Consider the following 144,179-nt stretch of genomic DNA (forward strand, 5'->3'; position numbering starts at 1 on the left):
GAGAGCGGCAGAAGAGGCCGGAGAGTCAGAAGAGACCCCTGAAGTCAGAAGAAGACCCCCGGAGCTGCCTAATAAATTACTTTAAAAACCAGTCTAGTATGTTTTTTTTTCTTGACACCCCCCCCCAGGTGAATGGGTACCCCATACTCATTCACATAGGGTGGGGGGCCGGGATCTGGGGACCCCTTATTAAAGGGGGCTTCGGGATTCCAATAAGCCCCCGCCCGCAGCCCCCGACAACCAATGGCCAGGGTTTTCGAGAAGAGACCCTTGTCCTCATCAACATGGGGACAGGGTGCTTTGGGGTGGGAGAACCGTAGGGCGCCCCCTGTGCTAAAGCACCCACTCCCCCATGTTGAGGGCATGCGGTCTGGTACGGTTCAGGAGGGGGAGCTCGCTCGTCCCCACCCCCTTTCCTGACCGACCGGGCTGCGTGGATAATGGTCTGATATGGATTTTAGGGGGACCCCCATGCCGTTTCACAGTTAAGACGGCTCCCATAGGGAAACATTGATTTTCACACGTCATGCGACAAGAGCTCCCAATGTCCGAAGCGTTTGTCAGACCAGTGTAAACCCGGCCTCAAGCGAAATTCTAGCTACAAACACTGCAGCTGCTGATTTTTAATAAGGACACTTACCTGTCCAGGGAGCCCGTGATGTCGGCCCCCCGAGGCCGATCTGTCCGTCGGATCGGGTGCAGGCGCCGCCATTCTAACTAAGAGAATCCGGTGGAGCCTTCAGACTTCTCTGTCGGTTTCCTACTGTGCATGCGCGAGTCGAGTGGCGCTTCCTGAATGGCCTCCTCTTCTGGGACACACTAAGGTCTCATAAGGCAGCGAGGGAGAAGATAATGTGACGCACTGGGCCAATGCTGGGGTGGAAGTACACAAGGTACTTCATAAAAGATGAGTAAGGAAAAAATAAATATCCAAAATCGAGTGGTGGAGGGGGTTGTCATTCCTTTAAGATAAAGTTATAAAAATGGGTTGAACTCCACTTTAGAGAGATTCACTCTTTCTATTTGTCCAGTTTACTGCTATCACCAAAAGTAAAAGAAAATGCCAAGTTTTGGGTTGACATCCGAACAGGAATAAGGGGGAAACCTTCCAATAGGGACATTAGTTCTGATGACATCACAGGATTCCCTTACTTTGGAGAGATTTCCAGTGACTATCTGTTTGGCTATAGGACAGGAAAAGAAGGGAGATGGCAAAAAAAAAAACAGACACGGGTTATAACCTTTCCATAATCTATCCAAATTTTAATTAGTTTTCTTTTACCTTTAGGGACACTGATCTTTGTTCCAGAAAGTATCTGTTATTTTATAGAATATTCTCAACAAACAATCTTCTATTTTACAGGCTCATTCACACCAACCCAACACATTCTCAAAGCAATGACAATGGGGCAGATTCAGGTGCCTGCGCGCCTAGTTACGGCGGCGCAGCGTATTGTATTTACGATACGCCGACGCAACTTACAGGAGCAAGTGCAGTATTCACAAAGCACTTGCTCCGTAAGTTGCGGCGGCGTACCGTAAATGGGGCCGGCGTAAGCCCGCGTAATTCAAATGTGGAAGGGGGGGCGTGTTTTATGCTAATGTGTTATGACCTGACGTGATTGACGTGTTTTACGAACGGCGCATGCGCCTTCTGTGTACATATCCCAGTGTGAATTGCTCTCAAGTACGCCGCAACGACGTATTGGTTTCGACGTGAACGTAAATTACATCCAGCCCTATTCGCAAACGACTTACGCAAACGACGCAAACAATTCAAATTTCGAAGCGGGAACGACCTCTATACTTAACATTGGCTGCGCCACCTAATAGCAGGAGCAACGTTACGCCAAAAACGACTTATGCAAACGACGTAAAAAAAAACTACCGCCGGGCGCACGTACGTTTGTAAATTGGCGTAACTAGGTCATTTGCATAATCTATGCTGAAAACTACGGGAGCGCCACCTAGCGGCCAGCGTGAGAATGCACCCTAAGATACGACGGCGTAAGAGACTTATGCCAGTCGTATCTTAGGCTAATGTCGGCGTATCTTGCTTTCTGAATACAGAAAGAAGATACGCCGGCGCAGATTTGAATTTACGCGGCGTATCTATAGATACGCCGGCGTAAATTCTCTCTGAATCTACCCCAATGTGATTTGTCCTATGTTCTTTGGCTTCAGTTCACATCAATTCACTCAAATGGTGTAAGATGAACAAAAACAGAACGTTTTTGTGCAGCAGATTTTGATATTACCTTTTGACATTACAAAACATAGAATTAAAGTGAAAAAAGAGGAAAGTTTACACCATATACACCCTCAATACAGGTTTTGGATAGAGTGGAGATTGATTAGAACATCTGTCAGATTTATATGGTTGTCTTTGCCCCTGTTAAGCTGGCCATACACCATACAATTTTCTTGTTCAATTTTCTTTAGATGTACCTTCAACTACTGTATGTAGTGCAAGGGCCTGCCTGATTGCATACAAATAGTGTTTAGGTTTGACCTCCTATTATATGGTTTTGGTAAATCTAAAGGAAACTTGTACAAGAAAATTGTATAATGTATGGCCAGCCTTAGAGGATTCATTCTCTGTTTGTCCTGCTTACCAATGTCACTACAAGTGATAAAGGTACTGATCATAGTTGCAATGCTTTGTAGGCTCAAATGCAAAAACGTCAAAGTGTTACTAAACCCAGGACACTGCATTCGCTATATCTGCTTTCCCACAATACATAGAACATGGAAATACATTTTTTTTTCGTGAATATAAACTGAAGAATACGGTCTTGTGACTTCTATCAGTGTCTGGTTAAAGCTTGTAGCAGGAGTTTTCATTCTATTCAAACTGTCTAATGAGGCTGCAGGACCCCTGGCCCTCTGTCTGGACAGTGCTGATCACATGCACCCTCCCAAGAAAGAAAAAAACAACTCTCTAGCAATACACACCAAACTGAGCATGTGCAGAGTGACTCCAAAGGCTCTGTCTTATCTGGAGATGGATTGGGGACTCAGGAAAAGGGGAGGATCAGAGAAGACAGGATCAAACAGCCTTTTTTTTACACAATGCAGAGGATTAACCCCCTAGATTCCACAGTGAGTATAATAAGCATACTTTACTGCATATACAGACTAATCTTACTGTTGTGGGCTTAGTAACACTTTAAAGCAGAACTTAAAGGGTCACTAAAGTGTAGCACCTCCTTGCTTTCAGTATGGGGGCTGCGCTGGGGTTGGTGGGGAATGGGAGAGTTATTTGCTCCCATTCACAATTTGTTGAATTGTGGGCTGCTGTCGTTCCAGAGCCGTCCTATAGGTCAGTCTGCGCTCCAGGGGTGTTGTTTTCACCTCTGGGTGACAGGTGGCGCTAGAGGGGTTCTGGCGAAGCCACTTTTCCCCAGCAGCCAATTAGAGGAGTTTTCCCTCGTGGGGCATGCTGGGGAGGGGTATATCTGTGGCGTGCGCCATCTTTGTTGGTTCTTCCCGCGGGTTCCAGGTGCAGCATCCACCTTTAGGGTGCGCGCATCCAACAGACCTCAGCGATGGCCTTTCTAGGCCGGGGTCGTATGCTACGCGGAGCTCCAAACTGCTGAGAGGGGCCCCAGTGACTTACTGGGTCCCCCGCTTTACTGAGAAGATCCCAGGCTGGGTGCCGCTCGATTGGGGGATCAGCTTGAGGAGAACCCGGAGGCAGGTTGTCCAACAGGGCTTGAACAAACTATCTGGGATCTGGTGACTGGAATGCTGACAGGTACTCTTTGCTGTCATCCGGTGACCTATGTTCAAACTACTGGGAGGATTCACTCAATTCGTCCATTTAGCTCATTCAAGTACTAGGCCTGTGGCAAAGGCCCTAGAGCCAGGTCTGTGGCAGAGGCCTGTTCCTCCCAGCAACTTAAAGTGCCACTTCGGCTGCCAGGCTTTTGGCAGAAGTCTGTCCGGGGCACTTCACTCACTCTGGCTAGAGTGGCGACGAACGGTGACTACTACTATTATACTACTGAGAGTAGGATTGCTCTTTCTATATCCAGGCCTGATACTGCAAGTTCTCTATCGCTTCATCAACCTTTCCTTCCTACTGCATGTTGATGTTGGCTATGTTGGGCCTGAAATAAAGCATTTGAAAACCCTTTCTTCGTGTATTGGACATTCGCTCACTACTTTAATCACCAACTGCACCCCTAGACAACATTGAGGTAACTTAATATGCCGATCCCAACAACAAACCAGCGGCTCCTGCGGGGGTAGCGCTACAAAAGGAAAAAATTTTTTTAGCTAAATAGCTTCCTTTACCTTACCGCAGTCCTGTTTTCATGTCCTCATTGTTTGTTTTTGCTATGATGTGGCTGTAATCCTTCTCTGTTCTGAACAGTCTGTTTCCTGATGAAAAAAGTCATGGGAGCTTTCTCTCTGTGGCACTAATCAAGGAGGTGTGACTACTGAGGGCCAGATTCAGATACAATGGCGTATCTTTTGGCCGGCGTAGCGCATCCCATTTGCACTACGCCAACGTAACATAGTGAGGCAAGTACAGTTTTCACAAAGCACTTGCTGTAAGTTACGTCGGCGTAGCGCAAATGGGCCGGCGTAACCCCGCCTAATTCAAAGTTGGCATGTAGTGGGCGTGCTACCTTTAAAATCACCGTGACCCCATGTAAATGAGGGCCGTTCGTACGGCGTATGCGCGTGCATGCTCAGAATCACGTCACAAATACTCCCTACAAAACGACGTTGGCTCAATGCTTTCGACGTGAACGTAACCTACGCCTAGCCCCATTCACGTATGCTTACGCAAACTACGTAAAATGCGACAGCTGTTGCATGGGCTGCGCCATCTTTTTGGTGGTTCATCTTTACGCCGGCGTATGTCTTATGTAAACGGCGTAGCTTACTGCGACGGGCATACGTACGTTCGTGAATCGGCGTATCTTGCTCATTTACATATTCGAGGCGTAAATCCACGTACACGCCCCTAGCGGCCAGCGTAAATATGCACATAAGATACGACGGCGTAGGAGACTTATATCGGTCGAATCTTAGCAACAGTGAGGCGTATCTCATTTTAAGAATGCGCGCAAAGATACGACGGCGGGCATTCGGACTTATCAGTAGATACGCCGTCGTAAGTCTTTCTGAATCCGGCTCTGTGTGTCTTAAACCAATCAATTTCGTTTTACAAACCATCACTCCCCTCTATTGGCTCTGTGTCTCTGTACTTCACAGAAGCATGAAAAAGCATGCATAAATGAAACTGAAACTATAGGTACATTATATGATTGATTTTTATCTATTTTTAATCATTTTTAAAAGGAATCAGTTAACTATTATGTCTCTATACCCTGTAATTTCCTTTACAACTCCTTTAACCCATAGCAACTTGATAACAAATAATGTTCTTTAGCAAGGAACATACATTCCTCATTAATAATTCTGTTACCAAAATTAGTGTGTGCTGTAAATTGCTTCCAGCATTGCTCCTGTTTATTCTTGCTTTATTGCAGTCACTCAAAACAAGGTTTTGGCAAATCCAGAATTTTAGCAAACCTATGTGTTGGGCTCCTCTTCTAGATTATAAGTAGACCAGGATAATTTATCTAATGCTGTCATCAGGGTGAAAAGAAAGCAGCATTCTTGAATCAGTGTCCTAGTTACCCAGGCAGACCTTTCTCACTTTAAACCCAAACAACATTCGTGCGCTAGCTAAAAAATATTTAAGATTACTATTAGTGAATAAACTAAGTGACAACAATATGTTTTAAAAATTATTAAACGGGCTGCTGCCAAGTGGGATGTATAATTAATATAAAATATATTGTATGGCCGGGATTCAGAAAGAAATGCCTATCTTTAGGCGGGCGTAGCGTATCTCATATACGCTACACCGCCGTAACTTTGAGAGGCAAGTCCCGTATTCAGAAATAAGTTACGGCGGCGTATCGTATATGGGGCGGCGTAAGCCCGCCTAATTCAAAATAGGCTGGTAGGGGGCGTGTTGTTTGCAAATTAATCGTGACCCCATGTAATTGACGCTCCTAACGAACGGCGCATGCACCGTCCGTGAAAGTATCCCAGTGCGCATGCTCCAAATTACGCTGCAAATAGTCAATGCTTTAGACGTAAACGTAACTTACGCACAGCCCTATTCGCGTACGACTTACGCAAACGACGTAAACGACGCAAAATTCGACGCTGTCCCGACGTCCATACTTAACATTGGCTATGCCTCATGTAGCAGGGGTAACTTTACGCTGGAAAAAGCCTTACGTAAACAACGTAAATCAATGCACCGGGCGCACGTACGTTTCTGAATCGGCGTATCCAGCTCATTTGCATATTCTACGCGTAAATCGACGGAAGCGCCACTAGCGGCCAGCGTAAATATGCACTCAAAGATACAACGGCGTAGGAGACTTACGCCGCTCATATCTAGGCAACAGTGAGGCGTATCTGATTCTATAAATCAGCCGCAGAGATGCGACGCCTCACACTCAGAGTTACGACGGCGTATCTGGAGATACGCCGACGTAACTCCTTTCTGAATCCGGGCCTATGTGCCCATCTTTAATCTTATTATGTCCCGGTGCTGTGCCCATCTTTAATCCTATTATGTCCCGGCGCTTTGGTAAGTATAACGGGGGCTCGGGGGGGGGCCGGCAGCATCAGATGTTTTTTCACCTTAATGCATAGATTGCATTAAGGTGATTTTTTTTTTTACTTTACAACTCCTTTAAAGTGAAACAATAAAAGTGAAATATTCCTTTAAATTTCGTACCTGGGGGGTGTAAAGTATGCATGTGAAATAGCGCATGTTTCCCGTACTTAGAACTATCCCTGCACAAAGTGTCATTTCTGAAGGAAAAAAAGAAATTTAAAAATGACTCGCGGCTATAATGAATTGTCGGCTCCCGGGAATTCAGAGAGAATTAATTCATTTAAAAAAAGCGTGGGGGTCCCCCCAAATTCAATTACCAGGCCCTTCAGGTCTGGTATGGATATTAGGGGAACCCTGCGGTCAATTTAAAAAAAAAATGACGTGGGGTCCCCCCCAAATATCCATTCCAGACCCTTCAGGTCTGGTGTGGATTTTAAGGGGAACTCCACCCCAAATTAAAAGAAAATTGCGTGGAGTTCCCCCAAAAAATCCACTTTACCAGATCCATTACCAGAGAGCGCCCCCCCCCTCCCCATCCTGAACCGTTCCAGGCCACATGCCCTCAACATGTGGAGGATGTCCCCATGTTGATGGGGACAAGGGCCTCATCCCCACAACCCTTGCCCGGTGGTTGTGGGGGTCTGCGGGCAGGGGGCTTATCAGAATCTGGAAGACCCCTTTAACAAAGTGGACCCCCAGATCCTGCCTCCCCCCTATGTGAATTGGTAATGGGGTACATTGTACCCCTAGCATTTCACAAAGGAAGTGTAAATAATTGTAAAAAAAGACACACACCGTGGAAAAAAGTCCTTTATTAAAAAAAAAAATTCAGTGGTGGTAATCCACTCTCGATCCCGGCTCCCCGCTCCAACGTTGTCAGTATCCAGCGACAGGTGATCTCCTCTCCGGTCCAGCGATGAGTGGAGACAGACGACCGGCGATGCTGCGCTCTGGATCCCGGATGATCTTCTCATCGATGGACCCGTTGCTGGATATACCGACAACGTTGGAGCGGGGAGCGGGGATCAAGAGTGGATTACCACCACTGGATTTTTTTTTTTTTAATAAAGGACTTTTTTCCACGGTGTGTGTGTTTTTTTACAATTATTTACACTTCCTTCGTGAAATGCTAGGGGGTACATTACCAATTCACATCTGGGGGTCCCCTTTGTTGATCCTGCCCCCCCATGTGAATTGGTAATGTACCCCCTAGCATTTCACGAAGGAAGTGTAAATAATTGTAAAAAAACACACACACCGTGGAAAAAAGTCCTTTATTAAAAAAAAAAAAAAAATCCAGTGGTGGTAATCCACTCTCGATCCCCGCTCCCCGCTCTAACGTTGTCGGTATATCCAGCAACGGGTCCATCGATGAGAAGATCATCCGGGATCCAGAGCGCAGCATCGCCGGTCGTCTGTCTCCACTGATCTTCTCATCGCTGGACCGGAGACGAGATCACCTGTCGCTGGATACCGACAACGTTGGAGCGGGGAGCCGGGATCGAGAGTGGATTACCACCACTGAATTTTTTTTTTTAATAAAGGACTTTTTTCCACGGTGTGTGTGTTTTTTTACAATTATTTACACTTCCTTTGTGAAATGCTAGGGGTACAATGTACCCCATTACCAATTCACATAGGGGGGAGGCAGGATCTGGGGGTCCACTTTGTTAAAGGGGTCTTCCAGATTCTGATAAGCCCCCTGCCCGCAGACCCCCACAACCACCGGGCAAGGGTTGTGGGGATGAGGCCCTTGTCCCCATCAAGGACATCCTCCCCATGTTGAGGGCATGTGGTCTGGTACGGTTCATGAGAGGGGGGCGCCCTCTGTCCCCCCCTTTTCTGTGGCCGGCCAGGTTATGTGCTCGGATAAGGGGTCTGGTGTGGATTTTTGGGGGAACTCCACGCCATTTTTTTTTTTTAATTTGGTATGGAGTTCCCCTTAAAATCCACACCAGACCTGAAGGGTCTGGAATGGATATTTGGGGGGGACCCAACGTCATTTATTTATTTTTTATTGACGGCGGAGTTCCCCTTAATATCCATACCAGACCTGAAGGGCCTGGTAATTGAATTTGGGGGGACCCCACGCTTTTTTTTATGAATGAATTCTCTCTGAATTGCCGGGAGCCGACAATTCATTATAGCCGCGAGTCAGTTTTAAATTACTTTTTTTCCTTCAGAAATTACACTTTGTGCAGAGACAGTTCTAAGTACAGGAAACATGCGCTATTTCACATGCATATTTTACACACCCCCCCAGGTACGAAATTTAAAGGAATATTTCACTTTTATTGTTTCAGTTTAATCATTATTAAATTCACTGCTCCCAAAAAAAAGGGCCGTTTTAAAAAAAAAAATTGCATTGATACATGTCCCCTGATGCAGGACCCAGGTCCCCAAACACTATTTAGGACAATATCTTGCATATTAGCCTTTAAAATTAGCACTTTAGATTTCTCCCATAGACTTTAACAGGGTGTTCTGCGGCTTTTCGAATTTGCCGCGAACACCCCAAATTGTTTGTTGTTCGCCAAAAAGGCGAACAGGCAATGTTCGAGTCGAACATGAGTTTGACTCGAACTCAAAGCTCATCCCTAGTCAGGAGTATGTAACAGAGTGCCGCAGTCAGGAGAGAGGATGGTGTCACTGAATGAAAAATATTTCCCTGTGTCACTAAAAAAACGAACAAATGGCAGTCAAAGACAGCTTTTGTTCTCTACTAATGATTTGGATCTGGTGGGACTGGCACATGATCAGCTGGTTCTTCCCACTCCCAGGCATAAGGACCCTGTTAAATGGACACCAGGGCTGGGTGGGAAGGGGTTAACCTTTGGCCAGACTCACTAACCATTAGAAAATGTTTTTCTTTTTTAGCGAGTTCTACCTAAAGCCATACATTAGAAGAGTTTGGTTTTGAAGACTTTTGTTTCAGGACTGTTCATTAAGTTTTAAATTGTTAGTGGGGTCAAATCGAAGTTCATTTTTGGCTGGGGGGGTGTCCAGATAATTTATGGAAGCGACATAAAAAATGTTTTTCAAACCTAGGAAATTCTAACCATTAAGGCCCATACACACGATCGGATTTTCAGACTGAAATTGTGCGATGGCAGGGTTTTGTCGGAAAATCGTTTGTACGCTCCATCGGACAATTTTTGGATTTTCCGACAACAAATGTGGGATAGCATGCTTTAACATTTTTACACAAGTCCGTCGCAGAAACATCCAAAGTATAAAAACGCATGCTCAGAAGCAATGCTAACCATAGCACAACATTAGCAGAAGTTGCCCAAAAGGTGGCGCTAAAGAGCTGAAAAACCACATAGTTTCATATTTCTTGGCTGACAACGTGTTGCTGTCTGTATGCAGAACAAGTTCACAGCCAACGCCCTTCGTACAAAAGTCCTACGATTTGTCCGACGGAAATCCGATCGCGTGTATGAGGCTTTAGAGTATTTTTCTTTCAGGAGAGCTCATTCACTCCAAAATTGTATGTTAAAAGCAAAATAAAATTTGGACATTCCAATGTACAGGGGGTCCCCGATTTAGGAACGAGTTGGGGACTTTCCTGTTATTTGTAATCCGGAAATATTTGCAAGTCGGGGCGCAGAACGGCATTTATGGACGTTTCCGATGTTCTCCGATGTTCCGTCGAATGACGTTCTGCGCATGCGCGGCCAATTACGGACATTTCTGTCATTTTCCGAGGCTCAGTTTGGCCGCGCATGCGCAGAACGGCAATTATGGACATTTCCGATGTTCCGTCGAATGCCGTTCTGCACATGCGCAGAACGGCAATTATGGACATTTCCGATGTTCCGTCGAATGCCGTTCTGCACATGCGCGGCCAATTACGGACATTTCCAACATTTTCCGAGGCTCCGTCTGGCCGTGCATGCGCAGAAGGGCAGATGGTCCACGCAGAATGGCAGATGGTCCCCACAGCGTCCCGTTCGTAAGTAGGAGTAGTTCATAAGTCGGGCGTTCGTAAGTCGGGGACCCCCTGTACTGTGAGAACTAGATCTGCTAGTATACGACTGGCTGTAGGGTACACAGACAGTCATTGGCATTTTCTATGGTTTCCTGGCACATTCCTGAGCCTGCCTGTCATACTAGTGAATGATGTACATGGCTGTACCCCTGAATGCGGATGCTTCTTTGTTTTAGTGTTTACCCGCGCATGTGCGTCTGATGTGTCACCCAAAAGCGAAACTTCTGCTTTCAGGCTCCGTTCACATTTTACAATTTGGAATCGGGGCCGGAGATGTCACAATTCTGCCTGTGATTCCAAATGATGTGACAACCACTTGGGTGGGTGCCATTAGACCCCATTCACACTGGAGCCGCCCGCGCATTCGCAGTAGAGCGCCTCTAATTTTACCAGCGATTTACCGCTTTTTGGCCACTAGCGGGCACTTTTAAGCCCCAAAAATAGGAGTTAAAAACTCTCACCATGCCGCGGCGCTTCTGAAGCCTTTTTCAGGTGCCACCGAAGTGCTGCTCATTGATTGCAATGGGCAGGGAATTGGGAACTAATGCCATGGGGTGTAGAACTGTCCAGGAAGCCATTGGATGAGGATGACAGGAGAAGCCATGAGTGTCCATACACAATCCATAGAGCCTGGTGTGTGCAGTGCAGGGTGTAGTAGAGACAACAACTCTGTGTAATTACAGGGTCAGCGCTGCACTCCGCGTCCTCTATTGTCTCCTGTCACTTGTTAGTGTTGCTATGTGATCACCTACCGGGAGGAGTCCGGTCACTGGGAGCCAGGCTCCGAGATACAAACTTCCAACACACACCGAGACCAGCGACCGGAGCCCGACAAGAGAACACCGGGGAAGACTGCGACTACAGAGCGGACAGTCCTGTGTGTACCATCAGACCGGGCAGAGCAGGGAGACACGTACAGCTCAAGATACACACTGCACACAGGATCTACAACACACAATCCATACTACACACTACACACAGGATCTACAACCCACAATCCATACTACACACACAGGATCTACAACATACAGACACAATCCATACTACACACACAGGATCTACAACATACAGACACAATCCATACTACACACACAGGATCTACAACATACAGACACAATCCATACTACACACACAGGATCTACAACCCACAATCCATACTACACACTACACACACAGGATCTACAACATACAGACACAATCCATACTACACACAGGATCTACAACCCACAATCCATACTACACACTACACACAGGATCTACAACCCACAATCCATACTACACACACAGGATCTACAACATACAGACACAATCCATACTACACACACAGGATCTACAACATACAGACACAATCCATACTACACACAGGATCTACAACCCACAATCCATACTACACACACAGGATCTACAACATACAGACACAATCCATACTACACACAGGATCTACAACCCACAATCCATACTACACACTACACACACAGGATCTACAACATACAGACACAATCCATACTACACACAGGATCTACAACCCACAATCCATACTACACACAGGATCTACAACCCACAATCCATACTACACACTACACACACAGGATCTACAACATACAGACACAATCCACACTACACACAGGATCTACAACATAGAGCACACAATCCATACTACACACAGTATCTACAACCCACAATCCATACTACACGCAGGATCTACAACACACAATCCACACTGCACACAGGATCTACAACATAGAGCACACAATCCATACTAAACACAAGATCTACAACACACAATCCATACTACACACAGGATCTACAACATACAGACACAATCCACACTACACACAGGATCTACAACATACATACAGACACAATACATACTACACACAGGATCTACAACATACAGACACAATCCGCACTACACACAGGATCTACAAAATACAGACACAATCCACACTACACACAGGATCTACAACATACAGACACAATCCACACTACACACAGGATCTACAACATAGAGTACACGATCCACACTACACACACGATCCACACTGCATAGTATATTCACAGAGCACAGGATCCACTGAGTATAAGATCCACACTGCACATGATCCGCAGACAACATGATCTACAGAATTGGGGATCCACTGAGAACAGAAAGCACAGGGCACAAAACATCCCACACACCTGGCACCCCCAACACACAGCGTTTCTCCTACACTGACCAGCTGGGACAGCAGGAGAACACAGTCCACATGGACAGCAGCTCAGCACATATGTTCCAGGCTGTCAAGGAATGGTAAGTATTGTATCTGTCTATTCTATACTGAGCAGTAAAGGTGGCTGAAATACCCTACTGAGTACAGTCACCTGTCTTTTAATTGGTGGTTACTAACTGCAGACGCTGTGTATACTACTACTATAACCTACTACTATTACTACTAATGTCACTACTATTACTACTTTTACTGCTACTATAACTAATGCTACTACTGCCACTGTTACTAATACTACTACTGCCACTATTACTACTTGTACTGCTACTATAACTAATATTGCTACTATTACTACTACTAATACTCCCACTGCTACTATTCTTGCTACTAATGATACTATAAATATTACTCATACTACTATTGCTGCTATTACCACTACTATTACTAATACTACTGCCACTACCATTACTTTTACTTTTTACTGCTACTATAACTAATAATACTACTACTGTTACTATTAATACTCCTACTGCTACTATTCTTACCACTAATGATACTATAAATAATACTAATACTACTATTGATACTATTACCACTACTATTACTACTACAATACTACTGACACTACTATTACTACTTTTACTGCTACTATAACTAATACTACTACTACCGTTCCTATTACTACTATTAATACTAGGGGTGCACCGATATATCGGTGCCGATACATATCGGCCGAAAATCGTGATTTTGGGGTCATGCCGAAACAGAAATAATCGCCGATATAAAACCACCTCAGAGCCGGACTTAATTACCGTCCGTACGGCTCATTTCCTGTTTCCCCTGCTCTGCCACTGCCAGCGTCGGCGTCGTGACGTCGCAGCCAGTCACTGGTGGTGGGGGGGGGCCCATAGAAGAAGTATGGAGGGATGGATGGCATACACAGTCCGCACTCACCGCTGCTGGTACGAGCTGACCCCGGGCACATTGAGCGGGTGGCTCCCCCGCTCTTGGCCGCCCCGGGCTCGGGAGGAGCCCCGCCAGCCCCCGTAGCTGCCGTCACCCGCACACTGAAGTCGGGGAAGATCCGGATCATCGCGGCGACCGCTGAGCCACTAAACCCGGGCAGATCGCATCCCCTGCCCGGGGAATCCTGCACACCATCCGGCACTGAGACCCGGGAGAGAGACGGGGAGACAGACAGAGAGGAGAGGAGAGGAGAGAGACAGAGGGGGAGAGCAGAGAAAGAGAGAGAGAGAGGAGCCTCACACCATCCTCCTACTGAGCACTGCCTGCTACTACTGAGCTGCAACTAGTGACTGGGGACTACACACTGCACCGGAGAGAGACTCTATATCTCACATCTCCCCATCTATATACACCTCATCTATATACTATGTGTATACATCTCCCCATCTATATACACCTCATCTATATACAGTATATAGATGAGGTGTATATAGATGGGGAGATGTGTGGTGTGTGTATACACATAGTATATTATATACTATGTGTATACACACCACACATCTCCCCATCTATATACACCTCATCTATATACTATGTGTATACACACCACACATCTCCCCATCTCCTGCAGTACACACAGACATCTAAGATCATTGTGATCTGAATGAACTAATACTCCCACTGCTTGTCAACAGGAGTGGCAGTATTTACTCCAAGTCCACGCATATTCTCACACAAGTATCACAGATTAAAGGGGTTTGTGGTGTTTGTCTCGGTCAGATTGATTACAGGTACTTATATAACACCATTAATTTATGCAATTTATACAATTATTTAAAAAAAAAATTGAAATAGGGGGGAAAAAAAGAAAAGTAATTTTCGGTTTCGGTTTCGGACTGAATTTTTTTTTTATTTCGGTTTCGTTTCGGTTCCAAAATTTCCATTTCGGTGCACCCCTAATTAATACTCCTACTGCTACTATTCTCACCACTACTGATACTATAAATACTACTAATACAACTGCTACTATTACTACTACCACTGCTGCTACTAATATTACTACTTCTAATACTACTACTGCTATTACTGCTACTATAACTACTACTAATACTACTAATTTTTGAATAATAATGATACTGTTAATAAAAATATCAATAATTATTTATTAATAACACTCTCTTAAATTTTAATAGTAGAAGTGTGTAAAAACATTAACATTTTTGCCACCAGTCACCGGTAAATGCAGAAGGTTTTTTCCTCTAAAGTGATTGTAAACTTCAGACATGAAATGTGAACAAAGCATATACCCTTATAGTGTGCACTTGTCTTAGTCCAGAGTGTCATTTCTGGCTGCTGATTTGTTCCTCTGCTACACTGCTATCAGCATAAGTCACTTCTGCCAAGTTTTCCTGACACCAAGAGAAAAAAAAGGGGACAGGGTAGGGACTCCAGCAGAGTGAGGGCCTCCGTTCTGTCCCTGTGTGCTGTGTAAAAAAGGGGAGTGTGTCCCTTTTCTCCAATCAGCACTTAGAACTCTTCTCACTGAGTTCTGCAAAGTGTAATTTCAGCTCTCCGCCCCCTTTTTGATGGAAAATGTATACACAGCATATCACAAAAGTGAGTACACCCCTCACATTTTTGTAAATATTTTATTATATCTTTTTATGTGACAACACAGAAGAAATGACACTTTGCTACAAACAGTGTAAATTTGCTGTCACCTCAAAATAACTGAGTACACCCCTAAGTGAAACTGTCCAAGTTGGGTCCAATTAGCCACTTTCCCTCCCTGGTGTCATGTGACTCGTTAGTGTTACACATTCTCAGGTGTGAATGGGGAGCAGGTGTATTAAATTTGGTGTTATCGCTCTCACTCTCTCATACTGGTCACTGGAAGTTCAACATGGCACCTCATGGCAAAGAACTCTCCGAGGATCTGAAAAAAATAATTGTTGCTCTACATAAAGATGGCCTAGGCTATAAGAAGATTGCCAAGACCCTGATACTGAGCTGCAGCATGGTGGCCAAGACCATACAGCAATTTAACAGGACAGGTTCCACTCAGAACAGGCCTCACCATGGTCGACCAAAGAAGTGCACATGCTCAGCGTCATATCCAGAAGTTGTCTTTGGGAAATAGACGTATGAGTGCTGCCAGCATTGCTGCAGAGTTTGAAGGGGTGGGGGGTCAGGTTGTCAGTGTTCAGACCATACTTCACACACTGCATCAAATTGGCATTACTGTCATCCCAGAAGGAAGTTTCTTCTAAGGATGATGCACAAGAAAGCCCGCAAACAGTTTGCTGAAGACAAGCAGACTAAGGACTTGGATTACTACAACCATCTCCCGTGGTCTGATGAGACCAAGATAAACTTATTTGGTTCAGATGGTATCAAGTGTGTGTGGCGGCAACCAGGTGAGGAGAACAATGACAAGTGTGTCTTGCCTACAGTCAAGCATGGTAGTGGCAGTGTCAAGGTCTGGGGCTGCATGAGTGCTGCCGACACTGGGTAGCCACAGTTCATTGAGGGAACCATGAATGCCAACATGTACTGTGATATACTGAAGCAGAGCATGATCCCCTCCCTTCAGAGACTGGGCCGCAGGGCAGTATTCCAACATCATAACAACCCCAAACACACCTCCAAGAGGACCACTGTCTTGCTAAAGAAGCTGAAGCTAAAGATGATGGACTGGCCAAAGATGTCTCCAGACCTAAACCCTATTGATCATCTGTCAGGGATCTTCAAACAGAAGGTGGAGGAGCGCAAGGTCTCTAACACCCACCAGCTCTGTGATGTCATCATGGAGGAGTAGAAGAGGACTCCAGTGGCAACCTGTGAAGCTTTGGTGAACTCCATGCCCAGGAGGGTTAAAGCGGAGGTTCACCCTAAAAACATGTATATAACATTACATTCTGCATACTTCCAACATTTACAGTATGCTGTTTGTTTTTCTTTTGCTGTACATACCGTATTATTGCTATTTTCCACCCGGCTTCCGGGTGCTTACTCCCGCGGGAGTAGGCGTTCCTATGCAGAGGCGCAGTGTCATGTGGGACTTCGCCCAGATGATTGACGTCTTGAGAAAAACTTCCCCCCCCCCCCCCCCCGAAAATAGCCGAACTGCGAGTCGGCTCTATACGGCGCCTGCGCACCAACTAGAAGCTGTATATAGCTGACTGCGCAGGCACCGTATAGAGCCGACTCGCAGTTCGGCTATTTTCAGAAACTTGTGACGCGCCTTATCCGCCGGGGGGAAGTTTTTCTCAAGACGTCAATCATCTGGGCGAAGTCCCACATGACACTGCGCCTTTGCATAGGAACGCCTACTCCCGCGGGAGCGAGCACCCGGAAGCCGGGTGGAAAATAGCAATATTACGGTATATACAGCAAAAAAACAAACAGCATACTGTAAATGTTGGAAGTATGCAGAATGTAATGTTATATACATGTTTCTAGGGTGAACCTCCACTTCAAAGGGGTTTTCCACCCATTTTTTAAGTTTATTAAAAGTCAGCAGCTACAAAAAGTGTAGCTGCTGGCTTTTAATAAACAGACACTTACCTGCTCCACGGCTCCAGCGACGCGCCAGCCGGGGCTCCGCTCCTCGCCCCCCCCTCGCCGGCCGGCGTCTTCATTCTCAGTGTGGGCACCCGGCAGTGACAGCTTTCGGCTTCACGGCCAGGCACCCACTGCGCATGCGCGAGCGGCGCGGCGCCGTCCGATTGGACAGGCGCTCGCCTACAGGGGGGGGTTGTGAAAAGGCGATTAAGCTAATCACCTTTCCAGCCCCTCGGCGGAAGGAGGAAGTGGGACAGGAAGCCCCCTTCTCGTGAAGCCCCCACTCCCGCCCCCAAAAAATTACATGCCAAATGTGGCATGTAAGGGGGCGAGGAGTGGGTTAAGCGGAAGTTCCATTTTTAGGTGGAACTCCGCTTTAAGGCAGTGCTGGAAAATAATGGTGGCCACACAAAATATTGACACTTTGGGCCCAGTTTGGATATTTTCACTTAGGGGTGTACTAACTTTTGTTGCCAGTGGTTTTGACATTAAGAGCTGTCAGTTTATTGATTTGTTTTTGGTAGGCAATTCTACCAACAAAACGTGACAGGGGGTGATAGTATTGTGCAAAGAATTCCGGCAGTGGCATGTGTCTACTCATTTTGCAGCTTTAATTGATACTAAACCCAAAAGCATTTTATATATTGCAGCTTACCGATTCTTAGATGTGAAACAATTGATCACGTTAGACTCAGTTTCGATCAGATTTGATCAAACTAAGTGAATTGGCAATGGGGGGAATTCTATCAATCAAACATCTAAAATGAAAGAAGGTTTGGCTTTAGGGCTCATTCACGCTGCAGCTAAAAAAAAGCTTTTACAGGCATTCAAGCTTTTATTTCAGCCTAAAGAAGTTGTGCTTCTGTGCGCGCTTGTTTTTATTGAGCTTTTTCAAGCTTCTTCAAGCTCCTTCAAGCTTCGTTGAGCATAAGCGTATTTTTTTTTTCACAAACCCTCCTAGATCGTATTTTCTTAACCACCGTATAAACAAAACAAAAAGCTGGAACAAAGGTTTTCACACGTTTTTGAGTTTCTTCTGGCTTTTCTGAGCTCTTTTGAGCTTTTTTTGAGCTTATTGGGGCACTCGCTCCTCTCACAAATGCAAGTTTGGTGGGGGGAGGGGGGAAGGGTTCTACCTGTAGCAGCATATGCCTAAAAACACCGAAAAAAGCCATATAGCTGGATTCAGGTAGAATGCTGCATCTTTCAGGCGGCGTAGCGTATCGTATTTACGCTACGCCGCCTTAAGTCAGAGAGGCAAGTGCTGTATTCACAAAGCACTTGCCTCCTAAGTTACGGCGGCGTAGCGTAAATGGGGCCGGCGTAAGCACGCCTAATTCAAATGAGGATGAGGGGGCGTGTTTTATGTAAATGATTGGTGACCCGACGTGATTGACGTTTTTTACGAACGGCGCATGCGCCGTCCATGTACATATCCCAGTGTGCATTGCTCCAAAGTACGCCACAAGGACGTATTGGTTTCGACGTGAACGTAAATTACGTCCAGCCCCATTCTCGGACGACTTACGCAAACAACGTAAAATTTTCAAATTTCGACGCGGGAACGACGGCCATACTTAACATTGACTAGGCCAGCTATTTGTTCGACTAACTTTACGCCGGAAAAAGCCGTACGTAAAGGACGTAAAAAAATGCGCCGGGCGCACGTACGTTTCTGAATCGGCGTATCTAGTCATTTGCATATTCTACACCGAACTCAACGGACGCGCCACCTAGCGGCCAGCGTAAATATTTCACTCTAAGATACGACGGCGTAGGAGACTTACGACGCTCGTATCTTAGCCTAATTTAAAGCGGATGTGCGGCCAATAAAAAATATTAAAAGCCAGCAGCTACAAATACTGCAGCTGCTGACTTTTAATATTAGGACACTTACCTGTCCTTGAGTCCAGCGCCGTCCACAGCAGAGGACGAGCGATCGCTCGTCACTCTGCTGCCCCCCCGCCATCCACTGTGAGGGAACCAGGAAGTGAAGCGCTCCGGCTTCACTGCCTGGTTCCCTATGGCGCATGCGCGAGTCGCGCTGCACTGCCGATTGGCTCCCGCTATGTGCTGGGAGCCGAGTGTTCCCAGCACACAACGGGGGGTGACGGGATGTGATGCAATGCCCGTCTTTTGCCCGTGAATGCTGGGCCGGAAGTGGGTGCAAATACCTGTCTTTAGACAGGTATCTGCACCCCCCTCCCCCCTGAAAGGAGGGGGGTGGTTTCCAGAATACGCTTAAATTTGCGACGGCGTTGATTCAGAGTTACGCCGGCGTATCTACTGATACGCCGGCGTAACCTTACGTGAATCTAGCTAATAGTGTGCACGGACACATTGGCTAGCATAGAGGGGAGTTTTCAGGCAGCAAAAAATGAGAGCTCAAAAGCCTGTAGGCTATAGCGACTCTTTGAGCTTAAACGCTTAAAGACCGCCCACTGCATATATCCTGTGGCAGGGTGACTCTATTGCGTGAAACAGCGTACCTGTACGTTGCTTTTTGCAATCGATAATGTGGGTGCGCATGCCCGATTCACAGAGGAGGAGCCAATGCGCGTGTCCGGCGGATCCGATGCCCGCCAGCCACCCGCGATCGCAGTACAGATAGTCAGAACGGGGATATGTCTATGTGAATAAGGCAGATCCCCGTTCTGACAAGGGACAACATGGAGATCTGCTGTTCCTAGTGATTAGGAACTGAGATCTCTGTGTTGTACCTGTCAGCACTTTCCAAACACAGTAAAAAAACACAATGAGGGAACACAGTTAAAGCGGAGGTCCCACAAAAAAAAATATTAAAAGCCAGCAGCTACAAGTACAGCAGCTGCTGACTTTTAATGTATGGACACTTACCTCTCCAGGGCGCCCGCGATGTCGGCAGTCGAAGCCGATCTGCCGCTCGGGGATCGGCTGCTGCCGCCGCCATACTCGGTAAGGGGATCAGGAAGTGAAGCATTGCGGCTTCACTTCCCTACTGCGCATGCGCGAGGTGTGCTGCACGTCTTCAGTGGCCCCCACTGTGTTCTGGGATCTGTGTGTCTTCCAGAACACAGCGGGGGTACAGAGTAGGTGCTGGAAGTGGCGTAGATCACCGAGGTGATCTATGCCAGGAAGTGGGCGCAAATACCTGTATTAGACAGGTATCTGCTCCCCCTCCCACCTGAAAGGTGCCAAAGGTGACATCGAAGGAGGTGAGGATTCCAAAAAGTGGAAGTTCCATTTATGGGTGGAACTCTACTCTAACCCCTTGATCGCCCCTGATGTTAACTCATTCCCTGCCAGTGCCATTTATACAGTGATCAGTGCATTTTTTTAGCACTGATCACTGTATTGGTGTCACTGGTCCCCAAAAAGTGTCACTTAATGTCATATTTGTCGGCCACAATGTCGCAGTTCCACTAAAAATCGCTGATCAACGCCATTACTAGCAAAAATCATAAAAAAAAAAATTAAAAGTCCATAAATCTATCTCGTAGTTTGTAGACACTATGGCCCGGATTCACGTACAGCGGCGCATCTTTAGACCGGCATAGCGCATCTCATATGCGCTACGCCGACGTAAATCAGTGAGGCAAGAACAGTATTCACAAAGTACTCGCTCCCAAACTTGCGCCGGCGTAAAGTAAATTGGCCAGCCTAATTCAAAGTAGGAAGGTAGTGGGCGTGATCTATTATAAAGAAGCGTGACCCCATGTAAATGAAGGGGCGGACGAACGGCGCATGCGCGCGCATGCTCAGAATCACGTTGCATATACTCCCTAAGATACGACGGCTCAATGCCTACGACGTGAAAGTAACCTACGCCCAGCCCCATTCACGTACGACTTACATAAACAACGTAAAATACGACGGCTGTTCCGTCATCCATACCCTAACATGACTTACCCCTGCTTTAGGTGGAATAACTTTACGCCGGACGTACGCCTTACATAAACGGCGTAGATTACAGCGCCGGGCGTAAGTACGTTCGTGAATCGGCGTATCTAGGTCATTTACATATTCGACGCGTAAATCAATGGAAGCGCCCCTTGCGGCCAGCATAAATATACACCCAAGATACAACGGCGTAGGAGACTTACGTCGGTCGTATGAAGCCAAAATTCAGGCGTATCTTGTTTGCTGAATAAGGCGCATAGATACGACGGCGCATTCGTGGACTTACGCGGCGTATCAGAAGATACGTCGGCGTAAGTCCTTTCTGAATCCGGGCCTACAGTATAACTTTTGCCAAACAAATCTATATACACTTATTGGGATTTTGTTTTTACCAAAAATATGTAGGAGTACATATTGGCCTAAATTGATGAAGAATTTTTTTTTTTTGGGGGTGATATTTATTATAGCAGATAGTAAAAAATATTGTTGTTGTTTTTTCAAAAATGTCAGTCTTTTTTTTGTTACAACGCCAGGTGAAGAGGTGATAAAATACCACCAAAAGAAATCTCTATTTGTGGGAAAAAAAGGGCATCAATTTTATTTGGGTACAGCGTCCCACGGCCGCACAATTGTCAGTTAAAGTAACGCAATGCGGTATCGCAAAAAATGGCCTGGTCATGAGCAGGGTGTAAATCCTTCCGGGGCTGAAGTGGTTAATGACCTGCACTCTGCATGAGCCCTTAGATGTACTTTAAGGCTTAGGACCTCTGTCAAGTTTTTAGTAGGTCCCCATTCATATCTGGAATAAGAAGCAAACAAGTGCACAGCAGATGTCTGCATGTGGCCGGGAAGACAGGAATGCTCGATTTCTTGCAGTCTTTAAAGCTGAGGATATCCAGTAGAAGGAGGAGATTTTTTATTTTGGGAAATGGCAGAAACAGAAGTTATTTTATTTCTGGTTTTCCATCACGTGTTTCTAAACCGAATTAAGAAAATGATAGCTGGAATCTGTTTTGGCCCTGTCCAGCTGCAGTGCGTCCTTCCCCAAAGAAGACCTGAGTTCCAGACCTTCACCCCTGAACAGACAGGGATCTGAATTAGCGGACCCTTAAGCTGTTGCAAAACTAAAAAAGTCCCATCATGCCTCTGGGTGGCTGTCAGCAGAATCGGCACTAGGCTTTGTGAGGCCCACTCACACCCATGATGGGAAAAATAATTCAAGGACAAGAGCCTCTTCCCCATAACCTTGGCCGGTGGTTGTGGGGGTCTGTGGGCAGGGGGCTTTTCAGAATCTGGAAGACCGCTTTAACAAGGCGTTCCCAAGATTCGCTTTTTAATAACTATGGGGCGGGGGCCACCTGGTTATATCACCTGGTGAACCTGCCGCCTTTTGACGTCATTGACTGAGGGCATTCTGGGTCTTTGACATCACAAGGGGTGGTGTCACCGATATTCACTGGTTGTTAGGGACGCTGGCGGCCCCTCTCCTGAGTCAGGGCTCATAACACTACCTGCTTGAGTACAGCAGCGTTAAGGTTCCCTTTCCCTCAAAACTGGAGTAATGCATTCGGTGAGGCCCCTGTGAGTGCGAGGCCTTAGGCGACCGCCTAATTTGCCTGACTGTCAGAGTTTTGCTATGCCTCATGGGACTTGTAGTTCTGCAACAGCTGGAGGTCCGCTAATTGCATATTCCTGCCCTAGATGCTGGCACCATTCAGTACAGCATTCACCCCTGTCCCTGCAATAGACTGACAAGTCATATTTTTAGCACTGATCACTGTATTAGTCTCACTGGTTTCCAAAAAAGTGTCAAAAGTGTCACTTGGTGTCCGATTTGCCCACCGCAATGTCTCAGTCCCACTATAAATCACTGATCGCCGCCATTACTAGTAAAACATAAATAAATAAAAATTCCACAAATCTATCCCCGATTTTGTAGATGCTATTATTTTGCGCAAACCAATCAATATACGCTTATTGGGATTTTTGTAACAAAAATATGTAGCAGAATACACAATGAAATAAAAACCGTAGAGGTGATCAAATACCACCAAAAGAAAGCTCTATTTGTGGGTAAAAAAGGACATACATTTTATTTGGGTACAGCAGTGCACGATCGCGCAATTGTCAATTAAAATAACGGAGCTGAAGTGGTTAAGCTTTGATAATAAAACCTGGAAGATGATTGGTTTCTATGCAAAGCTCCACTAAATTTTACAGTCTCTTCTTTTATTAAATCAACCCCACTGTATAGTAATGATGTCATTACACCCAGCCAAAAAAAATTATGTTTTGAGTACAGCAGGGACGTTCTAGAGCCTCTGTTTGATTTTTATTGGCACCTGTGTCCCTATTGGAGGGATTTGCCCTCACTTCCTTTCAGAACAGGAAGTGATGCAAAATCTCTAAACTGGCACAAAGACAAAAACACAATCCCTGGAACTCATAAAAAATATTACAGACACTTTTTAGCATTCCATCACACGGCCACATGGCAAATGTTGGTACTTTCAGCAGATTCATGTATCTGTCAGGAATAGGTATATGAATTTGTCACAGGAAGCCGGGACTGAGACCGGACTGTCAGTAGCACTGGGCGCCCTGCTGGCCACTGCGCCTGTCTCACGGACAGACATGCACTGTGTCCAAAGAGCTTTTTTGTGTGGTGGGTCTAATGGAGAACTTGTATGCCTTGTACACACGATCGAAAAAGTAAGACGGAATTTTTTCATCGGATATTCCGACCGTGTGTGTGCCCCAGTTTTTCCATCGGAAATTCCGACGGACTTGGAAAAAGAACATGTTCTCTTTTTTTCCGATGAAAAAAAATTCTATCGGAAATTTAATTTGTCTGTATGGAACTCCGATGAAGAAAAAAAAACATGCATGCTCAGAATCAAGTCGACGCATGCTCAGAAGCATTAAACTTCATTTTTCTCGGCTCGTCGTAGTGTTGTACGTCACCGCGTTTTGGACAGTCGGAATTTGGTGTGACTGTGTGTATGCAAGACAGCTTGAACGGAATTCCGTGAGAAAAATCCGGAAATTGCGATCGTGTGTACGGGGAATTACACTAGTTCCTCATCAGGTCCACCTGCTGTTGCTGACAGTGTGTCAGGTCACCTGTGGCCAGGTGACAAGTGCACCACATTGGGGTCAGGGATGGACCACAGGGTAGTGAACCCTATAGCCGACTGCTGCAATCAGAGAGGAAGCGTGAGCCCAAGATTCCCCAGGGCGCGGTGTTTCAGACCCAGTTTTGTGTTCACCAGAGTTTCTAGTGGTGAGGATGGCCTTCGCTGCAGCTGGATCCAGGTCGCGACCCCTGGGATCCCCTAGGTCACGCTCCGCAGGGAGAGAGGGGAAGCAGCAACCAGGACAAGCGATAGTGATGGGTAAGCCGAGGTCAGGGCAACAGGCAGATAAGGGTAACCGAGGGACAGGCAAAAGGTCAGGGTCACAGGCAAACAGAAGAAGTCAGGGACGAGCCAAAAACGGTACACAGGAAGGTAAACGAGCACACTGCAGACAGGAACTTAAGCTAACAACAAGGTTACACACCAAAGCAGACCTGCAGTGCAACAGTTAATATAGACTTCCTGGGATGGCCTGGGGTGGGGCCATACAGGAAGGAGAGATGATAAAAAGGCAGCCAGAAGAGGGTCAGGCCTCTAATGGACACATGAGGAGAAGGTAAGCTGCCAGACATTATTGCATGTCCATGACACAGTGGAATGCAATGAGTGTATTCCATAGATAGAGCTGTTCAGTCCATCTACCTGTCAGTCACTCAGAATCAGGCTCCTCCTACACTGTTCATTGGTTGGTTGCTATGATGCTATCATGCTGGCAGCCTGCATCCTAGCAACCAATAATGCAAATGTACTACAAAATAAAATAAAAAGTAAACACACAACACCACTGACCACCCTCCATACGCCAAATTTTCAGTTATCTGGTAACTGGCAGCAATTATTTTTAAATTTGTGGTAGCGAATCGACACATTGTCAAAGTGGTACAAATAATAAGAACTACCTAAATCTGTTGCACCAATCAGAATGGTTACCAAAACTACTGCAAATGCTTTTATGAATTAGACACAGGACTTTAAATAGCCAATACCACCAGAAAAGTGTTGCAAATTGAATACCCCTCCAGGAGTAGCGTGAGATTAGAACTTTTGACAATGTCTTAATTGCTGTTCAAGGCCTTGTTTAATCATCACAGGAAAAGAAAGCGAGGGAAATCTCCCTAGTGGAGTCACAGACAAAATATAAATTGTCTGGAGTTATACTTTGTATTTTTTTTTTCCTTTCACTGATATATGTAACCTGAATCCTTAGCCTCATGTTCACATTCTTTGTATTGCAGTGAGGTTAAGAAATGCCAGCAGTTTATTGAAGAAGAAGGTCCTTCAATTGTAGGACATTATGATGAAAAGGGACACACACCAGTTCATTGGGCTGCTCTTGCTGGATCTGTCGAGCTGATTGGACTATTTGTGGACAGTAAGGGACCAGTGGACCTGCCTAGCCAATCTGAGTCCAGTCAGCACCCTATACACTGGGCTGCAGTAAATGGGTGCATTGCTGTGGTGGACCTTCTTGTGAAGGCTGGAGTTTCACTAGACGTGGAGGACCAAAAAGGCTGCACACCTTTAATCACAGCTGCACAATATGGACAAACTGCACTCTGCTGCTACCTCATTGGAAAAGGTGCTAAAGTACATTTATGTGACTTAGAGGGAGACAATGCACTGCACTGGGCAGCTTTTAAAGGTGAGTTTATATACCAATGGTTGTATTTATATCTAATAACAAAATATCTGTTGTGCCAGCAACAGGAATGCCGCAGAGTAAGATGTAAAATAATATTTTTCTTTTGATGCCAGCAAGAGCAAGTTCTATTCTGACATGTTTTGTGCTAGGCACAATACTTTCTCAAAGAGCTGTGCCTAATGCAAAACATGTCAGAATAGAGCCTGTTCCTGCTGGCTATATAAATACCGCATTTTCCGGCGTATAAGACGACTTGGCGTATAAGACGACCCCCTAATTTTCCAGCCAAAATGTTGGTTTTGGGATATACTCACCGTATAAGACTACCCCCTTTCCTACTAGTCATGCCTCGCCTCACGATGCCACCATTACATGCCAGACTATGCCACTACATGCCAGACTGTGCCCCATTACATGCCAGACTGTGCCCCATTACATGCCAGACCTGCCCCATTACATGACCAGACTGTGCCCCATTACATGCCAGACCTGCCCCATTACATGCCAGACCTGCCCCATTACATGACCAGACTGCGCCCCATTACATGACCAGACCGTGCCCCATTACATGACCAGACCGTGCCCCATTACATGACCAGACCGTGCCCCATTACATGACCAGACCGTGCCCCATTACATGACCAGACCGTGCCCCATTACATGACCAGACCTGCCCCATTATATGACCAGACCGTGCCCTTACCTTATCCCATGCGAATCGCGGCCGTGTAACCTAACATCTTACACCTTACCAGAATCGCGGCCGTACGATTTTTCACGATAGGCGGAATATTCAGCTTCCCAGGAGGCACTGTGTTCAGTGTTCGCCTATCATGGTGGCCCTCTCGTCCGAGGACGAGAGGGCCTCCGTGATAGGCAGACACTAAACACAGGACGAGAGGCCCTCCGTGATTGACGGACACTGAACACAGTGCCTTCTGGGAATCTGATTGTTTCCGCCTATCGCGGAACAGAAGACGTCAGAGGCGCGGCTTGAAAAAACGTACGGCCGCGATTCTCGTAAGGTAAGATGTTAGGTTACCGGCGTATAAGACAACCCCCGACTTTTAAGAAGATTTTAAGGGGTTAGAAAGTCGTCTTATACGCCGGAAAATACGGTAAATAAAGAATATTATTTTGCATCCCTGTGTGCGGCATTCTTGTTGCTGGCACAATTGATTGCTTAGGTGCTGAGGCAACACCTAAGAGCCGGTTCACACACAGGCGGCACGACTTCGGGGGCGACTCGGCAAGGTGATCTCAGGGGACTTGAGAGGCAACTTGCAAAATGACTTCTGTATTGAAGTCAATGCAAGTCGCCCCCAAAGTCGTACAGGAACCTTTTTCTAAGTAGGAGCGACTTGCGTCGCTCCAATTAGAACGGTTCTATTGACTACTGCGAACCGCGACTTGTCAGGCGGCTGAGTCGCCTGACAGGTCGCCCCTGTGTGAACCGGTTCTAAGATGTGCTAGAGCCTGATCTTGCCTTGAGTGACGTGTAACATTTAACAAGTTATCTGTGTTTAGCATAAGATGAGTCTGTGTTTAACAAATATGTATTTTATCCCACAGTAGAGCTGCACGATTCTGGCCAAAATGAGAATCTCACTATTTTTTTGCTTAGAATAAAGATCACGATTCTCGCGGTGTAAAATCTTTCACATTATACAAAAAAAATTTGGGCTAACTTTACTGGTTATTTTTTTTTTTTTTATTTCATTAAAGTATTTTTTTCCCAAAAAATTGCATTTGAAAAACCGCTGCGCAAATACAGTGTGATATAAAATATTGCAACAACCACCATTTTATTTACTAGGGTCTCTACTAAAAAAAAATATATATATATATATATATATATATATATATATATATATATATATATATAAAAATAATGTTTGGGGGTTCTAAGTAATTTTCTAGCAAAAAAGAGGATTTTAACTTGAAAACAACAAATGTCAGAAAAAAGGTTTGGTGTTTAAGTGGTTAAACTTTTCTAATTTACACACAGAAGTCTATTCCTTTGATGTAAAAGACAAGTTGTTACAATGTTTAGACTTAATGTTCCACTGATAAAGAATGTTGAAAAACTAGGCGATTCTTGACGATCTATCCCACAGTGCATGTCTTATTCAAATTCAGTGTCTGGTGTTATTATTAATTATAATACAGGATTTATATGGGGCCGACGGTTTACACAGCGCTTTACAAACATAAGGGCAATGTTACTTTGTGGTTGCTATATTTAGACTTGTTCACACTGGCAGTGTTTAACCTGTAAAAAACAGGTCAACCAAAAAATCAAAACTCCAGTGCTCATCTGTGGTGCTCCAAGATAAATATAAGGGCCCGGATTCTCAGAGGACTTACGACGGCGCAGCGCCATGTACGCCGTTGTAAGTCCTAATCTGAGCCGTCGTATCTATGCGCCTGATTCATAGAATCAGTTACGCATAGATATCCCTTAGATCCAACAGGCGTAAGTCTCTTACGCCGTCGGATCGTAACTGCAATTTTCCGCTGGCCGCTAGGGGCGTGTAAGCTGATTTACGCGTCGAAATATGTAAATTAGCTAGATACGCGAATTTCCGAACGTACGCGTGGCTGACGCAGTAAATTTACGCTGTTTACGTTAGGCTTTTCCCGGCGTAATGTTGCCCCTGCTATATGGTGGCATAAGTGTGGCGCAACAATGTTAAGTATGGCCGTCATTCCCGTGTCGAAATTTGAAAAAGTTACGTCGTTTACGTAAGACGTCCGTGAATGGGGCTGGACGTCATTTACGTTCACGTCGAAACCAATGACGTCCTTGCGGCGTACTTTGGAGCAATGCACACTGGGAAATTCCACGGACGGCGCATTCGCCGTTCGGGAAAAACGTCAATCACGTCGGGTCACAGTAGATTTACATAAAACACGCCCCCCTGATCCAAATTTGAATTAGGCGGGCTTACGCCGGCCGATTTACGCTACGCCGCCGCAACTTACGGAGCAAGTGCTTTGAGAATACGGCACTTGCCCGTCTAAGTTGCGGAGGCGTAACGTAAATCGGATACGTTACGCCTGGGCAAAGATACGCAAATGTACCTGAATCTGGCCCAAGGTGTGCAATGCTTCTTTAGGTGCAGCCCTCCGCAGATCGGGAAATCAACTGTAAAAAACACACAGAAGAGGGTGAAACAGCTCATGCATTACCACCACACAATTTATTAAAGTGGAGGTTCCCCCTAAAAAAAAATTCTAACAATACATTGAGAAGACTGATTACACTGCGGGTATGCTGTTTTTTTTTTGTTTTTTTTCGTACATACCTCGATATCGCCGTTTCATCCCTCGGCTTCCGGGTATGATTCTTGCTGGACTGGGCGTTCCTAGTTGATTGACGTTCCTCCGACCGACGCATACTTGACGTCACGACTTTCTGAAAGAAGCCGAACGTTGCTGCGCAGGCGCCGTATAGAGCCGACTCTATACGGCGCCTGCGCAATGACGTTCGGCTTCTTTCGGAAAGTCGTGACACGCAGTATGCGCCGGTCGGAGGAATGTCAATCAACTAGGAACGCCCAGTCCAGCAAGAATCATACCCGGAAGCCAAGGGATAAAACGGCGATAACGAGGTATGTACGAAAAAAAAAAAAACAGCATACCCGCAGTGTAATCAGTCTTCTCAATGTATTGTTAGAATTTTTTTTTTTTAGGTCGATTAAAAACACTAAATACTAAAAGAACATCTAAATGCAGGAAAAAGTGATCTGGGATTCATAACATTTGTTTATATTTCCCAGATGCATTTACACAATCTATACACGGGAGTGCCAGTGTGAATGAGACCTATAATCTTTTTTAGAAATGACAGCAAGATGCTACAAGAGGTGTCATGTACTTGTTGTTTCCATCTCTTTGCCCGGCTGTGTATGACCTCCAGAGTCTTTGCAGTATCTGAGTCTCAGATGAGTGAATTATTATTATTAATAACTACATGTCCCACCAGGGGAGGACTGGAAACTCTTGATTTGGGGGGGCAAACACATCTGACTAACCCTCTCATGCTAGGGACAGATTTCCATGGGCTAAAGAAGTGTCCAATGCAAAGTGTGCCACAGTGCCCCATTGATTTTGGGGCATGGTAAAAGCCTTGCATTCCTTATGGACATGTTTTTTTTGTGACACACCTTTTCACATCTTCCAGCATCCACTTCCCATGTGGTTCTTAGTATTCAGACACACAATCTTTGATTCGTGAAGGAAGTTGGCACTGTAGGACTCCCCTTCTCCGGGCACTGTGATCACAGGTCTGAGCTAGGTAGCTATATAATGTAGGGTGACCAGACATCTCCAGTTTCAGGGGACAGTCTGTCCCCGGACCAAGTCTGTCCCTGGTTTTGTCCCCAGATTGGATTTAATAGGGGGCAGGGGCAATTTCAAAGACAATCAGTGCAGAATTAAAATAAAAAAAATAGAATTACACACCCCTGCTCCGTCGTGCCTACTAGCATAGGGGGGGGGGGGTATTTTTCCCATTATCTGTGCCCCTTTCTGATGATCATGTGCTGGTCGGAGCGGAGGGAATATTTCTTCAGTTTCGGGCGCATGCCCATTCAGCTTTGCTTGCATGTTCGTCTGCCTTGGCTCAAATCCCGGCCAGCCACCTGCCTATCTCCTTGCCTTCCCTGGCGGAGTGATCATCCTCCGCTCCCCATCCAGTAGTAGCCGGGGCCCAAAGAGTAAGACTTGAGAGGCTGTGAGGCGGGCGGCGACGGGCAGAGAGTCACTGATTGTTGCCATTACTAGTAAAGAAAAAATATGTCCCCGGATTTCATTTAAAAAATCTGGTCACCTTAATATAATGCCAACATGGGTCTTCAAACTACAGCCCTCCAGTTGTTCAGGAACTACAATTCCCATCATGCCTAGTCATTTCTGTGAATGTCAGAGTTTTACAATGTCTCATGGGATTTGTAGTTCCGCAACAGCTGGAGGGCCATAGTTTGAGGATCCCTGGCGCATGTTCCACCGACTGTAGGTCCTGTTCTGGTGGAGCTTTGAATGGCATTGTATCTCCACTCAGGTCCACCAGTCCAGCATATTATTGTTCATGTCAGCTAGTGAACTATTTGTTTCAATCCTGATGGAAGAATCCAGAGCCCGTGTGTGAGTTATAATTGTGCCTGTATTGTACCTCTAAAGCCCACAAATGATATTTTGTACACATACCAGTGGTTTGCGTAGGATAGCGTGCTTCTTTTTTTAGAGCAACCAAACCAATTTCTTCTTGTAGTCCTTAATTATATTACACATATCTCTGTGCTCATCTGAATGTGTAGAAAATGTGGAATTCTGCGCTACACCTAGCTGATACGGTTTGATTTCTGGGAAATCACAGAGAACATGTACAGACATATCTTAGGGAGACTCCTTACTGACTAAACACTGTACAGACGCATGGAAGAGCTTGTAATATTGCCTGACATGTTTGTTGAATGTGGAACTTCTTTACCGTAATTCAGTAACCTAAAATGACTTAGTGCTTCTTGCTGTCAGTCAGTGATGCACTTTTTCAGCTTTTAGTTATTGATTTTAAAGCTGAGCTGGTTCCTAGTAATTCTATGTTAGCTTTATATTAACAATAGCTTAGACTATGCTATATCATGTAAACAATCATTATAGAGCTATCTATAAAGTTTAAGCATAAGGCAAAAAAAAAAAAACACTGTTTAAAATAGTCAAGATTTCATAAAAAGCAACATACAGCTTTAGAGCCCTTTCACACGTACGGACCGTATGTCCGCATTTTCATCCGTCCGTTTGCGGATGAAAACGGGACATACATGGCTTCCTATGTGATTACGGGTGTCAGAGGATGACCATCCGCTGACACCCGTAATTGTCCGCCTCCGCAAAGATCCGCATTTGCGGACGGAAGAAAACCCTATTTTTCTTCCTTCTGCCGGATCGGATCAGATGATCACGGACATACGGTCCATGTTCGTCCGATCCCCCATAGGGGAGAGCGGAGGAAACACAGGGCGGTCCCTGCACAGTGTGCGGGGACTGCCCTGTCAGCTGCCAGCTCAGCGGGGATTTTATGGAGAATCCCCGCTGAGCTTTTGAGGACACGCGGAGCGGATCATTACTGATCCGCCCGTGTGAAAGGGCCCTAAGTCACATCACTTACATCACATCACATCACTTACCTTTAATGAAATATGTTCCACGTTGTGCATTCTATAAAAATATTCACTGTAGGGCTGCCTTGTCCTCTTCCTGATGCTGAACAGCTTACCTCTGCCGGGTTAGAACCCCCATATAAAAAAATTTGACTTTTTTTTATGCAGTTTGTTAGATCTTTGTTAGATCAGGTTAGATCAATCATTGTTTGCGTTAGATCTCACACAGAAGAAGCAATATTAACAGTTATTTGCTGGGGGGGCTAACCCGTCATCAGCTCCCCCTTATCAAATTTTCTGACCAAAAATCATTCAGGCTAATAGATATTCGTTAGATCCGGTAAGATCAAGTGATTTTAACGTTAGATCTCACATAATTAGAGACTTATTAAGTGATTAATGAGGGGGGCTGGCCCCCCCCTTATCAATTTTTTTTGGTCAAAATCCATTCCGGCTAATAGATATTCGTTAGATCCGGTAAGATCAAGTGGTTTTAACGTTAGATCTCACATAATTTCCGAGATATTCCACATACAAAATTAGATTTTAGGTGGTACATATGGATGGACATATGGACGGGTTGGTCCCCCCATATCGAATTTTCTGGGCAAAAATCATTCAGGCTAATAGATATTCATTGTATCCGGTAAGATCAAGTGGTTTTAACATTAGATCTCACATAATTAGACACTTATTACGTGATTAATGAGGGCCCCCTTATCAATGTTTTTGGCCAAAAATCATTCAGGCTAATAGATATTCGTTAGATCCGGTAAAATCAAGTGGTTTTAACGTTAGATCTCACAGAATTTCCAAGATATTCCACATACAAAATTCGATTTTAGGTGGTACAAATATGGATGGACATATGGACGGGTTGGCCCCCCTTATCAGATTTTCTGGGCAAAAATCATTCAGGCTAATAGATATTCTTTAGATCCGGTAAGATCAAGTGGTTTTAACGTTGGATCTCACATAATTTCCGAGATATTCCACATACAAAATTTGATTTTAGGTGGTACATATGGATGGACATATGGATGGGTTGGCCCCCCCCCTTATCAATTTTTTTGGCCAAAAATCATTCAGGCTAATAGATATTCGTTAGATCCGGTAAGATCAAGTGGTTTTAACGTTAGATCTCACAGAATTAGAGACTTATTAAGTGATTTTTTTTGGGCCAAAAATCATTCAGGCTTATTAGCCTATTATTATTATTATTATTATTATTATTATTAGCCTATTAGGATATTCGTTAGATCCGGTAAGATCACGTGATTTTAAGGTTAGATCTCACATAATTAGAGACTTATTAAGTGATTAATGAGGGGGGCTGGCCCCCCTTATCAATGTTTTTGGCCAAAAATAATTCAGGCTAATAGATATTCATTAGATCCGGTAAGATCGAGTGGTTTTAACGTTAGATCTCACAGAATTTCTGAGATATTCCACATAAAAAAATTGATTTTAGGTGGTACATATGGATGGACATATGGACGGGTTGGCCCCCCCTTATCAATTTTTTTTGGTCAAAATCCATTCCGGCTAATAGATATTCGTTAGATCCGGGAAGATCAAGTGGTTTTAACTAACGTTCTAAGTCCGGTTTTAAAATACTTTTTTCCTTTCAGAAATTACACTTTGTGCAGAGACAGTTCTAAGTACGGGAAACATGCGCTATTTCACATGCTAACTTTACACCCCCCCTATGTACGAAATTTAAAGGAATATTTCACTTTTATTGTTTCACTCTAAGCATTATTAATTTCACTGCACCCGAAAAAACGTCCATTTTTAAAACTTTTTTTTGCATTGATACATGTCCCCTGGGACAGGACCCGGGTCCCCAAACCTTTTAGGACAATAACTTGCATATAAGCCTTTAAAATTAGTACTTTCGATTTCTCCCATAGACTTTAACAGGGTGTTCCGCGGCTTTTCGAATTTGCCGTGAACACCCCTAATTGTTCGTTGTTCGCCGAACAGGCAATGTTCGACTCAAACTCAAAGCTCATCCCTACTCTTTACTGACAGCCTAAAGTGGAACGAAACTCTCTCAAGTCAACATCATCTATTTTTAATCTCTATGCTGCTAACCTTCGTAAATTGATAGGAAAATATTTTCTTGTACATTCTCATGTTTTAATTTTTTTTTTTTTACATTCCTTCAGTGTTGCTTTCTGTTTTTTGGCTTAGACCAAAAATGATGATGTCAATTGATGTCATACATTCCAGGAGTCATTAGGAGAGGAGGAGGGTCTTTCTCAGCTAAGCACACCCTCCTGCATGCATGCCTGATCTAAGGGCAGGTGGATTTCAGGAAGAAAACGCTACAGGAATTATCTGCCCTTACTTAAGATGGCTCAAAAATGCTAGGAGGGTGTTTTTTTAAAGTGATTTCTCAACAAAGTAAAGAAAGGGAACATGGATGGATGTGTGAGGTTGCTATGAATATTACAAATGAATTAAAGGGGTTGTAAAGGTAAATTTTCCCTAAAGTCCTCCTTCACTTACCTCATCCTTCGATTTTGCTTTTAAATGTCCTTATTTCTTCTGAGAAATCCACACTTCCTGTTCTTCTGTCTGTAACTACACACAGTAATGCAAGGCTTTCTCCCTGGTGTGAAGAAAGCTTCTTGAGGGGGGCGAGCAGGAGTGTCAGGACACTCTCTACTTTGCAGATAGAGAAAGGAGCTGTGTGTTAGTGGGCGTCCTGACTCTCCTGCTCGCCCCCTCCCCCCTCAAGGGAGGGGGAGAGCACGACACTCCACACCAGGGAGAAAGCCTTGCATTACTGTGTGTAGTTACAGACAGAAGAACAGGAAGTGAGGATTTCTCAGAAGAAATAAGGACATTTAAAAGAAAAATGGAAGGATGAGGTAAGTGAAGGAGGACTGCACTAAGGTAAAGGAAGCTATTTAGGAAAAAAAATTCCTTTACAACCCCTTTAAGTAGCATTTTCAGTTTGTGGTGCTTAGATACAGTTCAGTTCAGCTTTCATTGGCACCTGTTTGATACCATAATGACTGGTCCTGTTTATTGGCAGTTACTAATACAATTGCACGATGCCCAACTGACAGCTTCAGTCACTGCGACACCTGCATGATGCCATAATAACAGGTCCTTATTGGTGAAAGCTTCAGTCACTACTTATATCTGTATGTTGCTATGATGACAAGTTCTTCTTAAGGGCACGATCAGTTAATACTACACTTTGCATGTGTCATAATGACAGGTCCTTTGGTCCTGCAGCTTCCATCAAAGACTGATATAATGATATGTTACTGACTGATGCTATACTGTGTTATTTACTGGTAGCTTTAGCCTTCCTAATGCCATAATAGTAGTGTGTGTAACTGTGGCAGGAAGCTGCTCTGCTGTGAACGGCCTATACATCAAAAGCAGTACTTGTGACTACACTAGGTTGGATCAAAATCATATCCTGATTTAATTTATAACTAAATGCAAAACTTTTTTTTTAGTTTCGGATAGAGTGGAGAGGGATTAGAACACTTTTCACTTTTTTTTGCTGCCTGTGTCCCTGTTAAAACAGTTGTAAAACCGCTGGGTGCCTTTTTTTTCTGGCCTGCAAGGTAAAGCATCGCATACCAGCAAATTATGTGAAACTTACCTGAAAACAAAGCATTCCAGCGATGCATTGTCATGAATGGAGGCCGCTACCATCTTCACCTGTCTTCCTTCCAGGTTCGCAGACTCTGGCTGTGTGACTGGCCAGAGCCCCAATGACGTCACTCCCGCACATGCGTGGGGGAGTTACAGTTTACGGCACAGGACTCTGAAAGTACAGCCTGGGTGGCTGTTCCTTCAGAGCACATATGCCAGTGACGTCATTGGCTGCATATATAGGGCCAGATTCTCAAAAGAGTTACGCCGGGGGATCTACAGATACACCGGTGTAATTCGAAATTCCCGCCGGCGTATCATTGTTTTGTATTCACAAAACAAGATACGCCGGAATTAGGCTAGGATCCGACTGGTGTATGTCACTTACACCGTCGGATCCTAAATGCAATACAACGCTGACCGCTAGGTGGCGTTTACGTTGAGGTCTCATTTGACTATGCAAATGAGCCTGATACGCCGATTCCCGAACGAATTTGCGCTGCGTCGTCTACGTCGTTTCCGTAAGCGTAAGGTTACCCCTGCTATATGAGGGGTAACCTTACGCCAGTCCGCCGTATGCCATGTTAAGTATGGCGTCGGGTCCGCGTCGTCTTTTTCCGTCGGTTACGTCGTTTTACTAAGTCGTTCTTGAATACGACTTTACGTCAATGACGCTCACGTCGGCGTCATTGACGTTTTCCGTCGTGAGCTGGAGCATGCGCACTGGGCTATTTTTCAGCCCGGCGCATGCGCAGTTCAATCGGCGCGGGGCGCGCTTAATTTGAATACAAGCCGCCCCCTTTGAATTACGCGGCCATACGCCGGGCCATTTACACTACGCTGCCGCAAATTACGGAGCAAGTGCTTTGCGAATACGGCACTTGCTCAAGTAATTTGCAGCGGCGTGGTGTAAATGGATTACGCTACGCTACGCCCAAATGTATGTGAATCTGGGCCATAGTAAATATCTCTTAAACAGCGCATGTTTAGAAGATATTTACAGTACCTATAGGTCAGCCTTATTATAGGCTTACCTATAGGTACAAGTTAGTGATTGAAGTTTACAACCACTTTAAGGAGATTCACCCTCTCTATTTGTCCTGTTTACCGTTATCATTGAAAGTGAATGTAAAGAAAATCCCAAACTTTGGGTTGTCCCTAGAAAAGTAATAGAGGGAAAATCTTCCAATAGGGACTCTAGTTCTGGTGACCTGGGGGTCCCCAAGGAATTCCCCTAATTTGCAGGGATTTTCTCTCACTTCCTGTTTGGCTTTGGGACAGGAAGACAAGGGAAATCCCCACAATGGGACACAGATAGCAAAATAAAATCTAACAGGGGTTATCACTAGGGTTGTGCCGAATCTGATATTAATATTGGTATCGGTAATGATACCGAGCATGTGCCCGAGTACTTGTACTCGGGCAAATGTTCTGATGCTTAAGCCAATACCTGGACCATCAGGGATGTTCGGTGCAGCGCTGGGGAGGAGTTACAATCACCGATCTCCCTGTATACATTTCAATAAAGCTGCTGACAGCTCCCTCCCACGGCTTTCAGCTGCTTTATTGAAATCTAAAACAGGGAGATCAGTGATTGTAAGGCCCCCCCAGCGCTGCACCGATCACCCCTGACTGTTCCCCATATCCTCCTCCAGTCCCCCTCTAAGCTCCTTCAGTCCCCCTCCATGCTCCTCCACCCCCTCTGTCCTCGATCTGTCAGGATATGTCATTTACTGCCTTCTTTCCTTTTCAGAATGCACAGAGTCATTCATAACTGCATAACTGTTCATTCATAACTGTCACCATAGGCGTTCACAGGGTGTGCCAGGTGCGCCCAGGCACACCCTAATCACCCTGTGCAGCACAGATTCCCCCTACTTCCCTTCCCCTTTCTCCCACAGCGCCACCGGCTTCCCTCCTCTCCTTTCCCGCTGGCTGTTGCTGCAGAAATGTTTTAGGATGAGTGGGTGAAGGGGATGGTAAATATGTAATTTACCGGCCCCTTCCCATTCTGATGGAACATTGTGAGTTATCGGTAATACGTGTTTGAGCTTTGGGGTGCACACCCTAATGCAATAGGCTGCGCACACCTATGTCTGTCACTGAGCATCGTAAACTGTGGGGCAGATTCATGTACAATTCCAGCGGCGTAACCTATTGCATTTACGTTACACCGCCGCAAGTTTTATGGGCAAGTGCTTGATTCACAAAGCACTTGCCTGTAAGCTTGCAGCGGCGTAGCGTAAATCCGTCCGGCGCAAGCCCGCCTAATTCAAATGGGGCGTGGATCATTTAAATTAGGCGCGTTCCCACGCCGAACGTACTGCGCATGCTCCGGTTTGAAATTTCTCGCCGTGCTTTGCGCGAAATGACGTCGCACCAACGTCATTTTTTGAACGCCGACGTGAGTTACATCCTTTCCTATTCACGGACGACTTACGCAAAAAAAATTTTTTTTAAATTCGACGCGGGAACGACAGCCATACTTAAACATGGCAAGTCTAAAGATAGGCCAACAAATAGTAGCTTTAACTATACGCCGGGAAAAGCCGACTAGCGACGACGTAAGAGAATGCGACGGCCGCGCGTACCTTTGTGAATCGCCGCAAACAGCTAATTAGCATACCCGACACGGAAAACGACGCGAACTCCACCCAGCGGGCGCCGAAGTATTACACCTACGATCCGAAGGCGTACGAAGCCGTAGGCCTGTCGGATCGAAGCCAAAAGCCGTCGTATCTTGGTTTGAGGATTCAAACTAAAGATACGACGCGGCAAATTTGACAATACGCCGGAGTATCAGTAGATACTCCGGCGTATTTCTTCCGTGAATCTGGCCCTGTGTTTACAATGCTTCAGTTTATGAATAGAGAGGAGACGCTATCTCCTGTCCATTCATTTTCAGTGCAGCTGAGGCTGCAGAGAAAGGGACTGGGGAATCTCTGTCCTCAGTCCCTTTCCCTGTCTCAAAAGGGAGTTGTCAGGGGTATGTTAATCTTACCAAAGCCAGTCCCAACATGACTAATAAGAAAAAAAAAGAATTGTAATTAATAAATATTGAAAAGGTTAAATTGTAAAAATAATAGAAAATAAACTAAAATCACACTGACACCGTCCACTCCCCCCCCCCCCAAAAAAAAAAAAAAAGAAAGCGTAATTTTTTTTTTTTAATATAATAAAAAATGTAAAAAAAAAATTAAATTGTATAAAAAAAAAACTACTGACACAGTCCACGCATCATCAGTGCTGCATATTAGTACCACTGTCACACGACATTAAAAAAAAAGTATCGGTATCAGCAAGTACTTGAAGCGGGAGTTCACCCGAATTTTTTTTTTTAACATTAGATTGAGGCTAATTTTACTAAGCAGAATCGGGTGTTTTTTTTAAAAAACAATGCAGTACTTACCGTTTTAGAGATAGATGTTCTCCGTGGCTTCCGGGTATGATCTTCGGGACTGGGCGTTCCTATTTGATTGACAGGCTTCCGACGGTCGCATACATCGCGTCACCAGTTGCCGAAAGAAGCCGAACGTCGGTGCGGCTCTATACGGCGCCTGCGCACCGACGTTCGGCTACTTTCGGGAACTCGTGACGCGCTGTATGCGACCGTCGGAAGGCTGTCAATCAAATAGGAACGCCCAGTCCCGCAGCCCATACCCGGAATCGGCGGGCGAACATCGATCTCTAAAACGGTAAGTACTGCATTGATCAGGGCCGGATTAACAAGGGGGCTGATGGAGCTGCAGCTCCAGGCCCCTTTCTCAAGATAGGCCCATTTGCCCAAAAAAAAAAAAAACAATTTCAGAAAAAAAAAAAAAAAAAAGGATCGACTTTGGGGGGTTGTAGCTCGATGACCAGAGGTCACAGAAACCCCACATTTGGGGGGTAGGCATGGGAAGACCTACCCCACAACTGGTCAAAATATGGGACGTATCATGTATGGTTCCAGAGATACGGGCCTGCTTGCACAGCCTGTCAGAAGCTACATTCAGAGCGGCCAATATAAATACAAGCTGACACACTGCAGCAGACTGATAGGATCACAGGGATTATAATAATTATTTGTATATTACTCATGGTAATTAACCCCTTACCACCCAGGCCAATTCTGACACTTCTCTACTACATGTAAAAGTCATCATTTGTTTTTTGCTAGAAAATTACTCTATGGTGGTCTTTGCACTTTTTATGTTGCAGGGTACAGAGCTGCACGATTCTGGCTAAAATGAGAATTGCAATTTTTTTGCTTAGAAGATAGATCACGATCCTCTCACAATTCTCTGACGATTCTTGCGGTGTAACATCATCTTTCACATTAAAACAAACAAATGGGCTAACTTCACTGTTTTGTTTTTATGGTTTTTATTATTCATTGAAGTGGGCAAATACAGTGTGACATAAAATATTGCAGCAATAGCCATCCCTAGAGTCTCTGCTAAAATATATATAATGTTTGGCGGTTCCAAGTAATTTTCTAGCAAATAATATTTCTTTTTAATTTAAGAAACAAGTGTTGGACTTTAAGTGGTTAAATTTAGTTACAATGTTAGTTAGTTACAATGTTTCATTTTGTTTACAAACTTGGCAGACTGCCCAGATTTTTTCTTTACACACATAAGTGTATCCCTTTGATCTAAGAGGAAGTGTTAGTTACAATGTTTCCTGTTAAAAACTTGGCAGACTGCCCGGATATTTTCTTTTGACAGCTGAAAGTCTCTCCACTTGTTATATGAAAGAATCATCAAACTCTTTCTTTTTTAACGATTAATTGTGCAGCTCTAGCAAGGTATTTGCGCAGCAATTTTTTCAAACATGTTTTTTTTTTAAAAAACTTTTTTTCATTCATTAAAAAAAACACTAGTTAGTTAAGTAAGCACACTTTTTTTTGGTATCCTAAGCGATGCTTTAAATTTTTTTAAGGTTACATGTTTAGAGTTACAGAGGAGGTCTAGTACTAGAATTATTTTTCTCGCTCTAACAATCGTGGTGTATGTAACCTGTGTGTATCTGGCTCTGATACTAGCCAGTTCCTACCCAGCCACTGACTAGTATCTCTCCCCAGCCTGTCCCCACACACCCTCTCACCTGCTGACCTGTGGATGGGGAAAGCACTCCTGCAGTGTTATTGTGTTCTGCCAGTGCGTACAATGATCAGTGTTGCCAACTATAGCTGGCAGCACTGATTGTTTTGGGAAAAACCTAACAGGCTGGTTGTACTCAAGTCGATTAATAGATTGACTTGTGTAAAAGCATATAGCCCATACATAGATCGACTATGGCTGGTCTCTGCATAATTGCCGTAATTTCAATCCATGTATGACCCGCTTAACCACTACGCAATCCCTAAATATCCTTCCACTCCTGTACATAGTGCTCACTGTCATACTCTCCACACTTTTCTCCTATACATAGTGCCCACTGTCATACCCTACACACTCCTCTCCTATACATAGTGCTCACTGTCATACTCTCCACACTCCTCTCCTGTACATAGTGCCCACTGGCATACTCTCCACACTTCTCTCCTATACATAGTGCCCACTGTCATACCCTACACACTCCTCTCCTATACAGAGCGCCCACTGTCATACCCTTCACACTCCTCTCCTGTACATAGTGCCTGCTGTCATACACCTCTCTCCTGTACATAGTGCCCACTGTCACACCCTCCACACTCCTCTCCTGTACATACTGCTCACTGTCATACCCTCCACACTCCTCTCCTGTACATACTGCTCACTGTCATACCCTCCACACTCCTCTCCTATACATAGTGTCCACTGTCATACCCTCCACACTACTCTCCTATACATAGTGTTCACTGTCATACCCTCCACACTCCTCTCCTATACATAGTGCCCACTATCATACCGTCTACATTCCTCTCCTGTACATACTGCTCACTGTTATACCCTCCACACTCCTCTCCTGTACATACTGCTCACTGTCATACCCTCCACACTCCTCTCCTGTACATACTCCTCACTGTCATACCCTCCACACTCCTCTCCTATACATAGTGCCCACTGTCATACCCTCCACACTCCTCTCCTATACATAATGCCCACTATCATACCGTCTACATTCCTCTCCTGTACATACTGCCCACTGTCATACCCTCCACACTCCTCTCCTGTACATACTGCCCCATCATACCCTCCACACTTCTCTCTGGTACGTACTACCCTCCGTCATACCCCCACACTCTTCCTGTACATACTGCCCATTGTCATACCCTTCACACTCCTCTCATGTACATAGTGCCTTTTGCCGTACCCTTTGCACTCCTCTCCTGTACATAGTGCCCACTGTTAGACCCTCCACATTCCTCTCCCTCACCTGCACATACTTCCCACTTATATACCGTCCATACTCCTCCCCTATGTCGCTTACCCACAAAAACAGTTCTTTAAAATTATACTGAATATCCTCAATGTTACCAGCTCTAGAATGGACACACTTTTGTTAGTTCAACTAAAGGAAATCTCAGTTCTCATATTTGTTCTGCCCCATTATTAGTACTCATTTAATTTTGTGATTACTACTATGATGTATAGAGGAACATCGGGGATCTCAGCTACTCTAAATATAGCACTTGTATAAAAAAGTGTCCCTGAAAATATTTTTTAAATGTTGGCAACTGTGCACTTAGGCCACCGTCCACCGGGTCAGTAGGGGGCCCCATGAGAGGCTCCTGGGATCCTGTGATAATAAAGCGGTAGTAAACTTTCCTGACATTACTACTTTTTAGAGGCCCTGGGGTAGGTTATGCCACAACGTACAAGTATGCACAGCATATTAGCACATTAGTGTACACTTACATTTTCAGACTGAGCCCTCCAGTGCTGCGCTGTGATAAATCAGGCGGGGCCCAGGCACTTCCATCTTCACCCGGTCTTCCTTCTGGGTTCTGTGCCTTTGGTCACTTGCCTTGGCCGGGCTGCGTTCATGTCATTCCCACGCATTTATTTATTATTTATAAAAGGCCCCACCAAAATCCTCAGCACCAGGCCCATGATGTTCTTAATCTGGCCCTGGCATTGATTTAAAAAAAAACACCCGATTCTGCTTAGTAAAATTAGCCTCAATCTAATGTTAAAAATTTATTTTTTCGGTGAACCTCCACTTTAAAAAGTGGTATCAGGGCAACCCTAGTTATCACCCTCCCTTGCTCTATCCAAAATTAAAAATAACGTTTTTCCTATAGTTCTACTTTAACCTACATATGAAAAGTTGGATTCCTAGTGACATTAGACAAAGATAGAACAGTTGGTGGGATGGAAGTTACCTGTTCAAAAGGATCTCCAATGTATTGATGGATGAGGCTTAGATGGCATATAGTACAGGTAGAACCCTAACAAATTGGAAATTTCTATAGAATAGACAGGTATGACTTCTTACTGGGTCAAGTGGGGAATGGGGATTTTTTTATTTGGTTTATGTGTTAGGGAGGGGGTGCTTTTTTTCCCTAAACATTAGCTCTTTCCCTGCTGGGCATTGCCTTCTGTTTTGCACCTTAGGTGAATGAATTTGTTATAGAGTCAAATATTTAAAAAAGGTCCCTTAAACCAGTGTTCCCCAACCCCCGGTCCGCGGCCCACTACCGGGCCGCAGCACTTCTGCAGCCGGGCCGCGAGCAGGCGGCATGAGAGAGCCCCACATGCGGACCGCGGCACTCTGCCATTCGGACCGCAAGGAGACTTTTCTTCCTCCTGCGTTGCTCATAGAGCCGACAGCGGGAGGCGGAACAATTCTGAGTGGAGGGCGGAGCTGCCCGAGGTTATCAAACAGGCGATTGGCTGCTAGGACTGTCCTTCATCCTAGCAGCCAATCACCTGTTTGTTACCTCGGCCCTCCATCCAGAACTGTCCCGCCTCCCTCCCTGCAACTTTTCTCCTCATGCTGTGCCTCTCTTCGATCTGTCCCTAAGTGTGGGGGACGGAACCGAGGACTGTAATGTGTGGGGGACGGAACCGAGGACTGTAATGTGTGGGGGACGGAACCGAGGACTGTAATGTGTGGGGGACGGAACCGAGGACTGTAATGTGTGGGGGACGGAACCGAGGACTGTAATGTGTGGGGGACGGAACCGAGGACAGTAATGTGTGGGGGACGGAACCGAGGACTGTAATGTGTGGGGGACGGAACCGAGGACTGTAATGTGTGGGGGACGGAACCGAGGACTGTAATGTGTGGGGGACGGAACCGAGGACTGTAATGTGTGGGGGACGGAACCGAGGACAGTAATGTGTGGGGGACGGAACCGAGGACTGTAATGTGTGGGGGACGGAACCGAGGACTGTAATGTGTGGGGGACGGAACCGAGGACTGTAATGTGTGGGGGGGGGGGGAGGCTGAGGACTGTAATGTGTGTGGGGGGGGGGAAGGCTGAGGACTGTAATGTGTGGGGGGGGGGAAGGCTGAGGACTGTAATGTGGGGTTATGATATAAATAGGGGCAGATGACAGTACTGTTAATGGGGGAGCCCAGAGTATGACAACACTACCAGTGACAGGGTGAGTGTGAGCAGGGCCTAGTGGGGGCACTAGCTTCATCTGTTGGGGCCTTACCACATCTGGTGGCAGGCAGCATGGCAAGTGACAATCCGCATCTGGTGGCAGGCAGCGTGGCAAGTGACAATCCACATCTGGTGGCAGGCAGCGTGGCAAGTGACAATCCGCATCTGGTGGCAGGCAGTGTGGCAAGTGACAATCCACATCTGGTGGCAGGCAGCATGGTAAGTGACAATCCGCATCTGGTGGCAGGCAGCGTGGCAAGTGACACACTCAAAGCTCCCACTGATTCTGCATTATGGTGGGTTTAACTTTATTTTTTACTACAATGTAATAAATAGAAATAATGCGCTGACAAATTGCCCGCGAAAAATCGTTTACCCCCCGCATGCCATCCCCAACCTCCCCCCAACCGGGCCTTGGAAAATTTTCTTCCATGCAGCCGGTCCCCGGTGCCAAAAAGGTTGGGGACCACTGCCTTAAACCATGTACCTCCCATAATACTTGCACAGTGTGTTGTCATAAAAATGCACTACAGTCATTTTTAGTGTACCAATTTAACATAATTTTAAAATCCCTTTGAAGTATAATATACTGTAAATAGCAGACTTACTTAAATGTAATATTTGTGCTTTTGTAAAACAGGGAGGATCAAAGATATACATGACTGTAAATAAGTACTTTAAACAGAAAAAAATATATATTGCTACTACATCAATTAATATTCATTGCACTTGTAGTACATTGTATGTTGGATATGTTCAGTTCTTTTGATACATTTCGTTGATTTAAGCATACTTTAAAGCGGTTGTAATCTTTTTTTTTTTTTTTTTCAAACCTGAAAGGCAAAAGGCATAATCTGCTAGTATGCACCGCATACTAGCCGATTATGAAATACTTACCTCGGAACGAGGTGAACACCACTTACCTGGTCCACGCCGAGCAGGATGTCATCTTGCTCCGGCGTGTCTTCCGGGTATCGCCGCTCCAGCGCTGTGATTGTCTGGAGCGGCGATGACGTCACTCCCGCGCGTGCGTGCGGGAGATTTAAAATCGGCAGGGTCCGGCGGATGCCGGTCCTTTCGCCGTGGATTCCCCCCTGCGCATGCGCCGCCCGCATTGCGGGGGGAATATCTCCTAAACCGTACAGGTTTAGGAGATATTCACCTTACCTACAGGTAAGCCTTGTTATAGGCTTACCTGTAGGTAAAAGTGAAAAAGTGGGTTTACAACCACTTTAAATCAGGGTTTGACAAATTTGCTTGGAATCTAGGAGCCAGCTAAAACAGTTAGGAGCCAGAAAACGCATCCTGTCCCGACGAGCTTGCGCGCAGAAGCGAACACATACGTGAGCAGCGCCCGCATATGTAAACGGTGTTCAAACCACACATGTGAGGTATCGCCGTGATTGGTAGAGCGAGAGCAATAATTCTAGTCCTCCTCTGTAACTCAAAACATGCAACCTGTCGATTTTTTTTAAACGTTGCCTATGAAGATTTTAAAGGGTAAAAGTTTGTCGGCATTCCACGAGCGGACGCAATTTTGAAGCGTGACATGTTGGGTATGAATTTACTCGGCGTAACATTATCTTTCATAATATTAAAAAAAAATGGGGATAACTTTACTGTTGTCTTATTTTTTAATAAAAAAAAGTGTAATTTTTAAAATATAATGTTTGGGGGTTCTAATTAGAGGGAAGAAGATGGCAGTGAAAAATAGTGAAAAATTACATTAGAATTGCTGTTTAAAGCGGTTGTAAACCGCATATATAATTTTTTTTTTTTTTTTTTACCTGCAAGGCAAAATGCATAATCGGCTAGTATGCACCGCATAATAGCTGATTATGAAATACTTACCTCAAAACGAGGTGAACAACACTTACCTGGTTCACGCCGAGCGAGATGTCATCTTGCTCCGGCGTGTCTTCCGGGTATCGCCGCTCCAGCGCTGTGATTGGCTGGAGCGGCGCCGCTCCAGCACTGTGATTGGCTGGAGCGGCGATGACGTCACTCCCGCGCATGCGCGCGGGAGATTTAAAATCGGCAGGGTCCGGCGGCTGCCGGATCTTCCGCCGTGGATCCCCCCTGCGCATGCGCCGCCCGCATTGCGAGGGGAATATCTCCTAAACCGTACAGGTTTAGGAGATATTCTTTTTACCTACAGGTAAGCCTTGTTATAGGCTTACCTGTAGGTAAAAGTGCAAATTTAGGGTTTACAACCGCTTTAACTTGTAATGCTTAACTTGTAATACCAACGGCTCACCACCAGATGGCGCCAGCTCACAAAAAAAATATATATTTTTTTGCCCACCTTCCAAGCCAAGTCGCCAGGACACCTTTTCTATTCGCCATGGCGACCTGGCGCCCGGGATTTGTCGAGCCCTGCTTTAAATTGAGATGTTGTTGTCATTGTTGACATTGTCAGGTACCACACAAGGAGGTCAATTGGGAGCCCCATCAAATCTTTGTTATGGGTCCCCATGATATGTAGTTTCACCCCTTTATTTTATAACATTTTACTTTCAACGCCATTAATTGCGCAATATGAGCAGTATACATAGAGAAGTGGCAGGTACTCTTTGGACACATCAGTGATATCAATACTGATTCAGTAGTCACCACAAAGAAGGAATAAAAAGAAGCAGAGTGAAACCTTAGAAGCACACAGGAGCCAAGGATATGACGGGCATGGGCTGTAGGCATCTGTAGTTGATATAAGAAAGATTTTGTTACACAATTGGAAGAACAGGCATTTTCAGGATACATGTTCTGCATAAGTGCAATCACATTTCTAGCTATGTCAAAGTAATTCAAAAATAAATATACAATCTAATATACAACATAAGGATGACCTTATTTGATCAATCTTTTTAAATCAGTCTATCAATAGCCATTTTATTTTGCTATATTATATTTACTAAATAGTTTAAATAGACGGGACTAATGTAGGGGAAGCTCTAGAATAAAAACATAATGCAAAGAGGATGTTTGGCGTCAATATTGTAATTGCCAATGAAAGTCAGTGTGGCCCAATAAGAAGAGCTTTAAAGTGGTATTAAACCCAAAAGCAAACATTTATTATATTAATTTCTTAGATGTGATGGCTGCAATAGTTTCCTGTTTAAGGCTTTCTTAATTCTATTTGTATCTGGTGATTCAGCCAGCAAGTCTTTCATTTTTCAGAAGCGCAAGTTCTCTAGCAGAATGTATCAGTTTACATGGACGATACAAACCACTTAACACTGGCAGGGGTGATTAAAATGATCAGATTTTATTTGTTCATGCAAAGTTTTTGCCTCAGTTTTGTTAGTGTATTTAAATCTGCTAATACATTTAAAGCGGTTGTATACCCGCAGCAGGTTTTCTTTTTTCACACCTGAAAGGCAAAAGGCATAATGAGCATACTAGCTCATTATGAAATACTTACCTTGGAACGAGGTGTGGAGAACTTACCTGGTTCACGCCGAGGGAGATGTCATCTTGCCTCGGCGTGTCTTCCGGGTATCGCTGCTCCAGCGCTGTGATTGGCTGTGATTGGCGGGAGACTTCATTCCGGCAAGGTCCGGCGGCTGCCGGGCCTTTAGCCGAGGATCCCCGCTGCGCATGCGCCGCTACAATCAGAGATATTCTTTATACCTACAGGTAAGCCTTATTATAGTATGTGAAATCTGAACGGGGTCGTGGTTGAGTTCCTGCACCTATTTTCGGAGAAAAAAAGCTCTGCCGAAGACTGTCACCCAAAAGAATCTAGGGAGAAGAGGCAGGGAGGGACCTCATTGGCTTCAAACCATTGGAGAATAGGTGAGTATTCCTGACTTTAGTCTAGCTTTACTTTCTTTGCTGGGTTGCTTTCTATTAGGTAGATTCAGAAAGAGTTAGGCCGGCTTATCAGTAGATAAGCCGACCTAACTCAGAATCTACGCCGACTTATGTTTAAGTGTATTCTTAAACAGAGATACGCTTAAACATATCTAAGATACGACGGCTTGCGCCATCCTATCTTAGGTTGCAATATTGAGGCTGGCCGCTAGGGGGCGCTTCCATTGCGGTCGGCGTAGACTATGTAAATTAGTAGATACGCCGATTCACGAACGTACGCCCGGCCGCCGCAGTACATTTACACCGTTTCCGCAAGCCATTATCAGGCCTAAAGTTATTCCATCTATTAGATGGAATAGTAATGTTAAAGTATGGCCGCCGTTCCCGCTTCGAAATTCTAAATTTTTACGTTGTTTGCGTAAGTCGTCTGTGAATAGGGATTTACGTCGTTTACGTCCATGTTAAAATCAATAGGCCCGTGCGGCGTACTTAGCCGCAATGCACACTGGGAAATGTAGGCGCCCGGCGCATACGCAGTTCAGAATAAAATCAAAAACGTAAGGTCAAGCCCCATTAACATAAAACACGCCCCCTTACACACATTTGAATTAGGGGCCCTTACGCCCGCCCGCTTTAGGCTACGCCGCCGTAACTTAGCAGGCAAGTACATTGTGAATCATGTACTTGCCTCGCTAACTTACGGCGGCGTAGCTTAAATGCCTTAAGCTACGCCGCCGCAAAGTTGCGGCAATGTATGTGAATCTACCTATTTGTCTCTTTTGAAGAGATTTCCTCCCACTTCCTGTTTTGTCTGACATTTATTTTTGTTTCCATCTTTGTCCTTGGTGAGTTGGTTTGCCCTTTCTTTTGTATATCTTGTCAAATAGGAAGTATGGGGAAATCCTACCAACGGGGACACAGAACGTAAAGAACTTGACAGAGCTGGAAAGAAATACTTTGGCTTGTCTTTTAGCGTACTCTGTAATGGAAAAAATATATATTTTTGCCCACAAACTATTTAACTAAAACCATATTTCTCTGGCAAGGTTAGGTTATCCAATATCATGCTCACCATTTATTATATCCTGACAATGTACAGTGTGTGTTGGCAAATAATTTGTTCTTTTGTAGCGATACTCTAAATAAGTGCTGCTTGGAAGTCGGAAAAGCTAGTTACCATATATAGTTGTCATGTTTCTGCCAGCAGCTGAGCAACTCTCAGAGGAATAGAAAAATGAACTTTTCCAATATGAATCAGTCAGATACATAGTAGAATCGCGGCGCTTGGTCCAAGCAGAATAACAGATCCAAATATCGAATTTTGCATTTTCCATACATACAGTATACTGTATAGCACAGAGTTAATACAAAGACATTTGGTATACTGGGCTTGTATCAATATCACAGCACAGAGTGCACTTTAGAGTGGTTTCTGTTTAATGCAGATCATTTAGGTATTCCTAGACTGCAGTTCATTCCCATAAAACTCTTCCCTACGGAAGGAAAAAGAGAAGACTTAGGCCAGTGTTGAATAGTGTATACGTGTGTGACATCCGAAGAATGTCATGCAATCCAGGTTTACACAACCTTTGCACTAAACCATACAAAGCGCATTTAAAACGCAATCCATCTAAAGAAGAATGGATTTAAGTATTCTGGCTACCGTATCGCTATCGGTAGACTGTGCATCAGCAGCTACATTATGTATAAATTGTTGCAACAGCCTTTTGGAGCTTGGGGGATCATCATCTACGTTTGATTGTGTATGGCCAAATCTTTATTTGAAGTGAAGATGTTAGGTCCTACAGTACAAATACCCAGTGGCGGCTGGTGCTCCAATTTTTTTTGGGGGGGCGCAAACGAAAAAAAAAAAAACACAATTGCAGCCTCACTGTGCCCATCAAATGCAGCCACTGTGCCATGCCATCAAACGCAGCCACTGTGCCATGCCATCAAACGCAGCCACTGTGCCATGCCATCAAATGCAGCCACTGTGCCATGCCATCAAAGCAGCCACTGTGCCATGCCATCAAATGCAACCACTGTGCCATGCCATCAAATGCAGTCACTGTGCCATGCCATCAAACGCAGCCACTGTGCCATCAATTGTCACCACTATGCCATCAAACGCAGTCACTGTGCCATGCCATCAAACACAGCCACTTTGCCATCAATTGTCACCACTGTGCCATGCCATCAATTGTCACCACTTTGCCATCAATTGCCACCACTATGCCATGCCATCAATTGTAACCACTTTGCCATCAATTGTCACCACTGTGCCCATCAATTGTCACCACTGTGCCCATCAATTGTCACCACTGTGCCCATCAATTGTCGCCACTGTGCCCATCAATTGTCGCCACTGTGCCCCGCAATTGTAGCCACTGTGCCCCGCAATTGTCGCCACTGTGCCCAGTAAAATGCTGCCACTGTGACCTGTAAAATCTGTAAAATGCCCCCGCCCCTGGCACTTACCTTTCTGGGGTCAGCCGTGCTTCTACTGTCCCTCGATGTCCCTCGTCCAGTCCCTCGTCCTGCCCTCAATGACGCTTCAGCCAATCAGGTTACCGATTACCAGAATCAGATTACCTGATTGGCTGAGAAGCCTGTCAGTCTTATCCAAGGAACGCACCGCCAGTACGTCCCGAGGATAAGCATTCAGGAAGCCGACTACAGCCTCAGGGCTGTACTCGGAAAGCCTATCAGAGCCGCTGTGCGAGAGTCAGAGGGTGCGGCGCTCCGGCGCCCTCTATGGACGAACCGCTCCTGCAAATACCTGTGTTATTTTCCAAATCTGTTTTATTTTCCAGCAGTCAAAGTCCAGTATACAGCCTTGGCCTGGCAATCAAGGGGTTCCATGGGGGGCACGGAGCTTGCTTTGCAGGTTAGCATACATACAGTATTTCCAGGCATACAAAGGCTGTATGTTGTATATTGGCCCCTGGAAAATTCTTGCTCAGTAGTTCTAGGTGTGGTGCTTTTGTTGCCAAAAATGAAGTGTGACAAAAAAAAAGTGTACACCCATGCCCTTGACCTACAGTCCGTCCCTATCATCTTACCTGACTGTAACACTTGGCCCTGTTCTTCCTCCATGACCTCTTAAAATGAACCTCTTCGACTAACCATACCTTAAAGTGGTTGTAAACCCTTTACAACCACTTTAACCTACATGTAAGCCTAGATTAAGGCTTACCTGTAGGTGCTTGAATTAACTCCCAGACCTGCACGGTCTAGGAGATATTTGTAAATCGCCGTACGGCGATTTGTTCTGCACATGCGCCAGAGTTAGAAAGGGCACGCTGTGCCCTTTCTAACTCAGGTCATGCCGTGAGTGGAGGCTCCCAGAGTCCCAGAGCCGGAGTTCGCTGTCCCATAAGTAAAGCCTCGTACACACGACCGAGAAACTCGACGGGCGAAACACATCGTTTTCCTCGTCGAGTTCCTTGTGAAGCCGTCAAGGAACTCGACAAGCCAATTTTCTCCATTCCCGTCAAGGAAATAGAGAACATGCTCTCTTTTTAGCTCGCCGTGTTTCTCGACAGTTTCCTCAACGAAAATGTACACACGAGCGGTTTCCTTGGGAAAAAAATTTCTCCCAGCAAGTTTCTTGCTGGTTTTTGCCAAGAAACTCGGTTGTGTGTACGAGGCCTCAGAGTGGTGAAGAATGGCTGCTCGCTACTCGCAAGGAAGACGGGGACATAGTAGCCCATTATGCCTTACCTTTGCAGGGAAACAAAGAGGAAGTAACACCCACTCCTCCCAGGACCTCCTGCTCTCTAGCTCCTATATAACCTCCTCCCATGCTCGCCTTCAGAACTTATCCAGAGCCTCTCCCATCCTCTGGAACTCCCTGCCCCGGTAAGTCCGATCAGCCCCCTACCCTGTCCAGATCCCTGAAAACTCATTTATTCAGGGAAGCCTATCCCACGCTCACCTAACAACTGTCCCTGAGCCACCCCCATCAAATCATTCTCTGCAGCTATTACCTTTTGTACCACCACCCCCTCCCTTTAGAATGTAAGCTCTACGAGCAGGGCCTTTTGTATTGAACTGTACTGTAATTGTGCTGTCCACAATCTACATTGTAAAGCGCTGCTTAAAGGGTCACTAAAGGAAAACATTTTTTTAAGCTAAATAGCTTCCTTTACCTTACTGCAGTCCTGGTTTCATGTCCCCATTGTTCGTTTTTGCTCTGATGTTGCTGTAATTCTGCTCTGTTCTGGACACTTCCTGGTTGTCTGTTTCCTGAGGACCACAGTACCAGGGCTGTGGAGTCGGTAGATAAATGTTCCGACTCCGACTCCTCAGTTTTATGTACTTCCGACTCCGACTCCGACTCCTCTGTATTAATATGCAAATGTATTTTATACAGTCCTTGAGGGAAAGAAACGCAACCTACCACAGGACTACTGTCTGGGAAGCCAACAGTCTACTGTATTGCACAGTTTAAGCAAAAGACAAACACAATGAAAACAAAGTTTTATTATTTTTTTTTATTAAAGCGGGGGTTCACCCGTACATAACACTTTTTACCCTTAGATGGATGCTTGTTTTGCCTAGGGGAATCGGCTAGTTGTTTTAAAATATGAGCTGTACTTACCGTTTACGAGATGCATCTTCTCCGCCGCTTCCGAGAGGCTTCCGACGGTCGCATCCATCGCGTCACGATTTTCCGAAAGAAGCCGAACGTCGGTGCGCAGGCGCAGTATAGAGCCGCACCGACGTTCGGCTTCTTTCGGCTACTAGTGACGCGATGGATGCGACCGTCGGAAGCCTCTCGGAAGACTGTCAATCAAGAAGGAACGCCCGCTCCCGAAGACCCATACCCGGAAGCGACGGAGAAGATGCATCTCGAAAACGGTAAGTACGGCTCATATTTTAAAACAACTAGCCGATTCCCCTAGACAAAACGAGCATCCATCTAAGGTGAAAAATTGTTTTATGGGTGAACTCCCGCTTTAATCAATCAAGTGGCTGGATAGTAGCAGCAGGCATAAACATCAGGAACAGGATCTTTACCAGTTCAAAAATACAAACCACGTTATTTGGTTGTTTTAGAACAAAAACAAAACATAGGGCAGTGGGAGGATCCAGGAAGGGGCATTTATTCTAAAACATGATTTTCCTAGGAGAATCCCATAGTCATGTTTAAAGTTTAAGCTAACAATCGGAGTTTACAAGTTTTTATAGCCTTAGCTAAATGACAGCAGTTTTTCCAATGGTTTACAGCTTCAGTCTTGAACTATTGGCCCTCCATTCCCTTCACTTATACAAGTGTCTCTAGTCCTGCAAAAAAACATATTTATTTAATCCCTTATCAGTGAGAGGCTAGGTTACACATGGACGCTGCGTTCCCTGTAAAAGCAGGACACAACACTATGGAAAGTATAAGTATTGCAGCTCCTAATTGTGCGTTGCGTGCCATATAGTGAAGCACATGAAAAGCATGCTTCTTCACGGTCACTTAACGTGTTCGTTTTGCGGTTACGTGAGGCACTGCATGCATTGGTCTTTATTCTTACAGTAGAGAAGTCATTAAATTTAACTTTTTGTGAATTGGGACATTTAAACTTGCTTTTTTTTTTTTTATTCCAATCTAAATTTAGTAGGAGTCGGAGTCGGTGCATTGTTTGCCGACTCCGACTCCGACTCCAGGTACCCAAAATTTCCCCCGACTCCGACTCCTCGACTCCGACTCCGACTCCACAGCCCTGCACAGTACTGGGAGCTTCTAGTTTTGTTTTCCAAAGCATCACTGCTCTATGGCTCTGTATAGCACAGAGGCAGGAAATAACATGCAAAGACGAAACTAGATGCAAAAACTAAACTGAAACTAGAAGTACATTATATGATTGATTTTTATCTATTTTTGATCGTTTTTAAAAGGAATCAGTTAACTATTATGTCTCTATACCCTGTAAACAATCATTTCAGCAAAAAAAAATCCTTTACAACTCCTTTAAACTGTTGGCGCTATATAAATCGTGTAATATAATAATAATAATATTTAGTAGTCAAGTCCCTGTTTGACCCTCACAAGGCTGATTATCAGTGGTTAGGTCTAGTGACCTTACATTCCTTATAATTAAACTATGTATTTGTGTCTTAGAAGTAATCTGGCAGGAAGAAAACCCATCTTAGAAACCTGTTATGAAAGCTGACTTTCCTTGGCTCACATTTTGCATACTCCAGTATCCATCTCATAACCTTGTATTGGCAAGCTTCTGGGACAGTTGCTTTTCTTCTTAACAAGTTACTAACAAGTTACCTTTAATATGTAACTCTATTTTTCAAATGATTTGGAAGGTTTTTTAATGCCGCTTACACATAATCGGAAATTCCGACAAGGAAACCGTGTTTTTTTTTTTCAGACGGAATGTTGGTTCAAACTTGTGTCACACGGTCACACTACAACGAGCCAAGAAAAATTAAGTTCAATGATTCCGAGCATGCGTCGAATTGATTCGAGCATGCATGTTTTTTTTGCGCGTCAGAATTGCATACCGCCGATCGGAATTTCCACCAAGAACTTTTCCCGTTGAAAAATTAATGAAACCAGCTCTCAAATTTTTGCTGTCGGAAACTCTGACAGAAAAAGTCCGATGGGGCCTACACACGGTCGGAATTTCCGACCAAAAGCTCACATAGAACTTTTCTTGTTGGAAATTCCGATCGTGTGTACGCGGCATTAGTGTCGTATGGGTACCCAATGGGGAGAGTTACAATAATTTCCTGCTCCAGTGCTCCCCATCACAAACAAATGAAGTAAGGGAGATGATAGATCCTCCCAATGCAAACAAAGACAAACATTTGTGATGATGTACCACTTTACATGCACATAATTCATTTTATTAACATGTATTATTTTATTTGTATACAGGTCACTGTGAATTGTCCCACCTGCTAATATACTCAGGTTGTAACCCCAGACAGACTGACAACTTTGGTCAGGTAAGCCAGAGGCATGTAGCAACAATAAGAAAAATGCAAAGCAGAAAGGTGACTCCCTCACAGGAAAGGGTGGGAAACAGGACGAACAGTTCAATGAAGACCAAGAGACACATAGTCAGTGAACTAATTCACCTGAAGGAGGTGGATTTACTAGAATTGGAGTGCGCAAAATCTGGTGCAGTTCTGCATAGAAACCAGCTTCCTTGACGGACGGAATTTGGTGTGACCGTCGAAAAAAATTTGGCGTAATTCCGTCGAAAAAAACATCCAAGGTTTTTTTCGACGGGAAAACCAATCGTGTGTACGCGGCATTAAAAGTGAACCTGTCCTTTATGAAATGTTTTTGTCAGAATATTCTCCCAGCTGTACAGAGAAAAAGAGCAAGTAGAAAATGATGTACCTGCGACCCAACTTATTTTAGCTATTAGCCACTTGCCGACCGCTGAACGACTATTTACGTCGACAGAATGGCACGGGCAGGCAGATTGGAATACAGGTACGTCACTTTAAAAGAGTCCCGCGATTGCGGTCGGCAAGGGCAGAACAGGGGAATGCCTTAGTAAACAAGGCATTCCCCTATTCTGTCTAGTGACACTGGGCCAGATTCACAAAAGGGATACGACGGCGTTTCTCCTGATATGCCGTCGTATCCCTGTTTCTATCTATGCGACTGATTCATAGAATCAGTTACACATAGATATCCCTAAGATCCGACAGGTGTAATAGTTTTACACTGTCGGATCTTAGGATGCAGTACCGCGGCCGCCGCTGGGGGGAGTTCGCGTCGTAAACCAGCGTCGGGTATGCAAATTAGGAGTTACGGCGGATCCATGACGGTTTTTCGCGTTCGCTACGTCGCCGCTAGTCTAGTTTCCCGTCGTAAAGTTACACTTTTTTTTTGGTGCCTTAACTTTAGTCAGCAAGTGTATTGCTGTCTAAAGTATGGCCGTCGTTCCCGCATCGAAATTCAAAATTTAACGTCGTTTGCGTAAGCCGTCCGGGAATACGGAAATACGCTACGCGCGTCGCCGTTCAAAAAAATGACGTCACGGCGCGCAAAGCACGGCGGGAAACGGAGCATGCGCAGTAGGTCCAGTGCGGGAGCGCGCCTAATTTAAATGGCACACGCCCATTTGAATTGGCCCACCTTGCGCCGGAGGCCGCGGGCGTAGTTTTCATCGCAAGTGCTTGGTGAATCAGGCACTTGCGATGAAAAATTGCGGCGGTGTAACTTATCTAGGATAAGTTACGCCCCCGCGATTCTACGTGAATCTGGCCCACTGTCACTGATGACCGTTCCCCGTGATTGGGAACAGTCATCAGTGACGTGTCACGCGTAGCCACGCCCCCCAACAGTAAGAATCTCTTCCTAGGGAACACTTAACCCCTGCATCGCCACCTAGTGGTTAACCCCTTTACTGCCAGTGTCATTTTTACAGTATCAGTGCATTTTTATAGCACAGATTGCTTTAAAATGACAATGGTCCCAAAATGGTGTCAAAAGTGTCCGATGTGTCCGCCAATATGTCGCAGTCCTGATAAAAATCGCAGATCGCCGCCATAATTAGCAAAAATAAATATTAATAAAAATGCCATAAAACAGTCCCCTAACTTTTGCGCAAACCAATCAATAAACACTTATTGGGATTTTGTTTTATATATTTTTTGGGAGTATTTATTATTGCAAAAAGTAAAAAATATTGAATTTTTTTCAAAATTGTCACTCTTTTTTGTTTATAGCGCAAAAAATAAAAATTGCAGAGGTTAACAAATACCACCAAAAGAAAGCTCTATTTGTGGGGAAAAAAAGGATCTCAATTTTGTTTGGGAGCCATGTCACACGACCGCGCAATTGTCAGTTAAAACGCCAGTGCCGAATCTCAAAATGTGGCCTGGTCTTTGACCACCAAAATGGTCCGGGGCTGAAGCGGTTAAAAAGCCAACAAATTCTGATCCCGGACTATAAAATATTACTGTCATGGGAATCTGCTGTATAATGAAAGCAGCTAGCATTCAGATTGGCTTGTAACCACAGGGAATGTTCACTATGTGTTTTTTCTTTATATATTATTACCAGTTTATAAAGGTATGAAACAGCAACACCAGGAAAAGTTGGAATGTACCTAAAAAGTCCTTTTATAGGAGTGTATAAAATGTTGAATTCAATTACTGCTCTATGCTGATTCTGCACATTCCATGGAATTTTCTGAAACTGGCATTATACTAACTTTTCCACATCCAGACATTCACTAGACTTTTTTTAAGATGTAGAGATGCTGTCAATTGACTGAAACTCTAACCGGAACTAGTATGATAATTTGTGGGCTATTCTGGTAAAACTGAATGTATAACTGGCAAGTATCTCAAATCCCACTTCTTACTATTTGTGTTTCCCAACAATACAACAACGTGCTTGTTTAACAGGGACTTTTGACTTTCATTCATATTATTGTAGTTATACAATATCCACAACTGAAGAGGGTAATGCTATTACTGTACAAGTCTGTATTTCATTCTTCCACTTTATGCTGCTTCTGCTTTTTCTCTTGAATCAAAGGGCATTCTGTCCACATACCAACTATTACAGTGCTTCTACTACCTGCTCTTATACCCATTGAATATCACAAATGTATTACTAAAAATAGTAGAGGAAAATTGGATGGGCAAAGCTACATGCTAAAGCCTCATTCATACGAGATCGGACTTCCATCGGACAAATCCGCTCTTTACCGCCACCCTTTGGGCAATTCCCACAAATAGAGATTTCTTTTGGTGGTATTTGATCATCTCTGCAGTTTTTATTTTTTGCGCTATAAACAAAAATAGAGCATAAATTTTGAAAAAAATGCAATATTTTTTAACTTTTTGCTATAATGAATATCCCCAAAAAATCGCAATAAGCGTTTATTGATCGGTTTGCTCAAAAGTTATAGTGTCTACAAAATAGGGGATATTTTTATGGCATTTTTATTAATATTTTTTGTTTTTACTAGTAATGGCGGCGATCAGCGATTTTTATCGTGACGTGACATCATGGCGGACACATAGGACACTTTTGACACAATTTTTGGGACCATTGTCATTTTTACAGCGATCAGTGTTATAAAAATGCACTGATTACTGTGAAAATGACACTGGCAGTGAAGGGGTTAACCACTAGGTGGCGCTCAAGGGGTTAAGTGTGCCCTAGGGATGTGTTCTAACTGTAGGGGGGATGGGCTGTGTGTGATCACAGCTTCCGATTACAGGAAGCTGTGCATACTGTCCTGTCACTAGGAAGACTGGGGAAATGCTTGTTTATATAAGCATTTCCCCCTTCTTCCTCACCGTGACACGATCGCGGGTATGCGACATCGAGTCGGAGTCACGGAGCTTGCGGCGGGCATGCGCGTCCACAATGCCTATTCTTAAAGGGGACATATATATACGTCTTTTTGCCTGCCCGTGCCAGTCTGCCAACGTATATCTGCGTGCGGCAGCCGGCATGTGGTTAAAGTGGAGTTCCACCCAGATTATTATTTTTTTTACCAAAAAAAAATTGATAAAAAAAAAATTATACTCACCAGAAAGGGCTGTTGCTATGCGGAAGTAGCTCTTCTGCCTCTTCCTCCACCACGGTCCTCTTCTTCTTTGTCCTCCGTTGCGGTGTCTTCTGGTGAATGAGGCGCGCTGCCTTCTGGGAACTGTGTGTATCCCAGGAGGCAGCCTCCCATTCACAAAGCGCTGAGCCAGTCACGCATGCACAGTAGGAAACAGGCAGTGAAGCCATAAGGCTTCACTGCCTGTTTCCCTTAGTCAGGATGGAGGCACCAGGACCAAGTGATCGCCGTCGGGGGCCCATCATCACTGGCGCCTAGGACAAGTAAATGTCCTTATCATAGGTGTGCACAAGGGGTGTGCCAGGTGTGCCTGGGCACACCCTAATCCTGGGGTTGGCAACCCGTCAATCGTGATCTACCTACTGATCGTGGGCAGGTGATAGGTAAACCGCGATCCTTCCTTGCCGATCCCCAGAATCTGGACAAGAAGGACAGCAGGGCTGGGATATAGTGGAATCTGTAATTTTCTCCTGCAGCAGCTGAAAGTAGGCTTCTCCTTCTCTCCCTCTCCCCAACATTCAGCTGCTACAGGAGAAAAATACAGGGGGATCGGTACCAATATATGCCACCGCCGCTACCCCTTTTGTCCCTGTTCATCTTCTTTCTGCTGCCCGGATCCCCCTTGCTCCACCCCAATGTTTGAGGTGCACACCCTAATGCAATAGGCTGCGCACGCCTATGGTCCTTATTAAAAGTCAGCAGCTACAGTGTTAGTAGCTGCTGACTTTAAAAAAAAAAATGCGAGTGGAATGCCTCTTTAAGGATTATTTTCTGCACTAAGAGCCCTACATCAGATATTATCAGTGCTAAATTCCCAATACCAAAAGCTAACAGAATTTTGATAATGGGTGCAGACCAGTGAGTTCTCACCAATCCAATAATCGTAACATAGATACCATAACTGAGGAACATGGCACATTTCCAGTAATGGATATAATTTACGAAGTAAATAAAATAAAAAAGACAAATAAAAATCACAATTACCATATACATGTCTTAAATTGGGTTCATTTTTTCCCATCCTGACAGTAGGATTGTAAGCTAATTTTTAAGAACACACAACTGTGTGTGAATTATATGTAAACCAATATTTGATACTATTTCAGAAATACTATTTTTTTTTAATTATTAGAAAAAGATGTGTGCGCAACGGGTATAAAAAGGATCATTAGCAAAAGCTGTCTGGAGAAAGATATGTCCATGTGATCAGATAGCCTTAGTACCTTCTGTATGTCAAACTGATTGGTGTAAAGTGATAGTCGGAAGTAAAGTTGCAGAGCAGTGACATCTGTTTATAACCATTACTAAATAAAGAACTTTAAAGGATTATCACGTAGGCCATATTTCAGGATGTTGGCCGTACTCCTGATTCTCCACTCTATTGGTATGAGGTGTTGTTACTTGTAACTACTCACTGAGAATGGAGATAAACAAGCAATACATTTTAGACTAATGCTGGCTTTGGATGTAACAAGGATCAGGAATAGATTATCAATCTTGCATGCCATCAAATACCTATCTCGCTCAGAAATATGTGCTTAGCACACAGAGAAGATTGACTTCATTGTATTTCCTCCATGGCCGATCATTTAATATTAAAGCGGAGGTCCACCTAAACAAAACATATTACAAGCCAGCAGCTACAAATACGGTAGCTGCTGACTTTTAATAAATGGACACTTACCTGTCCAGGGTGCCCGCGATGTCGTCAGCCAAAGACGAGCAATCGCTTGTCTCTCAGCTACCCCCACCGCCATTCTCGGTGAGGGAACCAGGAAGTGAAGCATTGCATTCCCTACTGCGCATGCGCGACTCGCCCTGCGCACCTTCACTGGTCTCCGCTGTGTTCTGGGAACTGTGTGTTTCCCAGAACACAGCGGGGGGGTGGTAAGTGGTGTAGATATCCGCAGATTCTGCGGCTATCTATGCCCGGAAGTGGGTGCAAATACCTGTATTATACAGGTATCTGCACGGTGCACCCCCCTCCCCTCTTAAAGGTGCCAAATGTGACACCGGAGGGGGAGAGGGTTCAGAAAAGCGGAGGTTCACTTTTTATGTGGACCTCCGCTTTAATTAACTGCTTGCTGACCAGCCGTGAACACCGTAAACGCCGTAAACACACAGCTCCCGGTCCTATCAGGGGGAGAAATGACTGATCGCATGTTCATACAATGTATGAACAGCGATCTGTCATTTCCCCTAGTCAGTCCCACCCCCCCTTCAGTTAGAACACACCTGGGGAACATAATTAGCCCCTTCCTCGCCCCCTAGTGTTAACCCCTTCCCTGCCAGTGACATTTTTACAGTAATCAATGCATTTTTTTTAGCACTGATCGCTATAAAAATGCCAATGGTCCCAAAAATGTGTCAAAAGTGTCCAAAGTGTCCTCCATAAGGTCGCAGTACCGATAAAAATTGCTGTTCACCGCCATTACTAGTAAAAAAATATATATATTAATAAAAATGCCATAAAACTATCCCCTATTTTTTAGACGCTATAACTTTTGCGCAAACCAATCAATAAACGCTTATTGCGATTTTTTTTACGAAAAATATGTAGAAGAATACGTATCGGCCTAAACTGAGGAAAAAAATTTTTTTATATATTTTTGGGGGATATTTATTATAGCAAAAAATATTCATTTCTTTTCAAAATTGTCGCTCTATTTTTGTTTATGGCGCAAAAAATAAAAACCGCAGAGGTGATCAAATACCACCAAAAGAAATCTCTATTTGTGGGAAAAAAAGGACGCCAATTTTGTTTGGGAGCCACGTTGCACAACCGCGCAATTGTCAGTTAAAGCGAGGCAGTGCCGAATCGCAAAAAGTGGCCTGGTCATTGACCAGCAAAATGGTCCGGGGGTCAAGTGGTTAAAGGTATTATTTGTTGATCAAATCACCCATATACTGCAATAGATTTCTAAAATATGAGATTCATAAATGAAAATTATAGTTATCTCAAGAACTGTATGAGTACATGGAAGTAGTTAAAGTGGATCCTCTAATCAGCACACTCATGCAGATGTTCCTAAACAGACCACACCGCTAAAGTGACAGGGTAAGCCAATTGTGCGTTTGGCTATAACCCAGCCATGGCCTTTCATCCACAAGGTCCCAAGGGAAAAGCAGCTCTCAGGAACCCGCTAGATAGCACTCTCCCATATGTATGGTTAGGAAACAAGAGAAGGATGCACCATAGCGTAATTCAGTTTATAAAAAGGTTTTAATAAAGTACAGTAAAGGTACTCACAAACATAGCGGTAAAAACAGCATTTGTTTAAAATCGAAAATAACCCGGCCGGCAAACTGTACAGAGCCCTTCCTCCTCAACGTGGTGACGCTACTGCCTGTCCTTCCCAGACGCGTTTCATCATCATCTGACGTTCTCACGGAGCCCTTCCTCCTCAACGTGGTAACGCTACTGCCTGTCCTTCCCAGACGCGTTTCGTCATCATCTGACGTTCTCAATTGAGAACGTCAGATGATGACGAAACGCGTCTGGAAAGGACAGGCAGTAGCGTCACCACGTTGAGGAGGAAGGGCTCCGTACAGTTTGCCGGCCGGCTTATCTTCGATTTTAAACAAATGCTGTTTTTACCGCGATGTTTGTGAGTACCTTTACCTTACTTTATTAAAACCTTTTTATAAACTGAATTACGCTATGGTGCATCCTTCTCTTGTTTCCTAACCATACATATGGGAGAGTGCTATCTAGTGCATGGGTCTTCAAACTACGGCCCTCCAGTTGTTCAGGAACTACAATTCCCATCATGCCTAGTCATGTCTGTGAATGTCAGTGCATTACAAGGCCTCATGGGATGTGTAGTTCTACCACAGCTGGAGGGCCGTAGTTTGAGGATCCCTGCTCTAGCGGGTTCCTGAGAGCTGCTTTTCCCCTGGGACCTTGTGGATGAAAGGCCGTGGCTGGGTTATAGCCAAACGCACAATTGGCTTACCCTCTGGTAAGCAGCCCCTTTTCCAGGTGAAGGGATCACTTCAGTCAAGTCTATTTTTGTCACTTTAGCGGTGTGGTCTGTTTAGGAACATCTGCATGAGTGTGCTGATTAGAGGATCCACTTTAACTACTTCCATGCTGTTTAATATTCACTATGGACTGATTTATTTGATTACACTATTGTATTATAAGGGTTATTCCTTATAACTGTGATTATTTTGGCGCAGCGTTATTTGTTTTTTCCTTGCCATATTGTGTATCAAGCGTCTGCTGCAGCCTTTGTTTGTTTAGTTTTTGATCAGCGCAGTTTTTTTGTATGAGTACATGTCTGGGCAATCTCTTTTGATTATCTTTATTTTTCTTTTAAATAGTTGATGGTTGTATTATTGGTATGGCAGAGAACACATAAATGGGATAATCCACCGTGCCAGTGGAGCTTTTTTAAATGAACCTTCACCCTCACTTCCCCTACTTCCATACCAACCAACTTTCCACCTGCCTTCCCATTTTTGTAGAAAGTAATGTTGATGCATGGCAGTGTGACACAGTGGCGGCTGGTGCTCAAAATTTTTGGGGGGGCGCAAAGGAAAAAAAAAATTGCAGTCTCACTGTGCCCAAACGCAGCCACTGTTACATGCCATCAAATGCAGCCACTGTGCCATCAATTCGCACCACTGTGCCATGCCATTAAACGCAGTCACTGTGCCATGCCATCAAATGCAGTCACTGTGCCATCAATTCGCACCACTGTGCCATCAATTCGCACCACTGTGCCATGCCATTAAACGCAATCACTGTGCCATCCATTGTCACCACTGTGCCATGCCATTAAACGCAGCCACTGTGCCATCCATTGTCACCACTGTGCCATCCATTGTCACCACTGTGCCATACATTGTCACCACTGTGCCATGCCATTAAACGCAGCCACTGTGCCATACATTGTCACCACTGTGCCATGCCATTAAACGCAGTCACTGTGCCATCCATTGTCACCACTGTGCCATGCCATTAAACACAGCCACTGTGCCATACATTGTCACCACTGTGCCATGCCATTAAACGCAGCCCCTGTGCCATACATTGTCACCACTGTGCCATGCCATTAAACGCAGCCACTGTGCCATCCATTGTCACCACTGTGCCATGCCATTAAACGCAGCCACTGTGCCATCCATTGTCACCACTGTGCCATGCCATTAAACGCAGCCACTGTGCCCTTTAATGGTCGCCGCTGTGCCAATTGTCACCACTGTGCCCTGTAAATTGCGTTCTCCCCCCCCCCCCGCCCGGCACTTACCTTTACTGGAGTCAGGCATCCACGTCCCACGATGTCTTCTCCCGCCCTCGATGACTGACAGGCGTCTCAGCCAATCAGGTTACAGGTAGCCAGAACCGGCCAACGTGATTGGCTGAGACGCCTGTCATCTTATTCAAGGGGCGTACAGTCTGTGCGCTCCGAGAATAAGCTTCCGGGACCCGAGGGCTGTATTGGGAAAGCCTATCAGAGCCGTTGGCTTTGATAGACATTTCCCTACAGCCAACCAGCTGGCGTTATTCAGATGGCCGGACATTGAGCGCCGACCATCTGAATAACAGCGGCAGCGGCGAAAATAACATAGATTCGTGCAATGCATGAATCTATGTTATTTCACTCAGTGGTTGTGAGAGCCAGAGGGGGCGGCGCTCCAGCGCCCTCTATGGACGAACCGCCACTGGTGTGACATCTGTTAGCTGCAAAGCTTTCCAAATATTAAAAAGCCTGTTTTTACAATAAGATCTGATAGTAAATTATGCAATACCCCACACATATGCAATAAGTGCAAGCTACCGACAATACTGAAAATGCAGCATTTACATCTCTCTTCTGCAGTCATAGCAAAATAGATAGGCCAAGAATGGGACTGAATGGTAAAGGCGCTGCATTTCACTGATCAGGTCACTGCTGTGTTGTCTCCTCTAATCAGCAAGCTCCAGTTATTGGATTCTTTGCATTGTGAAATGTAGTAGATCCTAAGATTCTACAAATGACCATATAAATATACACTACATTATCAAAAGTATTGGGACGCCTGCCTTTACACACACATGAACTTTAATGGCATCCCAGTCTTAGTCAGTAGGGTTCAATATTGAGTTGGCCCACCCTTTGCTGCTATAACAGCTTCAACTCTTCTGGGAAGGCTGTCCACAAGGTTTAGGAGTGTGTCTATGGGAATGTTTGATGATTCTTCCAGAAGCGCATTTGTGAGGTCAGGCACTGATGAGGGCTTGGCTCGCAGTCTTTTTCGTTCCTTCACCCCAATCTCTCTCATCCATGTCTTTATGGACCTTGCTTTGTGCACTGGTCCATATTGGGCCAACTCCATATTGAACACTACGGACTAAGACAGGGATGCGATTAAAGTTCATGTGCGTGTAAAGGCAGGGGTCCCAATACTTTTGGTAAATTAGTGTGTATATATATATATATATATATATATATATATATATTTTTTTTTTTTTAGCAAAGCGAGCAGCAAGTATGTGGTGGAATTAACTCGCTGGATAATTTACTGCTCTATAGGAACTCTTTCAAATTCCTGGATATACTTAGCAATAAGTTAAACACATGTAGATGTAAACTCCATGTATTTGCATTCCTGTTGCCTGTTAAATACAGCAGTTCCACCTCTCCAGGGGGATGAATGTACACTAACAGCATCATAAATGGAAATATATCTTGACATTTGTTGTTACCATATGCATGCTCTGCACAAATAAAATTGTGGGCCGTCTAAACATTTTTACAGGTCATATACAGTATATCATTGTTAATCGACAATGCTGAATTTGTTTTGTGTTACCTAATTGAAACAATGTTCCAAGCAGTGTAAGCAGCAGATTATCAAAAGATAAAGATATACTAAAGAAAAAAAGGCATGTGTGCTAGTAAAGTGGAGCTTTCATTAACGTTCAAATGTGATTAGAATCACTAGAACACACTTGTTAGCTTTAATAACTCACATTAAGCTCCCCAAAAAAAAAAATTGCTCCAGTTGCTAGATGGTCCAGATCAGTGGTCTCCAAACTGTGGTCCGGGGGCCGAATGAGGCCCTTTGCTTGCCTTTATCCGGCCCTTGGGGCAACATTTCTCCTAATGACACCAACAAGGGGGTGCAATTCCTGCCACTGATGTCAGCAATGGGGTGCTATTCCTCCCACTGACACCAACAATGGGGTACTATTATTCCCACTGACACCAACAAGGGGGTGCAATTCCTGCCACTGATGTCAGCAATGGGGTGCTATTCCTCCCACTGACACCAACAATGTGGTGCTATTCCTCTCACTGACACCAACGATGGGGCAATATTCCCCCCATTAAAACCAATGATAGGGTATTGCTTTCTCCCATTTATCAGCATGGCATTTTCTACTCCCACCAGCCACAGACTGGCCCCCCTAAAGCCTGAAGGACAGTAAACTGGCCCTTTGTTTAGAAAGTTTGGAAACCCCTGGTCTAGATTAAATGGGTTTTGGCTACCAATCATTACTGCAGGGTCAAAATGTTACAGTCAACAGAGTAATAAGAGGTTTAGCAAGGTTGACGTGGGTAAACTCGGGAGGCATTTGCAATGCCATTATTTCTTAATGGCACCTCAAACGTGGTGCAAATTTGCCGCGATTGTCAATAGCGGCAAAATCGTGACTTGCAAAGCTTGACGCTCAAAAAGCAGCAAACCAATGCCGGAGCTTCTTTTGGACGATAGTGTCGCATTGGGGTGCCATTGAAATGTAATGGTATTGCAAACGAACCCAGTGGTTTCCCACGATTCTGGAATCGTGGGCAGAATCTCTTGATTTATACCCATGATTCCACAGTGCCTAGGTGTGAATGGAGCCTAAAGCAAATGTTTTTTTTTATTTATGAAACTTGTGCACCAGTTTTAGTAAATCTTAGAGTTACTTCGTACTGTGTATATGTAAAAGAAGAACAGTAAAAGGCTATATATTTTCTTTAAACCAATTCAACCTGTTTATTTTAATTGTAATTCTTATATTCATCTTCTGCCCATGAATGCCACATACATTGCTGGTATAATTACTTTCTGAATAGAATTGTGCATAACACAGAATCATCTGACATTAATCTCGATTGCCAACCATAGAAGCCCAGTGAGATGCCTTAAAATCTATCTGCATAGGGTTTTATAACAGTTTACATTTAAATTCAGTGAACCTCAGCAGAGCTACAGCATGGCCATGTTGCTCTAATTTTCCAGGAATTGCACTTTTATTTTTTTATTATGGGTACTTATATTACTTATATAGCGCCATCAATTTACACAGCACTTTACATTTATTATACATTCACATCAGTCCCTGCCCTCAAGGAACTTACAATCTAAGGTCCCTAACTCACATTTCATATATACCAGGACATACTAAATGGGGCAAATCCACAAAGCAGATGCGCCGACTTAACTCGAGATTTCTAATTTTACTCCGTGCGTATCTTTGCGCCCGATCCTCAAAACGAAAAATCCGGTTTTTACGTCCTACTTAAAATAATTACTCTGGCGCATCCTCTGACGCAAATTACGCTAGTCACGCCGCTTTATTTGATAGGCAAAGATGCAAATGAGGGAGATAGGGCGATCCTCAAAATTAAGTGTGTGCGCCGTAGATTACGCCCTGTGCGCCGTAGATAACGCCCTGTGCGCACCTGTTAGTTTTCTGGAGCAAAATTAGACTTTATAAAAGCAGCCCTAATTTTACACCAGCCCTGTAAAGGTCTGTTGAAGCAACACGATTTCGGAAGAGCTGCCAACACTTCATTGTGACTGCCAAAATGCCTGGGCCATCAATGATAATAACGGCACTCGCCACTTTACAGGCGCAGAGAAGGAGGAGGGCACAGAGGAGGAGGAGGAGGGCACAGGAGAGGATCTACCGGCCACGCCAAGATCTCTTTGGCATGACTGCGTCTGAGGTCATTGGCCACTTCAGATTAAACCAGGAAGCCATCCTGGACTTAACCAGGATCCTGCAGGATGATCTGAACACCCCAACCCAACGATCCCATGCCCTGCCAGCTCACATTAAAGTTATGGCCACCCTGCATTTTCTGGCCACTGGGTCTTTTCAGAGAACATGTGGAGGTCTGGCTGGGATGGTACAGTCCTCGATGAGCAGGTGTGTGCACCAGGTTGTCCCTGCAATACTGAGACGCATGGGCAGTCAATTTGAAAAGCCCACCCAGGAGGACCAGCGAATGAAGAGCATGGCTGATTTCTATCAGATTGCACGATTCCCACGGACCATCGGGGCCATTGACTGTACCCATGTGGCACTACAGCCCCCCCATGATACAGAGCACCTGTTCAGGAATCGAAAAAACTGGCATTCAATCAATGTCCAGGTAATCGTGGATGCCCATGGCCTCATCTGGCATGTCTGTGCCAAATTTCCAGGTTCGTGCCATGACAGCTACATCTTTAGGCAGACCAACATAGCACGTGAATTGGAGCAGAACGTGTATGGAGACAGCTGGCTGGTTGGTGAGTGACATGTGTGTCAGGTATGTCCCCCCCCATGATGCAGACATCACATGGGGCACATGCATGACTAATATCCTCCTGTCTTTTGCCTTCCAGGTGACTCTGGATATGCCCTGGGCCCTCACATGATGACCCCATTCCGGAACCCCCAAACCCCAGGAGAGCAACGCTACAACGAGGCTCATATTCGCACCCGGGCAGTAGTGGAGCGTACTTTTGGCCTGCTGAAGTCCCGCTTCAGATGCCTGGACAAGACAGGGGGTACACTGCTGTATTCCCCAGACTTTGTGTGCCAAATAATAGGGGCTTGTTGCATTCTTCATAACTTTGCAACGAGAAGGGGACTGGAGATTAACTTGCGTGCTGACCTGACCCCCCACCCAGGCAATCCCCCCCTAGCCCACTCTGCCCGGTCTACTGAGGGCACAGTAGCCAGGAGACGCCTGGCAGAAGGCATATTTTCTCAGTAAATGGCCAGAAAAAATGTCACAATGTTTTTTTTTTTTTCCGATGCAAACGCACATGAATTATGTGACAATGTTATTATTTGTTTTCACTGCAAACGCACATGAATTATGTGACAATGAGAATGTTGCTTTGCACAGTAAACGCACATGTTTAATGACACATTGAGAATGTTTTTGTCTCTGGAAACGCACATGATTTATGTCACAATGAGAATGCATGAATGCACACCACTGTGGTCCCTAGCACAAACACATCACATGCACATCGAATTGGATTAGATCCAAGTACCCCCCCCCCCCCCTTTGGTACTTGGGAGCAGTAACGCCCCGCCACGGCTCCAATTATGTCACTGTGCATTCATACACCATTCAGGAACCTAGGATGACTTTTCCCTGGTCCTGGGGATCCCTTCTCCACCAAAACTGAGGGGGACACCCTTATTTTGTCAGGAATGCCACCCCCCCACATTCACACATCATTCACACACATAAACCAAATCATAAGTACAGTATAATAACCAAAAGTTTTAAATCAAAAAATCAAAAAAAAAAAGTACCCCTGGTATTTAAGTCCGGCGGCGAGTGCTCCGTCTAGGCTGCCCACGGGCAGGGGCACGGGCACGGCCACGGGCACGGCCACCTGGAGGATCTTCACGGGGGGGGGGAGCAGGGGAGGGAGTATCTTCATTGGGGGGGGGGACAGGGGAGGGAGGAGCCTCCCCTGGTGTCTGACCTCCGGCTGGCCTGCCCTCCAAGGCCACTGCTATCCTGGTCAGGCAGGCAGTGATGGCAGCCGTATTGGCCTGGCCAGCCCGGGTGTTCTTCAGCACAGCCCGGGTGTTGTCCTGCACAGCCCGGGTGAGGGCAGTCACCTCCTGGCCCACGCCTGTTGTGGCGGTATGCAGGGACCACAAACAGGTGATGACACCCAATGAATTGGTGGCCACATCACTGAGTGACTCCCTCATTACATCCAGGCTGTGCTCCATCTTGGCCATAGTTTTTTTGATGTCACCCAGACTGCGGGTCTGCTTGGCATTGTCCCTCAGCAGACTGGCCGGCATATGCTCAGACCCCACCCTGGTGTCCTGGGTCGCCATCCTGCCTGCCCCTGAGGCTTGTGGCCAGGTAGGAGGGGATAGAGTGACCCTTGTGGGTTGCGGCATGTTGTGGGAGGAGTGGGAGGGGCTACCCCTGATGGTGGCCTGACTGGTGCCAGCCTCTGGGGGATCCTCTGGGGTAGCCTCAAGGGGAGCCTCAAGGGGAGCCTCTGGGGTAGCCTCAAGGGGAGCCTCAAGGGGAGCCTCTGGGGTAGCCTCAAGGGGAGCCTCAAGGCTAGCCTCAAGGGTATCATCAAAGGTCATCAGATCTGTGGCAATAATGATTTCCCGGCCAATCTGGAGATCTTCTTCCTCCTCCCCCTCATCCTCCTCCCCCTCATCCTCCTCCCCCTCAGCCTCCTCATGAGGGGAGGTTTGGCCACTCCCCTCCCCTGGGGACTCCTCAGCAGCCTCCTGTCTTTGGGGTGGTGCAGCAGCCTGGCCTGATGGCCCAGCAATCTCCTGGTCATCTGTGGAAGACACCAAACAATCACAGGTTTGAGGATCCACACACTTGCCACATGTTCCCTTCCCCCACCCACACATGCTAATCACCAAAAAAACAAAAAAAAAACCTTACCTGGCCTCACAGGAACATCAGACTGATAACCAGGCAGGCCCACCACTTGCTCTGGCTCGAAACACCGGGCCACTGCCCATTCCTCCTCAGTCAGCCGGATGGGGCATGGTCCCCCTCCTCCAGTGCCCCTCCTATGCGCAGTGAGCTTGGCCACCTTATTGCGGACCACGCTCCTCAGATCATTGATCTTTTTCTTAATGCCAGCGGGGGTCCTCGTCTCCCCTCCCCCCGCCGCATTTATGTGATCTGTGATTTTGCCATATATCCTCTTCCTTTGGGCCGGGGAGGTGTTCCGGCTATCAGGCCCATGTAGATATCTTCCATATTGTATGACATACCTGGCTAGGATTTGCTTTTCAACATGTGAAAAATTCAGCTTCCTGCGTTTGGGGGCCATCACAGACACCACCCAGCAACAAGAAGCCAAACAGGACAAACACACAAAAATACACACACAAGCAGACAGCTACTACAAAGTCAAATACAAACACACAAAAACCAAACACAAAATCCAAACAGAACAAAAAAAAATTACCAAAAACAATCAAACAAAAATTACACTTATCACAAACAAACAACAACTACTATCTACTACTCCTCCAACACTTCTCTATCAAACACAACTTACCAACAAACACTGACAAACTAAGAGCAGAAGCAAATTGCTCATGGAAGGGAACACAGGGAAATACTTTTGCAAATGAAGTGTGTTTGACTGGAGCTAGTTAAGCACAGTGCGATCCTCAAACTAAGTACACTTGGCCTTTTACCTATCTCACTGATTGCGCCAAGCAAAGTTCTGCACATGCGCAGTGAGCAGCAGATTCGTGCGCGCATGCGCAGTACGGCCGGACCTTCATTTGCATGGGGTCACGGCTCATTACAATGAAGCACGCCCACTTCCTTCCCACTTGCCATAACCCCGCCTTACGCCTCTGTATTTACGTTACGGCAGGCGCACTTTTGGGCGCAAATGCGCTGTGGATACGGCAATTACGACACCAACTTAGGGCGCCGTAACTTAAATGACATAAGTTAGTAAAAACTTATTTTGCGCCGCTGGCTGTGGATTTGGCCCAATGTACTTATATGATATATTTGTCACTGGCACAAAAAATATATATATATAATGTGTCAATACATTTAAAATAATAGGTCTGCTGCAGCTATATATTCCCCACAGATATTGCGGGGTAAAAAAAGTAACAGGGAAAAAGGTGATAGCTGCGCCAACCCTATACTAATAATTATATCTTACCACTACTCTTCAATCCAAAAAAAAATCAGAAACCCATCAATAACTAAGGGCTCTTTCACACGTCCGTTCCGTTCGTCCGTTTTTTGGACGTCCGTTAACGGACCGCAATGCTTCCCTATGGGTTAACGTCCGTTAGCGGATGAGCATCCGCTAACGTCCGTTAGCATCCGTCTGCGTTAAGTTCCGTTTTTTTGGACGGAAGAAAACCCTATTTTTCTTCCGTCAAAAAAACGGAACGGACGAAAAACGGATGATCCGTTTACCATCCGATCCGTGTGCGGCGTTTGGTATGAATCCTGAGGGGGAAGTCCCCGCCGGATTTTAAATAAAAATCCGGCATGGGTTCCCCCCCTCGGGAGCATACCGGGCCCTTAGGTCTGGTATGGGTTGTAAGGAGACCCCCCCTACGCCGAAAAAACGGCGTAGGGGGTCCCCCTACAATCCATACCAGACCCGTATCCAAAGCACGCTACTCGGCCGGCCAGGAAAGGAGTGGGGACGAGCGAGCGCCCCCCCCCCTCCTGAGCCGTACCGGGCTGCATGCCCTCAACATGGGGGGGTTGGGTGCTCTGGGGCATGGGGGGCGCACTGCGGCTCCCCCACCCCAGAGCACCCTGTCCCCATGTTGATGAGGACAGGGCCCCTTCCCGACAACCCTGGCCGTTGGTTGTCGGGGTATGCGGGCGGGAGGCTTATCGGAATCTGGGAGCCCCCTTTAATAAGGCGGCCCCCAGATACCAGCCCCCCACCCTAAGTGAATCGATATAGGGTACATCGTACGGTCTTCTTCTATGTTTGCCGCTTTCCGCTGTTGACTCGGCGCACCCCGGTTCTTCCTCCCGCTGTCCGGTGCCTTCTCCTTCAGCGCTGAACGTCTTCTTCTTCTTCCGTGCTGTGACGTCTTCTTCTTCTCTTCCCCCGATGTTGACACGTCGCCTCTTCTCGCTGCAATGACGGGTGCGCGGCTTGCATCTTACTTATATAGGCCTCACAGTCCCATCATGCTCCGTACCTACCCATGTGATACCTACCCACGTGGGTAGGTACCGGAGCATGATGGGACTGTGAGGCCTATATAAGTCCGATGCAAGCCGCGCACCCGTCATTGCAGCGAGAAGAGGCGACGTGTCAACATCGGGAGAAGAGAAGAAGAAGACAACGTCACAGCACAGAAGAAGAAGACGTTCAGCGCTGAAGGAGAAGGCACCGGACAGCGGGAGGAAGAACCGGGGTGCGCCGAGTCAACAGCGGAGAGCGGCAAACATAGAAGAAGACCCCCGGAGAGCGGAGAAGACCCCCGGATAGCGGAAGAAGAAGCACACCACCCCCAGCCGAAGAAGTCGGAGGAAACCCGCCGGGGGGGCGCTTTTATAAAAGCGACCCCCCCCCGGCGGTGGAAGTGAACCAGACGGCGGCGAAGAAGAGCGGCCCCCACCCGAAGACGTCAAAGAAGAAGCCCCCCCCTGGTGAAAGAGCTAATAAAGAAGACAGGGGGGCCTCCGGAGCAGACTAATAAATTATTTTAAAAACCCTTGTGTCGTGTTTATTTACTTTAACTTTTTGCCTCCAGGTGAATGGGTAGGGGTACGATGTACCCCATATCCATTCACTTAGGGTGGGGGGCCGGTATCTGGGGGCCCCCTTATTAAAGGGGGCTCCCAGATTCCGATAAGCCTCCCGCCCGCATACCCCGACAACCAACGGCCAGGGTTGTCGGGAAGGGGCCCTGTCCTCATCAACATGGGGACAGGGTGCTGTGGGGGGGGGCACCCAACCCCCCCATGTTGATGGCATGCAGCCCGGTACGGCTCAGGAGGGGGGGCCGCTCGCTCGTCCCTACTCCTTTCTTGGCCGGCCGGGTAGCGTGCTTTGGATACGGGTCTGGTATGGATTGTAGGGGGACCCCCTACGCCGTTTTCTTGGCGTAGGGGGGCTCTCCTTACAACCCATACCAGACCTAAGGGCCCGGTATGCTCCTGAGGGGGGAACCCATGCCGGATTTTTATTTAAAATCCGGCGGGGACTTTCCCCTCAGGATTCATACCAAACGCCGCACACGTGTAGAATTGGCGGGAATCCAAGTCGGATCTCCCGTCGCTTCTATGACGTGCTTGCTGGAATGTGCTTTTACTATTCCAGCGAGTGCGAGATGTCGGCACCCTGTCGCCGAGAATCAGCGCGATGCCGTTGTGCTAAAAACACATTCTCGGCGGCAGGCACTGTATGTAAAAAGCCCCCCCCCAAAAAAAAAAAAAAAAACGGATGGAAAAACGGACGAAAAACGGACGAAAAACTGATGGAAAAACGGATCAACTGATGAAAAAAAAACTGATCTAAAAAACTGAACTGACGTGTGAAAGAGCCCTAATAGAGGGCCATCAAGTGCATGTTAAGTGGAAAACAATTAAAAACAAGTGATATTCCTTATGTGTTAAATAAAAAAACATAAATTTAACAGTATAATCATATTATTCCCAAATAAAAAAAATTCTGAAAAAATAGTCCCAGTGATTCTCTTCAGAGATGATAAACTACATTTCATGTACACAAATCCACATCCGTGACTAAAAAAGACTTTTTAGGGGCAGATCCTCGTACAATTGTATGTGAGATACGCTACGCCGCTGTAACTTACTTTTTTAATCTTTGAATCCACAAAGAATGTGCGCCGTAAGTTACGGCGGCGTAGTGTATCTCGCGGCGTAACGTAGCGTAATTCAAATCGGCGAGTAGGGGCGTATTTCATTTAAATGAATCGCGTTCCTGCGCCGAACGAACTGCGCATGCACCGTCCCTAAATTTCCCGCCGTGCATTGCGCTAAATGACGTAGCAAGGACAACATTGTTTTGACGTGGACGTAAATTACGTCCAGCCCCATTCACGGACGACTTACGCAAACAAAAAAAAATATTTTCAAATTCGACGCGGGAACGACGGCCATACTTAACATTGCGTACGCCACCAAATAGCAGCTTTAACTATACGGCGAAAAAAGCCGAACGGAAACAACATAAAAGAATGCGACGGCCGCTTATGCGTTCGTGGATCGTCGGAAATAGCTAATTTGGATACTCAACGCGGAATACGACGGGAACGCCACCCAGTGGACGCCGAAGAATTGCGTCTAAGATCCGAAGGCGTACGAAGACGTACGCCTGTCGGATCTAACCCAGATGCCGTCGGATCTTGTTTTGAGGATTCAAAACAAAGATACAACGCGGGAAATTTGAAAGTACGCCGGCGTATCAGTAGATACGCCGGCGTACTTCCTTTGTGGATCTGCCCCTTAGCCACCAATTTGTGATAACACCACCACTTTCTGAAATGGACACCCACTAGGTACAAGATAAACAAGCGCCTTTGGTTTATGTCAGGGTTAACCACTCCACACATATCTGAAGATTTTCCAACCGGTGTGCCAGTAATCATTCCATACACCTCCACAATGGTTTATTCCAGGATATCATAGAAAGCAAATAGCCATCATTGTGCAATATATTATGCTTTTATTTAGTAAAAAATATAAAAAAGGTGTTTCCACTCACAAGTATAGTGCCTAAGGACCGGCACAGAGTCTTTCCAGCAATGCTTTTGGGGTTAGCTTGTACCGTTCATTTCTCCGGTGCTGGCGTGCGATCCAAGTTTCGATTTGGTGCGTGTTGGGGCAGGAAGTGACGTTGGTGTTACCCAGAAACCTCTACACGCTCCGCATACTGAAGACGCAAATTTACTAAAGGCAAATCCACTTTGCACTACAAGTGCAAACTACAAGTGCAACGTACACTTGGAAGTGCAGTCGCTGTAAATCTGAGGGGTAGATCTGAAACGAGGCGAAGCTCTGCTGATTTTATTATCCAATCACGTGCAAGCTAAAATGCTGTTTTTTATTTTCCTTGTATGTCCCCCTCGGATCTACAGTGACTTGCAGTTTGCACCTGTAGTGCAAAGTGGATTTGCCTTTTGTAAATAACCCCCAGTATGTAGACAGTTACAGAAAAATTATTGTTTTTAAAATATGTTTCAAGGGACTAGTTTATAAGCACTTTAAAGTGAATCTGGGTTAAAAGGTGCCTAACGCGAGTGCAGAAAAGTAGTCACATTGTGGCACCTGTAGTTTCTTGTATTAAATGTCAGAATGATCCATATGGAATCCTTGGATCCCAGGCCCAGGCAGCACACAGGGCCTTGGTTTCTCTCCAAGTCAATATTAAGCCCTGTCCCTTATTGACACCAAGCCTTGTCCCTTGGTATTCAGCTGTTAGATGAGTCTCTGGTGTTGCCAGTGTAGTGTAACATAAAGCTATTGCATTTGACAAGGCAAGGTCTAAAGCCAGGAAGGGTGAAGTGTAATTTCAACTTGGGCTACTTTAGGCATACTAATATCTGCTGACATATGTATGATATGTGGGCACTCAGAGAGAGGTACCTTCTTATACCTGCAGAAGCTCTTCATATCTATTGGTTAGAACAACCTCATATTGCTACGGCTTGCCTTACCAAACATCCCTAATGGCAAGTGAAACAGCCCATCAAACTTGTAGACCAATAGAAATCTGTGTACAGTCTGGGTCAAGGAGCTAAAGGATTCCACATTAACAAACGTGGGTATCGTAATTTGAAAAATACCGGAAATACAATTTTCGTGTCTGTTTTTCAGCACTATTGCCTGTCATAGGTCCTTTTTAAGCCAGATAGGTCCACTTAAAATTACATTTGGTTTTCCAATCCAAACGTTTGTAGTCATACGTACTGCATTCGCTGCATAGTTGCTGACAAACAAGAGTACAATGAATGTTTGGTATTTAAAGTCTGGGCTCATTTAGGACTTTTGTCATAACATCCTAAAAAATCTACGGATAAAAGTAAACTTTCTTTCCTTTCAGACTCCATTACATTTAGCCGTGTTAAGTGGAAATCTCCCCACCGTCCAGCTGCTATGCGAACAAGTAAGTAAAACTGAATAGGCTAATAAATCTATTAAATTGGATTTCCATGGAATACTAGAGTTCCTTGTTTATTTGTGACCTCTTCTAATTATATAGCTCTTAAAGTAGATTTTTTTTTTTGTGGAAAGAGCAAGGGAGAGTTAAAACCATCAAAGTTTTTTTATCACTATCTGTGTCTCATTGCAAATATTTCCCTTCACTTCCTGTCCCATAGCCAAACAGGAAGTGTGAGAAAAACCCTGCAAATTAAAGTGGAAGTAAACCCTCCCATCGTTTTCAGCCAAGGAAGCGGCCATCTTGACCTCTGTTTAATCTGCAACTGCCATGATGCTGTACATGTGACCTGTTATGAAACCAGCCATTGGATGGTTTGGCAGTTTGGTTGAGAGCACAAACAAATGTGACAGCTAGCATTTCCGGCATGCCGGGAATGTTAACTGTTTTTGTAACTATCAAATTGAAGGGTTTACTTCCACTTTAAGGGAATTCTTTGGGGACCCCCAGGTCTTCAAACCAAATGTCTTCGTTGGAAGATATCCCATCTATTACTTTTCTGGGGACAACCCAAAATTTGGGATTTTCTTTTACATTCACTTTTAATGATAATGGTACACTACACAGGACAATTAGAGAGGGTGAATCTCCATAATAGAGGCACAGAGAACAATAACAACTGACAGGCACTCTAATCCCTGTGCAAGCTATACAAAATTTAAAACAAAATTGCCTTTTAGTTATATTTTAAAGCTTCCCTGAACTCAAATCTATACATTTTAGATTTTACTTGCAACACTACCGGCTGGCAAAAACCTAGAATTTTAGTAAAATCATAAAACACATTTAGTGAGTGACTAAAGCAGGGGTATCCAACCGCTAGCCCCCAGGCCACATGAGGCCCATGGTGCCCTCTGATGTTACCCCAAATGTACTTCGCCTGTGACAGGAGCAATACAGGAAGCATCGGTTCTGCTCTCTAGTGCAGCCACATGCTTCCTCCAGCGCTTTCTTCTGTCACGCTAAAGCTCAGGGATGCCAGCAGCAGCCATCAGCCATACCCGCCTGGGGGACAGGAGCAGCCAGCGATACCTGCAGGAATCCTGAGGAAGAAGTGCCGATTGAGGTGTAGGTAAACCACAGTGCATCAGTGTTAAAGCAGCCTTAGGCCCCTTTCACACAATTGGTTCAATCGTGTCCGCCTGTCTGTTTTTCATGTGAACCCAATCGGACCCTCCATTCACATGTATAGAGCGGCAGATGTAAATTAGACTTGTGTCCATTTACACCCGCCTATCCCCAATCAAATCCACTTAAAAAAACAGAAGGGGATCCCCTTCTGTTTGGGCGGATCATAACGGGGTAGAGTGGGCTGTGCCTGCTCTGCATATGCAGAGTGGACACGGACCTGTCATCTGCCCGCTCCACTCATTGTTGGAAAAGTTCCACCGCATACACTTGAACATTTGTAGTGTATTACAAACACTACAAAAAAACATTAGTAGATTTACTAAAACTGGTGCACACAGAATCTAGTGCAGCTGTGCATAGTAAACACTCAGATTCTAGTTTTTTTTGTCAAAGCTTTATTCTAAAACGGAACGCAAGTCCCGCCCCCAACTGTGCCCTTGTTGGCCAGAGGACTTTTCTCTGGAAGAGATCTCAAAGTGATCTCATGTGGGAGGGCTGTTATACACTCTACATTGTGAAAGTGAGTTGGTACAGGATCTCAATGTGCTACAAATCTAGGTTCAAGCAAACTGGTTAAAGCGGACTTTAGCTGTATTTGAGCACCAGAAAACAGAAACGCTATTTAATTAATTTTTAATATTCAAAGCAAACTCAACCAACCATCGATGTCTCCATGCTTTATTTTGTTTGGATATCACTTTGAAAAACAACCTCCTAGCATTTCTAGGCATGGCCATCTTGAGTAAGGGCAGATGATTCATGTAGCATTCACTTCCTGGAATCCATCTTCCCTTAAAGTGAAGATACCATAGTAAATATTGTGCATGCGCAGTACAATATGCATGGGCTGCTAGAACACTTTCACAAGGGCAGGCATGCAGGCAGAAGGGCGTGCGTAGCTGAGCAATCCCTCCTTCTCCAGCTGTAAGAAAAAAAATGCCCATGAAGACTCCTGAGATGTATGACATCTGAATAAATATATAAAAAAAGGTTTAACACAAGTTAATATTATATACCCTCCTATTTATTTACTAAGGTTAGCAGCATAAGGATTAAAAATAGTTAATCTTGATTGAGAGAGTTTTATTCCGCTTTATAGAAAGTTTTAGCAAATAAAGATGCTAAAGTGATAGCTAAAGGATTTTTGAAGCTGATTGACAAACGTTAAAGGGGTTGTAAAGGTCTGTTTTATATTTTCTAAATAGGTTCCTTTAAGCTAGTGCAATGTTGGTTGTCTTACCTTTTCCTTCGATTTCCCGTCTAAATGTTTTTTTTCTTTGTTTTCTTTGTCTGAATTTCTCACTTCCTGTTCCTCCTCACTTAGCTGTTCTGGCTGACTAACCCCAAGCCAGAACGGCTCGGTTGATGGGTGCAAGCTTACTGAGGAGAAACAGGAAGTGAGAAATTCAGACAAAGAAAAAAAATATTTAGAAGGGAAATGGAAGGAAAAGGTAAGTGAACCAACAATGCACTAGCTTAAAGGAACATATTTAGAAAATAAAAAACAAACCTTTACAACCCCTTTAAGGGTAAGTCTTGCATGTAACAAATGAAAACCATCCACTAACAATCTTAAACAAAGTATACAGTATTCAGAGGATTCCAAAGGTTTGCAACATCGTAATTCCTTAGTAACAAAGGAAATCAAATCCCCAGATGGTGCCTTACCAATACCGTGATCTGCTTAGCTAACAATCAAGAGATAGGTGTTAAGGAACCCTCTTTACATAAACAGATATCAATTGTAATCTCTATTTAAAGTGATTGTAAGGCCTATTTCTTTTATATCCCAACATCACTGAGTCTGTCTGGGATTGCATGAAATGAAAGAAGCAACTGCCACAGCCTAAATCCATAGAAGAACTATGGTTGGTCCTTCTGGATGTACCTAGGAGAAGTAATGCTATTTTAAAGGCAAAGGGTAGACACACAAAAGATGGATTTAATTGCATTATTTTTTAAAGCATCCTCAGCATTTTGTAATAAGTGCCTAACACTTTTGCACAGTACTGTATATATAATACCGTATATGCTATTCTATTTTTTCCAGATCTTCATTTGTTCAATTTTTGGTAATGCTTTTTAAATATACAGCAGAAATCATTTTGTTATTTTACAGGATGGGGTAGAGCTGGAAGGAGAAGATAACAACAAGAACACTCCACTACGACTGGCAAAGGGACGTAAATCCAAAGAAATAGTCTCATATCTGGACAAAGCTATCACGCGGTCAAAGAATCTCAATGCTAAGTTTGATTGGAGGTATTTTTTTCACAAAGTTTTATTTGTTATTTTTGTTGTTGTTGTTATGCTTGAGATTTTAACCTATTTATTTAGTGTTATTTAGACATGTCCCTACCTCTTGAGTTCCTGTTATTTCCTTTACCAGGAGCGACATTTTCAAATATTAACTGCAACACCACCTGCTGGATAAACACTATACTATGGAGCACACTTCTGGGAGTGATGAGCACTATTATGTCTTATGCCCCATACACACGATCGGAATTTCCGATGGAAAAAGTCATACAGACCTTTTCCATCGTAAATTCCTAGGAATTCCGTCGGAGTTTAGATAGAGAACATGTTCTCTTTTACGCCGATGGAATTCCGTCGGAATTCCGATGTGATTTTGGTTGGACAAAGGTCCGACCGTGTGTACCGGGCTTTAGGCTGCTCAGGGATGGACTGGCCATTGGGACTACAGGGAGTTTCCCGGTGGGCCGATGGCTCAGTGGGCTGACTTCAGTGACAGCGGACCGCCGCCCCCCTCCGCTCCTCTGTCTCTCCCTTCCCGCAGCGCTCACCTCCTCTCCCTCCCCACAGCGCTCACTTGGGGGGAGCAAAGAAGCAGGGGGAGGACCAGAGGAGCAGGGGGGATGACAGAGGAGCATGGGGGAGGGGACAGACAGCTGACTCAACAGCTATGGCCTGGGAGTTTCTCACTTCTGCCTAATCTTGTCCCATAAGGGAGGGCACCAAACTGATTCGGGAGTTGCCCAGCCGCCATGGGAAAGACCTGTCAAAGTGGGCCAGTCTGGATGAAGTCCAGGGCCAAATTTTTGTCCCAGTCCACCCCTGGGCTTCATTAAGACGTGCGGTTGCCAGCCACCCCTTCTTAAGCTGCAGGTTCCTTTAAGCTAGTGCATTGTTGGTTCACTTACCTTTTCCTTCCATTTCCCTTCTAAATGTTTTTTTTTCTTTGTCTGAATTTCTCACTTCCTGTTTCTCCTCAGTAAGCTTGCCCCCATCTTCTGGCTGGGGGTTAGTCAGCCAGAACAGCTTACTGAGGAGGAACAGGAAGTGAGAATTTCAGACAAAGAAAACAAAGAAAAAAAACATTTAGAAGGGAAATTGAAGGAAATTATTTAGAGAGAAAAAAAAAACCTTTACAACCCCTTTAAATCTACTCTGAAAAGTGACACCATGGTTAAAAATAGGTATGCATTTTTTTTAATTCTTTATTTAAAGGTCAAGGAATTATACAGAAACCATAATCAAAAAGAATATTAAGGTACACAAAAAAAACAGCTCAAGATACACACTGACATCATTACAGGCATACCCCACTTTTAAGTATGCAATTGGGTTTATTTACTAAAGCTGGAAAGTGCAAAATCCGGCTCACTTCTGCATAGAAACCAATGAGCTGGGGTTAAAAGCTCATTGGTTTCTATGCAGAAGTGAGCCTGATTTTGCACTTTCCAGCTTTACTAAATAAACCCAATTGTGTACTTAAAGGGGTGTTCCGGGCAAAAAAATAAGAAATTAAAAGCCAGTAGCTACACATACTGCAGCTGCTGGCTTTTAATAAATAGAAACTTACCTGTCCTGGTGTCCCTCGATATCGGCACCGCAGTTGATGTTTCCCATCAGCTGTCGGGTGCTGCCGTCGCCATTGTGGGTAAGGGAACCCAGCAGGGTAGACTTTCGGCTTCACGCCGGAACCCTACTGCGCATATGTGTGGCCCGCTTCTCTCTCCTATTAGCCTGGCAGCCAGAGGAGGAGGAGGGAGCCCCGCAGTAACGATACGGCCATGGCCGGACTCCCGGAAGTGGGGAAGGATACCTGTCTTTGACAGCTATCCTGTCCCCCCTCCCTCCCGAAAGGTGCCAATTGTGGCACCGGAGGGGGGGAGTAATCCGATGAGCGGAAGTTCCACTTTAGGGTGGAACTCCGCTTTAAAAGTGGGGTATGCCTGTAGTATTTAACACACATCATAGCAACTAGCATGCTGGCTGTGATACCAGTAGTGTCTGATCCCTATAGAAGAAATATGGAGTCCAGACCTTCCAGTATTTATCGTCTTGCTTCTTTAAAGTCATGGTTAGATTCTCCATAGCTTGGATATCCGCAATTCTCGTCCTTCAATGTGAAATTTTAAGGGAACACGTACTTTTTCACAAAGCCGGAATGCAGCCTCTAGCGGCTGTAAGCAAATGCCTCAGCAAGGAATTCTTAAAGTTTTTGGTTGACATTGGGGTATCATTTAAGAGGTAGGCCGCCGGATTCTGCTTGAGTGAACTCTGGTCAGCGTTTTATGGTGGATTCTACCTCAATCCAAACATTTTTCAATTTTGGGCATTCCCAAAAAATGCACAGAAGGCTCCCTACAGACACCTAACAACACCAACAAGTATTCGGGACCTACGGGTACATTCTATGCAATTTGTCTGGAGTTCTATACCACAGTGTAAGGAGCTTATACCCTCCCTCCTGGTATCTGCTAGCAAAGGACAGTTTGTGAGCAAAAAGTATTATCTTGTCTTTCTGAGGCTGAGAAAAGGTAATTTGGAGGTCAGTTTCCCATTGTTGTAAAAAGGTTAAGTCTGACATCTCTACCTGGTTTGTTAGAAGAGCGCAAAAATGTGATAATGAGTGAGGAAGCTGATCGCCCTCCACACAAATCTGCTCAAGTGGTGTTAGCTGACGTAGGGTTTGGTGATCTGCAGGCAGTGACCAAAGGTGAGCATTTAGTTGTGCCCTTCGAAGAAAGTCAAGCTCATTGTGAAATCGGGTCTTGACCTCACTACTAGACAGAAGCCTATTGTTTACTGCAAAATGAATATGTCGGCCTGTGAGACCTGGCGAAAACACATATAATTCCAATATCGGTGTGAGAGGACTCGGTTCAGGTGAAAGAACAGGCATTGGCCTAAAAGGTATGCATTCTTAACTTGTGATCTATATGATAATGATACTTTTCTGTATTATGTTCGCTTTTTCTTGTTTTGTTGAAAAATTTCAATAAACATACAATTACAAAAAAAAAGTCCTACTTGCTGCCTACTTGATGTGCCTCGTGAAAAAGTGCACTATATGTTCAATGGTATGTTCATGTAAAACACACCTAAATGCACTGCACAGATATGAACCTACCATAATACTGTACACTGGTAGGGCACGGAGTAAATCTGATTTCAATTGTAATTATCCACAGAACCTGTGTTACTCACGTGTTCAGTTTTATAGGGTTGAGCTGGCAACTCTACTCTAAGCATTGGTTCTAATTCTTTATTCCTTAATGCAATGTTTGTTTTTCTCTGTAGTACGTGCTTGTTCGGTCGCCCAGGAAAATCAAAAGGAGCCATTCTCTTCTTTCTCGGCAATCTGTTTCTTTGGGGATACCCAACATACTTTTTTAAGGTAAAATGAGGGTCACAAGCTAATTGAAACTTACAGAAAGCTATTCTGCTATACACTGATTAAGATGATTAGGTCCCTTAACTAATTATTCTCTTCCCTAACTTGCTGTATTGTTCCCTGGACTGATTAAATCAAACAGTAATGCAACTATAAGAAAGAAAGTCACCGCTCCAGGTGGGTCTACTATACGGTCACACACTGTTACAGGATTCCAAGGGTGCTGGCGGTGCACTAGGCAAGCATAAAAGATAGATGAAGGATGGATGGCCGCACTCCAAAAACCGTACAGGTTGTCTTTTATTAAATGAACAGCAGATACATCACCAGATCAAAACAACAGGAACAGGGGAACAGCCGACGTTTGGCACAAAATCAGTGCTTATTCATGGCTTGTGCGAAACGTCGGCTGTTCCCCTGTTCCTGTTGTTTTTAACTGGTGATGTATCTGCTGTTCATTTAATAAAAGACAACCTGTACGTTTTTTGGAGTGCGGCCATCCATCCCTCAAGTAATGCAACTATAATCGCTTGATCCAGTCACCTTAGGGGTAGGTGTAGACTGAGCTCAAAATGCAGTGGAAACTGCAAATCATGTTAGGAACAGTTCTACCAAGATGCTTTGCACTCTGCAAAGAGAAAGTCCATCTACACACAGCAATACCACTCACTACACACTTACACATTGGGTTCAGTGGCCTTCTAAGCAGCAGGCAAAGAGGGTTTCATCAAACTTAAAGCGGGGGTTCACCCTTAGAGGGCAATTTTTCCCCTTAGATTCCTGCTCGTTTTCTCTAGGGGAATCGGCTATTTGTTTTAAAATATGTGCAGTACTTACCCGTTTACGAGATGCATCCTCTCCGTCGCTTCCGGGTATGGGCTGCGGGAATGGGCGTGCCTTCTTGATTGACAGTCTTCCGAGAGGCTTCCGACGGTCGCATCCATCGCGTCACGATTTTCCGAAAGAAGCCGAACGTCGGTGCGCAGGCGCAGTATAGAGCCGCACCGACGTTCGGCTTCTTTCGGCTACGAGTGACGCGATGGATGCGACCGTCGGAAGCCTCTCGGAAGACTGTCAATCAAGAAGGAACGCCCGCTCCCGAAGACCCATACCCGGAAGCGACGGAAGAAGATGCATCTCGAAAACGGGTAAGTACTGCTCATATTTTAATACAAATAGCCGATTCCCCTAGACCGAACGAGCAGGAATCTAAGGGGAGAAAAAAAAAAATTTAATAAATGGGTGAACTCCCGCTTTAAAGGGTAAATAAGCTACACAACATTAAAACTGAAATTATTGTATAATAATGATACACTCTAATCAAAACTGACAATTAAAAATTGAAATGTACAGAGTGAGCACAGCATTTGTTAAAATACAGCTTAGCGGGACATTGAGAGGCAGGAGGAGGGAGATTGTGGTGGTGCCTCTTCACCCAAAACTGCTGGGGGCAGACCTGAAGCAGTTAAAATCATACATCTGTCTATAGTGTGTGTGTGTTTACTGTTGTATGCATTTCAATACCACCTCTACTCCGACGATACCCAGATCTATCTCTCTACTCCTCAGCTCCACCCCTCCCGATCTTCTCACTTATCCCAAATTTTCTAAGCAACATATCAGAATGGACGTCACACCACTTCCTTAACCTCAATCTTTCTAAAATGGAGCTTGAGATCAACAGCGCAACCATTGGTTCCTCCGCTCACGCCAGGGTGCTGGGTGTAATCCTAGACTCCGACCTCTTCTTCACCCCCCAAATCCAATCACTGGCTAAATCTTACCGTCTCAAGCCTCGTACACACAACCGAGAAACTCGACGGGCGAAACACATCGTTTTGCTCGTCGAGTTCCTTGTTAGGCTGTCGAGGATCTCGGCGAGCCAAATTTCCCCATTCCCGTCGAGGAAAAAGAAGACATGCACTCTTTTTGGCTCGACGAGATCCTCGACAGTTTCTACGTCGAAAAGTGTACACACGACCGGTTTCCTCGGCAAAAAATAAATAAAACAGCAAGTTTCTTGCTGGTTTTTGCCAAGAAACTCTGTCGTGTGTACGAGGCTTCACTCTTAACCTCCACAGAATTTCCAGAATTTGCCCTTTCCTGACTAACGACACCACAAAACAACGTATTCACTCCTTAGTTATTTCCTGCCATTACTAGTGTAACTCCCTCCCCACTGGCCTTCATTTACACAGGCCAATCAATCCTTCAGTCTATTATGAATGCTGCCGATAGGACTACTCACCTTACTAACTGATCCATGACTGCTGCCCCTCTCTGCCAGTCCCTTCACTTGTTTCCACTAGCCCAACGTATGAAATTCAAAATATTAACCTCAATGTACAAAGCCATTACCAACCTCATCTGCACAAATCGCCCAAATTGCCCACTCTGCTCCTCCCAATACGTCCTGCTCTCTAGCCTCCTTGTTACCCCCTCCCATGCTCTCCGCCAGGACTTCTCCAGAACATCTCCCATCCTTTGGAAACCCCAGTATGTCCAATCAGCTCCTACCCTGTCTGCCTGTAGGCAATCCTTGAAAATGCATCTATTTAGGAAAGCCTACCCCACCTCCACCTAAAAAAACTGTACTTGAGTCACCCCCATCTGATCATCTATTACTTTTGGTAGCACCTCTCCCTCCCTTTAGATTGTAAGCTCCACTAGCAGGGCCCTCCTATTACTTATGTATTAAACTGTATTGTAGTTGTACTGTCCAACCTTATATATTGTAAAGCTCTGAGCAAACTTTTGGCGCTATATAAACCCTGTATAATAATTCCCTGTCAACCAATCCATTGGCTATGAAAGTAGATCTGAGGCAAATTTTTGACTATATAACAGTGAGCTCCGCTTCTGTAACTTGTACATTATTGAGTATTGCTGACTAAACACTTTCTCTGTTTCCTGTCTTCTACAGATTGTGCCTGTCTCATATAATTATCTCTGGGAATGGCATATCACGTTCCTGCTCAGCAATGTATTGATGTGGTTCTCTTTCTTAAAAGCATCCCTGGTGGATCCAGGCTTCCTTCTCCGGGACACAGAAGAGTATAACAATGCTGTCAGGCAGGTGCTGTATTCTTATATTAAACAACAAGTTACTCTTTATAAGATTTAGGACACCAAAATACTTACCTCTGACCAGTGTAGAATATGTATGTAAGGATTGTGCCAGAAATATAGCTACAACAGTTACACATGCCATATATTGATGAGCTCTCAAGCTGATGCCTAAAGGTAGGTACACACGGGCCGAACATCGGCTGAAAATGGTCGGTTTGGCAGTTACTGGCTGAGTTCCGGCCCTTGTGTACAGTTTCTCGTCTGACAGAAGCCTGTCAAACGCGCATGCTGGAAAGCCATTGGCTGCGAGCGCTGATCACTATGTTCTTGTGGGAGGGGGGGTTGGGGCAGTCCCTGGGGGGGGGTCAGTCCCTCTGTCAGAACACAATAACTCAGCAGGGAGATCGCCACACTAACATCGGATGTGTTAGTATTGCAGTCTGTAAGTTCAGCCCTCAGGGTTGAACGAAAAAAAACTTCCCATGTGTACCCCACATTATTCTTGCTACAGCTATTCTGAACCTTATCTTCCAGATATTCATCCCTTGTATAAAAAGAGTTTCCATCTATTAAGGACCTTTCTGATCAATAACTGTAGCAGTTTGGAGACCACTGATATAGACATATAACAGCTACCAGTTTGGATTATACACAACTGGTCATGTGCATTAAACTTTGATTCAAATCAGTTAAAAAGTCTTACTATAGACAGTCAATGTAAAGGTATATTCTTTTAAATTATTTTTAGAAATACGTGTCATCATTGTTCAAGTATAAGTACGTGATGTCTACAAATACACTTTACTATCGTTTTAAGTCTCTGTGCATGATACTGACTTTACCATACATGGATTTGGCTGTTTCAGCAGGAGTTGGCTGAGATTCGATCCATGTATGGCCCCTGTGGACCATGTCAGATTTTTCCTGCTTGATCAGCACTGCAGGCTTAAACCCGGCGGTGCTAATCAGTGTATTCTGGCAGCAGGGAGGTCTCACTGCTTTCAGAATGCAATAGCTCAGTGGAGAAAATTCCCCCATGCGTCTTAGACCTGCTACATTAGTTAAATGTCCTGGGGACTTCATATTCATATACTGTGCATATGCTGCCAATGGGACTAGTTGCCAATTTGAGTAGCATTGGCCTGGTCTTCAAGCATGCCAGTCAGACTTCAATAATTCACAGCTAGTCACAATGATCATTCAGTGTGATCCCCAGACTGTGACATCATCATGACAGGAGCTGCAATAAAGCGGTAGAGTTAAAAAAAGATTCAACCAAAAAAGGGTTCATTATTTTTATTTATTAGAGTTTTATATGAAAAAAGACATGGATTAAAGACAGGGTATGTTACAGTCTATGTGGGTAATGCTTGAGAACATAGTGCCCCATCATTAGTGTCAGTACGGTATAGCATCATACCATGGTATTAGCTTATACCTGAAAGTTATCAGACTTTTTTTTAAACTTTTCAAAAAACAAATGCAGTGTTACAGACATGTATATAGTTTAAACTGCATAAAGGTGTTAGGGTAACTCTCAATACAGTGGAACCTCGGTTTAAGAGTAACTTGGTTTGAGAGCGTTTTGTTTTGCGAGCAACTTTTTTTTTTAAATTCTTACTCGGTTTGCGAGTGTTGACTCACAAGACGAGCAAAATTCAAGCTAAATAGGCCTGCAGTACCTCATTTGGCCTGAGGTACGGGGGCGGAGAAGCCGAGCGGAGCCGAAAATAGGCCTGCAGTACCTCATTTGGCCTGAGGTACTGGGGTGCAGGACCTGAGAAAAACCGAACATTGGCCTGCAGTACCTCATTTGGCCTGAGGTACGGGGGTGCAGGAAACGAGCCGAAGTGTCCTCTGGCCTTTTCGGCCGTTTTCGGCAGTCTCTGGTACCCCCCACCGCTGGCCGCATTCGGTATTGCATCCAATTGAAGTCAATGCGGAACAAATTATTTTTGTTTCCATTGACTTCAATGGGAAAACTCGCTTTGATATGTAAGTACTTTGGATTACGAGCATACTTCTGGAACGGATTATGCTCGTAATCCGAGGTTCAACTGTAGTTTAATTTGTAAAAAGGGAAGGTGGGTTATCTCCCAGTGGTTTAAACTGAATAGGGGGAGTCTAGGGTATCTCCTGATACTACTAATAGAAATGTGTGAGTATTAGTTTATTGATGTAGCGACAGTGTAGATAGGGGAAAAGGGTGAATTTGAAGGCGTATAGAAGAGAAAAACGCGTGAATATGGGGCTGGGGGGTGGAGAAGGGGAAGAGGGGTGGGGAACAAGAGGTAGGGGGTTAGTAATTAGCTTTTTCCCTATCACTGTGGCAGCCAGGTGGCAGTGAGTTATATTAGTTGCATAGTAAATCTCTGAACTCTTGAAAATAGCGGAATACCATCCAGATGACCCAAGTAAATTTGTGTCAATCTAACTGAACGTATTCTGTGGCAACCAGGAATTGCAGAAGCATGATGGAATCCAATTCCATAATCCATTTTGCTAGAGATGATACCTGTCATGAGTGCCAATGTCTAGGGATAACTGTTCTCGCTGCAGTGAGGAAACGGTGTAAAATTTATTTACAAGATTTAATTGCACCAGGAACAGTTGACAGCAAGGTGGTTGTCCGGGTATTCATTATCTTAGTATTTGCCACCTTAGCGTAAACCTTTAAAATGTGAGCCCAGGATTTTTCAGTAGGGTCACATTCCCAACAGCGGCAGCGCATAGCCAATGAGAGCCACAAACTGAAAATGCTATTTAATTCATTTTTAATATTTACCAATTCATCCATGTCTCCATGCTTTATTTTGCTGAAAAATAACTTTGAAAACCCCCCCTGTTGCATTTCTAGGTGTGGCTATCTTGAGTAAGGGCAGATGAATAATGTAGCATTTACTTTTTTGGAATCCACCTGCCCTTAGCTCAGGCATGCAGCCAGGAGGGTGTGCTTAGCTGAGAAAGCCCCTCCTCCAGATAAAAGGGAAAAAAACGCCCCTGAAGACTCCTGGGATGCATCACATAATTTTGGCCTAGGCCAGAAACCAGGAAACACCAGGAGAAATGTAAAAAAAAAAACCTTCCTATATACTTTCCTATCCACTTATGCTAGCAGCATATGTATTAAAAACAGTTAATGTTGATTGAGAGAGTTTAACCAGGATTAGCCTTAAAGCAGCTGTGCGGCCACATAATCCCCCTCCGAACTTCTTCCTCGATCTATGCAAAGCAGCGGGAGGGGCTGAGATATCCCTGTGACGTCAGCCAGCCAGCAGAGGGAAGTCACGTGACCGAACAGCGGTGATGTGGGAAAAGGTATTTAGCCTTTTCATTAAAAAAAAAAAAAAATCACACACACTGTAGTTACTAATTCAGAGGGCATGCAAGTATTTTTTCTGCATATTGCAAGCTAAATACTGGCGGGAGGGGCGGGTAGGAGAGCCGCTCTCATTCTGACAGGTAGGGGCGGGGAGAGACTCAGAGCAGAGCAGCGGGATGACGGAGGCACGTAAACTGACCACGGGATCAGGGCTCAGCAGCCACAATTACTGTGGTCAGCACAGTCAGGGGTCACAGGAACAGGCAAAATCAACCAAGTATACAGTATTAAATGAAATGGGGGGTGTAGTGGCGCTTGCAACTAAAATCACTGAATAATATATACACTATTTATAAAGATAGAATGTGCAAAACAAACTCCGCCTCCTGGCGATGGTAAAAATGTGTATCACTCTAAACCGGAATACCATCCAACAAAAATATCATAATGTGGAAGATATTGAGAGTGAGCAAATAATGAAATCGGTGTGACCAACGTGCCAATGACAGCACAATGGTCCTAATTAATGGCAAACTTCAAATCCTGAGCATAAATCACTTCCTACAAATCCAAATAAATAATGTGATAGTCCATAAAGTGCTTCATCCACAAGTAGTGCAGTGTGCAAATATGCAAATAAATATCCGGTGACTGAATGTCCAAAAAAAATATATAATAAATAAAAAGTGAATATTTCAGATTATAAAAACAATCCAATATATGTGCTGTAGTGAAAAAATAAAATATATACCCAAATATAGTCCACACAGGGATCCCTAGAGACAAGTGTCAGAGGGTCCCAATAGGATTCCTATGATTAAGCGACGTCGGCTGTCGCGATACGCGTGAGGACGTTGGAGGGCTGTTGGTGACGTCACCCGCTCGCGGCCGCAGAGCGGGGACACAGGAAAACGCACACGCCACTTTACATGCTGTTCTTACAGCACTGCTTGTAAGTGTTTACTTTTCTTTCATTAAATGTTGTAATAATCGTACACTATGGAGGCATCCCTGTGCTTTATTTTGGGAATCATTGCGCTGAGTCTGTGAGTTCATTGGAGTGGATCTATCGGCTGACTGTGGGAGACACTATTGGGAACCATTCATTTAGGCTATTTATAGCCTCCCTGAGGTAAGGGGCTAGCACATATATCCCTGGTCACCGTGGAGAGTCGGGCTGATTGCAACCACAACACTCTGCATGTTACAGCAACTAGAGCACAGATGCACTTTAGAAATATATTAATTGAACTGGCCACTGGAATTTAGTTTTCTTCACTCTTGCACGTTTTGTGCACTGGACACGGAAAATTATATTTTAAAAGTTTCATTGGGACCCTCTGACACTTGTCTCTAGGGATCCCTGTGTGGACTATATTTGGGTATATATTTTATTTTTTCACTACAGCACATATATTGGATTGTTTTTATAATCTGAAATATTCACTTTTTATTTATTATTATATATTTTTTTTGGACATTCAGTCACCGGATATTTATTTGCATATTTGCACACTGCACTACTTGTGGATGAAGCACTTTATGGACTATCACATTATTTATTTGGATTTGTAGGAAGTGATTTATGCTCAGGATTTGAAGTTTGCCATTAATTAGGACCATTGTGCTGTCATTGGCACGTTGGTCACACCGATTTCATTATTTGCTCACTCTCAATATGTTCCACATTATGATATTTTTGTTGGATGGTATTCCGGTTTAGAGTGATACACATTTTTACCATCGCCAGGAGGCGGAGTTTGTTTTGCACATTCTATCTTTATAAATAGTGTATATATTATTTAGTGATTTTAGTTGCAAGCGCCACTACACCCCCCATTTCATTATCTGCTATCAGTGTGTGAGCACTATTAGTAGTGGCTGCTGCTTATTTATTAGTTCTGTTCTTGTCCTGCCTTGGTTAGGTCGGTTTTGGGCATTAGTTCCCCCCATATTTCAAGTATACAGTATTACAACATAGTAAGGGACAAATGACATGGCACAAGCACTGTGCTATAGATCATGCCTTAAAGGAACAGGATCAGCCACTTCTAATTTCCTTCCCCCGCCTAGATTTGTGTTTACTTTTTTCTTTTCTGTTCATGTGGAAACATTTCTTACATTATCATTCATTTTTTCTTTTTGTGTGTTATGTTCCAGAAGAGTGCTTGTAATCCAAAGCACTAGTATATCAAAGCGAGTTTCCCCATAGGAAATAATGGAAACTCAGATAATCTGTTCCACAGCCAGTGCTTGTCTATGCAGTACCACATGTGGCCAGAGGTGCAGGGGCGCCGAAGACACTCAGAAACACTCGGAGAGCGCTTGGAGATGCTCAGAAACCGAGTGTCTCCAAGCGTCTCCGAACATCACCAGTGCCCTCACACCTCTGGCCAAATGCGGCACTGCACACTGCAACAGCTAGAATCCTGCTCATCTTGCAGGACCACGCTTGCGAAGCGAGTCAGGATTTGTTTTTAAAAATAGCTCGTATTGCAAAACGCTTGTAAACCGCGTTACGATACGAGGTTCCACTGTACTTTATATCTACATTGCATTTAAAACAGAATATGTTAAAGCGGAGCTCCACCCTAAAGTGGAACTCCCGCTGATCTGAACCCTCCCCCCTTCCGGTGTCACATTTGACACCTTTCAGGGGGGAGGGGGTGCAGATACCTGTCTAAAGACAGGTATTTGCACCCACTTCTGGCCACACAGTCTCGGGCAGACTGTGGGCATGACGTCACCCCCCCCCCGTTGTGTTCTGTGAACACTCGGCTCCCAGTACACAACGTGAGCCAATCCGCAGGCGTAGCGCGACATGCGCCGTAGGGAACCGGGCAGTGAAGCCGGAGCACGGGATGGCGGGGGGCGGCAGAGTGACGAGCGATCGCTCGTCCTCTGCTGCGGACGGCGCTGGACTCCAGGACAGGTAAGTGTCCTAATATTAAAAGTCAGCAGCTGCAGTATTTGTAGCTGCTGGCTTTTAATATTTTTTTTTCAGCGGACATCCGCTTTAACCTAAAATGTCTAAAGCATCAAGTATTAGGTATACAGTATAGTGTATGCACACAGGACTAGTATGTGGTACAGGCTTCTGTCTGTTCTGTTCATAGGGGATGAAGCTGCATTCATCAACAAAAAAAAAGTAGATTTCCCTCCATGGGGACACAGACAACCATGAATGTTTATGGGATTCTAACTTTTCACCAATCTACAAATCTTCCTCCCGTCCTCGCTGTCTTGATGGTGCACTGTCTCTAAGGCAGGAAGTAAGATGAAACCCTCCTCCAGCAGGGACAAAAACTGTGGTAAAACCATGCTCTATAAAAAACAAAACACACAAAAGAATTTGTCTGGAGTTCGTTCATTTTCAAATTCACTAATAAAATGGACTTAAAAATGTAGATCACATTAGCAATACCCAGAACAAGTTTTACTTTAACTTACTGAATATCTTCCATTGACTCTAATACAGTTTAATATTTTCCAATAGGCTATCAATTTTAATGACTGGAAAAATGGCAAGAACCCCCTGAGCCGACTCTGCCACACGTGCCATCTTGTGAAGCCTCTGCGCTCCAAGCACTGCCGTGTCACAAACCGCTGCGTTGCCGTCTTCGACCATTACTGTCCTTATGTCTACAATGATGTGGGACAGCGCAATAGGTTTGTAGCTTTCTTTTTGTTTCATTCAATATATTTTCATGGGTACGGAAATTACAGTGTATGCATGCCATTAAACACTAATGTTTTCCATTGATTTCTCATTCAGAGTAAAGTTCGCCCACACTAAGAAACAGGAAGCACTTATCTTTCATGGCCTAAAGAACTACATTACAAGGCATTTCCTTTTAGTCGCATAAAAATATCAGCTTGTAATCATCCATTCCTGTATACAAACAGTAGCTCCGCAAAACTTTTTAAATCAACTGATTAATGTATATATTACTCTAGAGAAGAGACTCCTTGGGGCTTATTCAGTAAGATAGTCTATAAAGCCATGATACCATAGAAAGTGAAATAGCTCATGGCATCACATTGGGTTTTGACATTCAGCTCTGTTATGAAATCATTTATGATCTCATGGCTTATTGCATTGCCTTGGATAAACCTCCATTATAAAAACAATATACCGTATTTATCGGCGTATACCGCGCACTTTTTTGCCCTGAAAATCAGGGCAAAATCGTGGGTGCGCGGTATACGCCGATACCCGCGCCGAGTTTTGAATACTGCGCGACATATACGGAGCGCAGTACACTCGGGTATAGTCGGGCAGTCTCGGCTCCTTCCGCACTCACGTCCTGGACGTACAGGACGTCAGCGCGGGTAGCCGAGGATTGCCGACAATACACGAGTGTACTGCGCTCTGTATATGTCGGCGTAGTATTCAAACTCGGCGCGGGAAACGAGCGGGGAGGACGCCGCAGAAGGACGCCGGACCCGCCGAAGAGGACACCCGACCCGCCGAAGAGGACACCCGACCCGCCGAAGAGGACACCCGACCCGCCGAAGAGGACACCCGACCCGCCGAAGACGGACGCCGGACCCGCCGAAGAGGACACCCGAAGCCGCAGAAGGACGCCGGACCCGACGAGGCCGCCGATGGACGCCGCGCAAGACACCAAAACTAAGTACAAAAAAAACAAAAACAATTTTTTTCCACAGGATTGGGGGCCACTTTAGGGGTGCGCGGTATACGCAGGAGCGCGTTATACCGCGATAAATACGGTAGTTTTTAAATATATAATACATTTACAGGAATATGATTTTATAATATAACTATAGTACCTGAAAAGGAACCTGTCATGAGAGAATCCTTTTCTTCTTAAAAGGTTAAATCCACTTTTGTAAAACTTATGAAGCAAACAAAAAAAATATATATCATATACAGTTGCCATAGCCATATTGTAATTTCATGTTATTAAAATGACCTTTCCTATTCAATGCAATATGGCAACTTGGAGGTCTTCTGTACACAGTTGGTGTATAGAACCTCCCCAAGGATGTCATTTTCTGCTTGTGTGATTGGTTGGCTGGTTTTCCAAAAAGTCTGCACTAAGATACAAGTCAAAATTTAGGCATCCTCTGCAATAGGAATTTTATTATTGGTGAGATACTCCCTAAAGCCTCGTACACACGATCAGTCCATCCGATGAGAACGGTCTGAAGGACCGTTGTCATCAGTTAACCGATAAAGCTGACTGATGGTCCGTCACGCCCACACACCATCGGTTAAATAACCGATCGTGGCAGAACGCGGTGACGTAAAACACGACGTGCTGAAAAAAATGAAGTTCAATGCTTCCAAGCATGCGTCGACTTGATTCTGAGCATGTGTGGATTTTTAACCCATGGTCGTGCCTACTAACGATCGGTTTTGACCTACCGGTTAGGAATCCATCGGTTAAATTTAAAGCAAGTTGGCTTTTTTTTAACCGATGGTTAAATAACCTATGGCGCCCACACACGATCGGTTTTGACCGATGAAAATGGTCCATCAGACCGTTGTCCTCTGGTTAACCTATTGTGTGTACGAGGCCTAAGAGATAATTACATCTAAATGAGATGCAGACTCTGCAAATTTCCACATTAGAACCCTACAAGTGCATCTGCTAATTGGGTTAAACACAAACACTCCCATTCAGGAATCAGCCTTCCAAGGACATAGTTGAACATACAACTTTTTCTTAGGTTAGGTTGACACCTATGCAGGTTGCGTTTGAGTTTTTTTCCTGTGCATTTTGCATTTTTTTACACACGTTTTGCGTTTTTCAATGTTTTTTGGGATGTCTGTCATGTGAGAAAAACCAGGGGAAATGCATTTAAAAATGCAAGCACTGCATTTTTTTATGTGTTTGTGCTGCGTTATTACGGTAGTCTATGGAACCAAAAACACACTGTGCTGCATGTAACAAAGTCCCTGCGCCTTTACAAAAAACACACTGGTGGACGCTGCATAGATGTGAACGTGACCCATAGGAACTAATGTTAAATGGACTGTGCGTTTCTGCAAATCTGCAAATGTATAGAAAAATGCATGGGTTTGAACCTAGCCTTAAAAACAGAAACATGTAGGACTATGCTACAAAGTTCGTTAAAATACCTGCAATATACATTGATAACCCAGAGGGGTTGCTTCTTGTTTGTTTTTCGGCAAAAGTGGAGTTACGCTTTAAGATGATAGCTGCCCAACTGTCACGCTGACCTTTCAGTACTGATGTGGAACAAGTATGCAGATAAGAAATTCAGTAATAGCAGCCTCTGCATTTGTGTCTTGAAAGGTTTACTTTAAAGATCCATTCACAGTATACAATGCATTGAGGCAGCGGCAGCCCATTCGTTTTAAATGGGCTGGCAGTGCAACTTAATGCCTAAAAAATCAGATATGCATTATATTTTTAATGCATTTCCAGACACCCCACAATGCACATCTATTGCCTATTGACTACTGTTGTACAGTGCATTGGGGTGTTAATGGGATCATGATGCACATCTTGTCACATATTGCAGTAACGTGATAAAATCTGCAATTTACCCCAAATTACTGGAATGTAAAGATCTAAATAGGCCCTAGGATTAATATTTCCAAATTGGCAACATTTATTTTTCTGTTAAATACTTTACTCTTTGGTAAGTGTTTTAATAACATATGTTCTGTTTCATTATTTATATTTACTTCACAGGGTGTTTTTTGTCGGGTTCTTGTTGAATATGTGCATCAGCTGCCTTATTGGAGTCTATCTGTGTTGGGACTGGTTATATATTGAAGGTCACAGCCTGTTAATTGAAATGGGCTTTGTATTCCTCGCCGTGATTGGATTTATTTCTGCTATGATGACTGGAACGTGTGTAAGTAATTATGGTTAGTTTTACAAGCCTAAAATGAAACTTTGGACTCACAACTTCTACTGTATATCAAACATTCCCATAATAATGTACAAAAACTTTCCTCTAATAACTAGGGGTGCAACAGATCAAAAAACTCACGGTTCGGATCGTTCCTCGGATCAGAGTCACGGATCGGATCATTTTTCGGATCAGCAAAAAAAAATTGCAGCCTGACTGTGCCCCCAATTGCCGCCTGACTGTGCCCCCAATTGCCACCTGACTGTGCCCCCAATTGCCGCCTGACTGTGCCCCCAATTGCCGCCTGACTTTTCCCCAAATTGCCGCCTGACTTTTCCCCAAATTGCAGCCTCACTTTGCCCCAAATTGCAGCCTCACTTTGCCCCAAATTGCAGCCTCGCCAGGGCGGAGGAAGTGAGAGGGCAGCCAGCAGGGCTGGATTTCCTTTCCCTGCCCCAAGGCCAGGTTCTGCAATGCACCCCCTCCCCACCAACCGAACCACCCCCCGGGAGAATAGCAATTGGATGGCAGGGGCGGCACGGTTAGTTCAAATATTATTTGTATCTTTTTTTTTTTTTTTATTACATTATCACTTTTTTTGCTTGTCGTTTTACTTTTTTTTATTTTTGTATAATTTTCTTATTTTTAATATTATGTTTCTTCTTCTTTACTTAATTACTTATTTTATTAATTGAATATTTTTTTTATATTTTTTTTACATTTAACTTTATTGCTATCACACAAGAGAAAACAATTCCTTGTGTCATAGCAATTGGAGGCGACAGGTTCTCTTTGTTGACCCTGTCACCTCCAAAAACAGTCCTCACAGTTGAGATGGGAAGAGCACAGCTCACCCCTCTCACTGTGTGCTATTTGCGGCAGGGACGGAGACTCGGCAGCTGGGGGGAGGAGGGGGGGACAGAACCAGCCGGGAGAAGTATGTGGGGGGGGGGTGTGGGGGGAACGGACGGACGGCAGCACATTCTCTGCTAGAAACCAACTCACTGCCGTATGTTAAAACGTCTTCACGCTGCTCGCACACAGCCCCACCTCCTCCTAACCCCACGCTGTGATAGACAGAACACATCAGCGCATTGGACACGCATTCTGTCTATCACAGCGTGGTTAGAAGCAGGCGGGGCTGTGTGCGAACAGAGCGGAGACAATTTCAATGTGTTTTTTACCGCTTTGCTCTGCTCTGCAGTCCCGCGGCATGCCGCGATCACGTGTGTGCCGATCCAAAAGGCATTGATCCGTGCGGATCACAGATCAATGACGATCCGTTGCACCCCTACAAATAACTAATTGTTGCAGCATGCAAACCTTAAATATTTGTTGGAGTGTATTGCGACCAACACAAAAACAGACTTAAAGGGGTTGTAAAGGTACAATTTTTTTTTCATAAATAGCTTACTTTACCTTAGTGCAGTCCTCCTTCACTTACCTCTTCCTTCGATTTTGCTTTTAAATGTCCTTATTTCTTCTGAGAAATCCTCACTTCCTGTTCTTCTGTCTGTAATTCCACACAGTAATGCAATACTTTCTCCCTGGTGTGGAGTGTCGTGCTCGCCCCCTCCCTTGGACTACTGGAGAGTCAGGACGCCCACTAACACACAGCTCCTTTCTCTATCTGCAACGTAGTGAGCGTCCTGACTCTCCTGTAGTCCAAGGGAGGGGGCGAGCACGACACTCCACACCAGGGAGAAAGCCTCACATTACTGTGTGGAGTTACAGACAGAAGAACAGGAAGTGAGGATTAAAATGAATAATGAATTGAAAATTCATATAAAAATATATGATAAATATAAATTCAGGTTAAGTGAAACCATAAACATAAATATGCAAATGGTTCACATATCATAATAAATAGAAAATAGAAAATTCATGCACAGAATTGAGAACAGTCCCACACTGAATATTATCATTCAAGATTGATTCCAGGATAAAGCAGCACAAGAAATCATCCATGGATCCCAAATCAGATGTCCAAGCAGAGGAAAAACACCACAGGGCAGATCCACAAAAGGATTACGCCGGCGTATCTACTGATACGCCGGCGTAGTTTTAAATTTCCTGCGTCGTATATTTGTTTTGAATCCTCAAAACAAGATACGACGGCATCTGGGATCGATCACCGTCGTACACCGTCGGATCTAAGATGCCATTTTTCCGCGGCCGCTATGTGGCGTTCCCGTTGAAATCCGCGTCGAGTATGCAAATGAGCTATTTACGGCGATCCACAAACGTACGCCGGCCCGTCGCTTTTTTTTTCGTCGTTTGCATTCGGCTTTTTCCGGCGTATAGTTAAAGCTGTTATACTGAGGCATACTCAATGTTAAGTATGGCCGTCCTTCCTGCGTACAATTTTGAATTTTTTTACGTTGTTTGCATAAGTCGTTCGCGAATAGGAATTTGCGTAGAATGACGTCACCGTCGTAAGCATTGTTCTGGTTTAATGTCGAGCATGCGCACTGGGATACCCCAGGGACGGCGCATGTGCAGTTAAAAAAAAACGCTGTTTACGTCGGGTCACGACGTATTAACATAAAACACGCCCCCATCACTCCTATTTGAATTCCGCGCCCTTACGCCGCAACAGATACACTACGCCACCGTAACTTACGGCGCAAATTCGTTGAGGATTCGAAACAAAGCCAAATAAGTTACAGCGACGTAGTGTATCTTAGATACGCTACGCCCGGCGCAATAATGCGCCATTGTACGAGGATCAACCCCCACGTGTCCTTTCAGCCCACATGCCTATAAGCTAGTGTGACTCTCTGTGCAGTAAAACCTCACTGTGTCATCCAGAATCCTCCAGCAGGCCTCCATGGACAGATGCTCCTCCTTTAGGGTCCCCAAAAAGAAAGAGAAATAGATCACCAGGCTCGCATAGTGTAAAATCGCAGGTGGTACTTTAGTAAAAAACACACACTACAAGTTTACACGCAATCAAAGGAGCTGCGGATCTCACAATGCAATGCCGATCTGAGCATGACGTCATGACTTCTGGTTCCGCCATGTGTACGTTTCTCCAGTACACATGGCGGAGCACTGATTTCCAGCTTCCAATGGCATCAGCCAGGTATGATATATATATATATATATGTATATATGTATATATATATATATGTTGGTCCAAGCTGAACCAAAGTAACTACTGTATATACTCGAGTATAAGCCGACCCGAATATAAGCCAAGGCACCTAATTTTACCAAAAAATACTGGGAAAACGTATTGACTCGAGTATGAGGCCCCATACACACCATAGAATCTATCCGCAGATAAATCCCATCAAATGGGTTTCTGCGGATAGATTCTATGGTGTGTACACTCCGTCGGATATTTTTCCGCGGATACATCTCCCCTGGGATGGATTTCCAGCAGATGGATATTCGCTGACATGCTCAACAAATCCATCTGCTGGAATCCATTCCAACGGATGGATCCGCTCGTCTGTACAGACTTACCGGATCCATCCGTCCAAAGGGATTCCCCGCACGCGTCGTAATGATTTGACGCATGCGTGGAATTCCTTATATGACAGCGTCGCGCCCGTCGCCGCGTCATAATAGCGGCGACGGCGCGACACGTCATCGGCAGAGGATTTCAGCGCGGATTTCAATGCGATGGTGTGTACACGCCATCGCATAGAAATCTTCTGAAATCCTCGAGAGGATTTATCCGCGGATACGGTCCGCTGGACCGTATCTGCGGATAAATCCTCTCGTGTGTATGGGGCCTGAGCCTAGGGTGTCCATCTGCATGCCTCACTGTGCCTCAATTTGCCTCACTGTGTCCATGTGCATGCCTCACTGTGCCCATGCCTCACTGTCCATGACTAGACTGACGTTTAACATGGGAGTCTATGGAAGGGGTGCCCAGCTTTGAAAAATCGGTGCTCCCCAGCCATAGGTCCCCCAGACAACAAACTTTGCACACTTATAGAGGAGAGATGGGGCTACATGTGTGCCAAGTTTCGGGTCCAGAGGACCTACAACCGTCCGGTACCGGGTCCCCAAATTTACCGGAGAAATTACCGTTTAACATGGGAGTCTATGGAAGGGGTGCCCGGCTTTGAAAAATCAGTGCTCCCCGGCCCTAGGTCCCCCGGACAACACCGGGCCGGTACCGGGTCCCCAAGGTCCGGTAGATCAGGCGCAAAAAGGTGACTCGAGTATAGGCCGAGGGGGGCATTTTCAGCACAAAAAAAATTGCTGAAAAACTCGGCTTATACTCGAGTATAAAATTTCCATACCTGGAATTCATTTTTAACTCTATTGACTTTACTACTTTAATATGATTTGCCTGTTAGTTTCTTGCATATATACTCACCCCTATAGTCCTCTGTAATGGCAATATTTTCTTTATCTTTACACATTGAAACAAAATGGCTATGTCTCTCTACACCATACGTGTATATTTTCTCCTTACCTGGTTTAGTCATACCACAGTACCTGAGCGAATCTCATAATTAAAGCATAAGAACTAGCATGTTACTAGCATTAAGCCTGCTAGGTTCTTATAAATTAAAGTAAAACTAAACCCTTGAGAAAAAAACTTTGGATTTTGCCATCTTAAATAAAGTATGATACATTGCTGTGTGTACAGCTTAAAACATATTTTTTGTTATTTCTATTTGCGAGGCATGCACATGTTGGCAGCTATGGAACACAGCCTCCTTCATAGAAGTGCACACCATAGCTGCAAGTGCATGGCCAAGGTGACCATGCCCTATTGTAGGGAAATGTTACATTGGGAGGAAACGGCACTCTCTACCAAGATAGAGGCTGAATATGCAGACACACTGTTAGCCTTTAGCCATTGGGAGCGCACAGCAGAGGGTGACAGCACTTCACTGATAAACCAGCTGAAGTTTGGGCCTTCGGTGGCCCTGTCCATAGATTGAAATATTGAAGGTACCAGACAGTAAATTTTAATCCAAACAGCAATACCATTCAATCAAATGCTGTCACTTGTCAGGTATTTAGACAATTGGTGGGGCTGGCTGTCAAATTACAATAAGTACAGCAGCAAAATAATCTACCCACACTGTATAGAATGAATGGAGGCACCTGTTAGATTTTATTTATAATTTTTTTTAAATATATAGGTGTATGGCCAACTTTAGAGAATAATGGCTCAGAGCATGTACTGTATTTATTGGCGTATAACACTCACTTTTTTTTCCCAGAAAATAGAGGGTAAACTGTGCCTGCGTGTTATACGCAAGGGGCTGTGGAAAGTTTTTTTCCTGAAACTTACCTTAGGGTGCGTGTTATACGCCTGTGCGTGTTATACGCCGATAAATACGGTACCTGGGATGGACACTTATCTCTATAACTGCACTGCATAGTGCCTAGGGTGGCCCAGACATTAATTCCTATGACCAGGTCTTGTGACGGGGGTGACCATTATTCTTTATTCACAAGCCTGATGGGGATGGCAAATTGGATGATGTAAACACTGCCAGCAATAACTTCGATTACTCTGGATCTAATGTCCATATTACTTAATAAATGATCAAAGGAGCCAGACTATGGAATTTCTATGTGCTAGACCAGGGGTCTCCAAACGTTCTAAACAAAAGTCCTTCAGACTTTAAGGGGAGGGGTCAGTGGGACTCCCCAGCGTCAGTGGGAGTAAAAAATAATTTGCATAGTGCCTTCGGACAGTAGGAGGAAGAATAGTACCCCATCATTGGTGTCAGTGAAAGGAATGGTGCCCCATCATTGGTGTCAGTGAAAAAAGTTATGCCCTTCTGTCAGTGTCACTGGAAAGAATGGTGCCTCAGCGTTGGTGTCAGTAGAAGGAATAGTGCCTCACATCAGTGAAAGGAAATTACCCCAAGGGCCAGTTAAATGCAAGCAAGGGCCAAATCTGGCCCACGGCCCACTGTTTGGAGACCACTGTACTAGACCATGATTTAGCATCTTTCTGCAATCTGGGTAGCAATTCAAGAGTTTTAGTCTCACTTCCTGTCCTGATGATAATGGCTTACCAGGTAACAAGTGAGGGGAAATCTGCAACAATGACACAAACAGAAATAAAAATGTGAAATTAGTTTTAGCACTCTCCCTTCTACCAATTTACTAAGGAAAAGCATTTTTTTTTCTGTCTGTGTTGTCATTGTAGAGTCTTCTCCCCACTTATTGTAAAATTCTATCAGAAGTTCTAACCCTTCTGTGCTCTTAAACTAGTGTAAGGGGTTAGCTCGGTAGCAGGGTGTGTGACCCCTTGGATGGGTTCACTACACACTGAATTTATACAGACAGGCAGTCGAAGACGGTTGAAAACAAAGATTTTGTTTTTTTTCTTCCATCTTCCTGGAAACAAGTGCAAGCATCCAAACAGCATAAACAAAATCAAACATAAAATAAACCCTGGCCACTTGGGGCGTCTACCTTCCACACAGGGACCTATCTATGGGGTCTGGCACAGCCTAGTGCTGGGCAGACACTGCTGGTCATACAGCAGGAAAACAATAGTCTTTTGATTTTTATCACACAGAAAAATCAATCCTCTCCTCACCTCCTCAGAAGACTTTCAGTACACTGCTCTCCTTTCTCACAAAGCCTCAGGATGCAGCAATTCAGTGGTAATCTTCTGGATTACTTATAGAGGCCTTAATTGCCTCATTCTGAACAGCTGAAGTTCTCCAACGCCCTTAGACCTCTTCTGGCCACTTTTGCAGCCGACGCCTAATAACAATTGGTGTATTGTCTAAACAAGGCAGAAATGTATGTTCCGTCTGTGACAACACCCACAGATTTACCTGACTTCCTGTCACACTAGGTATACACTAGCAGATTTTTGTACAAAATTATTTGTTTTACAAACGTTCATTCAGTTTTTTGTTTGTAAGTGGGGTCAATTTGATGTTCATTTTTGACAAGAAAATTCAAAGGAGCAGGATGGAAAATGTTCCTTTAATAAACTGATTTCTAACAGTATATGTGATTTCCGTTCAAAGTCCATTAATTCCAAAATTGAATGTTAAAAGCAAACAAAAGTTTGAACTACTTTCGAATGCCTTTCATAAAGCTGTTGAATGTACTGAGAATTGTCGTACAAATGTTTGTAAGAATATTTGCACGGAGGTTCTTTCATATTTCTACTATTGTATACCTAACTTTAGACAATTTTGCCAGACATACACTTTAGAGGTAACTTTGACCGTTAGAATTCTGAGATTATTGTGATTACTGTATAAAAGCCTCCTGCATCTGAACACAAAGAATAATCTGCCCTAATCATTTCACTGTATATTAACAGCTATATATGGCTGCTGTGAACATCACAACAAATGAAAGAATGAATTCAAAGAAGTACTCGTACCTCATGGACGAAAGTGGAAAGTTCTATAATCCATTTGACAGAGGACTGTTCCTGAACCTCCTGGAATTCTGCCATTTCATTCCACAGCTTCCAGAGGAGAAGATTAAGAAAAGGAAAGTGAATGAAATCTGAACATGTTAACAAAGAACATCTACATTTTAGAATTTTATTTATATGCTTATTTATAAAGATATATTTTTATTGCGTTTTTTCAAATAAATAATTTTATTATGACATTAACCAAGCATTTGTGAGATTTCATTTTAGGTAACTTGACAGAAGCTTCATTCATTCTGTTCTTACACGTTTCTAAAATCTGACAACTTGCTGATACAGGTCTATTGTACCTTATAGTAAATCCAGCCATGGTGAGCATTTTAACCTCCCTGGCGGTATGATTCTTTCAGAAAAATGGTGCTGAAAGCGGTACCATTATTTGCAAGGAAATTTGGCATTTTATACTGTAGGTCTGTAATTTTTAGAAATAACTCACTTAAATCTGACCAAACAAGATTCTAATAGGCATCCCGGGTATGAAATTTTTTTAAAAACAAAATTATAAATTATATATCATACAGGAGGCTCATATCTTATGCATTATCTTTCTTTAATAATGCCCATAGCAGAAATACAACTTTTTCAGTGATTTCAAGTACAAAAAATGTTTTAACTGAAGAAAAAGAAAAACTACAATACCCAGCAGCCCTCAGGCTGGGTCTGCCAATCATGATGCAGGACAGCCGGTATATAAGGGGCTGCCCCCTTAGAACCTTCCTCTTTCTTTCTGCTCATGGCAGAGATAAGTATTTCTATGTGTTATTGTTTGTTCTTTCATGCTGGTAATGTCTTACTTTATAAGATCGACATTTGTGGCATCGTGGATAGTATTTCACTATCTGCGGTGCGCCTTATTTATTTTATTTTAATATTAATTTTATGTTGATTTATTTTAATTGTTGTTTTAAATTTATTTACTGATATATATATATCGTTTATTGTCTATCCTTTGGGGGGGACGCGGTCCCCCCCACTAATGTGTACATTTTCGTACAGTTATTGTGCTTATTTATGCGCTTGTTTAGGCTGCTAAAACAGAAACTAAAACGCTGCTTCGTTGCATTCGTTTGCCCCCTGTGCCTGGGGCACTCTATTCACGGCCTCCCGGGCGGGCTCCGGCCGTTGCACACCCCATCCGGTGCGCTCTGACACTTTCTACCCAGTTTCTGACTGAAGGTAGGACGGCGCCATCTTACCTTCTTGGCGCCTTTTCCTACCTTCCTTCTTGTTCTCCGGACGCCGCGCGCCCTCTCCTCAGAGCGTCTCGTCTCTGAGGGGGGCGTGGCAGTGCGGGCCTGTCTCCACCAATCGCGCTATTGCCGCGCGATTCGGCGGCGCGATTGGTGCGGGCGTGTCCTGAAGGCCCCGCGTCATCCTATCCCAGCTCGGGAGACGTAATCTCGCGAGATTACGCTCCCATGAGCTAGGATGTCGCTCCCCATCGCCGCTACGCCAGTGCGAGCGTGCGGCTGTATGGGTCGGAGCGCTCTGTGTAGATCCAGGTGATCTACTCAAATCACGCTGAGGCCGTAGTCTCGCGAGACTACGTCCTCTTCACTTGTGATAGGCTATCTCCCCTCACCTACTCCTCCTAAACATCGGTTCTTGTTTCTGGGAATTTATTCCCCCCTGGAATCTAGCTTCAAATAAATAATATATAAATAATAAATTAAATATATATATATAAATACATTACAATTATATAAATAAATTATTAGAACATATACATACAATAATATACAAATAAATATATAAATTATACATAATATATAAATATATATATAAATAAATTATTCGAATATATAAATAAATTAATGTATAAATAAATTATACAAATAATTAAATAGAGTATACAAATAAATTTATAAAGTATACATAATATATAAATATATATAAATAAATTATTCGAATATATAAATAAATTAATGTATAAATAAATTATACAAATAATTAAATAGATTATACAAATAAATATATAAATTATACAAAATATATATAAATATATATTATACATATACGTAAATAAATCACAGCATTGTTCCTGTACTATGCTGTGTTACTGTGCTGTTCGCAGACCCTCTCCTATAACTGACGACAGGACCTTATCCTGCTTGTGTCCCTGAAGTGGTGGACACAATCCTAGTAGACCCAGTCTCGACAAGGCTGCAGGGGTTCAAAATTGTTCGGTAGATCCGTCCAGCGGCCATGGCGTCGGTTATACCAACCCGCCTGCAACCCCTATGTCCGGACCAGCCGACAACGGTCTACCGCCCCTAAGAAGGGCGAGGTGCCCCAAAACACCGCCACGTTCTGTGGCCCCGACTCCCCGGCAGGGGAAGTAAATAACATGCTCCAGGCAGTACCCTCCCAGGACTGCCGACCCACTGCCCTCCCAGACTCCAATCGACCCCCGAGCCTCGGGGAGATGCGCATACAGAGGCAGCGATCCGTTAGACGGACTAAGCCAGACCCATTCGTGGACTCTTCCAGAGTCACCCGCGAAGTCCGAGGCGGCTAACACCTTTGAGTCTGAGGATGATGATAATTGTTAGGGCAGTGGGCACATGGCGCTTCATGACGACGCCAACCCTGTATACCAGGCTGACACATTATTGGACTCTCGTGGAGAGCCATGGTCGATCCGGGGGCGATTTGCCATCCACACTCCGGTGACTGGGCACCTCTACCCGAGGTGGCCCAACATATATCTATACCGGATCCAGAAACCGGTCAGTAAAGCCCACCGCAACAAATTGAGGGCGCAATACCCCCTTCCATTGCCATATGAGATTGTACACACTCCCGGGGTGGTCCTCATACTCTGGAGGTATCTCACCAAACACGGGAAGTATCCCAAGAAGGGAATAGAGAGGTCCTTCGGACCATACAGGCCAGGGTCTTAGGTCTTTTGGACCTAGCACCAACATCCTACGCCTTAGTGAGCAGGCTACCACCGCTGAACAACCGATTGATCTATCCCAACTTAGGGGCTGGGCCCAACGGGCAGTTGCCTCCTGGGATGCGCGAACACTACGTGCCCGACAGGACACCGCCAATCAATCTTAAAGAGACTTGATCAACAGCTGCCCCACCTAACCGAATCAGACCCCGGACCGACCACCGAGGGCATGTTACTCGGGTTCACGCTGATTACACGTATTTCTAGATGGTAGGGCTCTATTCCAGCCAGGATAAAGCCCAAACATCAAGTCTTACACAGTACAGTAACTGTCTATCAGAGTTATAGTGCCAGACACGGACCTGGCCCCTCTTCCCCTCGGTTTTCAAACCTGAACACCGCCCTAATAAACAGCGAATTGCAGGACCTTTGGATCAAGCAAGCGATAGTAGAGGCGGACCCGCTCCCTTCGGGATTCCTCAGCAACATCTTCCTGGTCAGGAAAGGGTGGCGGTTATCGCCCAGAGGTAACTTGGGAAACCTCACCAAATTCTTGAACCCGGTGGCGGTACTCTGCGGAACAGAGGGGCAAGGTTGATTATCCATTCGAACGACCTACTATTAATGGCTCGTCCCCCCCTCGCCCGGCGAGCGAACACGCCTCCCAGACAACGCCCCATAGATCACGGGGAATCTATCCTCTCCCCATCTCAGGTGATGGAGTTTTGGGATTCTTGGTGGTCACCAACCGAGCGATCCTTCGGCAACCTATGACCATTTGGCCACCATCTGCAAGAGATCAGTATCGTGCCGGGCAAACGACGGGAATCCTTATGCGGACTGGCTCGCCTGGTCGGCTCATTATCGGCGTTAATCCAGGCCATTTTTTTCCAGTTCCCCTTTTCGCTATAGAACCCTTCAGAGACTCAGAACCCTGCGTTTTCGCTAGGGGCTTCGCTGGGCAGTCTAAACCGCTTGGACGCAGAAACCATGCTGGAACTACGGTGGTGGTTACGTTAGGCCGGCGAACGGAACGGCAAGACCACTTTCAACTCCACAACGGATTTCGTCATAGAGTTGGATGCCAACCGCCTCGGCCGGGGTGCTCGGTGCGGTCCCTCGTCCACAGGAGGGACGTGGTCCGCGGTGGAGTCCCTGCTGCAGGTCTACACGTGGAACTCCTGGCGACCTTCTCGCCATCAGGAGTCTACTGCCACACACGTCCTACCACGGTGTGTTCTTGCGTATGGGCAACGTTATCACGGTCCAGTACGTCCGTCGCTTGGGGGGTCCCAGATCCAAATCCTAGCGGATCTGGCAAAGACTTCTGGCACTTCTGCCTGGGACATAACATCGTTCCGCTTGCGGAATGCACCCCTGGCATTCCCACTATGGTGGCAAATTGGAATTCTCGTTACCCGACCGATTCCAGCGATTGCCGACTGCGCCGGTCAGCATTCTTGGCCCCGCTCACTTATAGGATCCTTTCTCTCGTCTTAACCGTCAACTCCCACGCTTTTACGGCCAACGGCCGGATCCGGAGGGACACGCTTTAGACGCCCTCCGCCAACCTGGGCACAGGGGACACATTACGCATTTACCCCGTTCTCATTGATCCTCAGGGTCCTCCTTTACATTACGAACCTGAGAGCATCAGTTGTGTGGTTCACTCCGCGGTGGCCGACACAACCATGGTTCCGGATTACTGTGGATCTCCCCAGGTTGCTTCCTCACTCCCCTCATCTCCTCACCAGTCCGAACGGGGATCTGCACCCTCTACTCACGACACACATCCTTCCTCTCCTCGCATGGCGGGTTTTCGGGGTGCCGGTCGCGGACAGCGACCTTTCATGTACGGCTGGGGATCTCCTTGCCTTGGCCTGGACCCCGGGACCAGATCGACATCTCGATCAGCCTGGGGATTCTAGGTTAGGTGGTATGATCAACGACGGGTTGATCCCATACAGGCGTCTACCGGTAGTGACCACCTATCTGGCGGATTCTTTTGTAGCCAGGAGGTCCTATAGCTCCCCTAACGTCTATCGCTCTGCGATTTTAGCCTACCGCTCCCTTGTAGACTTGCTACCGGTGGGTAAACATCCATTGGTGTAACAACTGGGAAAGGCGTTTAAGTTTCCACGCCCACCACACCCAAGGTTTCAGCACTCTTGGGAGGTGACCGAGGTCCTGACCACGCGCTCGGACTGGGGGGACAATCTCCCTCTGTCTTGAGGTTATTGTCCTTTAAGCTTCCTGTCCTCTCGTGTCTGATTCCGTCAAACGTGTGTCAGGCGTCTCGGCGTTGGACATATCCAGGCATCGGATCTCGCCTCGGAGAGTCAGGCTTTTCCGTCGTGCGGGGGACAGCGACGGGACTCAATCGGTTTCTACCCGTTCTTCTCCGCGCATCCACAACTGTGCATGCTCCACTGTATACAGGCTTCTGAGTCCTTGACGGCCCCGCTGCGATCTTCGCATTCTCCCAACTCCTCATTTCCTACGTTAAACCTCAGCTTCCGGATTCCTCGGCTACGTTAGCCAGAGGGCTACGGTCGGTCATGAAAATGGCAGGGTTTGACATAACCCCGTTGGTTGCCCTCTCCTTCAGTGGAGCGGTGGCTACTACGGTCGTCACCTCGGCCGGCTCCCTCTAGGACCTACGGCTAGCGGCGGACTGGTCGTCCCGACCATCTTCCGCCAATTCTGCTTCAGACCGGAGGAACACATATCTATGTCAGTTTTGTAGTTGTTTCATTCGTTATCATTTATATATATATATACATGGTTATAGCTTTGAACTTGCATAAGATATGAGCCTCCTGTCTGATATATAATTCGAGATTTTCCTAGCTTGTGACGGAAAATATTAATTATATGAAGACAGGAGGCGAGTATCTTCCCTCCCGACCCAACCCTATCACGATGTTGTTTCTCTCTTGTTCTAGGCTGTTGAACCACACACCCCACAAGTCGGAGGCTGTTATGTCCCGGAAGTTCGTTTTTTCGCTATCCCCATTGGGATTGATGTTCCCGTTTCGATCCACGGGTTTTAGTTCACCGCAGACCAAATATGGAGGCTCCTACTGCGTTCCAGATCCGGAGTCGAGATTCCGTCGGCTGAATCCTGTACCGAAGTTCCAATTTGTCAGGCCCCGGTGTTTCGAACTGTTTGCTGTTCCAGGTTCCCTGCCGATTCGCCTCAAGAAAGAGGAAGGTTCTAAGGGGGCAGCCCCTTATATACCGGCTGTCCTGCATCATGATTGGCAGACCCAGCCTGAGGGCTGCTGGGTATTGTAGTTTTTCTTTTTCTTCAGTTAAAACGTTTTTTGTACTTGAAATCACTGAAAAAGTTGTATTTCTGCTATGGGCATTATTAAAGAAAGATAATGCATAAGATACTCGCCTCCTGTCTTCATATAATTAATATTTTCCGTCACAAGCTAGGAAAATCTCGAATTATAATATAATAAATAATTATAAATAATTATAACAAATAATAATATAATTATAATAAAAATTATTCAATAATGTAATCAAATCAAAATCACTGAAATTTGCTCAGTTGCAGAATTGTCGCTGTCATTATTTTTTTTTTTGTTATGACGAATTTCCCCACAAATCGCTATCGCAGAATTATGCAAGTTATTATAATTTATTATCGCTGTTTTTTAGCTGATCTAAAACTATTTTTGACATAAAGGGACACTTTTGGTTGCTATGGACAATCTACAGTTTGCAGGGAGAAAGAAACGTTTTTATTTTATAAAAGTACATGCAGGGCACAGGGCAGACCACTAGGGACAAGGGGGGTGTGGTTTTTTTACATACAGTACTGTAATCTATAAGATTACAGTATACTGTATGTAATGTGTTTGTTTACTTTTTTGAATTTGGCGCCGTTCTCCGTCCCCGTGCGTCGTAACGTCACAGGGAACGGAGATCGGCGGCACAGGAGGAAGCTGAGTGAATCGAGCGAGGTCCCGCTCGCTCACACAGCGCGGTGGCATCGCTGGATCCAGGGACAAGGTAAGTAAACCATGCCTGTGGATCTAGAGAGGCAAGCCGGAGTCTGACTCGGGGTTACCGCTCGCAGCAGGAAAATCTAACCCCGAGTCAGACTCGGGAATACCGCCAGGCAGGTTAATAGCGCTCTCACTGTGGTTGTGTCTACTATTCGTTTTAAACTAGTATGTGGCTTGGGATAAAATGTATTCAGTTTTTTTGGGGCTGTCCAGCACTGATCCTAAATGTTTATTGGATGAATTTACTATATATATATATATATATATATATATATATATATATATATATATATATATATATACTGCAATTAAAATAAGTATTGAATACATCACCATTTTTCTAGGTACATATATTTCTAGAAGGTGCTTTGACATTAAATTTTCACCACGTCGGTACCAGCCCATGCAATCCATACATACAAAGAAACCAAAACAAATAAGTTCAGAAATGTAGTTATGTGTAATTAAAGGGAATGACACAGGGAAAACGTAGTGAACACGTGAAGAAAGGGAGGTGCACCGGCTTAAATCTATTAGTAGTAAGAAAGCAATACTGCCCCCCGTCAGTGCAAATTAAACATATAAACATACCCAGGTGGATGCAGCATCAGACGTATGCTGCAGCTGTCCCCTGGCGTCTCTGCACTGAGAACCGAGTCACCAAACATGGCCGATGTCTTGGTTCTCACTCTTCCCCAAGAGGAGAGCTGCTGACTGTCAGCATCTCTCCTCTCTGCTCCTCCACTCTCATTGGAGCGCTGAGCTGTGGAGGGGTGGGGAGCGGCCATCTCAACATCTCAGGGGCTCGCTGGGACGCTGAGACAGTCAAGGCAGCTGGGGGATCCAGACTTCTTAAGTCAGGAAGACGCGCTGCCTCGACTGATTGCAGTGACGTCAACGGAGAGAGACCACTCTGAAAACGGGTCACAGGAGTGCAAAACGAATTGCACTCCTGTGACCCATAGGAGAAGTCCAGCCTAAAAAGCTGAGGCTGGACTTTTGCTTTAATATCAACTGGTTCAGTCTCAACTGATGGCCTATAAAAAGATGTCTCTATACCAAGGTGTCACAAGAAACATCTCATGATGTGTAAAAGCAAAGAGCTCTCTCAAGATCTTTGCAACCTTATTGTTGCAAAATATGCTGATGGCATTAGTTACAGAAGGATTTCTAAACTTCTAAATGTTCCAGTGGGCACTGTTGGGGCCATAAATCGGAAGTGGAAAGAACATGAACAAGAATATTGCTCCTCGCAATATTTCCAACAGAGGAGTGAAAAGAATTATCATAAGAGTTGTCCAGGAGCCAAGGCCTACTTGTGGGGAGCTTTAGAAAGACCTGGAATTAGCAGGTACAATTGTTTCAAAGAAAACTATAAGTACTGCCCTCAACCACCATGGCCTTTATGCACACTTACAACACAAGACTCAATTGCTGAAGAAAACGCATATTGAAGCTCATTTAAAGTTTGCTGCACATTTAGACAAGCCTGTGAAATAGTGGGAGAATATTGTTTCTAATGTATGTTTATTGTATGTTAATTATAGATACTATTGCAAGACTTTTTTTGATATTTCAGAAAGGAATCTAATCATCCATGAGGAAGAGATATATAGATACTATTGCAAGTCTTTTTTTTGAGGGGGGGGGGGATACTTCAGAAAGGCATCTAATCATCCCTGAGGAAGAGCTGGATGTATGATGCCCAAGCAAACTATCTGCTGACCATCAAATCCTCCAAAGAGATATAGTATGTAACATTGTCAAAGCATCAACTGCACATTAATGTGTACAATGGTTCTTGGCCTTAATATGGCCACGTGTGTTTTTAACAAGGCTATGTCTTTTTAGCGTTCCCCATAATCCCATAAGAGGGTCTTTTTCCCATTTCAAATACTGGGAGAATATAGTCTGGTCAGATAAGACCAAAATGTACCTCTTTGGATGCCATAATACACACCATGTTTGGAGGTCAAATGGCACTGCACATCACCCCAAAGACACCCCCATACCAACAGTGAAGTTTGGAGGTGGGAGCATCATACAGTACTGGCAAACTTCATATCATTGAAGGAAGGATGAATGAAAAAAATGCACCAAGGCATTCTTGATCAAAATCTTCTGCCATCTACCAGGATGATGAAGATGAAACAAGGGTGGACATTTCAGCAAGACAATGGGCTAGATTCAGCAAAGATTTACGCCAGCGTATCCATAGATACGCCGCGTAAATTCAAGGCTGCACGGCGTATCTTCTTTCTGTATTCAGAAAGCAAGATACGCCGACATTAGCCTAAGATACGACTGGCATAAGTCTCTTACGTCGTCGTATCTTAGGGTGCATATTAACGCTGGCCGCTAGGTGGCCCTTCCGTCGTTTTCGGCGTGGAGTATGCAAATTAACTAGATCCGCCGATTCACAAGCGTACGTGCGCCCGTCGGTAGTTTTTTACGTCGTTTGCGTAAGGCTTTTTCGGCGTAACGTTGCTCCTGCACGCAATGTTAAGTATGGACGTCGTTCCCGCTTCGATTTTTTTATTTTTTACGTCGTTTGCGTAAGTCGTTCGCGAATAGGGCTGGACGTAATTTACGTTCATGTCGAAACCAATACGTCGTTGCGGCGTACTTGGGAGCAATGCACACTGGGATATGTACACGGACGGCGCATGCGCCATTCGTAAAAAAAACGTCAATCACGTCAGGTCATCATACATTAACATAAAACACGCCCCCCCCCCTTCCACATTTGAATTAGACGGGCTTACGCCGGCCCATTTACGCTACGCCGTCGCAACTTACGGAGCTTTGTGAATAATGCACTTGCCCGTCTAAGTTGCGCAGGCATAGCGTAAATAACATACGCTACGCCCGCACTAAATTACGATTCCTTACCTGAATCTAGCCCAGAGATCCCAAACACAAAGCCAAGGAAACTCTCAATCAAACAGTTTGATGTGCTGAAACCTGCATCACACTGCCCCCTGCTGGCCCTCACACTGACTGCTACCTACACAGTAAAACACTGCGTTTGCCATGGGGGCTAAGGTGAACAAACCCTTAGATTAGGGGTCTCCAAACTTTCTAAGCAAAGAGCCAGTTTATTGTCTCCTAGACTTTATGGGAATTAGACTGTGACCAGTGGAAATAGAAAATGCCTCAGCATCAGTGGGCAAAAACAATTCCTCAGGCTTGGTGGTCAGTAGAAGTAAAAGATTTACAAGGCGCATGTGGTTATTAGGAAAAGGTATAACACCCCATCATTAGTATTGGTGGGAAGAATAGTGCCCCAATCATTGGTGTCAGTTGTAGAAGTAGTCGCCTCTCGTTGGTGTCAGTGGCAGAAGTAGTGTCCACTTGTTGGTGTCAGTTGTAGTACTGCCCCCTCATTGGCAGTGGTAGAAGTAGTGCCTCCTCATTGGTGTCAGTGGCAGGAATAGTGCCTTGTTGGTTTTAGTGGAAGCAGCAGTGCCCCGTCGATGGTGTCACTGTGAGAAATTATGCCCCACTACTGGTGTCAGTGGAAGGAATAGTGTCTCAACCTTGTTGACAGTGGAAGTAGTGGTGACCCAAGGGCCAGATAAAGGCAAGCAAAGTGCCACATCAGACCCACGGGACGCAGTTTGGAGACCACTGCCTTAGACAGTTGTCACAGGAACATGTGTCCCTATTTGAAAATGTCCCTTCTATTCCTTTTCTGGTGGTAGCACAACATTTTGCATTTACACTCACTTTTATTCCTGGTGACAACTCTTAAAAAAATGTAAAGATTTTAGGCTGAAGTACGGACATTTTTTTTTTACAAGATAACTGAAGTTTAATGTAAAATTAGCTGTATTACCAGCCAAATTGCTCCTGCAGAGTTAAAGTGGTTGTATACCCCACTTTTTTACTTTTACCTACAGGTAAGCCTATAATAAGGCTTACCTGTAGGTATAAAGAATATCTCCTAAACCTGTACGGTTTAGGAGATATTCCCCCCGCAATGCGCCGCTGATTGCAGCGCCGCATGCGCAGCAGGGATCCTCGGCTAAAGGACCGGCAGCCGCCGGACCTTGCCGAATTGAAGTCTCCCGCGCGCATGCCATCGCCGCTCCAGCCAATCACAGCGCTGGAGCGGCAATACCCGGAAGACACGCCGGAGCAAGATGACATCTCGCTCGGCGTGCACCAGGTAAGTTCTCTTCACCTCGTTTTAAGGTAAGTATTTCATAATGAGCTAGTATGCGGTGCATACTAGCTCATTATGGCTTTTCCTTTACAGGTGTAAAAAAAACAAAAAAAAACAGGGTATACAACCGCTTTAAGAAAAGTCCTTTTCCTACCACTATCAGCACAACACTATGATGTATAGCACTGCTGGCCATCCAAATGCTTTGCTTACTATGTGGCTCAGCAGTATATTCCTATCTCTATACTGGAAGAAGATGTGCTATCCAGTGGCTATGTTACCTCATAGGAGACTTTTTTTTAACAGAATATTAAAATACTTTGAGTGAATTTTTTACATTGTGAATTCGTGTTAGCCGGAGTTGAAGTTTCTTAAAATGCCCTTGGATTCCAGTTTTCAGGTTTAATTACAGATTATAGTGGGGTGAGCCAAACAAATAATGATATATATAGATTATATATATATATATAAAGCCCTTTACTTTATTCTGTTCTGCATAGAATATTCTGTGTTTTAAGCATTAGGGAACAGGAAAATGTTATACAAATTCACCAATAGGTGGCGTCCTCTTATTGAAAATGAATGCTATTCCTAGTCCTGAAAATAAATATTTCTGCGTGCAAGTACTTTACGTTTTATTGCACCCACATTTATATTATTAATGTATAAATTCTTGTAACTAAATCCTGCTGTAGTGCATATTTACCAGTGTATAGGATATTTTGCAGAGACAAAATATGTTTGATTTCCTTAAAAAGGAGTTGTACATTTCTGCCATGTATACATCTTTTGCATGCCATAAATGTAGATCACTTATGCTTTTTCCCACTAGCAGTTAAGTGATATGCTCTTTAGATTAATGTTTTTTTTCACTCTTATTGTATTTTCATGCATATAAGATACTGATACAAGAATCAAATATTAACTGGGAGTTAAAGCGGAAATTCACCTAAAAAGGAAGTTCAGCTTTTACACCTCCTCCACCCCAACTCTACCACTATCGGAGTTTTATTTCTCCTTGGAGCGGTTACCTATTTCCACGCTAAAAATAAAAATGAATTTTTTATTCACTTCTATCTGACTGTTACTAGGCAGATTTTGTAATCCATCTAGTTCCTGGTCCTAGGTGGTTCAACTTCCTGTCCTAAGACCCCATTGCCTCTGGGCATTACTGTGCCTAAAAAAATCACACAGCATGCACCTCTCCCTGAAAACCAGGAAGAAAAAGGAACTGGGCTTCACATGCTCACACATATGATGGATACGACCACAACATGAGCCGGAGGATATAAGGCAAGTGTTTGCAATGATTTCTGGAACGATTGGGGAGCTATTAATATGTTTTAGGGGCTATTTAATGTGATTCATTTTAGCTTGCAAAAATAAAAACATTGGGCCAGATTCACAAAAGAGATACGACGGCGTATCTCCTGATACGCCGTCGTATCTCTGAGAAACGATTGTCGTATCAATGCGCCTGATTCATAGAATCAGTTACGCATAGATAGCCCTAAGATCCGACAGGTGTGACTGTGTTACACCGTCGGATCTTAGGCTGCAATTCCAGGCCGGCCGCTAGGTGGCGATTCCATTGCGGTCAGCGTAGAATATGCAAATGACTAGTTACGCCGATTCACGAACGTCCGCTTTGCCCGTCTATCTAAATTTACGTTGTTTCCGTAGAGATGTGTCGTGTAAAACTAAGCATGCCCTCTAGGTGGTCTAACCAATGTTAAGTATGGCCGTCGTTGCCGCGTCGAATTTTTAAATTTCACGTCGTTTGCGTAAGTCGTCCGTGAATGGCGCTGGACGCCATTTGTGTTAACGTTGAAACCAATGACATCCTTGCGACGTCATTTAGCGCAATGCACGTCGGGAAATTTTAGGGACAGAGCATGCGCAGTATGTTCGGCGCGGCAACGCGCCTAATTTAAATGGTCCCTGCCCCATTTGAATTAGGCGGGCTTGCGCCGGGCGGATTTAGCTACGCCGCCGCAAGTTTACAGGTAAGTGCTTTGTGAATTAAGCACTTACGCTGTAAACTTGCGGCGGTGTAACGTAAATGGGATACGTTACGCCGCCGCAGTGTAACGCATTTCTATGTGAATCTGGCCCACTATGCCTGGAACCCCACTTTAAGATAAGGTGACTTCAGCAAGTTGGCTATTAATCGTAGTAGTATTATACTGCGATTATTGTTATTCTTGTGAATGGTGTCTTGGGTAAATATATATTTATATATTTCACAACACACAGCCCAGAACATATGCACTCATTGATAGTGTGATAACTTATTTATAGATAATGTAGTAACTAATAAAAGGAATAACATTCTGAACTGACGGGAAACAGACATTTTGTATTTATTTTTTATCTCAGCAGTCAACTTCTCCTTTAGAAATATTTACGATAGACCAAAAAATAGCAACACCGATTTTTTTTTTCATTTGACCTGTGTTTTAGAACAACTTAGGCCTTATTCACAGGGTCCTTTCTGATACCTGTCCATTTCTCAGGCAGACCTGATCGGAAGGACTATGCAGCCCTTAGGACAGGTGCGTGTAAATGGACATCAGTGCGTTTACACCTGCCTACTCCCGTCTTTTACGGTCTGGAAAAAAAACAGAAGAAGACTGCATCATTTGCCATTTTTACACACCCCAGTTCCTATGCTTTTGTGCATAGTTGAGTCGTTTAGCCTTGTTTCCGTGTCTTATGTACGAAAACATCGGAACTGGGGTGCAGAAAAATGGCAGCAGGTGCTCTGGGCTGATGAGTCGAAATTTGAAATATTTGGCTGTAGAAGGAGGTAGTTTGTTCACTGAAGGCCTGGAGAGTGGTACAATAATGAGTGTTTGTAGGCAACAGTAAAGCATGGAGGAGGTTCCTTGCATATCTAGAGCTGCATTTCTCCAAATGGAATTGGAGATTTGATCAGATCAATGGTGTCCTCTATGCTGAGAAATACTGGCAGATATACTTATCCATCATGTCATACCATCAGGGAGGCAAGTGATTGGCCCCAAATGTATTCTGCAGCAGGAGAACAACCCAAAGCACTCAGAAATATCTTCATTGTAAAGAAGAACAAGGAGACCTGGAAGTGATGGTTTGGCCCCCACAGAGCCCTGATCTCAACATCATGGAGTCTGTCTGGGATTACATAAAGATAAGAGCAGAAGATCCTGGGAGACGTACATCAGAACAAGACCTGCTGTATGTAGACTACCTCCCGCCAGGCCAGGTCCCCAGAGTAAGCTCCAGTAGGTTGAGAAAAACATGTTGGGGGCGTGGCCTAGTGGGGGTCCTGGCTGAGACTGCCACTTGTCTACATACAGCAGGTCCTGTTCTAATGTGTGGCTCCTAGGATCTTCTGCTCTTATCTGTCATCTGGAGTGTGGGCGGCCTTCCCAGCCAGCACTCAAAGCAGCAGGCACAGGACTATATTTCCTAGCAGCCTGAGCGGCTCACCTACATACCATGGGTTTGCTGGGATTACATGAGGAGACAGAAGGATTGGAGGCAGCCTACATCCACAGAAGAACTGTGGTTAGTTCTCCAAGATGTTTGGAACAACCTACCTGTTGAGTTCCTTCAAAAACCCACTTTTATTTAAAAGAAAGCAGAAGTTGGCACATGAATATCTTCCCACGCAGAGGGTTCTCACCATCAATAAGAATCAAACATAGGGTTCTTTATTAGCCCTGCGGCTCAGGCCTCATGCGTCAGTCCTCCTGACCATCAAACACGCAGACCCAGTGCTTGCGCAAAAAAAAACACTGTACCTACTGTATGTCAGCATGGCTTCTTATCCTGCAGCTCCCAGCTGCTACATCCTTCACAGGCTCGGTCCTTAGTCTGCCCTGACCTGGACAGTATGGTGCAGACATGCATCACTCACTTCTCCCTTCACACACTGACCCCTCAGGAGGCAGAGGCCCTGAGTTCCAACTCTGGCTCTAATACGAATGCAGCACACACCTGCATCATTAACCACATGCTGACCGGGCCATAGCCGAAAGACGGCTACAGCGCGGTCGGTTTATTCTGGGACAGCGTCCATGGATGTCCTCACAGAATCGCGTGCCCCCCCGGGGCGTGCACCCGGGAATGTTTGTGACTGTCAGGCACGTCACGGAACGGGGTAAAGGGCCAATGACAGCGGCCCTTTACCACGTGATCGCTCTGTCCAATGACGAAGCAATCACTTGTCAACAAACCGGAGCTTGTTTAGTGCAGCTCCTCCCCTCTCCGCACCGATCCGTACAATGTGCGAGGAGAGGAGGGAGCCGAGTGAAGCAGCAGTGTGGGCTGTCTCTGGAGTGCCCACAGTGCTGATCTGTGCCCATTCATGTAACATCCATCCTTGGCTCATCCATGCTCCATATGTGCCCAACTATTTTCCACATCACATGTGCTCATATATGCCCATCCATGCTTCATATGTGCTCATCCATGCCTCGTATGTGCCCATCCATTCTCCATATGTTGCCATCCATGCCTCATATGTGCCCATCCATGCTCCATATGTGCCCATCCATGCTCCACATGTGCTCATATGTGCCCATCCATGCTCCATATGTGCTCATCCGTGCCTCATATGTGCCCATCTATTCTCCATTTGTGCTCATCCATGCCGTTTATGTGTCCATCCATGCTCCATATGTGCCCATCTATACTTCATCCATCCCTGGCTCATCTGTGCTCCATCCATCCCTGGCTCATCTGTGCTCCATCCATGCTCATCCATACTCAATCCGTGCTCCATCCATCCCTGGCTCATCCATGCTCCATTCATCCCTGGCTCATTCATGCTCCATACATCCTTGGCTCATCCGTGCTTATCCATGCTCCATCCACCTCTGCTCATCCCTGCTCCATCCATCCGTGCTTATCTATGCTCCATCCAATCCTGGCTCATCCGTGCTCAATCAATGCTCCATCGTTGCTCATCCATGCTCCATCGGTGCTCATCCATGCTCCATCCATCCTTGGCTTACCCATGCTCCATCCGTGCTCATCCACGCCTTATCCTTGCCCATCCATGGCTCATTCATGCTCATCCATGCCTCATCTGTGCTTATCCGTGCCACAACAATGCTCATCCGTGCCACATCTATGCCACATCAGTTCTCATCCATGCCGCATCCTTGCCACTACAGTGCCCATCAGTTTCTCACAAAAGTGTAATAAGTAGTCAAATTAGATTTGAAATGTATGTCCCTGATGGTGCTCCCTGCATGTTGGGCCTCTGTATGTGGCCAGGATGTGGAAAAGTCTCACACATGATATATCACTATACTCAGGAGTAGCAGAATATATTTTGGGGTGTCATTTTTGCTATGTACATGCTATGTGTTAGAAATATCTTATAAATTGACAACTTTCTGTAAAAAAAAATCCAAAAACTTGTGGAAAAATATGACATGTCCAAAAGACTCATTATGCCTTAGAGAATATACATTGGGATTACTTTCCAAAAAGGGGTCATTTTGTAAACGTTTCCATTGTCCTGGTGCTCCAGGGCCTTTTAAAAGTGTAAGAGGTAGTCAAAAAATGAAATGTGTAATTTATGTCCCTAGAATGCCTGACGGTGCTCCCACATGTAGTATGGCCAGGAGTAGAATGTGTTTTGGGGTGTTATTTGTGGTATGCATATGCTGTGTGAGAGAAATAATCTGTTAATATGACAATTCTGTGGGGAAAAAAAGAAAAAAAAAAAAATCTTAATTTTGCAAAGAAATTCGGGAAAAAATTACAACTTCAAAAAAACTCACAATGCCTCTTACTAAATACCTTGGATTGTCTACTTTCCAAAAAGGGGTCATTTCGGGGGTATTTGTACTTTCCTGGCTTGTTAGTGTCTCAGTACATCAGGTGCGATCAGGTGAGATACATTTTCAGTGATTGGCACATTAGCTTGTAGACTCTATAACTTTCACACAGACCAAATAATATACACTGATTTGGGTTATGTTTACCAAGGATATGTAGCAGTATAAATTTTGGCCAAAATTTATGAAGAAAAATTACTAATTTGCAAAATGTTATAACCGAAACAAAGAAAAATGATTTTTTTTTACAACATTTTCTAGTAATTGTCATTCAAAATGTGAGAGCACTAAAAGCTGAAAATTGGTCTGGTTAGTAAGGGGGTTTAAGTGCCCAGTGGTCAAGTGGTTAATATGCCTGTTTCCCGCAAATTCTGGCCCAGACTGCCATCTTAGACCATAGCAGGAGCTCACCCTGTTCTATTACACTATGGTCAGCTTGTAGTGTAGAAGCCATGGAAGCCTTATTTGGGTAAAGGCTGGGTAAAAGCAACACTGCGTAGAGGAATAGTTCTGGTAAAATCACTGGCTAAATAGAATAAGTGATTTCGTGATTTTTGAAGGAATACATCCGTGAAATAAAGGGTGTACAGTAGGTGTTTGTGATATTGTGCTTTTAGCACGACAGCGTCGCGCTGATACTCGGCGACATGGTGCCGAGATCTCGCCGACATCTTGCACTCACTGGAATAGTGACAGCACATCCCAGCAAGCGCGTCATAGAAGCGACGGGAGATCCGACTTGGATTCCCGCCAATTCTACACGTGTGCGGCGTTTGTTATGAATCCTGAGGGGGAAGTCCCCGCCGGATTTTAAATAAAAATCCGGCATGGGTCCCCCCCTCAGGAGCATACCGGGCCCTTAGGTCTGTTATGGGTTGTAAGGAGAGCCCCCCTACGCCGAAAAAACCGGCGTAGGGGGTCCCCCTATGATCCATACCAGACCCGTATCCAAAGCACGCTACCCGGCCAGCCAGGAAGGGAGTGGGGACGAGCGAGCGCCCCCCCCCCTCCTGAGCCGTACCAGGCTGCATGCCCTCAACATGGGGGGGTTGGGTGCTCTGGGGCAGGGGGGCGCACTGCGGCCCCCCCACCTCAGAGCACCCTGTCCCCATGTTGATGAGGACAGGGCCCCTTCCCGACAACCCTGGCCGTTGGTTGTCGGGGTATGCGGGCGGGAGGCTTATCGGAATCTGGGAGCCCCCTTTAATAAGGGGGCCCCCAGATACCGGCCCCCCACCCTAAGTGAATGAGTATGGGGTACATCGTACCCCTACCCATTCACCTGCAAGAAAAGTGGTAAAAACACAAATAAACCACACAGGGTATTAAAATATTTTATTAGTCTGCTCCGGAGGCCGCCCCCTGTCTTCTTTATTAGCTCTTTTACCAGGGGGGGCTTCTTCTTTGACGTCTTCGGGTGGGTGGGGGCCGCCGTCTGGTTCTCTTCCACCGCCGGGGGGGGTGGCTTTTAAAAAAGCCCCCACCCCCCCGGCGGGTTTCCTCCGGCGTCTTCGGCGGGGCTCTTCTTCTTCCGCTATCCCGACGGGTCTTCTCCGCTATCCGGGGGGTCTCGCCGCTCTCCGCTGTTGACTCGTCGCACCCCGGTTCTTCGTCTCGCAGTCCGGTCCCTTCTTCCGTGCTGTACGTCTTCTTCCGCGCTGTGACGTCATGTTCTTCACTTCTCTTCTTCTCCCGATGTTGACTCGCCGGTCCTCCTCGCTGAAATGACGGATGCGCGCCTTGCATCGGACCTATATAGGCCTCACAGTCCCATCATGCTCTGTACCTACCCATGTGATACCCATGTGGTAGGTATCACATGGGTAGGTACAGAGCATGATGGGACTGTGAGGCCTATATAGGTCCGATGCAAGGCGCGCATCCGTCATTTCAGCGAGGAGGACCGGCGAGTCAACATCGGGAGAAGAAGAGAAGTGAAGAACATGACGTCACAGCGCGGAAGAAGAACTCACAGCACGGAAGAAGACGTACAGCACGGAAGAAGGGACCGGACAGCGATACGAAGAACCGGGGTGCGACGAGTCAACAGCGGAGAGCGGCGAGACCCCCCGGATAGCGGAGAAGACCCGTCGGGATAGCGGAAGAAGAAGAGCCCCGCCGAAGACGCCGGAGGAAACCCGCCGGGGGGGTGGGGGCTTTTTTAAAAGCCACCCCCCCCGGCGGTGGAAGAGAACCAGACGGCGGCCCCCACCCACCCGAAGACGTCAAAGAAGAAGCCCCCCCTGGTAAAAGAGCTAATAAAGAAGACAGGGGGCGGCCTCCGGAGCAGACTAATAAAATATTTTAATACCCTGTGTGGTTTATTTGTGTTTTTACCACTTTTCTTGCAGGTGAATGGGTAGGGGTACGATGTACCCCATACTCATTCACTTAGGGTGGGGGGCCGGTATCTGGGGGCCCCCTTATTAAAGGGGGCTCCCAGATTCCGATAAGCCTCCCGCCCGCATACCCCGACAACCAACGGCCAGGGTTGTCGGGAAGGGGCCCTGTCCTCATCAACATGGGGACAGGGTGCTCTGAGGTGGGGGGGCCGCAGTGCGCCCCCCTGCCCCAGAGCACCCAACCCCCCCATGTTGAGGGCATGCAGCCTGGTACGGCTCAGGAGGGGGGGGCGCTCGCTCGTCCCCACTCCCTTCCTGGCTGGCCGGGTAGCGTGCTTTGGATACGGGTCTGGTATGGATCGTAGGGGGACCCCCTACGCCGGTTTTTTCGGCGTAGGGGGGCTCTCCTTACAACCCATAACAGACCTAAGGGCCCGGTATGCTCCTGAGGGGGGGACCCATGCCGGATTTTTATTTAAAATCCGGCGGGGACTTCCCCCTCAGGATTCATAACAAACGCCGCACACGTGTAGAATTGACGGGAATCCAAGTCGGATCTCCCGTCGCTTCTATGACGGCTCTGTCTCCATCGCGGCAAGCCAGCTCGGCGCTGGCTCCCGCGATGGGGCTCGTAGGTGCTCAATCTCGCCGAGAAAGAGAGCGAGATTGACACAAAATCGGGTTCACCTACTGTAGTTCATATTTGTCTGTAGATGTATTTTAGCCAAAGCATACTTAGTTCAGCTTCATAAATTACTGCTTTTATGACTATCATTTGACACAAACAATAAATCATAGGTATGCTTACACAGAAAAAGCTATTTTCCTAACAATTTAAGCAGATAAAACACAATATAGCTAAAAACCTCTAAAACATATCAGTTTAGTTTTTTGGCTCAAATAAGTGATACAACAAATTTATCTAACAATGCTGAAAAACTAAATTTCAGGATTCATTCCCACTGCATGCATTCAAAGTGCACACATATGCATTTACTGTAAATACATTTTGGCACATTTATGATGTAGCAAAATGCATTTTCTATGCATTTTACATGTGTGTAGCTTGCATATTTCAGCCTGTGATTTTAAGTTATTTTCCATGCCATCACTTACTAGGTCATAAAAACTTATGAAAATGGGTGTAAAGTCTGTGTAACCCCATGTATATACAGGTGAAACGTGAAAAATTTGAATATCGTGCAAAAGTTAATTTATTTCACTAATGCAACTTAAAAGGTAAAACTAATATATGAGATAAACTCATTACATCAAAGCAAGATAGTTCAAGCCGTGATTTGTCATAATTGTGATGATTATGGCTTACAGCTCATGAAAACCCCAAATCCACAATTTCAGAAAATTAGAATATTGTGAAAAGGTGCAATATTCTCGGCTCAAAGTGTCCCACTCTAATCTGCTAATTAAAGGGGTTGTAAAGGTACAATTTTTTTTCCTAAATAGCTTCCTAATACTAATAGCTTTCCTAAGTGCAGTCCTCCTTCACTTACCTCATCCTTCGATTTTTCTTTTAATTGTCCTTATTTCTTCTGAGAAATCCTCACTTCCTGTTCTTCTGTATGTAACTCCACACAGTAATGCAAGGCTTTCTCCCTGGTGTGGAGTGTCGTGCTAGCCCCCCCCCCCTTGGACTACGGGAGAGTCAGGACGCTCTCTACGTTGCAGATAGAGAAAGGAGCTGTGTGTTAGTAGGCGTCCTGACTCCCCTGTAGTCCAAGGGAGGGGGCGAGCATGACACTCCACACCAAGGAAAAAGCCTTGCATTACTGTGTGGAGTTACAGATAGAAGAAGAGGAAGTGAGGATTTTTTTTTAGAAGAAATAAGGACATTTAAAAGTAAAATCAAAGGATGAGGTAAGTGAAGGAGGACTGCACTACGGTAAAGGAAGCTATAGGAAAAAAAATGTACCTTTACAACCCCTTTAAGCCATAACACCTGCAAAGGGTTCCTGAGCCTTTAAATGGGAAAGACTGCTGACCTGACAATTGTGCAGAAAACCATCACTGACACCCTCCATAGGGAGGTAAAGCCTCAAAAGAAGTTGGATGTTCCCAAAGTGCTGTTTTAAAGCACATTAATAGAAAGTTATGTGGAAGGGAAACGTGTGGAAGAAAAATGTGCACAAGCAGCAGGGATGATTGCAGCCTGGAGAGGATTGTCACAAAAAGGCCATTCAAAAGTGTTGGGGACTTTCACAAGGAGTGGACTGAGGCTGGAGTCAGTGCATCAAGAGCCACACAGACAGATCCTGGACATGGACTTCAAATGTCGTATTCCTCTTGTCAAGCCACTCCTGACCAACAAACAACATCAGAAGCATCTTACCTGGGCTAAAGAAAAACAGACCTGGTCTTAGAGCTAGGTGATTTTGGCCCCCAAAAAAATCTGCAATTCTTTAAGAAAAAACTTGATTCATGATTCGAATCAAGTTTTTTTTAACTGATGGACACCGCGCCGGTCCTATGTTTTTAAGCGAGGCCGCAGCTTTGGCCTATCCGCCACGATCCTGGGAAAAGGCCGCGGACTAGGCCGAAGCAGCGGCCTCGCTTAAAAAATCCTGCCCGCAGCTTGCCGCGCTCCTGGGGAAAGGCCGCAAGCGGCGTCCGAGGAGCGCCGGTCCTATGGAACAAAAATCTAAAAACTGAACCGATTTGCTCTCGCAACTCGATTCAAATCGATTTTTTTCCCTCAGCCCTACCTGGTCTGTTGCTCAGTGGTCCAAAGTCCTCTTTTCTGATGAGAGCAAATTTTGCATCTCATTTGGAAACCAAGGAACCAGAGTATGGAGGAAGAATAAAGAGAGGCAAACACTGCGAGATGCTTGAAGTCCAGTGTGAAATTTCCACAGTATGTGTTGATTTGGGGAGCCATGTGATCTGCTGGTGTTGGTCCACTGTGCTTCATTATGTCCGGGGTCACCGCAGCCGTCTACCAGGAGATTTTGGAGCACTTCATGCTTTCTTCCACAGACGAGTATTCAAAAACGTTGACTTTGACGTTTTTAATACTTTGAAGTGCAAAGGAGAGGTTTGGGGTCTTATAGACCCCTGATCTCTCCAAAAAGAGTACCTCTCACATGCCTATTACTGTCACAAGGGATGTTTTCCTTGTGAGATCAATTACAGTGATAAAAAAAAAAAACGAAAAAAATGTAAATATACAAAATATCGGCAAGAAATATTGGCTATCGGCAGGAAAGGTGGACGAAATATCGGTATCGTATCAGCACCGAAAAATGATATCGGTTGATCCCATTTAGGTTATTCCAAAAACTCTACAGTACCTTCAGAGGGCACTTAGCATTAGCGCCAGTGCAGCTGATTTTCACTAATTTGCAGCAATATTAGCAGATACCAGCAATTAACCCCCCCAGTACAAAAGTCCCTCGTCACCAATAACTTATTTGTGGCTCTTATATGACACATGATCAACTGAAGAGAGTCCTAAGCAAGTTATTAGTTAAGGGAGACTTCCTCGGTCAACAGCTAATTGTTGCTATGTCAGCTGGGTCAGGGTCCCACTTTCTACACAAACCAATACTTGGGGGGGCACCCCATCCCCCCACCATTACCTCTTATAATTGTCCATCTGTGATATAGAAGGAGTCCTTTATTTCTCCCATATAGAGGAGTGTATTTCTCCCATGGTTCAGAGATGCAGGATCTTTCATTCTATGAATAGCGTAGGACCGACTGATAATGGGGTACTTTGATGCAGTAAGTGGGCTTAAGCACCATATAGCGTGAAAAAATCCCCATATTTTTTGAAAATGTTCAGGTGTTTTAAATAGCCTTATGCCCCATACACACGATCACTTTTTGTCATGAAAGAAAATTACATTTTTAAAAACGTCATTTAAAATGATCGTGTGTGGGCTTCACATCGTTTTCCGTCTTCTGAAAAACGCCCAAAAAATTTTTTTTAACATGCTTCAATTTTTTATGTCATTTCTGAAAATGTTGTTTTTTGTGTTGTAAAAAATGATCGTGTGTGGGCTAAAACAACGTTTTAAACCCGCGCATGCCCAGACGGGAGCGTTCGTTCAGGTAAAACTGCCATTCATAATGGAGTAAGCACATTCATCACGCTGTAACAGACAAAAAAGCGCAAATCGTATTTTAATAACAAGTAACCAGCTAAAATCAGCCCAAAGGCGAATAGAACTTCCCCTTTAGAGTGCCGTCGTACGTGTTGTACGTCACCGCGCTTTGTTCATAATTTTTCAAAAACAATGGTGTGTGGGCAACGTCGTTTTTTATGATGAAGCTGGAAAAACTTTGTTTTTTTTTATGATGAAAAATTTCATTTTTTTTCATGACAAAAAGTGATCGTGTGTACGGGGCATTACAGGAGTTAAATGTAATTTTTGTATGTGTGTGCTGTAATATTTTGTTCCACTTTCTACACAGGCGCAGTGGAACCCCATAGACATCTATGGGGTTGGGACACCGATTAGTCTCCTGGCCCCATGGAAGTCCATGGGGTTCTATTGCACACACAAAGATACTAAGAAGTAGAGGACACACTGGTCACTGGTAAACACTGTGGCATATCCCCAGTGGAATTGGTGCCTGAACTGAGTATACAGCAGAAGTGGGGAAGAGGGAGTTAGATCAGCACAGTGGGAGGGAGAGAAATTGTATGGAAACATTCTGGCCCAGATTCACAGAGAGCGGGCGCACATTACGCCGCCATAGCGCAAATAATATACGCTACGCCGACGCAACGCAGAGAGGCAAGCATGGAATTCACAAAGCCAATGCTGCCAAAACTGCGCTGGGTTTCGAAGGCGTAAGTCGGCGTAAGGTGGAAGTGGGCGTGAGCTATGCAAATGAGGCGTGACCCCATGCAAATAATGGGCCGAGCGCCAGACAGATACGTATCACCAACTGTGCATGCGACGAGACGAGGACGCATCCCTCTGCGCATGCTCATAACCACGTCGGAACAACTGCCTAAAATACGCCGGATCACTGCCTACGGCGTGAACGTAACCTACGCCCAGCCACACACACGTCCAACGTAAACTCCGTAAAATACGCCGGCTTGTGTTCCCTGGTGCAGACCTTTGCATGTCTGCTGCTGGGTCTCACCTCCTTTATGGGGCTTAACTTTATGCCAGACGTACAACTTACGCGCACATAGCGTAGCGTGCGTCGGGCGCACGCACGTACGTTCGTGAATCGCCGTATTTCCCTCATTTGCATATTTGAATAGAAAATCAATGGAAGTGCAACATGCGTCCAGCCTAAATATGCGCCCACGCTACACCGGCGTAGGCAAGTTACGTTGGCGGGATGAAGCCTGTTTTTAGACGTATCTTAGTTTGTGGATCCGGCGCACAGATACGACGGCGCAGATTTGCACTTACGCAGCGTATCTTGAGATACGTCGGCGCAAGTGCTTTGTGAATCCGGGCCTCTGTGTGTAAGTTTCTTTTACCTTTCAGTTGAAATTAATCATAAGGCATCTGTGTTTTCAATATTTTGCATGACTGCTTTAAAACATAAGTTACAGTATATGATCTTAAACATGCTGCTTTCTCCAATGCAGATGGCGCTCAAACAGCAGTAGCATTGCATGAACATGGTTCCTCTATGGTTTCTTGGGTCACTGGGCAGCTATCGTATTGAATATTGGTGCCCCATGTGATTCTGGCGGAAATCTTTCGTTAGGCAAAGTCTATTTAAAGCCCTGGCATACATTTCACGTCTGTCAGGGACAGTGTTTTGCAGTAGGGAGAGGTTGCAAGCGAGTAGGAAAATAGCAAGGACACAGCATCCTTCATTGAAGCATCCCCACTCAAATACGGACCGGCCAGGCCACATTCCGCTCCTCAAGACAGATGTTGAGAACTACTGCTATACTCATCACTGAAGATCCTGTGAGTACGTCCAGCCTATTTTTTTCTTTGTGCATTGCAGAAATGTAACTTCAATACAGTTATGTTTCTGCAACTGGACTCTGAGGCCCGGATTCACAGACAGCAGGCGCACATTACGCCGCCGCAGCGCATCCCCCTGTGCACTACGCCGACGCAGCGCAGAGAGGCAAGCACTGCATTCAGCAAGCTATTGCTCCCAACGCTGCGTCGGCGTGGCATAGATTTCGAAGGCGCAGGCCGGCGTAGGTGGAAGTGGGCTTGACCCATGCAAACCCATGCAAATGAGGCGTGACCCCATGCAAATGATGGTCCGAGCGCCAGACAAGTACATTTAATGAACTGCGCATGCGTCGTGCCGTGGACGCATCCCCCTGCTCATGCTCACAACCACGTCGGAACAACTGCCTATGATACGCCGGACCACTGCCTACGCCATGAACGTATCCTACGCCCAGCCAGACTCACGTCCAATGTAAACTATGTAAAATACACCGGCTTGTATTCCTTGGTGCAGACCTTTGCATGTCTGCTGCTGGGTTACACCTCCTTTATGGGGCTTAACTTTACGCCGGACGTACAACTTACACGCACCACTCGTAGCCTTCGTCGGGCGCACGTACGTTCTTGAATCGCCGTATTTTCCTCATTTGCATATTTGAATGGCTGATCAATGGGAGCGCCGCCATGCGTCCAGCCTAAATAGGCGCCCACGCTACGCCGGCGTAGGCAAGTTACGTCGGCGGGATGAAGCCTATTTTTAGGTGTATCTTAGTTTGTGGGTCTGGCGCACAGATACGACGGCGCATATTTGCACTTACGCGGCATATCTTGAGATACGTTGGCGCAAGTGCTTTGTGAATCCGGGCCTGAGTGTTTACTGCCGCCACAGCACACTGCACCTTCCCACAAGCTGAACATTTTTTAGGGGCCCATTCAGACCAGAGAACCATGCGGAATGCAAAGCTGATGGTGTGTGCTGTGTGCTAGTGTCGATGTTCTACTGTCACATACCTCCCAACGTTTTGAGATGGTAATGAGGGACACCTATCAGCAAACGTATGCAGGCATAGGACACACCTCTTGCCACGCCCCCCTTAAAGGAGATTTGTACAAAAAACAAGATTGGTTAAACTCACAAGTACTTTTTTACCACTACTATTCCTTTATATTGGCTTTTGGAATTTACAAATGCAGCAATTTAGAAATCAGATGAAAGGTTTTGCACTGGGAAACACTTTTTGATAGATAAAAAGTGCATTTTATATACATCTATATAGATCAGACGAATATGAGGGACAAATGAGGAGAATGAGGGACAGAGGGACATTTCTCCAAATCAGGGACAATCCCTCAAAATCTTGGACAGTTGGGAGCTATGCTGTCAGTGCATTAACCACTTGCTTACTGGGCACATATACCCCCCTCCTGCCCAGGTGAAATTTCAGCTTTCAGCACTGCGTCGCTTTAACTAACAATTGCGCGGTCCCAAACAAAACTGACATTCTTTTTTCCACACAAATAGAGCTTTCTTTTGGTGGTATTTGATCGCCTGTGCGTTTTTTTTTTTTTGCGCTATAAACAAAAAAGGGCAACAATTTTGAAAAAAATACAATATTTCTTACTTGTTGCTATATAAATATCCCAATTTAAAAAAAAAACACACACATTTTTTTTCTCAGTTTAGGCCGATACGTATTCTTCTACATATTTTTGGTAAAAAAAAAAAAAAAACACAATAAGCGACTGGTTTGCGCAAAAGTTATAGTGCCTACAAAATAGGGGACAGAATTATTATTTTTTATTATTTTTTTTTTACTAGAAATGGCGGCGATCTGCGATTTTTATTGGGACTGCGACGTTATGGCGGACACATCGGACACTTTAGACACATTTTTGGCGCCATTCACATTTATACTGCGATCAGTGCTATAAATATGCACTAATTACTGTATAAATGTGACTGGCATTGAAGGGGTTAACACTAGGGGGTGAGGAAGGGGTTAAATGTATTCCCTGCATTGTGTTCTAACTGTAGGTGGAGGGGGGGGGTGACTGGGGGGGGGGTGACCGATCTATGTCCCTATGTACAAGGGACACAGATCGGTCTCCTCTCCAGAGACAGCACCGCTGTCTCTGTGTAAAACGGCAATGAGAGATGATCTCATATGTTTACATATGAGATCATCTCTCATTGGTCGCACAGATCGCATCGCAAACGGCCACTCTGATTGGCCGTTCGCGGCGATCTGTAATTGGCTGTGTCCAAGGGACACGGCCCACACAGAGTTTCCCCGCTGCGCGCTCTGGAGCGCGCGCGGGGAACGCGCAAAGGGGCGGACGTCAATTGACGTCCACTTGGATTTTCGGATCCGCGCTGTAGCCGTCATTTGACTATAGCGCGGATCCCAAGTGGTTAAACAGTTTACTTTCATTTATCTTCATTTTGTTTCATATATTTATTCAACACACAATATATACAGTACTGCAATTTGAAGTTCTTTTTCCTATAACTATGTTGAAAGGCTCAGTATTTTTGCTGAGAGCATAGGATTATAACAAATCTCATAATTCACATAATAAATGCAATCTGTAGGTTGCTACAGTACTGTTCTTTTACCAAGATAAATGGAAAGTAACTGAAAGAAGACCACAGTCATAGAAAGGATTTGAATTATTTATGCACAATATACATATAATTTGCAGCAATGCATCATGTTTTGCTGACTATGCATAACCACAAGCAGTAACTTAAACTGTTAGGAGGATCTGCCAAGAGATATTTCACTACACGCAGGCTCCTGCCTTTAGTTATTTTACTAATGTCAAAATAAGCATACAAATGCATACAAAGCAGATATTCACATTCCTAATTATATAACTCCTAGGTTGTGCTTTATGTATTGCCATAGATTTATTAGAAAGACTTAGTGAGAAAGTACCATTGGTTTAAAACAGGTCTACAGTTACTGTGAACTGTTTGCACTGTTCATTATTTCAATCATCGGTTATCAATAATACTGAATTATGCTACATCAAAAGAACAGCTTAGTTGCTTAGGCTTTCCCCTTTGCTTTTTTAGATGTACATCTGTTATAGGTTTTGGATTGTGTTGGCTCTTTGCAGACTCCAGTCGTGATAATCACATATAAAGGAATAGGATGGTTTAAACCTACTTTTTCACTTGTCTATGTCTTGAGCTGTTCATTTCAGCAAAGTAATGACTTCAAGCTTTGTAGGAGAAAGCAGACCTCCATGATTGAAAACATATTTCATATAAAGCTGGTATTCTGCTGTTAGTAAATGCACTAATAATGACCTGACGTGTTTTCCGCTGGGTTTTTATACCTTTCCATAATCTTCAATAGGAATATTGATGACACGCACTCAGGGCGGGCCCTGTGATGGGACCAGGTGGTACCATGGGTACCAGGCAGCACTTTTAGGGGGGCAGCATACTGATGCCCGCCAGCCCGTTCCGCCAGCTCCGCTACCCAAATAAAATTGATGTCCTTTTTTCCCCACAAATAGAGCTTTCTTTTGGTGATATTTGATCTTTTTTTTGTGCTATAAATATATAGATTTTTTTACTTTTTGCTATAATAAATATCCCCAAAATTTAGAAAAATAAACTATTTTCTTCAGTTTAGGCCAATATGTATTATTCTACATATTTTCGGTACCAAAAAAAAAACACAATTAGCGTACATTGATTAGTTTGCGCAAAAGACATTATGGCCGCTGGCAATTCACAGGTCCCTTTATACTCCTGGATACATGTATAGAGCCCTGACAGGTCTTTTTATACATCTATAGAGCCATGACAGGCCCTCGTTATACTCCTTTATACATGTATAGAGCCATGACAGGTCCTCTTTATACTCCTATATACATTTATAGAGCCATGGCAGGTCCTCTTTATATTTCTTTAAATGTAAAGAGTCTCGACAGGTCCTCTATATACATGTATAGAGCCATGACAGGTCCTCTTTATACTTCTTTATACATGTATAGAGCCATGACAGGTTCTCTTTATACATCTATAGAGCCATGACAGGCCCTCGTTATACTCCTTTATACATGTATAGAGCCATGTCAAGTACTCTTTATAGTCCTATATACATTTATAGAGCCATGACAGTTCCTCTTGATATCTCTTTACATGTAAAGAGTAATGACAGGTCCTCTATAATGTATAGAGCCATGACAGGTCCCCTTTATACTCCTTTATACATGTATAGAGCCATGACGGGTCCCCTTTAGTTATCATGATATAAAATAATGAATGTGGGGGCCTTTTGGTTGGGGGGCCATTCTTGGTCCCTGGCAGCACAATGTCTTGGGCCGGCACTGCACGCACTGCACACAGGCCAAGAAGCCCATCTCCAAATATCACATCTATTGCTTAGCAGACTCCTAGTCACCCAAGATATTTCTGAATTCATAGACTAGAGCAGTGTTTCTCAACCTTTTTTTTAGTCAACGACACACTTTAAAATTTCTGACTCCGTCCCCTCAGCTTCCGGGTGAGGCACCTGCTGCTGCCGTCTTGGGGCCGCACACTTGTAGCCATGGTCAAGCTCGGTGGTGAGTATGGGGACCCATAACCCCTCCTGCCCTGTGCCTTTACAACTAATACTGTGCCAGATTGCCAAACATATATACTTTTTCATCCTAGCTACAGTGTTACACACCCCTGAAGAGCAAGCTGGATCTTGCGAAACTAGGCTAGTCGGGTTGTACGATCAGGGCCGGCCTTAGGCCTTTAGGCGCCCTGTGCGAAAAAGATTTACAGCGCCCCTTCGTGACCACGCCCCTCAGAAACCACACCCCTCCATAACCACGCCCCTCCATAACCACGCCCTTTCAGTGTCCACACCTTTCTCCAATACCGGCTCCATTTAAAGCCTTCCATTCCCAAAAAAACAGATTACAAGCTAAAAATACAACTTTTATTCACATAATAACGCCATCTATACTGTATATCACACGCTATAATAACACTGCCTATACTATAAATCACACGCTATAATAACGCCACATATAAGATAAATCACATGGTATAATAACGCCACATATAAAATAAATCACATGGTATAATACCACTACCTGTAAATTTACTATCAAATATCAAACATAATTACAATAAAGTATTTTTTAACTTTTGTATTTACTGTTCCTTTAAGAAACACCCTATTTAAATAAGAATCTGACTGTGACCATCGGAATCTGTGCAGGTCGTCAGGCGCCCATGTTGCTATGGCGCCCTGAGCGACCGCACAACCCGCACACCGCAAAGGCCGGCCCTGAGTACGATGCTCGTGTACTCTGTCCATTATTATACTTGTGTATTAATATTTGTTGTTTATGTATCGTTTCAATTGGCAATTGTTGGTGTTATCTATGTATGTAACAATTTTACTTTACGCATGTAAATAATTTTACTTGAATAAATTATATACTATACAATTACTGTTATGTTTACTGGTGGAAACGTTACCCACTTAATTTAAAGTCCCGGGGCGAATCCTTTGTTTTGACTATATGTAACAGGGATGGAAGTGTGTTACTGGGGACACCAGACCTTTCCTCTTTTTTCGCACTTTAAAATTCTGCACAATTTTAAGGGACACCGGGACCCAATGTACAATACTAAATTAACAGTCTTACATAGCGCAGCAGGATCCACACACATGGGCCACCCAACATTTGAGGTGATTTATTCCTCCCCCTTTGGAAACTGGTACTGACTGGTACCAGTGTTTCTCTTCTTCCTTGGTTTCTCTCCCTCTCTCTGCTAATGGGACCCCAATGCCAATGGAGAAGGGGGAAAAAGAGGGGCTAACAAGGATGTCCTTAGATGCCCGACATCCTCTTTATCAACCTATAGCAGGCTTGTCCAAAGTCCGGCCCACAGGCCAATTGCAGCCCGCATTCCGGTTTAATGTGGCCCCCCTGGTAATTTGGCCACAAAAGATATATACTGTATTTATCAGCACTGCCTCAGCGGGGGCAGGGAGGGGGCAGGATGAGCACCATCGGATTACATACAGGAGATGCAACTGTTTACTCAGGGGCATCTGTAATAGGAAGTCTCTTCTACTGGGCTGCCATTGGACGACTATTCTGTCTATCATAGGAGGCGAGACTTTGTATTAAAGAGGCCACCATGTAAACAGGAGATTCTCCTGTATGTAATCTGTTGGCGCTCATACCGCCTCCCTCCCTGTCCCCTCCAAGGCTGCAGATACAGTAGGCATTGATCAGGCTGCACTGATGGCAATGGTGAGGCTGCATTCATGGCAATGGTGAGGCTGCAGATGGGCACAAAGTAGGCTGCATTTATGGACACTGACCCTTATTTTGCATCACAGTTCTTTATTTAAAATGTATTTTTTTCCTGAAACTTCCCTCTTAAAGTGAAGGTGCGTGTTATACGCAGATAAATATGGTATATCCAAATAACACACCCAAGCTCATCTCTTCACCACACACAACCACAAAGGCAAGATAATTCTTGTTGGGCAGTGCATTAGTGCTCAAACTAACACACTTCGAGCAAAAAAAACATTTAGAAGGGAAATCGAAGGAAAAGTTAAGTGAACCAACAATGCACTAGCTTAAAGGAACCTATTTAGAAAATAAAAAAATAACCTTTACAACCCCTTTAAGTTAGAAACTGATTGGCTACCATGCACAACTGCACCAGATTTTGCACTCTCCAGTCTTAGTAAATCATTCCCATAGGATAACACTATTTATCTTCTAGGAGCAGAAAAAAAATGCTAATAACAGTTTTTAGGAGCTTAAAAAAATACTAGTGTGCATGGAGCCTAAAAGAAAATTGTGAATACTTATCTTTTCTGCTGCACTCACAAATAGAACACTGCTCCATTTACTATAAATCTTTATGTGAATTATGCAAGGAAACTGACACTTTCCCGGAGTGTCAATCTTCTTGGTCCCTCCTCCCCCAGGTCTTCCTAGTTCCTCCTGCTGATCTTTCACTACTGTGTGTAGGTAGGTTGCCTACAGGTGTATTAGTTAGTTAGTGGCTGGCTCAGGCTGAGGGGGGAAAGAGTTAGGCTCCTTTCACTTTTGTGCGACTTAGGATCCAACTTGTAAGACCCCAAGTCGCAGGACATGTGAAATGTCATGTATCTCTACGAGAAGTCGCTGCGACTTCAGAAAAGGTTCCTGCACTACTTTGATCCAACTTTGACATGACTTCAATGCCAGAGAGTGTAGAAGTCTCATCAAAGTCTAATCAAAGTCATATCAAAGTTAGACTCCAAAGTTGCACTAAAAATCACGCAACTTTGCAGTCGGCTAGTGTGAAAGAAGCCTTAGCCTAGGCTCACACTGCTGCGGCAAAGAAATCGTGTGGGTTAAGCTGAACTCGCACAATTTCATTCCTTGGGGGCGATTTCAGAGACATCTGTGCGGGTTCCTGTACATATGTCTATTGAGATCGAACTCAAGGTCTCAAAAAGTAGTAAAGAAACTACTTTTGGGAATGGGTGCAGCGATTTTGACTGTGCTGGAGGAGCGGGGTCTGTACTTAGTGGGGGGTCTGTACTGAGGATGGGGATCTATACTGCAGGAGGGGGGTCTGTACTTAAGGGAGGGGGTCTGTAGTTAATGGAGGGGGGTCTGTACTGAGGGAGGTGGCTGGTCTGCACTGATGGGGTCAGCACTGATGGATGGGGGGCTGCACTTAGGGGGGTCTATACTAACAGAAGGGGTTCTGTACTTGGTGAGGGGGGTCTGTACTGAGGGAGGGGGCTGGTCTGCACTGAGGGGGTCAGCACTGATGGATTGGTTGGTCTGCACTTAGGGGGGTCTATACTAATAGAAGGGGTTCTGTACTTGGTGAGGGGGGTCTGTACTGAGGGAGGGGATCTATACTGCAGGAGTGGGGTCTGTACTTAGTGGGGGGTCTGTACTGAGGATGGGGGATCTATACTGCGGGAGGGGGGTCTGTACTTAAGGGAGAGGGTCTGTAGTTAATGGAGGGGGGTCTGTACTGAGGGAGGTGGATCTGTACTTAGTGGGGGGGTCTATTCTGAGAGAGGGGGTCTGTACTTAATAGATGGGGGTCTGTAGTTAGTGGAGGGGGGCTGTACTGAGGGGGGACTATAGTTGGTGGAGGGGGGTGACACCAATTTTTTTTGCACCGGATGACACCAACCCTAGTGATGCCACTGGGGGCACCTGCTGTAAAAGGGGACTCTGATTGGGACATCTGAAGTAAAAAGGGGCTCTGATGAGGACACATTATGTTAAGTGGTTTTATGTTACTTTACTTAAAATGTGGATGTGATTGGCCTACTGTGATGAACACAGTGAGGCTGCATATGATGGACACAGTGAGGCTGCAATTGATGGGCACAGTGAGGCTGTATTTCATGGGCACAGTTTTATCTAGCGGTAATGATACAGAATCATCTGATAAATGGCTATTTACAGTCCTGAATTATTAACAATTAAAATTTTCAGTTTGTTTGAGCCCCCCCAAAAAATTTGGAGCACCAGCCGCCACCGGTCCTGACCCTGGTCAGAAGTTATTCAAAGGGGTGCATGTTGGTTCTGGTGTTTCTAAAGAACCAGGGTCTGTAAAGCACATGTGGGGTATGATGTTCCGCTGCTATGAAAGGACAACTCAACAAGTAAACAGGGAAAGCAGTGTAGTTGCTATGGGTAACCAAACACTAGTTCAAGACACAAGCAACCAGTCGTTAATTGTGGTACCTGGTGAAGGGGTCTGTTCCCCTGGTAGCGAGGGGGTTGATGTTCTGGCTCTCTCCCAAGCAGTCTGTTTCCAATAGCAACCGTAAACGAACCTGCATTATGGAGATCTATAGCCTGGTCACAAGGTACAGAAAGGAGTAAACATGTAAATGCAGGAGGCATGCAAGTGCATGCATATGTAGGAGATTTAAACTTGCCTCTGACTTTCAGTGGTTATACCTGGATGACCCCAGTACCTTTTTTTTTTAGAGCCGGTGGAGCACTTTCTTGTAAAAGCAATCCAAGCAGCTAAATAGCTGCTGGACTGCATTTGCAAGCCACAAGAGGAGGCTGCCTACTGTCGCTTTCCCAGGCTCTCCCGTCCCACCACAAAACCCTAGAGTAAAGTCAGCGGCTACGCCAGCTGACCACTGGTAAAAAGGTGTTTTATTGCCAAGGCGTCACACAAGAAACATCTCATGATCGGTAAAAGCAAAGAGCTCTATCAAGATCTTTGCAACCTTATTGTTGCAAAACATACCGATGACATTGGTTACAAAAGGATTTCTAAACTTCTGAATGTTCCTGTGAATACTGTTGGGGCCATAATTAACAAGTAGAAAGAACATCATTTCACCATAAACTGGCCACGACCAGATGCTCCTCGCAAGATTGCTGACAGAGAAGTGAAAAGAATTATCAGAAGAGTTGCCCAAGAGGCAAGAGCCACTTGTAGAGAGCTTCAGAAATACCTGAAATTATCAGGTACAATTGTTTTGAAAGAAAACAATAAGTAATGCACTTAACTGCCTTGACCTGTATGCACGCTCACCACATAAGACTCAATTGCTGAAGAAAAATCAGCCTCGGAACCAAACTCTATTTATGAAGAAAAATCATGTTGAAGCTCATTTAAAGTTTCCTGCACAATATTTAGACAAGCCTGGGAAATACTGTGAGAATATAGGGCCAGATTCACGTAGAAGTGCGGCGGCGTAACGTATCGTAGATACATTACACCGCCTTCGGTGTAAGCCCGCGTAATTCAAAGGGGCGTGTGCCATTTAAATTAGGCGCGCTCCCGCGCCGGACCTACTGCGCATGCTCACTTTTGAATTTCCCGCCGTGCTTTGCGCGAAGTGACGTCATTTTTTCAAACGGCGATGTGCGTAGCGTACTTTCGTATTCCCAGACGTCTTACGCAAGAAATTTTTTTTTTTAAATTCGACGCGGGAACGATGTAAAGTTAGGGCAGCTAAAACGACGACTAACTTTGCGACGGGAAACTAGACTAGCAGCGACGTAACGAATGCGAAAAACCGTTGTGGATCGCCGTAAGTACTAATTTGCATACCCAACGCTGGTTTATGACGCAAACTCCCCCTAGCGGCGGCCGAGGTATTGCATCCTAAGATCCGACAGTGTAATTCAATTACACCTGTCGGATCTTAGGGCAAACTATGCGTAACTGATTCTATGAATCAGTCGCATAGTTAGGAAGCCCCTAAAACAGAGATATACGACGGCGTATCAGGAGATACACCGTTGTATCTCTTTTGTGAATCTGGCCCAGAGTCCGGTCAGAAGAGACCAAAATTGAACTCTTTTGATGCCTTAATACACACAATGTTTGGAGGTCAAATGGCACTGCACATCACCCCAAAAACACCATACCAACTGTATTGCCTCGTACATACGACCGGTTTACCCGATGAGAAAACTGACATGTTTGTGGCATGCTCCATAGCAGTTTTCCCGACCAGAAAAATGCCCGTAAAAAAATTAGAACCTGCTCTAATTTTTCCCGTCATGTTTCCCGCCAGTCTTTTTCTCGTCACGAAAACCGCTTGTGTGTATGCTTTTCCGAGGGGAAAAAAAAGCGCATGCTCAGAATCAAGTATGAGACGGGAGCGCTCGTTCTGGCTCGTAATGGAGCTATCACATTCATCACGCTGTAACGGACTGAAAAGCACAAGGCTGAAAAGCGTGAATCGTCTCTCAAAAAAACTTTTACTAGAACGAGGATCAGCAAAAGCAGCCCAAAGGGTGGCGCCATTTGAATGGAACGTCCCCTTTATAGTGCCGTCGTAAGTGTTGGACGTCACCGCGCTTTGGTTTGAGCGTTTTTTTGACTGAACGTGTGTATGCAAGGCAGGCTTGAGAGGAATCACGTCGGGAAAAACGTTGGGTTTTGGCAAGTCAGGAAAACCGGTCGTGTGTACAGGGCATGAGGCTTGATAGTGGGAACATCATGGTGTGGGGCTGTTCTTCTTACCAGATTTTACAAGCTTGAGCCCTAAAAAGTAAACACCAGTTTTTAATAATTCCTGTGCTTTTAGAATACATTTTAAACATAGACAACTAGTATACGAAGAACAGATTGATCCTCTGTCTTGAAAGTCCCTTTGAAGACATCAGACGTAGATGATGAAAAAGGGACTAGACTTTTGTGCATTTGTGTTAACCTTCTGTGAATGAAAAGGATTAGAAGAACAATGTAAATACTGAGATTATTCTTTAGAGGACATGTTTAATAAAAGTCGAGTCTCTCTCAGGATGTTTGCACCAAAGCCTCTGGGAACTTTTACTTTTCTCATCTTTATGTAAATTTATATATATTAATTATGTTTACATCTGAGGTCAGAAAATCTGAGAAAAAAAGACTCAATTTATGCAGATCTTGTCCAGACCACAAGTATTTGGTACAACATACCTCACTTTGATGGTTGAAAACAGGATAAGTCATCTTATGAATTTATAACAGAGATTTCCAATTTGTATGCCATAAAAATTTGCTAGAGCACATTTACGTGTCATGGACACAATGGTGATGAGTCCCCCCCTTCCCCAAACCCCCCAAACACCCAACCACCCAACCACCTGACTGCAACCACCTGACTGCAACCACAGCGTCTAAATGAGAGTACAGATGGAAATGCTCTACAAATACCAATGGAGTCCACATACTCAAAGATATATATATATTTTTTTTAGATCAATGTCTATGATTACAGACCCTATCAGCCATAGGACACAGTACTCTTAGGCCCCATACACATGAGAGGATTTATCCGCGAATACGGTCCAGCGGACCGTTTCCGCGGATAAATCCTCTCGAGGATTTCAGCGGATTTCTCTGCGATGGAGTGTACTCACCATCGCATTGAAATCCGCGCCGAAATCCTCTGGCGATGACGTGTTGCGCCGTCGCCGCGATTATGACGCGGCGACGTGCGCGACGCTGTCATATAAGGAATTCCACGCATGCGTCGAATCATTACGACGCATGCGGGGGATCCCTTCGGACAGATGGATCCGGTGAGTCTATACAGACCAGCGGATCCATCCGTTGGGATGGATTCCAGCAGATAGATTTGTTTAGCATGTCAGCAAATATCTGATCTGCTGGAATCCATCCCAGGGGATAAATATCCGCGGAAACAGATCCGCTGGAGTGTACACACCATAGGATCTATCCGCTGAAACCCATTCGCTGGGATTTTTCAGCGGATGGATTCTATCGTGTGTATGGGTCCTTAGGCTGCATTCACACCTGAACGCGGCGTATTGTACCGCGATTTGCCACGACAAATTGCTGCGTTTTGTCCCGCGATTTGCCGCGACAAAACACATTGTTTTTAGCCTACAATACGCCGTAGGGGTGATTGAAACATTGTCGGCTATGCCGAATGCCGAAAGCCGCCTGAAAAAAAGGGTCCGGGACTTGTTTTGAGCTTCAGGCGTACGGCGTTTCGGCGTTCGGCGTGGAGATGTGAACCATCTCCATAGCCGACAATGTTAAATCACCCCTCCAGCGTATTGCAGGCTGCAATAGCGTCGGGCTTCAGGTGTTAAAACACATAGGTGTGAATGCAGCCTTAGTTATAATGCTGACTGTATGTTGTGTGGGTGGCTGTATAGGCAGGTGACTGAGGGCAGACTATGGAATATGTGCTGCAGATTGGGAGTATCACTCTGTAGTATAAATAAATTGGATTGATTTATAAAGCAGGATAGGTATGAAAGGGTATTATTTCCTATAGCTTCTAACATGTTTCCAGTTGATAAATTTATTTCCACCAAGCTGCACATTGTCCAAACAGCTATGCTGTCACCCACAAAATTCACAATTGACATCTTAATAACTTCCAATATCAACCGTAGCAACAACAGCATATATTATACCACGTTAATTCTGCAGAAAGAGTTAAGCTGCACACATCGTGATCTTGTGCCTGACATCACCATGCCTACACTGACTGCGTATCATCATACCAGTACAAAATCAAGGGCAAGGAGCACAGCCATACTTGGTTGCTTGGTAATTTAAACCAACAACTAAAATATGTTGAGCTGATGAGCAAAAAAATACATACATTTTATAATGATTACCATTCAGGTAAGAATATGTATATCTTCTGTGCCAAGCTAAGCATCTTAACACATAATTTCAAACCCCCAAAAAAACATAAAGAAGTAAAAAAAAAAATGTGTTTCACAAAATAACCAGTATTAACTGTCACCCGCACTCACTACATACAGACTGCAATAATGAGGTACTGGGAGCCAGGGTCTCAGGTTTATTAACTAACAAAATAATAATGCTGGATGTGGGAACAAATGCAGGTTGTTTAGCAAAACCAGTGCCTGTTCTGTTTTGGAATACAAGAGCCCACATTTGTAGGGTCACCCCACTGGCTTGCTTGGTCCCTGGCTTGGCACACAATAATGCTCTGCAAGCGTCACCTCCACTGGCTGGGTCCCTGGCTTGGCACTTTCTGAACTTTTCCTACTTCTTCACTGTCCCCGGCTGGGTCCCTAGCTTGGCACTCACAGATACTCCTCAAGGGTCACCTCACTGGCTTGCTTGGTCCCTGGCTTGGCACACAATAATGCTCTGCAAGCGTCACCTCCACTGGCTGGGTCCCTGGCTTGGCACTTTCTGAACTTTTCCCACTTCTTCACTGTCCCCGGCTGGTGAGAATACTGCTCTGGTACTTGCTTCAGCTACTCACAGTGGTCCGTGGTAACAAGGTGGATGGTCCCTTAGTAGCGACTGCCTCCCCCCCCCCCTTACCTCCTACCATAACAGGTTCTTTGGCCAGCAGAACCATTACTTATGGTTGGACTACAAGCCCGCAGTCCAAACCCTACGTTGCTTTTTGCTTCTAGATAGGCCCTCAGACAGCATAGCAGCCAGATGTCTCCGGGATAGGCCTTAGGTTTCTGACATAGCAGCCCGAGGCCCAGACAATCGTCCAGGTGGCACAGCTCTCCCAGCAGGCCAAGGGACCCAAGAAAATCCCTGCTCATTGACTGAGACACCCCTTTCATTTTTAATCTGTCCTTGCAATGCCCTTGTCTTATCTAATGTCACCAGATAGCAACAGAAGAGAGAAGTGCAGAAATTCCAGAATTATGGCAAAATCAAATGACCTCCTAACAATTGGCCAAGGCAATTATCACTTAGCAAATAAATTTAATAGCAAACCTGCCTAAACATCAGGGTGATACAAGTGTTATAGGAAAAACTCATATTTTAGTGTTCCTATGTTTTCAAGCATACCAAAGAAAATCTTCTATTATTTTCAACACAGCAAAAAAATCTGTAAGAAATAGGCCTTATGCACACTGGACATTTTTACAGCAACTTCTAGAGGCGTCAGGCATTTTTTTTCCTGCCTCTGAACTCCCCTTTATGTTCTGTTATGTGTTCATGCACACATAGGCCTTTAGAAGTGTTTTGTGGCAGGAGAGATTAGTGGCAGGAAAAAAAAACACAGCAGGTGCAATTTTTAAAGAGGAGTTCCACCTAAAAATTGAACTTCCTCTTAACCCACTCCTCGCCCCCTTACATGCCACATTTGGCATGTAATTTTTTTGGGGGGGGAGTGGGGGCTTCAGGAGAAGGGGACTTCCTGTCCCACTTCCTCCTTCCGCCGAGGGGCTGGAAAGGCGATTAGCTTAATCGCCTTTTCACAGCCCCTCCCTGTAGGCGAGCGACTGTCCAATCGGATAGCGCCGCGCCGCTCGCGCATGCGCAGTGCCGCTCGCGCATGCGCAGTGGGTGCCCGGCCGTGAAGCCGAAAGCTGTCACTGCCGGGTGCCCACACTAGAAATTAAGACGCCGGCCGGCGAGGGGGGGCGAGGAGCAGAGCCCCGGCCGGCGCGTCGCTGGAGCCGTGGAGAAGGTAAGTGTCAGTTTATTAAAATCCAGCAGCTACACTTTTTGTAGCTGCTGACT

The 144,179-nt window shown here is 44.9% G+C and overlaps 1 protein-coding gene across 1 annotated transcript; it reads left to right on the forward strand.

Annotated features, from left to right (window-relative positions):
- The first annotated feature begins 12,543 nt into the window (after positions 1 to 12,543).
- LOC120918825 (probable protein S-acyltransferase 23) lies at positions 12,544 to 104,209 on the forward strand. Its single transcript, XM_040330660.1, has 10 exons — positions 12,544 to 12,939; positions 25,638 to 26,044; positions 55,050 to 55,120; positions 76,507 to 76,569; positions 79,874 to 80,016; positions 83,305 to 83,401; positions 86,322 to 86,474; positions 93,286 to 93,458; positions 96,479 to 96,644; positions 103,918 to 104,209. Exons 1-10 carry the CDS (start codon positions 12,764 to 12,766, stop codon positions 104,110 to 104,112), a joined length of 1,644 nt encoding a protein of 547 aa, XP_040186594.1. The 5' UTR covers positions 12,544 to 12,763; the 3' UTR covers positions 104,113 to 104,209.
- The last annotated feature ends 39,970 nt before the right edge of the window (positions 104,210 to 144,179 follow it).

Source organism: Rana temporaria, chromosome 1, assembly GCF_905171775.1.
Source record: "Rana temporaria chromosome 1, aRanTem1.1, whole genome shotgun sequence".
Lineage (NCBI taxonomy): Eukaryota > Metazoa > Chordata > Amphibia > Anura > Ranidae > Rana > Rana temporaria.

Coding starts and splice junctions, on each gene's coding strand:
- LOC120918825 (XM_040330660.1), top strand. CDS start 12,764: ATGATCTACAGAATTGGGGATCCACTGAGAACAGAAAGCACAGGGCAC. Junction 93,459..96,478: donor GATGTGGGACAGCGCAATAG/GTTTGTAGCTTT, acceptor TTTACTTCACAG/GGTGTTTTTTGTCGGGTTCT. Junction 96,645..103,917: donor CTATGATGACTGGAACGTGT/GTAAGTAATTAT, acceptor GTATATTAACAG/CTATATATGGCTGCTGTGAA.